The sequence below is a fragment of the Polyodon spathula genome, chromosome 6, assembly GCF_017654505.1.
Source record: "Polyodon spathula isolate WHYD16114869_AA chromosome 6, ASM1765450v1, whole genome shotgun sequence".
Lineage (NCBI taxonomy): Eukaryota > Metazoa > Chordata > Actinopteri > Acipenseriformes > Polyodontidae > Polyodon > Polyodon spathula.
Genome location: NC_054539.1, coordinates 8,433,046 through 8,577,224, shown reverse-complemented (window position 1 = coordinate 8,577,224; position 144,179 = coordinate 8,433,046). Strand labels below are relative to the sequence as shown.

General features: G+C 37.4%; 2 protein-coding genes across 3 annotated transcripts in view; one reads left to right on the top strand and one right to left on the bottom strand.

Annotated features, from left to right (window-relative positions):
- The first annotated feature begins 60,464 nt into the window (after nt 1-60,464).
- zmp:0000000755 (phosphofurin acidic cluster sorting protein 2) lies at nt 60,465-137,494 on the top strand. 2 transcript variants are annotated; one of them, XM_041251966.1, is made up of 25 exons: nt 60,465-60,849; nt 94,476-94,563; nt 104,967-105,056; nt 107,210-107,335; nt 110,184-110,346; nt 112,284-112,369; nt 114,818-114,898; nt 116,277-116,336; nt 117,831-117,982; nt 118,428-118,512; nt 119,889-119,972; nt 120,423-120,544; nt 120,845-120,977; nt 122,378-122,482; nt 123,370-123,476; nt 124,793-124,947; nt 125,472-125,582; nt 126,832-126,934; nt 127,601-127,633; nt 128,806-128,848; nt 129,347-129,389; nt 133,296-133,434; nt 134,436-134,659; nt 135,243-135,356; nt 136,221-137,494. In XM_041251966.1, exons 1-25 carry the CDS (start codon nt 60,611-60,613, stop codon nt 136,334-136,336), a joined length of 2,802 nt encoding a protein of 933 aa, XP_041107900.1. In that variant the 5' UTR covers nt 60,465-60,610; the 3' UTR covers nt 136,337-137,494. The 2 variants fall into 2 exon arrangements, with proteins under 2 accessions (XP_041107900.1, XP_041107901.1); XM_041251967.1 differs by lacking the exon at nt 127,601-127,633 and having other exon boundaries at nt 60,466-60,849.
- A 5,983-nt stretch (nt 137,495-143,477) lies between these two features.
- mrpl2 (mitochondrial ribosomal protein L2) overlaps nt 143,478-144,179 on the bottom strand; it is a 5,590-nt gene continuing 4,888 nt past the window's right edge. The window contains exon 8 of the mRNA XM_041251965.1: nt 143,478-143,783. Coding sequence (XP_041107899.1) covers nt 143,556-143,783 — 228 coding nt within the window. The 3' untranslated portion in view covers nt 143,478-143,555. The remainder of the gene's footprint in view (nt 143,784-144,179) is intronic.

The window sequence follows — 144,179 nt, the reverse complement described above, 5'->3', positions numbered from 1 at the left end:
TGTGCCTGAGCCATTTTCATAAGTAACAACAGTGCTCCAAATCAATAACATTTTGATAATAGGTTTAGAAAAAATATACAGGTCTCAAATACGCAGTTCTGAAACTTTGTATCTGGCACTAAAACTAGGGTAAGGAGTATTTTACTTCTACATGTTTCTTCTCTCATTAACCACCCAGCTGCTTCCCCTATTGACTGTCATAATTTCAGCACTACCAAGCTTTGACCCAAAAGACACTGCTGAGGTGGAATGACCTAGCAAGTGCAAGTCATGTGCATGGAAAGTGAGAATGCTTTTTTTTAATCTAATATAGTACCAGATATGATATCTTGACAGGAAGTAGCAGGGCCGTGCAAAGATGTTGTAGAAATGGGGAGGAGTCATGAAGGGGGAGGAGTTCTGAAGGGGGAGGAGCCTAGAACCACACAATGTGTTTACAAAGTAATCAAACATTTAACAGTTCATCTCTTCAGTGTGTGTATTGCTGTAGAAATCAGTAAAACATTAGGGAGGGATCCATATTAATGATTTAATGCATTGTGGTATTTAGATCAGTTTAGAGCAATTGAATAGAGTAGTTTGTGTATGAAAGTAGAATAAGCAGTTTGAATAAAAACAGATAACTCAAAACAGTAATGGAACTGGAAACAAGCAAACAAAAATGGCCCAAATGTCTTAATTCAGCTCCAGTTTCATAAGGCTGCCAATCAGATAAAAGGCTAAACAAGGGAAATTTGTTGTGCAATTATAAAAGACCATTTGTACAGCACCCCAAGGCATTGTAAGGCATGAGGATTGACATGTTTTTTGTTGACTTTTGTCAGATTGTGATATCTGCTGTAATACATTTATAATTAGTTTTATAACAGATTAATAAGGACTCCCTGACTGCTATAATAGTGGTACAATTTTATTTATTGAGCATCTCTATTCAGTTACTAAAAAATGCAAAACAATTACTTAATTGAAATAAAACTAATCGTGAACTGGGGTTAAGGGAGACCCAGGGCACAGACGTAAATGCACATTCTGTGAATGTGCCGGGCTTAAAAAAAAAAAAAAAAAAAAAAGGAATTTCAGAAGAGACCTTCCTGGTAAGAATAGCTGTCAACGATTACCACTAAAACAGACTGATAATCAATTATATGAGGTAAAAAGGAGGCTAACACTAATAAAAAGATACCACACCTTGGCTATTAGCTTTCTATAATCACATTATGTGTAATGATGAGATATAGCTCTTCAAAGTAATTGCACCTCTGTTACAGCCACAAAAAACATATATTGGCTGAAGAAGAGAATGTACACTGACTTGCCAAAAATCTGTAAAATGTCAATGCACAATATATTGGCAATGCATGCACTAGACATATATCCACCAAAATATCTGTGTTATGTGCAACTATTCAGCAACAAGCATGGGAAATCAGAAGAATCAGTGATCACAAGGGGCATGATCGAGGCTATGCAACCAGCAGGGGTTGCAACCACCAATGTGTCCTTCAATTCAGTATCCCTGAAGTTCCTGGAATGACAGCGTTTGCAGCAAAACACCATCAGATGCTGGTTCTAGGGATCAACCAAAGTGCAGTCTCCCCAGCACCGCCACAAAGAAACCTTCTGGAATGTGCTCGGTGGGGCACTTCGCAGGAGTCTGGCAAACTAATGCACCAATAATACCAAACATCTTAAACTCCTCTTCCTGCATATTGAATAGAGCTGCTGAGATATTTTTACTAGAGCAGAGACCACATAGACCCTTGAAGCTCACATGGCCGCAACACAGGCAAAGTTAAGTCATTATAGAAGGGTTCTATAGCCTGGGGCAGTTTCATAAATATTAGGACATCTTTTATTTATAAAATATATATTTTAAAAATAATTGCTTAAATGACTCGGGAGGTAAGATTTGGGCCCTGTGCTGAGGGAATGCTCTATCAGTTTAAATGTTTTAATTTTTTAAAGACCTTTAAAATTCCCAGTGATGTACAATACAATATACCAAAAACCTCCAACTTCTTGCCAGCAGATGGTTTAGATATGCTTGTGTGCCTAAGTGGAGTTGATTCCTTAATTACAACTGTAATGTTCCATATTTATCTTGAAAAAAGCTTTATATACTGTAAATGGACTTGCATTTGTCATTCATCCCATGGCAGCACCTCATTTTGTTCTGTTGTCTGATGCTGATCCATTAAGAATTAACAGGAATTTGAGAATGGAATCCCAGGTTTTAGATTTTTTTTAGGTTTTTTTATATGATGTGTGTCGGTATACTATGTTTCTTCAAAAAGTAATTTTTGAGCACCTCTTGTTATATTATATTATTATCAATTATTATAAATATGTTATTGTATTGAAATATGATCCTGTATCTTCAAAAATGATTGTCCTTAATTATAGATTCTGCAGATATTGGCTGTAAATTGTCCTTTTATTTGGCTCAAATAGCAAGCAGAAGGTAAGATTATGTCTTTATAGCAAAAATGTATCATCAAGTGTGCTTTCTGAAGTAGAGTTTAGAATTCTAATGAAGACCATGTAGAACAAAAACACTGAGAAAGCTGGTTTAACCCTTTAGCATCTGAGCCCTTTTACCAGCCAGCTTAAATATTGCTAATGATTTGTCTACAATCCAGTGCATCTCATCTTGTGTACAGCTGTGCATATAACATACAAAACCTTTTTGCCCAGTTGGAGCAAGCCAAAACCACACATGATGACGTCTCATGCACAATAAGAGATACCCCCCACACGACAGGCTAACCTTTATCATAGAGCGTTTACTTCTATTCAAACAGTTGACACTGCTGTGAACCTCTCAACTGAAGCGTTCAGATAGAAAACCAAAATCAATGTTTTGCTTAGTTTTTTCTCTTAAAATAAGAGGCATCTGTTTTCCCTCAATCCATGGCACATGTAATGCTGGTCCTCCTTGAAGGAGCAGTGGAAGCAATTAGATAAAGTCAGAATGGGGTGTGACAGGGAAGCAGACTCTGGATGAACCTGCTGTGTTCTGCTCTTGATAGGAAATTATTTGTTCAGATTGCCTGGAAAAAGGGAACAGAACTTGCTTGTATCCCTTGGGATGAGGTTGACAGAACAGGAAAAGTACTGTAAAATAATATGATTTAGTGCATAAAGCTAACTCATGAGAGTTATGCACTGCAGTTCAAGCTCAGGACGCGGGGTCACGAGAACCCAGGATTGACCCAGTCTCTTTGGGTCCAATTCAATTAATTTTAATACTTCAGGGAAATGTCAAGGGAAATTACAGCTTCATTTTATTGACAGTGGCGACTATGGGAAAATATTTATTGTGAGTCAATTAACATATGCCCCAGTGAAAATTGATTATACTTGACAGCAATTTGAAGAATAAAAAAAAGGAAATTGCTGTAAGTTTTGATAGTGCAGTCTCATTCACGTTTCTCTCTCATTCTCATTGCCTGAATCCCCTATATGAAGGTCAACACCATTCAATATCCGGTAACCCTAATAATCCAAATACAATTGATATAAACCTTTAATTTAAAAGGTGTATACATAGATATTAATAAATCAATTCAGAAATAAATCAGGATAATGAATTTCAATTGCTAAAGTATATGGATAACACTTTATACAACGTCTTTTAGCGTTGAAGATACTGTATCATCTCAGTGTCCTGTGTGTGCTCGTTAGAGTGGATAGAGGTCCACAGCTGCTCTTTTACTTCACCCCACTGCAGAAATAAAATAGTATCATGCTCCGCCTAACACATTATTGAGATATTACAGGCATGTCAAAATGTACCAGTGTCTCCAGGATTGATCAGCAGTCTTTAAATGTCAGATGACTGAGTGTTGATTTCTTCAAATCTTCAAATCTTAGCCCAGCTTCTGCTCTTTATATAAAAAGTAACTACTGGCTGTGGTAATAGTTCAAACTTTACTTTAATTCTCCCTTTGTTCAGAACCACTACTTTGCCAGTGTCACTGAAGATTGTTTTAAGGCCGAGTTTTTGTAAGCAAAATGTTAAAATGAACTGCTGTGCATGTTGGTAGATTATATATATATATATATATATATATATATATATATATATATATATATATATATATATATATATATATATATATATTAATACAGGAATTATTTGGACTGGAAATGCAGTTGAATTAGATAGCCATCAGTACTAATAATTTTCCATTAGATTTAGTAATTAAAAGAAATGTGATGTGCATCCACTGAGAATATATGGCTAAAGAAATCGAACCAACATGGTAAAACTAATTTTCACTTTGTGTAATGAGTGACATTTCAAGTGCAATGAGAAAGTATCTTCCATCATTTTTGCCACAGTATTTCCTTTATCTCTGGAAATAATACAACTGCAATTATCAGCAAAGACATTTCAATGATCCAACTGTATGAATGCCTCATCATTATTGGGATTAGAATTGCGTTCACAGCTAAGCTAATTAAGCAGTGAAATCCCCAAAGGAAACTATTGTTTGTAGAATAATGAAAGATGTCCTCTGATCACATTTTCCCCCTGTTTGTATTTCTATAAGTAAAATGCACAAGCCTTCCAGCAAATACACAGCTGTCTACTTGGATCAATTTAATCATAGCTGATTTATTTCATGCCTGTGATGCAGCTTTAGCTACTTAATGAGCATATTGGTTACATTGCCTGCGAGAGGTACTGAAATAATGTCCAGTGGTCCGAATATTGGATTTATCCTTTTGTATCCAATTCAAAACATATTGCCAGAAGTGGGTTAAATAATGTTTACTCTCTCAGTGAGGTTTATTCAATTGATCTAAATGGTGGTGCATATAAATACTGTCTTGTATAAAGAACTGTTCTTGTTAGGTATTTGATTTTTGCAACCTTGGCCATATTTTGAAACATCTAAATAGTGGTGTTTTTTAGACTCACCAGTGTTTAGTTCAATTGAAGACCCTGTGTTCAAAATCACCATAGCTCTCTGCTGACCCAGTGGAAAGGGATCCTGAAAATCGGCCTTGCAGGATTAATTCCATAAGCAACACTAAATTAATATAATACCCGGATTTAATTCACAGCAGTCTAATGTTAATTTACAATAGTGTGGAACTAGTTAAATCAGCCGGTAGAGTTGGAAGCAAAAACTAAATTAATAAGTAAATAAATACTGGCAAGACTGTAAATCGTCTAAATGTCTGTTATCCTTTTTTGTCACAACCATCAACTTGTTTTATTCTCATACGTCTCCAGCAGTCAAATTAAAAGCATGCTGTACACAACAGGTTTTTATAAACACAGGAACACATTACATTGCAGTAAATCACATTAAATATAACTGCTCTTTAAAACCCCAAACTGATGTGAAACAAGTTGTCCCAGCTTCTCTTCACGTGTGACTTCAAACTGCTTTTCAAAAGTGTATGTTGTTGTCAAGTTTCCTAAGTCTGTTTTGTAATCCCTACAATCAGACTGAATGTTTGAAAACACCTGCAGTTCACCACTAAGCAGTTAGGAAAGAGATGAATAGAGACTTGATTCTTTCAAAGGGCCTTTTAGACCATCTGTATTGTTTTCTCTTGGGTGCTGTGGGTTTGCCTGTAGCTGACTGTCTTTCTAAAGCAGCCAAAGCCATCTGGCAGAGGATGAACTCATTTATATGGCTTGCTCTCTATCAAAACTAGGTTTATCTAGTTTACTAGTCATTTTTATTTTCTGTGCGTGGCTGCCTTATTTGATGATTAACCTTATCCACTAGGGAAGTCCTTTCCAGGTATACCAGCGCATCTCAAACAGGGGGATTTATGCACTTCAAACAGCGTTGCAATTGAACAATTTCAAAATGTTCACATTTTCAAAGTTTCCAAAATAACAGTGGTTTAAGGATATAGATTTTTTTTCTTGACATTCAAAATGCATTTTTTGAGTTTCAATGCCTAGATACAAGATGATTCTCAGGCAGTGTCACAACAAAGAATGTGCAAGGGGCTACTGCCAGCATGATTCGTGACTGATGGTGAATAAAAGAGGCACAGTATACCAATACTACAGCTTTTGGATTAAAGACGAGGAAAGTTTGGGCCAGATTTATCAAGGCTTTTACAGCACAATGCAAGTTGCACAATTTGTCTGTTTAAATAAAGATCTCTAAAATATAATTGTTTGTTATTTGTTACCAGTTATGTAACATTAACAGTTACATTTTTCTTTCGCAAAGATGTAGAAGATTGCATTTTGGTGTAAAGACCTTATTAAATCTTAAGTTTATGTCTACCCTAACCATAACCCTAACCTTAACCCCAATCTTTGGCACAGGGCAGTCTATATGGCTAAATATAAACCCATTACCATAAATCACATTCACTAGAATGAGTTGAAGATGCTGCTTAGGAAAGAACCATCACATACCAGCAAGGCCCAACTAAATTATAGCATTGAAGGGGGTCTAGAAGACAACAGCAGTTACAAATGCATGACAATTAAAAAAAATAAAAACTAGTTTCAAGTTTCACAGAAGGCAAATCAATGAGCTTCGACCTACTTGACTACCATAAATTCTGGTAAAGCTGTTACGCTACCCTGTGAAAGAGTAATTAAGGCAGCATTATTTGTGTTTCTGGTAGCGGTTTACTTGTTTTAGGAATGTAAATAAGCCATGGTGTAAATTACAACCACAGTAGAGATCATCATTTTTTCCAATCAATTTTGCATTGGTCAGTGGGAGGAAAGTATTTATTTATGGCGTCTGCCAGCTGTAATGCTCTTTGACATAGTTTCTTGAGCTTTATTTAAAAAACAAATGTTAACTGATACTGCAGGCAATGAAATAGGGAGTAAGGTGATGAACCCTTAATTCATATATATATACTTTGGACCAGGTTCTCAGAGCTGTTTCTCCATATTTTTATTAGCGTGTTTTTTTTTTTTTCCCAGATCGAAAAACATACGCAAAAATACCAAACCAGACATAAACCACTCAGACTTTTAATTTAAGTGCTTGAGAGTAGTCTAAACTGTTTTGTTTCTGTGGTTTTTGGAATGCTAATAGTGTTTTCTTTCCTTTCAGACAAAAATTGCACTTATGACAATTTGGAATAAACAGCTCTGAGAATCCAACCCACTGAGATAACTACTGTGCCCAAGGCGCCGAAAAAAATAGTGTTTAAATAACAGAGCTGTAAACAACTGTTTAAATAACAGTTGTAACTTATTTTTCGTTGTTAACATCCTGACAACTTTTTACACTTACAACTTTATAGTCTGTTTCAAAGCTCTAGTGCACTGATAGTATAAGGATTATTGCCCACCTTGTCAAACAGGTAACACAGCAACAACGATCCATGATGTGGTACGGAACAGAACACTTGTTATGTTTGTTTTTTTTTTAATCGCTCTTCTTGCAGTGATTTCGAGGACAGATCTCAAACCCCACTCAGTACAGCGGATATTTTGAAAATAGCTTTGAATCAGATTTTAAAGTCCTAAATGTAAAATGTTATCAGGATGCTAACAATGAAAAGAAAAATTACAGGTAAGTTATTTAAACAGTTGTAGCAACATGTGGGGACGTGTATATATGTGTGTGTGTGTGTGTGTGTTAACAGAAACATGTGAGCATTAATGTATCCCCAATTAAATAGAGACCAAGCATTTGTTCCAATATAATATTGCTTTAAAGAACAACTTGATATGTGTATATATTATAAAGAAGCACAGTACTTCTTCCTGTTGCCAAGGATCAATTTGTTTCAGTCATCACATCCTAAAGCTCATGCGTCATCTATAGACCTACCAAACATGTCTTTTCTCTCAATATAGGCGGTACACCAGAGTGTACCCATTAATTGGTACCCCTTGGAAGTAAGAAATACTACATTTGTTCCATGTGGTATTTCTTAAGAATTCCTTGCAGGGCATGCTGGAGAGCTATATTGAGGCCACAGGTATGATTTAAACGTCTGCATTTTGAAAAAGAGAATGATACACATTAGTTAAGAAGAAAAAATGAATTAAGATACTTGTGATACTTCGTACCCATACCAGATCTCTGTTTATAATTGCAAACAATTTAACCCTCTCATGCATGTATGAAAATAGCTGAAAAAAGTAGTTTTGGACACATAATAAATATATATTTTTATTGAAAGTTTTTTCAATTTTTTTCCATTGCTTTATATGGTAAAAAAGGCATCTTCATATAAGGTCATCATGCAATTGCATCTTCCATGTGTCCCCATATAAAGATTAGAAGAGAGTCTCCATCCCCATATGATGCGTGAAAGGGTTTAAAGCTAAGGAAGATAAGCTGGGAAAATTGCGCTGCTTTCCAGTTTGCACTTTCTCTTACACACCATCAAATCAAACCGTTTCTGAAACTGAAGGCTCCGCAAAATGGGAGGAGAGATATAACGCATGCAGAGCCTGATTATTCTCATGTTTGGGTGGGGGTCATATTTCATCCTTCAAACAAAGCAGTCTACTGACCTTCAGATCCATGAATCACAGAGGGCAGGGCGTGATATAAGAAGAATAAATTAAAAGTAATAACCCTAGCTGGACGATGTATCTTTTTTTTTGTTATTTCAAACTGGTTCACTGTGCACAGTGGCAGATAGCAGGGTTGCTTGTATATCGCAGATTAGCGTGTTCAAGTTCATTGTGAAGGCTCGGACGAAACAAAAGGCTATTCAAATCCAATTAAAATAAGGTTGGTAATTACTCACATACATTTCCCTTTATCTGCATTTGATGTTAGATTTTGTGGGCATCCCTATTCAGTGACGTGTACAGGGGGGTGGGGGGCTGGGTGGGCTTAAGCCCCTGCCTGCTACCTTATGCCCCAAAAGTGCCCTTTTTCTCAGTCATGAAAATATTGTCAACTACTAAAAGATACACCTGATTTAAAAAAAAGACCAATTGAATAGGAAGAAAAGATGATCTCTTTGCTTCTTGTGGCTTTTTACCCTATCTGCACCAGAGGCAACCTTCAATCCCCATAGTCTCCCCTAGCATCCATCATCCCCCACCCCACCCCCCAAAACAAACAAGAAGGTTTGCCTTGCCATGCTTGAAAAGTGCCCTTTTTTCTCAGTGAGTCTTGCAAGATCTCCTGTGATTCTCTGACACCTTTGCTGCTCCTGTGTTGGGATACATCCCCAGGTCCACATGGGTTTAATCACTAAACTATGGCTGGTTTAGATCACATGACATCTCACCTCCGTTGACTTAATGACATTGTGTTGTTATGGAGCACCACCATCCGGGCTACAAAATATCTCACTATGGATCCAGGATTTTAATACCTGGATTGAAAAAAAAAAAAAAAAAAAAGGGGTTTTGTACAGCAGACAGTTTATTTTTTAAAGCTTTCCTGCTTCCCAACTTTACCATGACAACTGACATCACACTCAAATTAGTGATGGAGTGCTGCAATATACATACAAACAATCACAGCCATTATTGTGGCTAGTACAATAGATGAGCCCACGAAACCTGAATGTACTGCATGTGCACAGCAGGGTGGATTCTGCAGAAGCAAGCTGTTTAGTTCACTTAAAATGCACAAAATTAATCTTCTGGATGCATCCTGCTGGGGTTTTAAAAAAAAAGGTAAATAATGTGTGTATTCTCCCTTCAGCTTTTCATCTACATTCCTGTAAGTGGTTATACTGTAGCCTCGACTTCTGACATATCAGAGAGTTTGATTTCCGGGTGATTCTCCTTATATAAAGATTTTGAATAGTTTAGAAAGTTTTGGGGGGTATGTCACAAAGACAGCTGTAGTGGGTGACGTCAGACCAGAAACAGGAACCAGGAAATAAACAACAGAGAGGTGGAGTTGGGTGGAGCTGAGCGATTGGTTTTACTCAGCATTTAATGAATGACCAGAATAGTAAATAAAAAGGTTGTAAAAACAAAAACACAGGACACGGCACTTTCGTCAAATTAAAGAGACAAACAAAATGGACTACACTGACAAACACGGTGAGATGATATTTTAACTATTAACTATTATTATTATTCTAACCTCCGATTCCAATCCCATTCTCCACTCATCAAACACACAACCCAGAGTGAGTAAAAACATGCTGCTTTTATGCAACTGTACCGAGACTCGATTGCTAATCAATCATTCAATTGGAGTCGCGGTACAACTGCACGTGAATTAATAAAGTGCAATTCCCCGTGCTCACATATTATTACATTTTACTTGCACGTGAAGTGCTGTGCAATCCTCATGCCTAAATACACATATATATATTTTAAACACTTGTGTTACACAGACCCGTTTATATCCCGTGTACCAATGACTATACACCAACATTAACACACGACATACAACACAAAATACACACAGAGGCAGGGCGCTTTGCCACAGGGTACAACACGTGTTATATACATTTTTATATTGTATTGTATTGTGTTAGATTGTAAAATATTAAAGGGCTAGTGTTCCATCAAGTGCAGAAAAGTTAGCAATAACTTTATATTATTACCATTAACAGATCTCAGCTATACCAGAAACAAATTTGGATTTGGAACAAATAGTTAACAGTGCAAGAAGACATGGCCTACAGATTGTTTCCTTAATATTTCTTGAGACACTGAGAGCAGGAGCACTAGGCACAGCAAACCATTTCAAGTCACAGTATTCAGGTTTTATAAACATACATGTAAATGGTTATACAGAAAACACACTACTGCTGGAGTAAATGAACTAGCCCTAATACAGAGTATAATAGGTAATACTTCCCAATAGCTGCTAGCTCCAGCTTGTTGGCAATGTCAGCTTTCTTCTCCTCTGTTCTCCAGCTGTGCTGAGCTACCAGTTTAACAAAATACTATACCCCCAATCCCAGTCCAAATGGGTTGGCAATCATTCATGCTGTATCAGTACACCCTCATTTAAAACTCCCTGGTTATTTCCCACATATAACTCTGGATACAAGTCCCTGGACACGGACACAAACATGCTAACTGTTAACGTAAACAGCTCTTCATACCCTACCTTGCTGTAGTTCCCGTGTGTATCATTTCACTCTTTCCAAATCACCTTTTTTTGATTTCCCACTCTATGACTATATGACTATACATGACTATATTCATATTGTATAGACTAGACCCCGTTTGAGTCCATTTTACTGGTAGATGGGGAAAGGATCATCTATGACCAAGTAAATTCCTTGTCCCACATAGCTTCACTTATATTGTGTCTTGTATACATATATTGAATACAATCTCCTTTTCCCATCAGGTTAGCAAGTCTCTAATTAATTCCTTTACCTGTACACCAGGGTTGCCAGATCTCTGTGGGAAAAAAAGCCAGCTGGACTTGAAAAGAAGCCCAACCACCCCTGTGCGTCTTTTCCGGTCACATGAAAATTAAATTGTCTATATCACGTTATTCAACTTTTCTGACTGAAAAAAAAAATACTGGGATCCGTGTGGCGTGCAGGATCTGCCCTACAGCCTGGAGAGCTCGGGTTCAAATCCAGGATATGTCACAGCTGACCGTGAAAATTAAACAAAAAATAAAAATTTGCAGGGCAATATGTGACAACCTTCATAAAAATATTGGTATACTGCAAGTAAAATAGTATAGCAGTAATAGTAAAACTGTAATATTTTGACGCGGGCATACTTGCAGTATACTACTTTTTTAATAAGGGAGATGACAAAAAAAAGATAAACGTGCAGCATATTTAAATTACAGGCTACAGTCTAGACTATCTAGAAAATGTATAATTGCTTAATATTGTGTATCAATGACACAAGGTAATGATACAACGTGCACAGTGCAATTGTCAATTTTATATAATAATTTCAAACATTATATATAGTTCTGTATTCTGTGATGCCCTTCACTTGAGACACAGGGTTATGCGGGTCTATAGTACCTTGCACTGAGCATGAAGCTCTTCATGCGACTCGGCATCAGCTTCACTTTTCATTTCAATAATTTTCAGATGTCATTTCAGAGAATAATGGGCTGTCTCTTAAAATGTGCTGTATAAACGTAGGACAAGCAAATGTACTAAGTTAGTCTTATACGTAATAATCCTAAATTAGTCCACCTGAACAGGATCATCTCACGTCTAGTCGCTGCAATCAGGATCTTGTTTAGTCCGATTTAGTGGATGATCCACCTGTGGTGATTATCGTCTGGTACGCTGCAATCAGGATTAACAAGTGTACTAACTTTAATCCAATCAAGTGAACTAAACCTGCTTAATCCACTAGTTAGATGCATCAGGAGGACTAACTCTGGTACGCCGCAATCGACCTCCTATGTCTTACAAAGAAAACCAAAACCTGGTAGATAATGTGTTTTGCTTTTGTATACAAGAGTGATATTTAATTGAACAGACTTTTGCAGTTTTAACCATTTTCAACATAAGCGACTAAACATGAAAAGAAGCCTAAAATGTAGTAAAAAGCGGCAAGGTAACATTGTAAGCAACTCTGTGGAAATAGAAGCCAAATTCCGTACTTTTAAAGGGAGGGCTGGAGGTGGGGGGGGGGGGGTTTCAAGACATCCATCTATAAGTTTCACAATGTTACAATTGTGCTGGCAGGACAATTAAAAAAAAAAAAAAAAAAAACGAAGGTCCAGGAAAAATGAAAGACATCAAAGTACATGTTTTAAAGACGCAAACAAAAACTGACTGACTGTGAGAAGCTATGGCTGGATTACATTGAAATGTTAATTGCAAATTACATACAATAAAAAAAAAATGCAACCCAGCACTTCACCGTAGATCACTCTTAAGATAATATCTTCTGTTAGTAATAATATTTGTATGATAATATTATTTCATAACGCAAGCAATAATAACAACAACGCTTACTATTTGTATAATACGACCCCAGAATGGAAAGAGTGCCCGTACCAGCTTTATATAACTGTTAGGGTAATGGATCATTCATTTATTTAAGTGAAATAAATACATTGCTAGATTTGTATGTATGCATATACATACAAATCTGGAGGGAATGTTTCAGTCTGGCACTCGCCTTCAAAACAAAGGACGTCACTGCACCACACTCCATGTGGGAACTTGAGCCGGTGGAGAATCTACACTGACAGGATCATTTGATCCTGATCTGTGCCATCTCCAGAGAGGTACATCTGATCCTGATCTGTACCATCTCCCGAGAGATACATCTGATCCTGATCTGTACCATCTCCCGAGAGGTACATTTGATCCTGATCTGTACCATCTCCAGAGAGGTACATCTGATCCTGATCTGTACCATCTCCAGAGAGGTACATTTGATCCTGATCTGTACCATCTCCAGAGAGGTACATCTGATCCTGATCTGTACCATCTCCAGAGAGGTACATCTGATCCTGATCTGTACCATCTCCAGAGAAGTATATTTGATCCTGATCTGTACCATCTCCCGAGAGGTACATCTGATCCTGATCTGTACCATCTCCCGAGAGGTACATCTGATCCTGATCTGTACCATCTCCCGAGAGGTACATTTGATCCTGATCTGTACCATCTCCAGAGAGGTACATCTGATCCTGATCTGTACCATCTCCAGAGAGGTACATTTGACCCTGATCTGTACCATCTCCAGAGAGGTACATCTGATCCGATCGCCGCACGTTTACATTGCCATTTCTGAGCAGGATCGAATGCTACCAATTCATTAGATCCCAATCAGAGGTGGTGTAAATGTGTCTGTTGTTATGCTCAGTGGCTATCAATTGACCTCCTTCAAATAAAGCTACAATGGTTGATTCTCCCATAGCTGCACATTGATTTGCCTCTACTTCTCCTTTTAGCTGCTGTAATTCTACTGAATTCCATACTCCTAACCTGGTCCCCAATGCTACTCCTATATCCCCATTGTGATATTTACATATGGGATTGCTCATCAGTGTAAAGTTTCATAGTTAATGTGTACAGTATCTACACCCCCAACCCTAGCATAAATTCCTTGATAAACAAGGGCCCCCTCTCCTTAGAAACCCCCCATAACAACTCTATTTAGATCAGAAAAAGGCCCCTCTGCCCAGCAATGCACATTCCTAGCTAATTGTCCTTCTGTCTGAGACCATTCACAAGATATGTCTTTACAGCCTATGAATTACTTCAACAGTGATCCAGTTACAGTAGTCCTCTGGTACTTATATGGTCCCATGGCATTTGCCATGATAGAATATGGACATATTAATACTGCATTGTCAGGGTTACCATTGTGCTACCATTGCCCCTTGGTTCACTCATATGGCAGTGCCATTGCTACAACTCATTTGATCTGGGCTTTGCTGAATAGAATACAGGCTCCCACATTTGTGTTATTTACTTTATTACTGAAGTCTTGTTTTATTGATTTATGTGAGAAGGATGACGAGAGACATTCAAATATTTCTTCTCACATTTAATTGCATGAGAGTATTTATTTATGCACGTTTTATTTGCCTGGTTTACATAAAAATACAGGTTATTACTCATCAAGACAACATATTCAGGAGTCACAGTAAGGAGCAGATCATATAAAAATAGCATTCCATCACGTTAGTAACAGAGAAATACCAAGACGGCCTTAGATAGGAAACTATAAATCTTTAAAAAACAAAACAACAATTAATTAAAGATGAGTATCTATTTGACAAGGTAATTTGCTGCTCACTGATTTCACTGATTACATTTAAAAAGTGGTGAAATGTACTCCCGTATTTATAGTTGAGAATAAGCTGTAAAACCAGGTCAGAACAGAGAAATTTAAAAAATGTCATGGGCGCATCAAAAAAGGTGAAAAAAAGCCACAGGTAATAGAGTTAGTGTAATTTCCACTTTATACTGGTAAGTTCTTTCTTTTTTCGATTTTTACGTTCAGCAGAATTGGTGCTAAAAACAAAACAAAACACTCCTTTAAAAGAGAGTGCTACTGCTAGCTGCTGGCATATCTGAAAAACAAGATTCCCTAAAAAAAACAAACTACAGAGCAAACCATCACACTTTCAAAGGACTAAAAACCTCCAGCTACTGACACATACGAAGGCACTGTCAGCTACAAAGTAAATACAGACATAATCATCTATAACCCATGATGTTTTGCTTGGTTTTGAATAACACCAAGACATTAATGAATGTATTTCTTGCATGCTATATTGCAATATTTATCATAGCCACCTGTTTACAGCTGCAAGGTCCCTGGTTTGGGATACTTGCGGTTTAAAGGGTACAGTGGTAAATGTTGCATGCCCAGGCATCTGATAGATATAAAATCATACCCTGGTTCGTAAAGTCCATATACACAAGTACACATATATAGAGGCTGGAAGCAACATCCTTGCCAACCACCTGTCATCTGATTGGCTGGTTGCTTCTACAAAAAGAGCCCTTGTGTGTGTAGTTTCTTTCTGTGGTTCCTTCTGGAAAACCTTATCGTGTGGTTTGTGGCTAGAGGTGGCTGTGTTGAGTGATTGAAAATGCTGCAAAACCCCAAACCTTAAATATGTAGAACCTCCTTCAAATAAATGAAGGGAATATAAATTGCTTACATAAAAAAATGCAATGACTTAACACTGTCACTGTCACTTGTGAAGTGTGTAAAAGCCAGTCAGATACAAACACTATATCTCTGTGTGCTACATGACTAGCCCACTTTGTAGTTCTTTATATCCCTGTCATTTTTATATCCCAACATTTAACTTTCCAAATTAGATCTTTATCTTTCCCTTTCAGTTTCTTATACAGATAGCAGCAGAGCAAATCTCATTTACATGTTCAATAAACACATTAATATCCCCTTCAATCCTCTAAGAAGAACTCAAATGATAGCCTTGAACATCTGGCTTAAATTGAACAAAATGAAAGAATGAATAAATAAATAAATAAATAAATACAGGGGTGCTATATTTGGAACTACAGAATAAAGCAGAGATATAATACCATATGCAAAGGCTTTGAACCACGAGACATAATCAGTGGTGCAGTATACTGCATAAGGTTTTTAATGCTGTGTTTCCATCTGCATCTTGAAACCAGTCTGCAAAACTCTCATCTCCTTCCAGTACCTAACACAGGCAGCCAGAAAACAGTTACACAAAAGATCACTTACCTCTAATACATTAATGATTGTATAATGAATCCACAGCCCTCCCTTTAAAGTTCTGTCAGGGGCAGGCTCTTAACAGTGGGTGCACATCTGATCAAATAATTTTATCCCAGACCACAAGTAAAACCAGGGAACTAGGGATCAATGTGTCACTCATCTTGAAGGAATAGCAACCTTCCCAGGAGACTGATCGATCTTTGTCAGAATCAGTAGGGGACTGAAAGGGAAAGGTGTAACAGCTGAACAGGAACAAGAAAGACCTCAGTCAATACAATACGCTCACTACCCATCTTTGGCACCTTCAGTCATCTTCTCTGTTCCAACCACATCCTTGTTATTGAATTAGAACAACTAAACCTCTGATCAGGTCCTAGAAAATATTTTATCAATTAAACCTGGAGTGGAATGGCCCTCCAGGACCGGAGTTTCTCATCAATGCAGCAGCCTAAACCCTGAACAGAGTTATAGAAGTGAGAGTTTGTTCTAGGTAATGAACTAATTCCATAAAACGTACACATATATATATATATATATATATATGTGTGTGTGTGTGTGTGTGTGTGTGTGTGTTATCTGGTACCATACTAGGCAAAGACAAGATCCTATAGGTGGTTTCACAGAACCCGATTAGCACTAGTCTTGGTCTACTTTACCTATATTAACATTGGGTAGTCCAAGTTTGCCGCTAATCTATGAAACCAGCCACCAACAGTGGTTCTGGCTGGAAACTAATTTTTAACCTCAGAGCAAATTTTTTTAGGTGCTTCCAACACCAGCTAAAATCATCAGCCGAATAGCTAGTATCTTATTTGTCCTTCGATATACAATACATCCAATGATCGGCAAGGAGGGGATTTATATTGTGCCTCAGTCCATTACATCCCCACTGTGCATCAGAGTTCCCCTCCTCCTCCCCAGCCTCCACCTGCTTTTTGGTTTCATCTAACGGGGGAGGGCAGTTATCTTGCCCACCTGACCTTGGCTTCCTTACAGTTAGCTTCTCCACTTATCTGCAAGTTAATTTATGGGCAAGGGTTCGGGAGTGTAATGTAGTGTAAAATAAATATAACTAGGGCTTCTGTTTTTCAGTTTTTATTAATTTCATTTTTTAATGCTTTTTTTTTTTTTTTTTTTTTTTTTTTAGCTATTTTCAAGTTTTATGTAAATCTTTTTTTTTTTAAGTGCTGTAGCTTTTTATATACTGTATGAAATTACTGTTTTCAGTTACTTTCCAAAATTCTTGAGTGTTTTTTTCTGCCAGTATATGTATAGTAACTCGACAGTACTTATGTCAGGGGCACATACTTCTGGGTTTTTTGTGTGTAGTATTTTTTTTTACATTTTGTCGCAATTTGCAATTCTGTTTTAAATCCTCTGTATCTTAACTGTAATACAGCTTTAAATCCCGTGAACAAGCCTTCATTCCTGATTGTAATCTCATCTCACAAGCAAAGTCTTCAATAGAAATGTAGGAATTTGCTTCCTCAGTAGTTGGGACGGGTTTAAAGTATTCAGAACGAATCAATGATAGATACAAGTCAGGAAGGAGGGACATTGCCCAGCTGCACTGGGAACGTTTTTTTTTTGTTTTGTAGCAAGTTGGGAAAGGGGTCAACATGAATTGAGGAACCATTTGCTGTGTTTTTCCAGTGTTTTCCGGGGTTAATGATTTTAAATGGTTATACTTAATTTCCTTTTTTCTCCTGTCAAAAGAAATATTTTTTCCAGCCTTCATCAGAGAGTGTCCATTAACAAAATAGAGCTCAGTAATACAAATGGGATTTGATTTCAAAGGAGATATTTTTTCAAACAGATGATCAGAGAGATAACAGATACTGTGTAGATTTGTTCTTTAAACTCCTGTGTCTTCTTTTCAGTTATCACCTCTTCCAAAAAAAAATAAAACAGCCACACTCAGTTCAGCCCTGGTCCTTGATTCACTATTTTTATATTTATGTATTTATTTTGGAGTGAAGAAATTAGAAAGGCAGTGCATCCACGCAAAAGTACGTTATGAACATATAAAAGTTTGAGGTGCAGATGAAAAAAGGAGTGAATCCCTGTAACCTCCAAATAATAAATACCAAATTGATAATATTGTCTTTATCATTTCCTAGTAGAGTAGGATAGACATTCCGAAATACATTTCTTAACCAGACACAGTGGCTGTGTCTGTTTCCCCTCTCGTGTTGTCTGTTCCAGTCGATCGCTCAGGCAGGTTTGAAGTTTGCTGCTCATTAGATGCAGTTGCTTGTTCATGGACCATTGCACAAAGGTGAAATGTCAGAGTCCCCTGAGGAACACTCAGTGGAAGAGTTCTCAGTTCCATACAGAATGCAACATGCCTGCCAGCTACAAGAGTCACTCACTTTCTCTATTTACTTATTTCCATGTGTGTGTGTGTGTGTGTGTGTGTGTGTGTGTGTGTGTGTGTGTGTGTGTGTGTGTTGTGTGTGTGTGTGTGTGTGTGAGCAGGTATTACTATCAAAGTGGGAATAAAATTAGAGAAAATGTCCCCACAATGATAGTAACTCCTGAAAAAAACAACGTTTAAATATGCCTTTAAAAAAAAAAAAAACTAAACGTGCCAAAATGTTTAGTTTGTTGTTGACTTTCACCCTGTAGGGAGTTTTGTCTGACTGGTGTTAGAAATAGTAAGTAAAAATATAATGAGAATCAATGAGAAGTCCCCACAAGTATAGGAATACAAACGTGTATGTGTGTGCATTTAAAGTCACATCAACAGACACACAAACGTAACTTGTTTTGAATTTAAGTCAAGCAGATTTAGTTTCAACTTGCTCACTGAATTTTGGCTTATATTCATATCGCTGCTAAATGTATTAGTGACTTGCTGACTCTGCATAATGAAGGGTTGCCCTACCAAATTAACACTGTTTATTTAAAATGTAACTAAGAAATCTCAAACACAGAGTGAAGCAATACATGTACATTTTAATTTTGTAACCTTTAAATAAGCTCACTATTCATGAAGGACAAGATAGCATTAAGATGATGGGAAACATACCGTTGCACAGAATACGCTGTTGTGTGTCCACCAGTTCTGTGCTATCGCACTTCGGTGCTGAGCCACACATGAGAAGCGTGGCACCCACTGCAAAATTGGTGGACACATTAAAAGTAAATCACATCCATACCAACACAGCCAAACTGGCCACAAATGATGGACACACAACCCTGCCAGACATACATGATTGTATTTCTAAAATGGAGCTTGAATTAGTAAATCCTGTAATGTAAGTGGTCAATTTAAAACTTCAATTATAAGTGGTTCTTCCACGTTGATGGATATTCGACAGTTTTCATCCAGACATAACGTATCGTGCAATCCTAAAACACCCATCCGATTGGTTAGAACTAGAGTTGCGGAGAGCACACAGCACGGTCATTACCTGTCATCACCCTTAAAGTGTCAAGGCCAGCGATGAAGTCAGCAGGCTCTGTTGTTTTCTTTCCCCCTGCACAGTAACTGCTGGCCTTGCCCCTTCAAATGAGCCGACTTCACTCATTCACATATGGGAATGAACACAGTGCTGGGGCAGGTGGAGATCACGCCTGACTGACTGCCTGACTCAAAAACAACCTTAGCACTCTGATTAACATTTCTGTTTGATGTGAAAGTCATAAAGAATTATTTAATTAACCACACTGTTACAGAAACAGAATTACAGTGCCTAATTTAATGATGTATATATAATTCAATATGATGTGTTTTTTTTCTTTCCCCAGTAAAATAATAAGATGCTATAATATAAAATAGATACTATAAAAATTGTATTTTAATAATAATAATAATAATAATAATAATAATAATAATAATAATAATAATAATATGTATTTTATAACAAGGAAATGCTGCTTCTTCTATGTTTGATATGAGATTGGATATTAATTATTTGTTTGAAATTTTAAAAAATCACACATTTCTATTATTTAATGCCAACATGGTCCAGTCACAATCGCAGCAACCCATGCTGCATTATAATGTGGTATGGTATATTAATAGTCAACAAATCCCTCAAATACAATTAAAATGTATGAATATGAATAGTAATATCATAATACCTATGAATTATTAAAATACAGAACGTTCAATCAATATTTTCAGTGCCACAAAATAAATATAACATTTTTGTAATATCAATAAACTATGCAAATCTGTTTATAGAGTCAGATTGAGACAGCATGTTCAATAATTGCATTTTTTAAATCTCATAGTTCCCATGCAAGTTTTGAAATGCAGTCAGATGATTAGCTCCAACAGAGATAATATCACCAGGGTGCTTTATCCAGAATTCACGACTCATATTACATTCCGCTCGTGTTGCAAGCACAAAAACGAGAGCTCTGAAAAAAGACAGACTTTACAGTGTTTTATGTTGATCATTATTTCTCACACAGGAAAAGGCACAACAACAACAAAAAACATTGTCAGTGTGCAAAACAAACAAAAAAAACATTGCCTCGATGTGTGATACACTGAAATGCTTTTCCGTCTGTGTAGGCTGCAATCGATACATAAAACTATGAAGCCATAAAAAACTCACATACTGTCTTAACATTATGTGACTTCTACATGTACAACACTGGTCTACTTACAGTGACCGGCTCCATTGCGTTACACCTTTATTTTTAAATGTAATTGAGATGTTTTGACATCTGGAGCATTCCATTTATTATATTGCTGACTACTTCTGCCTAAATAAAATGAAAAAAAAAAAATAGTTTGCAAACTTTAAAATATGAGATGGAAAAATACAGAATCCCAACACAGACAATAATGGCAGAATTCACACAGCATTAACTCTACCACTGTGATAAGTTTGCACTATTCTACATAAACAATAAAATTGTTAAATCGTCCCGGTTCTGTTATTGTATTCAAATGTGTTCTTTAAAGTACAAAACTGCCTCTGTGTGTTCAGCAAGTTAACAGTAATTTATTAGATTACGCTAGCACCTTTAAAAAAAAAAAAAAAACAATCTTATGGATTATGTGTTTGATAATTCATATTTTCTTTAACTTCCAAGACCATGGCTAGTTTTGTCTTGTTAGTTAGCTCTTGAAGAAAAAAGGCACAATAAATATATATATTATATTTATATATATTATATATATATAATATATATATATATATATATATATGTATGTGTGTGTGTGTGTGTGTGTGTGTGTGGTGTGTGTGTGTGTGTGTGATATATCACATGATTAAATGGTAAAAGCTGATCTAATAGTGAGTCTAAAAATTTCCCGGTTCTTCATTCTAGAAATCTGATAACCCTAACAGTGGTAAATGTTTTGTGAATAAGGCTGTAAAAATGGTGAAGTAGTCAGAAGACCTTGTGACAGAAATATAATGAATCGTGGTTGTAAATCTCCCTCCTGACCTGTGAGGGCGCTAAGCAGCGAAAATAGGGTCCTTTGGACAGGCTGGCCTGACAGTTATTTTCCTGGGTCGGGAAGTCGGTCAGTCTAGAAGAAGGTGAGACTCAGTTACAAGAACGTATTGACCCGGAAGGGAAACGAAGTAACAGCTTCAGATTGTAGAGACAGCTGCACTCGTTTATCAAGGGGTCATGCGTGACGACATAAAAGGGGCCGGAGAATCGTAATCTACTCCTTCACTTGGTTTTGCATTTAAACTAGAAGGACCATGAGAGACGCAGTAACAGCTGTTATAAAAAGAATATTCGTGAGTGTTTTGTTTGTTTTGTGCTTGTTGGTAATTGTCTTGTTTGTAAACCACCAGATGGGTAACACATATCCGGAGCTGTCGCCTTGGGCCAGCACAAAACCGGATCAACACTTCACTACAGTCATTAATAAATTATTATCGTCCACCACAAGCACTACTGCACGCATCCGGACTGGTGAACGTGGCTAGTATTATTGTGGGGTGGATAACAGGTATTTATTATTTGGGCTGTAATCCCTGTCTCAGTGCTTTACACATTGGTGTGTATAGCTGGAGCTTATTGTTTTGTTGCCAGACCGGGATTTACAAAAACAAACGTCCTTTTTCCCAAACCGGATTACAATTGTCTGTCTGTGATTATTCCTGCACCGCATCACCTCTGCACCAATTCATAACCAGCAGCCACTTTGCCACAGGACTCTGTTGTTTGTTGAAGATCCCTCTCATAGATTCTAGTGCTTTATAACAGCTTAGAGATACAGAATACTATGTGCATTTTGTTTTAAAAGGGGTTCTAATCTACAATGTTGTCCATAAAGAACTTCACAAACCCTGTACTGCCCTGTCCCTATGCATATATTTGTTATTTCTTACTGACAATGGAAAGATTACCAGTTTGTTTTTGCACTTTAGAAAGAAAAATGGTGCAAATGCTGCACTGGAGTTAAAATTCTTATTGACTCTGTAGCCCAGTATATCTTTTATTAGGTCACATGGCCACACACTGCAGTCTTTTAATTCAGGGCTCCAGGCTATAACACATTTCAGATTGCAGTCAATGCAAAGGCCTTCAGCTGTTATCCTGATTGTGTCATTTCCTTCACATGGACATTTGAGACTGAGATTCTGAACCAAGCTCAAGATATTTGGTTTCCCGAATGTTTATGTAAAGAGCCTTGTGTAGCTTTGCCATTAAAGAGACTTTAGCTTATGTGCTTTAAAGTGGCATGATCCAGGTGTGGATTATCCAGTCCCTACTGTATGTAAATTAGCTGTACATGCTTTATGGTAATCAGTAAAGGGCTAGATTCTCAAAACTATTAACTCCAAATCGTCATTAACACTTTTTTTCTGAAACTTCTAAAAACTAATAAAAAATAACTTGATTCTTCATTCAATCCCTTGAATTAAATGTCTTAGTTGTTTATTTCTGGTTTGGGAATTTTATTGCATTAAATAGCTTTGAGAATTTAGCCCAACATGTACTAATTACAGTTAAATGATAATTTATGAAATTAGAAAAACACCCACATCTTAAAATTAATTGAATTAATTTTTCTTCAGAAGGTTTTGCATATGTTGCTATACAGATATATTTATCTTGAACCCGCTTGGCAGAGGGGTGATGGCTTGGCCATGTGGAGGAACTCCCATGAGAATAAATAAACCAATACAATAGGTTGTTGCAAGGGTAGATATAAGAAATAGGAGGTCGAGGAATGGGATCAAAATCGAATGCAAAAGGAGAAGGGCAGTGGCTGTTTTTATATTTGGCTACTAATTAGATAAGTGTTGTGGGGTTTTTCCTTCCACTTCAGTTTCCAAACCACATTAAAAGTGTTAAATGTGAATTTTGAGGCCGAGGAGGGTAATATCTATCCCGCAGTATTGCAGTTCACCAAGCTGAAGAGAGGTTTGGGGTGAATGCTGTTTTAAGTGTGTTAATGTTTCAATATGTCCTGGGTAAGCAGCCATAAGGTTCTAATCTGTGTGCTGACAATGCTTTTAGCGGGTATGTTAATAAAGACAGTCACTGGCCAATCAATATGACCATTATATGGGGCATACGCTTTGTTTCCAATCCTGCCTTGAAGCCTTAGTTATAGTACAGAGACCAGAGCAAGGAGTGATGCAATCGAGTTGGAAGTTGCATAATAGGCAAGCTAAGTCAGATGACTTACATCTCCTGCACAACTGTCTGATTCAGTCAGCAGTCCTCATGATACAATGAAAAGAGCATTAGAAATCTCTTCTATTATGAACTACTTCTTTAAGAAAGCTAAAGATGTTGACAAAGATGACAGCTACAGTGTGTAGAAATTGGATAAATACACAGCATTGCCTATTATATGTGTCACTAGAAGTTCAGTATACATAATTGTGGCAAAGTAGTTTGTAGTGCACAGGTGCAGTGGTGATGCGGTGTTCAGGAATGATAGACACAAGACAGTTCACAGTGAAAAAGAAGCTCTTTATTTAGGTAAAAACAACACAGAAAACGAACTCACATTTTCTTTATGAACACAGTTTGTCCTTACAGGTCTTTCCGTAACCATAATCAAGGAACAGATTGCTTGGCCACATCCCCTGATATACCTTCAGTCACACCCCTTCAGTAGTGAATGCAATCACGTATCCTCCAATCCATGACTGACACATCGCCTACCACATTAAGGCGATGACTTCTAGTATTATTACTCCGCCTCCTTTCTGGATGGCCGACTTCCAACTGACCCTGGAATGAACTGACAAACCATCTAGTCCGTGGTACACTGTTCCTGCTATACAGCCCCCTCACAGGTCGGGAGAGAGATTGTTGACTCAGATTCATTCACTCTCTGTTACAATAATAAAATGTGGATTTGTAGAATAATTCTTGCTTAAGAAAATGTATTTGTAGCGTTCCAGTACCTTCAGATTTATGCCAGACTATGCCATTCGGAGCGAGCAGATCTGCCACTGCTTTGACAGCGAGCAGTTAACATATTGTAATTGGAAACTTCATCAACAGAAAGTCTAAAATGTAATCCATGCTGCTAGAAGTTTAATAATTTGTCAGGCTTTTTGATTATTACGGTACCGAAATGAATTGAGACTCTGTCAGACAGGAATGGCAGACAAAAATAAAGCCAACAAAAGACATTATTGCCAGCCACTGAAGATGGGCAGCCTAGAGGCTTAGTCCTAGATTAAAGAGATTTCACAGGAGGAAGATGTTTGGGAAGGGTGAATAGTCAGTTTAAGAAACATGTTCAAAAGCTCAAATAAAATGTCTGAAGTAGTGGGTTGTGAATTAAGCAAAATATTATGGAAAACATTGGGTATTTACACTCATGCAAAAAAAAAAAATAGTTTATAATGTGCTTTGACCCACAATGAAGGTACTTGATGCTTGTCACTGGCTTTCGCTGAGGTAATTACAATATGAACTAGCCCTCCCCTTAGGAAACCAGAGTCCAATTACATTTGGTTTGATTCAAATAAAATGTCTCGGCTGAATGTTAAAACCTTGTTATATATAAAAAAAATGTCTTTAAATTCTTTATGAGTGCCAGGTTATATCCTTCATGAATGCAAAATATTTCCAATTGGAATGTATTGTTAAAATAATTATGAATGCCCCTGGGAATACAAGGAATATACTCTTATTTCCAGTTAGTACTAGTGGAAATTCTGTTTCAGTTATGAAGGCTACGGGGCAGAAGGATGTTAAGATACATTGCACATGTATTGCCCTTGCTGTAACTTTTATCACTGTATAAATTATACTGAAATGTTTATTGTCAACAAAATATGTGTATTTGCTATGCTAATTTATTAAATACCAATGAACCTAACTTGCACAAATAAAATGAGATGGCAATGGTCTTCAGCTACACAATTGCCATCGTTTCCAGAATATAAGTTCCCTGCAAATCTAAGTTCCAGTTCTTCAATTTGAAGCTGTCGGGGGACATATTCTAATTAAGACATTTGCATCCATGAAAATGCACTTTAATTAGCTGCAGATTCTCAATCGGATTTTATGCAGAACCTGGATTTTATTCTTTAACCATTCTGAAGTAGATTTTGGATTTGGATCGTTGTTGTGTTGGAACGTCCAGTTGCGCTTTAAACCAAGTTTTATAGCGGAGGGTTTCATATGATTGGCCAGTATCTTTTGGTATGCGGTGGAATTCATTTTACCATGTAGTGGAACTACATTTCCTGTGCCATTAGAGGAAAAACAGCCCCCTAGAAGGATACTACCACCTCCATGCCCGACAGCAGATATGGTGTTCTTTTCTTTGTACGCCCCAAAAGACTTTCTCAAAGCATAACGACTATCAGCGTGACCAAATAGCTCGATTTTTGTTTCATCCACAAAACCTTTTACCAGAACTCATATCTAGAATTCAACTGTCATTTTGCAGACTTTAAGTGATTGTCTTTGTGACGTTTTCCTAAATGTCTTTTTCCTTGACCAGCGACCACAGAGACCTTCACCATCTCGGATTGTTATTAACCTTTCTCACACTTTTTCTACTTGTTCTTGGTGAAAGAACCTTCTTTTCTCCAGACCGAGGGAGCGTTGTGACAGCACCATGAGTCTTGTACTTCTTGATAATAGAAACAATAGCTGAAATTGGGATACTCAAACACTTGGAAATCTTCTTGTATCCTTCTCCAGCTTTATGACAATAAATCATTTTCTGCATAAGATCTTCAGATAGTTCTTTACTTTTTCTCATATTGACTTATTGGTAAAGGACAGCAATCATTCTATAGATAACCCATTATACTCTCTAAGAAAGTTCACCTACAATCCAGCTTTTTCTAGACTTTTCTAGAATTAGGTTCTGCATTATCATATAGAAATTTCTAGCACCTTTTAGACAATACTATCATAGCATCAAAGGGTATAAATACTTCTGAATTAGTATTTTTAGAGTTTTGTAAAAAAAAAAAAAAAAAATCTGAAATAAATAATTGTAGACATCTATTTCTTGTAACTTTTTGTCCTCATCCACAAAAGCAAAACTTTTGCTACAAAATATTTTTCTCAAAATTGTTTGTTTTTGACAAATTATAAATTTCCATTGGGGTACTGTATGTAAACTTTTGACTACAACTGTACATATAACTAGGGCTGTGCTTTTTTCACAGTAAAAAAAAGGCCAGGGATCCTAGAAATGTGTTTGCTGCAGAATAACATGGAAAAACACAGATTTTCTGTGCTGGCTGAATTTTTTTTGATAACCAGATCAATATACTTATCATATAATAATAATAATAATAATAATAATAATAATAATAATATCTTTATATAGCACCTTTCATAATGGACCATCATCACATTGTACTTTACAGAGGCAGGCTGTGAACTGTGCATTATATGCAGAGTCACTTACAATAGGACATTGATTTAACATCTCATCCACAGGAGGTTAAGTGAATTGCTCAGGGTCATGCAGTGAGTCAGTCAGTGGCACAGGTGGGATTTGAGCCAGTGATCTTCTGGTTACAAGCTTTAGACTTTAACCAACCTGTCTCCTTATATAATCATCAACAGGCAATTTTGCTTTAAATTCAGTAAACATACTTGTTCAATAAAACGTGTACAGTGGTGAAGGTTGAACGAGGCGCATTGACACGTTCATGCTGAAACGTATCTCCAGCTTACTTCAGTATCCAGTGCATTTTTACGACTGAACAAACTGTATAAAGATGCCGAAAAACCATAAAAATCACCTCTAAAGATCGGGTCAGTGTGTGGCAATAGCCTTCCAGGTGACAAAGACTAACTCGGAGATAAACTAATATGAATACTATTGTTACTGTATTGTTTTGTATTATTAGGCCCTTCCACACAGAAGTGTTTGTAATGTTTAAAGTAAAATGGTAAGTTTGTTAATATTATTGATTAATGGCACTCTAGTGAGTGTGTAACTTCCTTCGAATTTGAATGTGTACCAATAAAAGCACTGTTTGTGTATCTTATAATGTGACACAGGGAGGAGCTCTATTTTAATTGTGGAATAACGCAGATTTTTATTGCTTTTATTGTGGAAAGCTAGGATCCCTGCTTACTTCAATAGGTTGCCAGGTTCAAAGTATCATTTTCTTCAGTTGTTATACAACAAATGTTCTTAAACATTTAGGTGCTTACCTGAAAGACAGTAATTGCGACATTTTAGAATTTTTTTTATGTCTACCTTTTAATTTTAATTTCACCACCATCAGTGAATTATCAAACAAAATAAAAGCATAAATAAATGTAACAATAACAGACATGTGAAATGTCCACTTCTAACTGAATAAAGTGATTTTCTCACTATACTGGAAAAACAAAACCCGAAGAAAAATATAACTCTAACAATTGAACTGATCAAAAACAAGTCTGGACCATCTGATTCAACATCCAGTGTGTTGGAGGCATTGCAATATAGTTATTTCAGGCTGATATTCAGGTCAATGCAAAACCAACAGTGAATTTAATTGAAATCTTTGGCCACAAAGGAAAACAGCACTTATGATACTTGTTAGACCCTCCTGTAGGTCTGTCATGCACAGAAATCAATCCTAATTCTCATGCATGAACATGAGTAATATTTCAAAAGGAGCTGTATCAGCAGAACAATAAATAAATAAATAAATAAATAAATAAATAAATAAGCATGGGAAATTCACAAAGCCAGTTACTCCACAATGTTACAGTTTTAGCATTGTTTTTCTGAAAAACCTTTTAACATCTTTTAATGTTAAAAAATAGAAATGAACAATTTAGAATACCTAAGAGAATTATATTCATTAGTTGTTCGTTACAAGTTGGTTGTTCAGAAATTATGTTTCAAACGACATTTACTGTGCTAAAAGACAACCATACCTTATATATTAACTCAAATGTCCAATGGGATATGCTACTACCCTGTCGAGATTCCCATTATGCAACTAAAACTTTGCTTCTCAGTTCAGAAAACATCAACTTTTATAGAGTGGTTCTATAAACAGTCTAGCAAAAACAAATCTATTCAATTATCATAGACATCTTTCAAGTTATTAGCTTAAGTATGCATAGGTTTGTAATGTGCTTTTATTTACGTATTTTCTTGCTGTGGATTTCAAAGTTTTGAAGTCAAACCAAACACCAGGGCTGACAGATCAACAGATCAACACAATAGTACATAAATGTTTATGATAAGCAAATTATTAGTTCAATAAAGGGTTCAATTAAGTAACTGAGAGCTTGGTTGGAACTAAAACCAGCAGGGCAGTGATCCCCAGGACCAGAATTGAGAACCACTGCTCTAGAGAATAAGTGCTGAAATATTCAAATGTTCCTACACGTCTCTGTGGGTTTGAATTTCAGTTGGATTCAAATCACAGTTAAAAACCAATCAGCCCAGTTTTCGCTATGGATTCCAGAGAGAGCTTTGCATTGACTCTGGTGCTCCCACGAGTTAGAAAAAAACCCTAACCCTAACCCAAAATTAGCAGGTACTGTTACTCCTCATTGCACTACAGCGGACCCTAGTGACCAGGCACCTGGTGAGCTCAGGTGGACCCCTGCAGGGCTGGCCTTTGTCCTCCAGAGGTCAACAGCTCATTGGCATCCACTCTTGAGTTCCTGGGTGTGAAAGAAGAAACTAGCTTAGTCGTGGTGACAGAGAACGCCCACTGAACCCTCATCTCTCCTGAGCTGTGTGGGGAATTGCTGCGGTGAAGTGGAAAAAAAAAACCTAAATTGGGGAAAAAATTGAATAATTGGGCCCGCTAAATGAAAAATAAATAAATAAAACAAATCTGCGTTAACAAATAGCCTCTTTTTTTAAACTGTTTCTTTCTTTGAAGTGCTTTTATTACAGACGCTATACAACATTGAATTAATGTGCTTTTATCAGTAATACATTGTGACTTGTTTTTTAACATATGTCTCTTCTTGTGCTGGAAAAACAATAAACTGACAAAAAAACAACCATGACAGGTACATACTATGTTATGTATGGGATATATACATACATATATATATATATATATATATATATATATATATATATATAAGGCTACTGCTGTCCTCCCTCTGCACTGCAGGGTGCTTGCTGAAGCTTGGGTCCTAGTGCTGCTTTTCAAAAGAGAGAGTGCTCTTTTTAAATGAGAACTCCGCATTTAGAATTTTCTGTCTGTTCCTAATGGCAACATTCATCACGGAAATGAATCCCCCTAAATGCAAATTGAATTATTTCATAACTTAATTTTTGTGAAGTCAGCACCAAAGCAGTTTAAATTGTCCACTCATCAAAAGTAAAGTAGTCTCATTTGACTCAAATGCGCAATGATACATTTTTAAATGGTCTTTTGCAATGCAGTTGCGTAATTGTTATAGGCCCAAATGATGCGCTGTTTTTGCTAGAAGAAAAAAGTCTATGGGAACCTGTCCAAAGTTTCTAACTATTGATTTGACCTTCTAATGCTGGAGGTGCTGTACTGATGCTTTCACAAAGTATCATTTACCCATGTGTAAATCTTTTCACACGATGTAGCCCTAACCTAAAGCCTAACCCTTTTCTGATACAATTGTGTACTTACATATATTGTGCAAAAAGCTGTACACATTAAATCCATTGTCACTATGGATAATAACATTGTAATTACGTGTAAGTACTATATTTACTAAGTAACTACTATGTAACTACACAGTAATTTGAGGTATTTAATGTAAATGTTACCGAAAATAAACCATAGTTTCAACAAGATCCACTCCAAACATCATAAAAAGTTATAAATGACCAGTAATGAAACCAAGATCCACTCCAAACATCATAAAAAGTTATAAATGACCAGTAATGAAACCAAGCCCATTTTATTTGAAACTATTCTAAACCCCATGGTTTAGAAGGCAAGAGAAAAAAGAAGAGTGAGTATTAATTTAAAGTACAGTTGTCCTTTCATTCTGCTTTTTCAGCCAATATCAGGAAAGTTCACAAGCAAAATACTCTACGGTCCAACAGTTACTGTTAGCCTGTGGGGTAAGGTGAACTTCAACAGTAACCTTTAAAGGAGTATAATTTAAAGTCTGCTGCATCTGCCCCAGAAGGAATTTACATGTTTTGCTCACTTCAAGGATAAATCAAAGAACAAAAAGAAAAGGCTACACTTATTTTTTATGAAAATGCCTGTTTACAATGCTGTAACGTTCAAGCTCCATTGGTTGAACAAATTCTTCAGCAATATTTTACATTAAGTGTCTCTAATCATGTGTATTTACATAGTAGTTACTTAGTAAATACATGGGTACTTACACATAATAACACTGTTGCAATGCATAGGTACAATATAATTAATTTGTACAGCTTTTTGCACAATCTATGTAAGCAACAACTGTATCAGAAAAGGGTTAGGTTTAAGGTTATGGTTAGGCTTAGGGTTGTATCGTGCAAAACAAGTACACATTAAGTACATTGTATCTATGCATAATAACATTGTCATTATGTGTAAGTCCATATGCATTTCCTAAGTAACTACTATGTAAATGCACAGTAATTAGAGACACTTAATGTGGAGTGTTACCAATTCTTCCTTCAATTAATGACAGGTGGTCAGTTCTAAGAAGTCATCCAAGAAAACATGACGCATTTCCAGCCTATTGTATGAAGGACTTGCACCAGAAAAAGGGAGAAGAGGGGTTAGGTTACTATCAGTAACACATTGCCTATAGGATTTCATCTCAGCAGTTAAAAGCAACCTTCTGGCCTCAACAGAGAACTCAGAATCATGTCAGGTGTACATTGGATCAGATCAATCATATACCGTACATCCTACCCACATGTACAGTTTCACTTGAACCAGATTAAATAAAGAGGCTGGATATAACACAGTGATACATGTGAATCAATACTTTGTTCATATACAACCTTTAGTTCCGTGACCAAAGCTAGGCCCCAATCACATGTCTTCTAAGGTTATATCAGACTACCTGACAGCTGAAAGGAATGGAGTGAGAAAAACGTAACAGTGCTTTGAATTCATATTATTGGAATTATGCAATGCCAAAAACAGATGGCCTTTAAAAAAAAACAAAAAAAAAAACAGTTATTCTGAGGGCAAAAGGTCTAATTGGAAGGTCTTAATGAAAAATGGCTTTCGTTCCCCAGTAAACCATGGGTAACATATCAAACATTCTGTAAAGGTGCAGATTTACATGGTAATGATATCCCTGGCAGAAACCATAAACCAACCAAGACATGATATCAACTCCAGTCTGTGCTTTACTGTAATCTACAAATAACTGCTGCAAAGTGTTCCAGTACAATGACATGACCGAGGATATCAAGCACGTCCACCAGTGATTAACATGTAAGTAGCATGTAAAAATAATTTTTTTGCTGACAACATATAAATAAAGTACTTTATAATACCTTTCTAAAAATGTATACATTGTTTATATTTTTTTGCTTAACTTCTAATAAAAATGGATTTGAAGTCTCTCCCGAGCGGCCCAACCAAAAAACAAAAGCAACTGCTGCCAGTGACGTCAGTTTGAGGACAAACAGGCCGTGTACTGCAGAAGCCCGCATTGGATCGGGCTTGTTTATCAAACGGTGAAGGTATTTTGCTCTGTACTGTACAAAAACATTTTCACCACAGTACAGCGGTGTGTTATTCAGTTCTGTGGGAACTCTTATAATACTGGACATAGCATCCACGCATTTCTGAAAGATCTGTCAACAAGCCCCGTTCCAGCAAAGCAGTCCACAAAATGGAAGTTGCAAGGGTAAGTATAGTTTCTTCATTTAACATATTACCAAAAATGTATAATTAATGATAATATGGTAATTAAACCAAAGTATAATACATCAGCCAATGTGTAGGCCTACATGCAAACATAACTACCGTATATAGCTACACATACACACATGTAGCCTACATATGTGTTCGGGAAATAGACATAGATAGCTGTACATTGATGTGTAATCAAACCCAGTTTAAAGCAGCTTCCTTCTTGCTTTTTTGTACACAAAATCTTCAAAAGTCCCCAAAATTAAGTCCAGTGCTGATGCTGTTTTCGATTGCAAGATACCTGCGTACTGAAGCAGATAAATCCTGAGTATTTTCTCTGGGCTGGTTTAGCAAAAAACTGTCTTTCATTAATTGATATCCACTCAGCAAGATAACTAATGTCCCCCTTTGCAGTTTGTATATTCTTCTCCTTTATATTTTTTAGGATTTGCTGACCTGCCCTCACCTGTGGTTTCCTTTGTTGTTGGTCAGTGCAATGAACCAGAATCTTTTTTTTTTTTTAAATCTATGCCTGTACTCAATTTCAAGTGAACGTAACACAATGGGTTCGGATTTAGTCCAATTGACAAGTAACAAAAATCCAGTTTGCTGTTTGAATACAATCGAGTGTCACTATTTTTTTTTTCAGTTTTTTAATGTGGTAATTAAATATAAATACAAAAAATCATAACATCTCATCCTGCAATTAAAATATTTTAAAATAACAGCTTCCATTTGATGTGATACCACAACTTGAAACTAAGCCATTACTTGCCAATCATTATTACCAAGTCTCCATGCTGGTGGTGGCTGATTTCTCACCCGCATATTATCGCCAAAATATGTGGCCTTGTTACCGGTTCAAACCGGTAAGGTACTGCTCCATTACTATTTCTTCCATCTTCAGACATTTGGGACTATTCATGTCCCGGGTCACTTTCATTTTCGCTGTCATTGTCGTACAAATTATAGCAATCAGAATACCAGCTGCTGGTATCTCTATCATTTTCTGTATGGGACTCCATTTGATACATTTCAGGCATTCTCTTTCTATGCTGGTCACCATTTTCTATATTGGTCACCAGTCATTTTTCAAAAAAAATAATATTGTCAGTAAAAATGTCATACTGAGTACTTGCAACACGCAAAAGTTTGTATATAGTGGAAACTTATCCTTTAAATATCCAGGATACAGCAGCATGGGGAACCTCAATCTCAGCTGATACAGCTTGGCCAAAAGTTTTACATCACTTACAATTTTAGGATTGCGACATCATTTTAAAAGAAAAACTGTATGAACATAATTTAGATATTTTATTTAACATCATGTAATCAAAGAAACAACCAAATGAATTTGAAATGTCACATTTTTCAATGTATGTCAGTTTTTCGTTAAGTATATGGAAAACTACAAAGGGGTATGTGATTCAATATGTTAACGTAACATTATTCAGCAGGTTTAATTCGACTTTATGAAGCAAAATGTGTTAATCCTATAGGGTGATGCAAAGCAGTTGGCCCTAGCTGTAAGATAAAAAGCCTGCTTCCTCTGTCTGTTAATGGTACATTATGTGCCACATGCATTTAAGCAATATGTCTGATGCAGCAACCCTTACCTTCTAGATAAACTGTGACAACAATTAAATGCATCAAGTTGAATGCATTCTGCAAACAAATAAAATCAGTTACCCATCAGTTAATATCCAGTGCTATTATGAATAGCAAACTAGCTTTTATGTTTACAATACCTTTAAAATATATGTGAAATAGTTTGCATCACTTGATTTTCAAGGTGTGGTATCTGAAACATAATCAACAAGTACAACATCATCTGTAATTGACAAACCCGGGACTGGAAGACCCAAAAAGCTGTCTAACAAGGATCAGCAATACTTGAACATAATATCCTTAAGGAATAGAAAGACGACAAGCATTGATGAATTGACAACAGAACTGGCAGAAGGCACAGGTGTCGTTGTCTATCAAATCCACAGTACGAAGGTCACTCTTGAAATCAAGACTTAAAGGATGTGTTGCAGTAAGAATACCTCTGTTAAAAAAGGGGAAGAACACAGAAATTGGATTATGGAAATGGTCAAAGGTGCTTCATACTGTTGATTTGATGGACAAAGACACCTGTGTCTTCTGCCAGCTCTGTCAGTTCAATGTTTGTTCCCCCTTCCCATGAACACACAACCCCGAACGAATGTTTCGAGCCTCTATCGATACAGCTGTGCCGAGAGTCTATTATCCCGTACTCACTAACTATACACATTTTAATCTGCACGTGAAGTGATTGTGCCATTCTCGTGTCGAAATACAAATATACATTTTAGAACACTGTGCACCAATATATATACACCAACATTAACCCTTTGCAGTCCTATGTTGGACCAGGTACGACATTACAATTTTCCCTTTCCAGTCCGATGTTAGACCCTGTCCGACATCATCAAAAAGACATAAAGCACAGGTCTCTAGTCGTTTTTTCTCCTGGAAAAGGCAGAGAAAACCTTTCAATGGCCGAGTGAGACTGATAGGAGCCGAATGAAACTGAAAAAAAGTGTGTATCTCATAGACCCATGCATTACAGAGATAACACGAACATAACAAAGAAGGCAGCTGCTTCTGCATCCAGCGCTCAAAGAATATCACAGACATTTGCAGAGCTTTTTGAGATGTTACAGTAATAAAATAATGAATTGGATCACATTATTAAGGAGTTTGGTGATAATACAAGTGATAAGGAGACGATTTATCAGTATGCACGTCTATAAAGAGGTATGTGAAAAATACAGTGAACACGGGGTTGAGCTTGACTGTATATATATTTTAAATAGCGCGTGTAAAATAAACAGCACAGGTGAAAATAAATTGGACCTGATGTGCCTGACAATTGCTGAATAAATGGACAGCAAAGGGTTAATACACCACACACAACACAGGGGCAGGGCACACTAACACATATCTTCCCCCCTTGTGTGCAGCACACATGGTGTCAAAGGCCACCTCCCCCCTTAAAATCCTAAAAGTCTCGGTAATAGTCCTGGGCCAGGACCAGAGGCTTTAAGGAGCCCATGGGCGGCAATGTTGACAGTGGCCATGCTGTCATCAGAAACGCTGTCAGCTCTCAGGTTGACTCCTTCATCCGGGGCAATTCCGGCAGCAGAAATGCTGCCATTGGCACCGTTGGCAGCGGCAATGCTGGCAACGACACCGCTGTCAGCAGACGTGCTAACAGTGTGTAGGCTGGCTCCTCCAGCCTTGGCAAATCCCCGGAGGTCAGCAGTAAAGGATCTCCTGGCAATAGTGCACGGGCTTCCCCAGGTGATGGCGAACATGCTTCCCCAGGCAATGGCGAACGGGCATCCTCAGGCGATGCAGGCTCGGCAGCCCTAGGAGTTGTAGGCCAGGCGGTCTTAGACGATGCAATCTTGGCAGCACTAGTCAGTGTGGGACAGGCAACCCCAGGCGGTGCGGGACAGGAAACCCAGGCGGTGCGGGACAGGAAACGCCACGCGGTGTGGAACAGGCAGCCCTAGGCAGTGCGGGACAGGCAACGCCAGGCCATGCTCTTGGGAGCAGCAAGTAGTCTCCCTCTTCCAGTAGAGGTGGCAGCTGCAGGTTGTCTCCTGGTCGCGAAGGCAGGAGCATCACGCAGTGTTCGGAACAGCTGCAGCCTCAAGTGGAGGGGTTGATTGTTCCCAAAGGTGAGCAGGGAAGCCATCTCCAGGCCTAAGAAGGGGGCAGCATCTCCAGCATCCAAGAAGAAGGAGCCGTCTCCAGTTGTATTCTCATACAATAATTTTGAATTCTCCTGCTGCTCTTAAAGCAAAACGTCCTTTTTCTCCCGGGACTTGAGATCTTGCAGACTCCATCTGCCCATTCAGCATTGAAAGGTCACAGTATCACATGAGTTCAAGTCCAGGAACTAAAAAATAAATAAATATGGGAAAACTGCAGGCAAGATGACAAGAAGTAAAATGATATACAGTATGTCTGCTTTAATGTTATTAAAGTGGCCAAGCCTTTGCTTGTCATTTTAAAGGATTACATGTAGATATTATGTTTATCTAGAGCCATGGCTTCTAATTATAGTGGTTTTCAGGCACTGGAGTCTGTTGCATTCTTAAGGCTACTGTGGCAGGCTGGTGAGTGGATAGAGGCCCAGAGACAGTCTGAAGTTCAAAAAAATTATTATTTTATTATAAATACACAAAAATAAAAGGGCACAAGGGCAAAATAAAAAATCTTCAAACACAAATAGAAAGACAACAAAACAAAACTTACAAAAAAAATAAGGTTTCCAGGCTGGGCAATGCCTTCACTGGAATCAAACTTTCAAAAATACAAACAACAAAACACCAACCTGCTTCCTCAACTCCCTCCTCCTAAATGAGAAGCAGAGGCCTGCTGGGCGCTGATTGATCGTTAATTAACCTAATCAACTAATCAACTCCAGCCACCTGAACACAATGAACCCAGGCAGGTAGGGGAATTTAACCCCATCCCTGCCAATTTCTAAAGGGCTGTGCTCTGCCACAGCTACATTTTTTGCCAGCATGTTTTAATAAAAGATCCCAGACCACCAATGCTAGTGTATGAAAAAAAAACAGCAGGGGATCTTTATTTAGAAATAATTTCACAGAAATGTGACATTCGGAAGACAATGGGCTCCAGTATATAGTAAAATCTATGTGTTAGCCTGTGTTACAGACCTAGAAAGTGGGAATCAAAGATCCAAGCAATTGTTATTATGTTCTAAAAGTAATTGTAACTGTAACCAGACAAAAGAGTGAAATGCCAGATAATGCTGTCCGCTGCACGCCCCTATCAGGGTCAGGGTCCATTTCCAATTCCTTTTTAAAATCAATTCTCAATTCCCAATTTCAATTCCTTCCAAGGAAATGGAATTGGAATTAATATTTTAGAGACATGCCCTGCGATGGGCTGGCATCCCATCCAGGGTGTAGTCCTGCTTTGCGCCTTGTGCCTCCCGGGTTAGGCTCCGGTCACCGCAACCCACAATAGGATTAAATGATTACAGATAATGGATGGATGGATTTTAGAGACCTAATAATTGTTGTGGTTGTTCAACTGCTTTCATTTGAAGCCAATTTGATTGAATAACAGGAACTTCAATGGAAGTAATTTGTTGCCACTGTGAGACTCTCATTTTGACAGCATGCTGCTAATTGTAATTTTGATCAGTGATGTGTTGGAATTTATTAAAAGGGAATTGCAATTGAAATTGGAATTGAACAACAGGAATTGACCCCTGACCCTACCACATATTAGGTCTGAGAGTTCAGAGGGTAGAGTCTGACTTTGGGCTCATGTCCTTTATGGGTCTACAAATGTGACCTGCTCCTTTCAAGACCAATGTTTTTACAATTTATAGACTATTTTCCATTTGGGAAATATCCAAAAAAGATTTGTTATTTAGTCTTGTCTGCGAACTGAAAAGTAAAAAATAAAAAGTGTATTGTTTTGTATGGTACATCAGTCTCATTAGCATAATGTAACCACACTTTCAATTTCATTGATTTTAAGGCACCAGCCGTGTATTGTTAAAACTCCTTTCTATCCTCCAGTCTCTCTGTGTCCTGCAATCTCAGCAAAATCAATTAAGATGCCAAACAGGGAAACTGGGTTCTTCAGCTCTCAGTTAATTTAGCACAAAAGGGACCAAAATACAAAACAATGCATTGCTTTTAGTATTATACAGTATATTGCATTCTACATTACCTCCAAAAGCACACATTGTAGGTATTGTTATATGCTGTCTTATCAATATTCATATGCAACCTGGTTTGCAGAAAAATATTTTGCGTTGCTCAACAGAACTTATACTGTGAGTTTATTCCTGTGCAGTGTAACAACACATGGCACTGGCCTAGTGCAGCAATTCAATAGTTAAAATTACTTTTTTGCATATAAACTAAACTAACTTTGAAAACCATTTAAATCTACATGGAGAATAAAATACAGTAACTGTATTTCAATACTTTGGGGTGTTTAAGTTGCTTGACAGCTATTTACTGACAGAAAAGTTTACATGAGCATGAGCGTTTACCTTTCAATTAGCTTGAGTATTGTTTTTTTTTTTTTTTTTTTTTTTAAGATTTGTTTTTTAACATCCTCGGACAGCTTCTAGTTATTATCTTTGCAGTCAACTAATCAGCTGCCTGATTTCATTATTTCACTTAAATACGACACATGACGGCATTATTTTTGTCACAGAGGCACGTCTGTCTCCTGACAGCTGTTAATTAACCAGTTCAGAGTGCACTGTGAGGAATGCTGTGTGCCTATCTGATACCTGAACAAGAAATGTATGTTACATCCAGCCACTCACTCAAGCCCAGAGAAGGTATCATTGATGTAATTGATATGAATGCTTACTGTAGGGGTCTCGTGAGCGACTGACACCTGTGTGGTGTTGTCAGGACTGGTGAAAAATGATATCTGTCAAGGTGCGAGGATCACTTTCTCCTCAGATACTCAATCAGAGATAAAGACTTATCAAACTGCTTCAGACTCTGAAACATGCAGAGCAAGGAGGTTATTTGCGTAGCTTGCAGTCTTAAAAAAACAACTTTATATAAAAAAGAAAAACACTTGTTGTGTAAGTTCTTGGTTTGTTCACTGATAAAGGCTTCAGGAACATCCATGTCTCCATGATAGACATACACTGGTGAACAACACTAAGGGATCCGACTCCTTTGAGCTTTAGGCTGCTGTGGTGTTCTAAGTATAACCCTCCAAGTGATACAGGGAGCAACATCCTGGTCTTCCACTGCGCTGAACAGAAAAAAAAACTCACCACCACAACCGCCAAGCAGAGCTGCACGTGCAAAAATCATGTCTTCAAAAAAAAAAAAAAAAATTACATTTTAAATAAAATATGCCTTAAATAAAAATAAAAAAAAAAACAACGCAAAAAAATAATCAGCGGTAAAGCGAACTTCTGGTAGAATCAGCAATCTCAGGATTATCTATGCACTTAGCATGCATGCTTTACATCAGTGAAGATGAGGGTTTCAAACCAGTGTTGCAGAAAATAAGAGAAAATCAATTTGATTTGCGAAATGTGTTTTCATTTTTTAATTTAATATAAGCTTTGCATTAGCCGACACTGCTATAATCTGATCATAAACGTGTGAAACACTTGAAAACATTTTTCTAAATTTGATCAGCTGCTTCAAGGCGGATCTGCATGGGGCTCATTCTCAAGATATCAATCTATGTATCTTTCTAAAAATGCTGTGGGCTTTTGGGTTTTTCAGCAATTCTCATTTGTGGAAAATTACTGTGTTCCATGGACCTTCCTGGTGTATCCTCTATGAACCTATGATGTGCCTTCTAATTACCTTATGAGTAACACTAAATATGTAATAACACTGTAACTTGTATATGTTTCACTTGCATTTTACTATTACATTTGTAGTATTCTAATAACAACATGTGAATAGGCTGGCTGTAGGGGAGACGTCAGGCCAGGAAATGAATCAACAGCACAGTGGCAGACTGGAATTTAAACAAAACATACACTGTTAGAAAACAAAAGGCACGAGGGCCAAAACAAACAAACAACACAAGGAACAAACAAGTATCGTGCTAGTTTAAACTAGCACGCGTAGCAATTGTTTACTTTATATATTTCTATTTACCGCCTCTCTCCACTCCCGTTCTCCACTCACGAACACTCAGCCAAAGCTGTAGGTTCTTATAGTGGTGACCGAGGGATTAACTAGCTGTCAATTATCTTGTTAACCCCTCTGTAATTCCATATTTACTAGCTGACCGTCAAGCATTCTCACAAGGTATTTTAATACAAAACAATAACAGGGATGGCGGGCAGCTTTTTGTCCTCCGTGCATTTTAAATAATAATAATACAAAATAACACAAAACATGCACAGGGGCGGTGAGTACCCCGTCACACAACGGCAGCTTTGTAATTACACAATAGCGGTAGAATTACACACAGGAAAATATGATTAAATAACTATGCATTTTGTGTTTACTCAAATTATGCCGACTAATGTACTGTATCACCACTTCCCCCCCCATGGGTTACATGTACTATATTTTCATTTATATTCAATTTACTTTGGTACTTTGAGCGATCGTCAATTCTTAATGAATTTATTGACCTATTGAACCAAAATGCAACTTTATAAGAACTTTCTGTCTCCGCCAAAGTTATCAGTTTGATGGCTTTTAATTTGCACTGACTTCTTCAGGTGACCACAACCTCAAATCAGCCAAGCGACTGGCCTACTATACAGAGTCACAATTCAGTTTTACTGTATGTTTATATCAAATTAAGTACTTCCAACAAACCCATCAGGGTGGGCTGGCATTAGCGTCTCATCTCATAACTCTTGCAGACTGATCTAAATTGGTGTAGGCTTTCTGCTGTTGACCTTTCTCAAGGGTCATCACTTCTCATGGAATTAATTTAACACACTGGTCTGCCTGATATATGGGATCTCTTAAATTGCTCATACATGTCAATCCTAATGCCTATGGAAAGATCTCAGTCAAATACTGTACAGCATAATAGGTATAAATTTTAATAATCGTAAATTGAGTTCAAAGTTGATAGCCATATCAACATTGTCACCATAAACCATATCCACATGAGGCTTAATCAAAGTGATCAGAGTGATAGGACTCAAGGGGAAGCCAGAAAAGGGCATGCAGAGGTTGCGTGACTTGCCCAAGGTGTTGCAGCGAGGCACAGCAGCTAGAATTGAATGCAGGAACCCCAAGTCTTTATCTTTGGATCCCTGAACAGATATTAATGGTTGTTTTCCCCAGTTCACCGCTGGGGAAAAATGGGCCCAGCTGAGATATCTTCTGATTACAAAATAAATAGAAAAGCATAGATGATGCTTGAATAAAAAACCTGTTAGTGGACTCTAGTTCAAAGCCGAAGAAGACTTAGTCTTAGACTGGGGGGGGGGGCAGTCTTCCTGACCCTTCGAGACAAATACCAACATTTTTATATGGCTGAGAGCCGCAATATATACTGTAAACAGGAAATATTTAAAAGGAAGAAACTTCAAATACTAGCATTGTTTTAAAAAAATAATAATTCTCTCGAACATTATAAGGGAATCTTGCACTCTCTGTGCAATAGACCCTAGCTGTTATTTCTTGATAGAACATTGTTTGTGTATAATTTGTATTGTACTGTAGATCTACAGTGTATTAAAGTTTAAATGTAACACACTAGTGTTTTTCCACTATTTCAGTTTATACTGTATGTATTACAAACTTTAAATAAAATATATTCAGTTATTATGAATCAAAATACGACTTCACTGATTTCACCAAAAGCACATAAAAAGACACATTTATGTAAGGATTCTTTCTGACAGGCTCTTCTCTTGAAGATCTGAATGCTGTTTTTTTTTTTAAATGATTTTTTTTTTTGGATGACTACTGCTGTATTAAATACTTTTGAGAGCTTTGTGGATGACAAAGGCACTGTATTTATTTTGAAGGGGATTACAGTACCGACTTACGATAAGACGCAAGATATGTAACTATAATATTAATTGTATACCTGCAGTATAACATTTAAACTGCATTCTCTATGAATAAGGGTGTTTGGCTTCAGTGATATTCCATTCCATACAAAACTTGTTTGAGTCGTTAAATCTTCTTTACTGAATATTGAAAGGAGCATCACTGACTGCTGAGGCTTGCTTTTAAATAGGCCAGCTTGTTTATCTGATCCAGGAGGATATTCAGATGAAAATTTATTGTGATTTGATCATAATGACTGGTGTGTAAGCGATTTGTTGCAGATGAGACACAGTTTCACACATTCTCAAGGTGATTTTACGGGCATTTGTCTGCTTTTATTCGCTGTTTATTGCAGACCTTTCATATTGTCCTTGCGGAGACCTGCGTTGTTTGTACACGATGAAAAGGACAAGGAAAATAAATCATCTTTTTAACAAGCATTGTATTTCCTGACAAGAGCATATTATTCTTCTAGGTTTCCTGAAACAAGAGTTATATGTTTGGCTCTTTGGCGCTGTGGATAGAAGTGTATGTGAAGCCCTCACAGACCCCCCCCCCAACACACATACACACGTACACCCACTCACCCACACACACATACACACACACACATACACATCTCGAAACTCTGAAAACCTCTTAATGCTTTGGTTTCTTGATTAACTAATGTGGGCAACAAAATTTTCATCTGCAGTATTGAAAGATTCAATCTCGTTCCAAATGTATGTTGCTGCTGGTTACATCTCGCCTATTTAAATTTAAGTTTTCATTCATAAATATTCACCTGCCTCCAATATTTCCCTTCTGTTCTCCACCAGCCTCTGGAGTTTTTGTTTTGGAGGCATAGTTCGGGAAAAAAATGACAAAAACATAATGTTAGAGCAACAGAACTCAGACACTCTGAACGAATGCATACAGTACATCAGGCTATAGGGGACTGTAACAAGAGAAATGAACATGGCTTTACCAGCTGCTTACTCTTCAGTGTTCAAGCATTATCAAAATCAAAGGGGAACATCTGTGCTGTTACTACCGGACTGGGGGCCAATTACAAGTGTAATTATATGAGACGTGATGAAGTGCAATGTAATTGTAATTGTATGAGACGTGATGAAGTGCAATGTAATTGTAATTGTAACTGAACCTTGGCATAACTGGGGAATTGTAGTTGTAATTGTAATTTTACCATCTAATTCATCAATTACAGTTCAATTACACACCTTGCCAAGCTTAACCATTTGCATTTCCTTGCTGTGTTTTTCATTGAGCGATCAATACTCATACTGTGTTTTCAACCACTGTGATTATTGTTAGGGTTATTCAGAATAAATAGAGTAAACATGTTATGTTACTTTTTATTATAATTGTATATTACTGCAGCATAACTGTAATTGTAAGGTCTGGTTACTACTGTAAGTCCTTCTGCCCATGGTCAGTCAGCTGAGGGCATAAAATACTTTAGCATTACCAGATATTACCTGACTGTACCGAAATCAATGTTTCTGTCCAAAATACTGCATTATACTGGCTTTTATTGCAATAATACACCAAATTATTTTCAAAAGGTGTAGGATTTGTACTACAGGTCTTATTCACCCACTAAGGAGTATAAAGGTTTTATTGGACCTCACTCTGTTTTCAGTAGGTTTATTATTTTATGTATGTACCACCATGTAGTGCTTGCAAACAGCAGTGCTGGAGGTCTTCATGTAATGCTTGCAGACAGCAGGGCTGGAGGTCTTCATGCAATGCTTGCAGACAGCAGGGCTGGAGGTCTTCATCCAGCGCTTGCAGACAGCAGGGCTGGAGGTCTTCATCCAGCGCTTGCAAACAGTAGGGCTGGAGGTCTTCATGCAGCGCTTGTAGACAGCAGGGCTTTCCCAGTGCACTTGCACAATGTCCCTCCTTCCTGACTTGTATTCATCATTGATTCGTTCTGAATATTTTAAACCCACCAACTACTGAGTGGCAGCACATTCCTACATTTCTATTGAGACTCCGCTAGAGAAATTTAAACCAAGATTACAATTAGGAACCGAGGCTTGTTCGTGGGATTTAAAAAACTCTATTACAGTTGAGATACAGAGGATTTAAAAAAGAATTAAAAATTGTGTCGAAATGTTAAAAAATGCCTACATACAAAAACCCCAGAAGAATGTACCTGTGACCATAGGGATTCTGCTGTGGAAGACAGCAAAAGAAAGAAGATACAACTTAAGTGTATGAATTTTGGAAAGTAACCGAAAACAATAATTTCATACAGTATATAAAAAGCGACAACCCCTGGTTCTCTCCCCACCTGAAATGTGACTGCAGTTTGATTAACGGCAACAGGATTTCTTTCCACATACACGTTTCATTTGCAGTTTTTCAACAGTACCAATTAGCCTTTTACTAGTATCAATTTGAGCAGACTATTCAGATATAGCCAACACTAACAAGTTTGTTTTTTCACATAAGTTTTCCCTGGGGACATGTGGGTGAAAAAAAAATGCTTCAAACAGTAACTGCCTGAAGTGAACTTCAGAAGATAACGGGACTATCAAAGACTAACTAAACAATGTTTCTGTGTCTTTGTTATTAACAAGCTCTTTCTCACAGTCCTAAGACTAAAGCTGGGCTCCCGAGTGGTGCATCCGGTAAAGGCACTCCACATGGAGTGCAGCATGGGCCCTATAACCTGGACGTTGCTGGTTCAAACCCAGGCTATTCCACTGCCGACTGTGGATGGGAGCTCCCAGGGGGCGGCGCACAATTAGCCGAGCACCGCCCATGTGAGGAGGTGAGTGTCCTCAGCTCACCACGCACCAACAACCCCTGTAGACTGGCTTGGGCACCTGCGGGCTTACCTGTAAGCTGCCCAGAGCTGCGTAGTCCTCCAACACTGTAGTTCTGGGCTACAGAAGGTCATCCCCATCCACCTTGTAATTAACTCGACCATCAGAAAAGAACAGAATAATGAAATCACAAAAATATAAAGCATAAATACTATAAGAGACAAAATCAGTGTATGGCAGTCTGCAACAATAAATGTGCTAGTAAACCTCATTAATAATAATAATAATAATGCTTATACCTGACTCTGCACAGATTGTAAATACTGAAATATTACAACACAAATAAGCACCTAGACTTTCCATACAACCATTTGTAGGTGTGAATTCGGCAGACAGACATGTTCTCACTGCGGCATTCTGAACACAGTAGAACACATTAACAGTGTATGTTTTACCATTGGAACTGTCTATGATGAGTCATCCTGAACAAGATGGAAATGTGGCAAATAAAAGCAATGACCGCTAGGATGGCTCACCATATTGGGTCATTTACATTGCTCTGGAGAATACATAAACAGTCTGACATTGGAACTTTATACAGATAGATACATATATGAAGCAAGGCACGCATCCTAAATCGATATTTCAGGATTAATTTACCAAAGAGGATATCAAAAGTTATTTCGTAATAAAATTAAGTTTCAATTTCTGACACATACTGTAAAAAAAGAGTATTGAATATTCTGACAAGTTTAAAATGCTTAATGTTTCAAACAACCATTGAACTTTTACAGTCTGCCTACCATATAGGGGGTTGATTTACTGCATTGACAGAGGAACAGCACCACCTAGTGACAATTTGGTTCTACTTTTTTCTGCGCTAATACAATCAACACTGACATACCCGACCCTATAAAATTTTGACGACATCAGTCATATGTGATTAATTCATTTAGGCTCGTTCAACCCTAGTCCGTTTTTTCAGGGAACATAAAAGAGATACAATGTCAAATATACATAGCTGAAAGGACTTAAAATAAGTAGGCTTCCATTTAGATGTACTGTAGTTGGTTTTGTTGGTACAGTACTATATTTTCAAAAAAGCAGCGAGAGATTTTCTTCTGCAGTGCAAATATAGAGTGCTGCCGACTTCTTGAGACGGACATTGTTCACCGTGACATGGTTCACTTTGTATTAACAATGCAAAAATGCAACAAAAAAATGGGGGAGTAAATCCAGGGCATGTTTAATTTATTGTCAGTTTGTATTTTATTTTAAAGCTACATTGTTTGTTTGTTTTTCATCTACAGTACCATCTGGACTATGCAGGCTACTGTAGGAGTTATATGGAGTAACTTTTTATAAATGACAAAAGGGTTGCTTGCTGTATGATTAGTATTCCTTACACACATAGAGTATTATCTGAAACTTTTTTTTTATTAATATTTCCCTATGATTGCCTTTGCATTCTTTGTACTCACCCCCTTTCTGGAGGTCTGTGGGTTTTGGAGCAGGTAAGGATGAGTCACAGATGCACTTGGAGTAGAATAGGAGATATGCAGTGGTGACCAACTGTAAATAATATATGCCTTAGTTTGGGGGCAAAATACAAAGTTCTGTCTTTTTTTTTTTTTTTTTTTTTTTTGCCATTAAACCTTGGCCTGTACTTGAAGTTATGAAAATAAACTGCTGCTCATACTATGTGTTTGGAAAATAACGAGGAATGTGTTTACGCTTTCCCCATCTCGTCACAATGTCATCCTATCTATGGGAGAAAAGAAAAGGGTTTGACCTTCAAAGCCAAACCTCACCATCTTAAAATCTTTTCACAGTTTGTTCTCTAGTTGAGCCCAGGGAACGTTTCCTGGTAGATTCTGCTGCCGCTGTAACTCTCTAGGGTTGTCTCTCTCTAGCAATACACTTTTAATGGGTCTGCTTTGACTCCTAAACTCTGAAGAGACGTGGGTTTTTTTTAGAAATAACCACAAGTGCTGTGCAGCTGGAATTTATACCCCCTCTGCAACTGTGGAAACTGTGAGTTAGTCAAAGTAAAATGTAGGGGGGGGCAGAAATTATAGCTGCGCACCCCGGCTGTTCATTTTTCCAAACACCTCATTTTAGAAATGTGGCTTTTGGGAGTCTTTTCACAAGTAGTCCCTGTGGTTGAAAAAAGGATATTATAGTAAGCCTAGTAAGTAACGATAGAGGCGGAAACAGCAACAGTAAGTTATAAAGCACACATAACTGGATTAGGGATTGAAATATTCAGGGAATATAAATGATATAAACTAGCCTCTTCTTTCTGGATATCACGGAATTACAATAGGGTCAGCCTACAAGAGGTGGATGGCATTTCCGTCTGTCATAAATAATGAAGAGAATAACGCAACAAAATCCCTGGTAGGCACATGTGCGTATTTTGTGTTTTGTGTTTTATGTTGTATGTATGCATATATATATATATGTGTTGGTGCACGCAGTATGGGTTATCGCAAATGATTTAAAATATGTAGTTGTATTTAGGACAGGGATTGCAATATCACTACACGTGCAGATTAAAGTGGGTATTAGTACAGAAACACAGAGATATAAAAGACGCAGTGTTTCACTCACTCGCGGTTGGGTGTTCAGAGTGTAGGACGGGAGTAGAGAGGAGGCACAAGAAATCAAAAGAAATCAATTGCTACCCGTGCTGGTTAAACACCTTGTTTGTTCCGTGTCCGTCTGTTTATTTTGGCCATAGCGCCTTTTTGTTTCTGGCAAGTGTTATTGTTTTGTTCACCCTTTTTATTTTTCAACAAATCTGAGACAGCGCTGTCCTTCACCTCCGTCCTGGGTATCTTCCAGAACCATCGTCCTAAAACATTGGAATGGGAGGGATTCAAACTCAGTTCAATTCATCACCAGTTCTGATGGGGTATAACAGAATAAATATGTTGCATTTCATTTGATAATTTAAGGGGAAGTTGGTCTATGGGAGATCACTACTATTGTTTCAATTTCTGTGTGTTGTAAGCAATACGGACTGGGTTATATAACTTCTATAATGTAATGAGCCCACACGGCAGAGTATATTCAATTATCCTTCACCTTCGCCTTCAGGTTTATATAATGGATAAATTAACTTGACTGATAGCTGAATGCATTAGAAATTTAATTCCAAATATTCTAACATAAACTGAATCGTGAATTTAAGGCATTCTTTACATAGCCTGCTCAATACAAAGAAACAAAACCATATTTTCAATTTGAATATAATACATGGATGAAGGTTATATTTGCATCCTGAGCCATTAAAATGTATGTGTGTGTGTGTATATATATATATATATATATATATATATATATATATATATATATATATATATATATATATATATATATATATATATCACAGTAGTGATATCAAAAACTGATAATTCCTCTAGAGGAAAATATACTTGAACTTTGACCCATTTGACTCTTCAAGACCATCACTTTTAATTCAAACACAAAATGTCTTGTTTTCAATCACTGGACAACACCCACAGTACAGAAATGTTCATTAAATGTTAGCTTGTGTAGTTCAGGGGGCTTGTAGCTGGGGGCTTCCAATTTCCTATTAATTTGTACCTATTTTCTGTAAAGCCCTGATCACTTGCACCTTCGCTGTCTAGTGTTTCGTTTTCCTCCTCCACCGTTCATACCTGCCTGATCACGAATGTGGGGAGTTGGTCCTCCTCTGCATGGATTCTTACATTCATTCATCCTCCTCTGATATAGTAGCTGTGCATTTTAAAATTGCTAGTATGCCTGGAGTGGGGGCTTCCTGTCTGCCAGGGCCTGTTCTTGTTTATGTAATATCATTTTTTATGCTTTCACCTTAGATTGATGGAAAATAAGTAAAGTTATAATCTCCATTTTACTAAAGAGACATATTAATTTGTTATTTTATTATGAAAAACGCTTATTCACTGCCAAACATGAACTGCTTTAGATGTGTAATGGCAGCAGTATAGGATACTGACCTTAGGTTTAGGGTTTTGGTGTAGGGAGAGGATTATTCTTTGTTTTATTAACCATAATATGATAACCAATCAGAATGCAATGTCCTGACAGGAACATTTCGTGTTACCTTTGTAAGGACAGCACCTGAGACAAGTAGAGGGTACCAGAATGCATTGCGTGAGTTGAAAAGAAATGGTAAGTTGAAATGCGTGAACTGCTCTTCTGTACATGAAGTCATGATAACACTAACTGTGGCATATAAACATTTAAAAAAAAACCTTTTAAAATCATGACTTCCTGTCTACATATTGTAACTGCCCACTAATTTAGACTTCAGGAAAGCCTGGTCTCCCAGTAAGAAGTATTTAATGGAAGCCCACACACACACACGGCTGTTTTTTTTGTTTGTTTGTTTGTTTTAAATGTATTTTTCAGTTTCGTCTGCCAGGGCAGCAAATTTCGTTATCCTACAAAGTTAACACAAAATTCTCCTGTCAGGACACTGCTCTCTGATTGGTTATCATATTATTGTTAATAAAACGATGTATAATCCTCCTCCAACACCGAAACCCTAAACCTAAGGTCAGTGTCCTATACTGCAGCCATTACACATCTAAAGTAGTTCATGTTTGGCAATGAATAAGAATTTTGGTTACTTTAAAAAAAAAGTGACGGGAGGTGCTGACTTCCTCAATTGTCCTGACTGGAATATTTCGTGGTACTTTTGTAGGCACTGTGTCTCAGGTACCTTTCACAGCAGGATTATACTAACCAGAATGCATTGGGGTGTTTGTTGAAAAGGCTCAGATGTCCCAAACGCCTAGTGTAAGCCTACCCACAGTATTTTATGAAATGTTCCGATTAAAAAAAAACAATTTTTGCAATATTGCTTATTAAAAAGTCCCACTGATTAAAATATGCTTTAGAAATTGCATTGCAAATAGTAAAGCTCCAGAGAACTGAAAACACTTTCAAGCAACAGAGGGAACGCAGCTGCTACTGCTGCAAAACCAGATCCCAGGTCATCAGCTGCAGTGTAACCCAGCAAAAATGATTTGTTTTCACATGAATCAATAAATAAATAGGCCGAGATAGGTTTGTTTGTGCCAGAACACCTGAACCTACCTGCAGTGTTTGCTCTGTAAACACACTGACCGCTCAGGTGCCCTGCTTCTATTAATAACCAGGACGGTGCTGCTTTGAAAGCATGGAGCCTCTTCGAATCAGTCAGGATAAATACTGGCATTGTCCCTCTGCTGTAGCACTGCACACACAATTGTAAACACAATGTGTGTCATTCAGTGCTTTGCATAACATGTAACGACTAGGCAGTTGTGTCTATTTGTTAGGCATGCACACTTCTCATAGCAATTATGTATTGCAATGGACACTGTTTATGTGTAGTTATAGTCCCCACTCTGTGTAATGGTTATTAGACACATACAAGCACCAAAAAAACAACAACTTTATGGGCAAGATATTCTGGGGCAGTTTTTTGTAGAATAAAATACACTAAAGCAGACACAGACTTCAGATTTAGTTGCTTCCAGCAGTGTAGCAGCAAACCCAGCTGGGGGTGCTATAGTACCACAGTTTTTATTTCAGGACCTTTGGTGAAAATTATGAAGGCTAAGGCTGTTTTAATCCTATAACACGAACAGAAAACAGAATCGCTTTCTTAGTTTAGAAAAATTGCTGTTGTCTTTTCAAATTGCCTTTGTACCTTGAGTCTTCATATCGAGCCAATGTCCTCAGGGAAGGCAAAACAAAATTAACCACATGGGCTCATGCACTGTAGATGTTTTCTTAATATTATGTTTCATAAAAAAAAAAAAAAAAAAAAAAAAGAAAAGATGTAGGGGGGGACTTAAATCAAAACAAACCCATATTTTCTCATAATTGTACAAAATTTTTACTAATATTGTTATACTTGTTCACAGAAACTTCAAGTAGAGTATGCAGTACACATTTCTAATGTAAGATAGCTGTCATACAGCTAATAGTTCTCTTGCTGCATTCTGTGCACTCTGAAGCTCCATCACAGAAGTGAGTTCCTGCTTTTAAACCCAATACTTGCATTATGATTTTGTCTTAACCTTGAACACTAATACTGATGACAGTTTCAGTGCTGTGATGTGTTTTTTGTTTTGTTTTATATATATAGATCAGTATTGTTCAATGCATCTGATTTTGTTTTTTTTTAATCTTCATTTGTGGTTTTATGATGTGCATGTTTTGTTTTTTGAATGCAAAGATACCACTGGAAATTGGTCTTCTGCTTTTCATATGAGAAAACCACATTAATAATTTTCAAGTAAAAAAAAAATGTCCTTGTATAAAAGCTGAACTGTTTAATCTTTCACTTCCATTTCTTTAAATCATTTTCGCCACCACTAGCTTTGTGGGTTGTTTTCCACCGTGCTTTTCTGCTTAAACAAGCACTGACGCATTGACTTGTTTTTATCTGCTTACACAAACATACAAACACAGACACAGATAGACATACATGTAGCAGTAAGACAGAAACCCACACGAGCAGACATAAGAAAGACACAGACAGACTTACACAAAGAAAGATAATCACACAGACAGGCAGAAAGAAAGACATATAAGAGAATCACACAAACACAGACACACATATAAGAACACATAAACAATACGAATTAGCGTTCAGCCCATCAGTGCTCCTCTGGTTCCCAGTTGCTGGTGGTTTCAATACTTCGTCGTCCTAAAGGATCCCAATGTTTCAGCCTCAACACCATGGCTAGCTAACCCATTCTACTCTGCATAAAGAAGTGTCTCCTACCCTCTGTCCTAATTCTGTCTCCACTTAGTTTTCAACTGCTTCCTCTGGTCTTGGTTTGTGTGCTCTGTTTGGTTAGGATTAGGTTTGTCATTTTATGATTTTAAGGACCAGTCCAGCCTCCCTAATGATTCTTTGTTCAAGGCTAAATAAATACAGTTCCCTCAACCTGTGTTTATACCTCATTAGTCTTGTAGCTCTTCACTGGGCTCTCTCCAAGGTCGCATACACAGACATAAACATAAAAACCAGAGAAACGCACACACAGACACACACACACACACACACACACACACACACACGCGCGCGCGCCCGCCACCAACCACAGGTGTCGCCCCCCCCCCCCACCCCCCCCCCCCCCACCCCCCCCCCCCCCCTCCACTAGAGTTATCAAATAGGTTCACGTGAGCCACAGACAGTGTCTGTCTCCTGAGACATTAGAAGACATGCTTGAACCTCGGTCTATAAATTGGGAGGTTACCGTCAGTGTGTTTGTTTTTTGTTTTTTTTTTTTTTTTTTTAACATTTCCCACAGATATCAACCTGTCAATAATAATTATCAAGTCATTATTGCTCAAGCTGCACAATAACTAATTACAAAACCATACTACAATCAGTATGTATGATATTAATGGCATTATCTAGCCACTGCAGGATTATAGCAGAGGCCTAGTCAGCAACACAACTCCTTGGTTGTGATGCTATAACTATAATCTCCTCACCCAGGTTGACCTTGGAAGACTAACATTCTCAGTAATCCAGATCAGTTACTTGCCACGAATACTCACATAAACCATATAATACTGGGCTGCACAGTGAACATGCTTGTCGTCCATATCTTGGGTTAATACTGTTAATATCAAGCAGTGGTGTAGTCCTTATTTGTATACTGAACTTCTAGTAACACATATAATAGGTAATGTTGTAACACCATTACATTAAATTAAAAGCTTTCAATGAGAAAAGCACCAAATAAATAAATAAAGTATAATATCCCTTTAAGAGGAGCCATTGGACTCCAGTACCTTTCCATTCTGCCTCCAGGCCTATCTACAGGTGGCCAAATTATTAGGAAAACTTGTTTTTCCACTTTTTTTTCTTCCATTGTTAAGGTCAGGTGGTCATCAGAGGAGGGGGTGTGTTTGTTCTGTGTTTGCTAACAGTTGGGTTTTTTTAAACCAAAATCATCTTTAAAAAAAAGGTTATAAGGTCCTTTTAGGAAGAAGAAAGTATTAAAAGTACTAAAAACAAGTTTGAAAGAATAGTTTTCTGACATCTTACATCTTTCTTCCTTTTGGATGGGCAGCTCCCCCAAGGATTTTCTACACTGCCAACTTCCCCAGACTGGTGAGATCTGCCCAGTCTTTTTTTTTTTAGATTTTGGATTTTTTTTATTTTATTGTTTTTTCTTGTTTTCCAATATGAGGAGCTGCAGCAATTTGACTGTTCTGTTCAACACTGTGTATATATTTGTGAGGTGTTGGTTTGGGGTTATTCTTGGTCACTTGTAAATGTTGTATCTATGTCATTAATGTTTCTGTACAATACACCTGTTTGTTGGTTAATTGAACTGGGTCCAGAATCTGTTTATTTTTCTGACAGTATTCCATAAATTTTGGAAACCACTGCAATGTATTTATCTAATTTCTACAAGCGTCTTTCGCCATCTTGTCAGAATGTTATCCTTTACGTGTCTGTCAGTGGCTTTGTTTGTGTCCAAAGTCGTAGTCGATGCACTGCTGCTGTCGTCCTCGTCAGCAACTTTATCCTTAAAGAAGGAATTTGGAATAGAAGAACTTCCTAATGCTCTTTTCGTTGCATCAAGAGGACTGACTGAATCAGACAGTTGTGCGGCTAATGTGAATCAACCGACTTAGCTTGCCTATTGTGCACGTTCTGGCTGATATTGAGGCTCTCTTTCTTAAAGAGTGTTGCAGGGGGGCATGTTAATGGTTACACTCTGGTGTACCAGCAGTCTGGTCTAGAGAAGATGTTTTTTTAAGATCTCTATGGAGGCCACAGGGGTGTTTTTAACTTTTAAAGTCACCAGGATGTGATGAAAGAAACTGAAAAATTTAACATGATTATGAACAAAAACTAATACACAAGTTAAGATAGCTGTGACATTTCATACTCTTTAAATACACCCTGTACAGTCTGGTGGTTAGTATTTGCATAAGGCTTCCCTGTAGGCAGACAGATTGTGCAGTCAGGGGCAGGATTATCTGCAGGTGTTGATGGCTGCCTGATTCCACTGTACAGTTTCTATCAGCATTCATCTGAACTAAATCAAATTACCCTGGAGCAGGGCCAGAGCTGAGTAAGACTTACTCTGTAGAGAAGTCAAAACTCACTGCAAGAAACACATGACCTTGATTCTAACTTTTCATACTGGATTTCCTTTTAGTTGATGACAGCAGTAGAATATACAACAATCGCTGCGTTGGTTATGTATTTAGGTGACATATTTGTCATAAGACTTTGCCTAAAAGCAAAAGCAAACTTGCGGAGGAGAAATAAAACAAATGTAAGAGCACTGAAATAAAACTAACAAGAAGCGACTGTCAGCTCTGTGTCTTTTTAGTTTAATTTGGTAACGCTTTGTGTCCCTAACTTCACTTTAATTACAGAGGAGGCAAGGGAGACAGAGACAGTATATATATATATATATATATATATATATATATATATATATAGTAAAGATAGCAGGGAGGGGGTTAAAAATCCTCCCTGCCAAACACATGTATTTGCTAATTGTTTTATTTATTTGTTAATTGTTTTTGCAGTTGGGATAATTTTAAATTAGAGCCAGCTGCCCACAATTGTTACTGCGGGGCATATAAGCCTTACAGTTTGATTAATTCGAGACTGGTGAGTAGAAGGAAGCAGGAAGATGTGTGCCTTTTTGCCGAGCAGTCAACCAGAAGACACTGTGTGTACGATTGTGTTAACTGTGTGTTTTGTTTTGTGTAGGGCAAAAACAACTTAGCTGTCATGGACTAGACAGGTCTGCTCCTGTTCTGTTTAGTTAGTGCTCGGGAAAGAGCTAGGTTACTGTTTCTTTATTTTCATTGTCTGTATTATTAAAAGTGCGCGTAAAAAGCGCTACAACTCAAGTCTCAAGTTCTGTATGCTGGGTCTCAGTTTATAAAAGGGGCGAATGAACGTGAGTGAACGTAAAAAAGCAGTTTATGAAAGCATAAAACTTCTATATATATATTTCTATATAAATATAATATCTATAGATCTAAGTAACGACTGAAACTCATGGTTGTTGGATTCGTTTCCCGATATATAATAAAACCTGAGAATTGACCACGCCGTCCGTCCCTAGTCAGATTGGGGAGATTTATGTTATTTTTTTCAGCGACTATAGCAATACTTTCAGTTATTATACAACCGCAATAGTAAGGTGTGTCCTGCGGTTGTAAAATACAAAACATGAGACCACACCGACAAAAGCCTGAATGTATTTCGATTTCGGGAAAAGATTTTCTTCTAATTTACTATCGCACACATGCACATTTTTAATCGTCCCAACAAGATGTCAAAACAAAGTAAGCAAAACTAGATCCAAACTAAAGCCTGTTTCTTTCACACAGGAGTAAGTGCCAACGTATGACATTTGTTATAACAAAGACGATCCTAACTTGAGCGGGTAGATTCGAACCAAAGCTACACACATTTTACCATGTCCAACCACACAGGTTTCTTCACTATGACACCCTCACTTCACGCAGATTGCAGACTGTCCAGAACAAACATTTCTGCTTGTTTAAATATTTACAGCAGGCAGGTGATAATGATTCCACACTGGAGCGAGGTGAACACCATCCTGGCTCCCTCTATTGGCATTCTTGGGGTTGTAGTCCTGCAGCTCCTTCCTTGGACTACATTTTTTCTCCTTTCTATATATAAAATTATTATTATTATTATTTTTTTGTTATTTAAAAAACGTAGTAGTCTGCAATTGATTTTACCCTATTTTTCTCCCAATTGATATATCCAATTGTATTTCGCTTACAGGCAAGCCCACAGGCACCCGACCAGTCTACAGGGGTCACTGGTGCACGGTGAGCCAAGGCCACCCTGGCCGACCTAAGCCGCCAGGGCGGCACTTGACCAATTGTGCGCTGCCTCCTGAGAACTCCTCCGTGAAATAGCCTGGACTTGAACCGGCAACCTCTTGCAGAGTGCCTTTACCGGATGCGCCACTCGAGGGAGCCTCTGAAAAAATTACATTTGAACCAAAACTCTAATCAGCATTTCTTAACAGTAACTAACATTAACAGTAGTACTGGCTCAGGAGGCACGTCTCCATTATAGAATCCTATCTGCTATTGACGACAGTGCTAGCAGTAGCAGATCACGTGATATGAGCATGGGTTTTAATTAGAGGAGTCCAGAGAGTTTTTTTTTTCATCAGAGGAGATAAGCCTCTGCTATAAACTCGTTTTTTAAATTTTATTTATTTTTTTTACATTTTTTTATTTGCTTAACAAAACATAACACTACAATATATAACAAGAGGAATCCAATACCTCAGAATTCTATGCATAAAATAAAATGCAAACGCAATGCCAGGGCTACCATTAATAACTGGAAAATAAATCAAATAAACTAAAGATATCACATTTACTTTTTTTGTTTTTAAGCATATTGATGGAGTTAATGTAATTCTCCACTTCTTTTTTTAAATAAGGTAAATATTGGTTTATATTTTAACCAGTGCATTTAATGAATATGGTATTTCCCAAAATTAAATTGGAATCTCTTGTTTCATGTCATGTGCCTTAGAAAAATAAAACAAAATAAAAACCATCAAATCTCATGTTTACCAAATAATGCTCCATATCATTAAAAAAAAAAAACTAACAATGCTAATGAGATTAACATACAAATAACTTTATATTTACACACTCAGTCCTTCAAAGATTCAGTCTTTGAGGCTTGATGCTTAGTCCTCCTGATCTTGTTCTCATTTGGGTCGTAGCAGGATGTCTGTTACAGGAATAGATAATAATGGCAAAACTGTGGTTGCCAGCGGTGGTTGCTCTTGCTGACTGTCATTTTGGGTGATGTCACTGGTGAGTGGATTCAGTGGATGTCACTGGATTCATTTGCACCAAGTAATGACGATTTGGGCACATCCACCAAGTATGAACATGGAGTTGAATGCTCAGAATTCACAGTCCCGGTTACTCTGGTCACGCAGGCTGTCACGCAGGCTTGGCTTCCTGTAGTCAACTTACTCAGCTTCTGGACTCTGTGATGCCTGTTGAAGCATTTCTTCTCAGCCGCCCTCTTCTCCCTTTGTTTGTTTTTAACAGTAGCTTCATCTGGGAGCTCTGGCTTGAACAAGGAAAGAAGAGTTGGTAGTGTTGTGTGAAATCTTCCCATTAAGAGTTGAGCTGGGCTATATCCATTACTCAAAGATGTAGACCTGTACGCTAGAAGCGTGCTGTATGGATCTTTAGCTTTACACTTCGCTGTTGCTTTGCGGGAACTTTGCACTGCTGGTCACATGACGAAAACCACAAACTTTTGCAAATGTAGCAAAGACATAGCCAGAAAACTGGTCCATAGTCTGTCACAAGAGTCTCCGGAATCTCATGGCGTGCAAAGATTGACTTCAGGTGTACAATGACATCTGATCATTTACGTTTAGCTATCTCTGTAGAAATAATCTACTACAATGAGGTAGTTTTTGCTGTCAATCATCAACAAATCTGTTCCTAACTTCTGCAACGGCCGTTCGGGTAGCTCTGATGGCTTTAGATGTTCTGTGTGGTTGGTGCGTTCTTTGGTGCATGTCAGAACTAGCTTGTTGAGTTGCTGGCTAAGACCAGGCCACGATACAGCTTATCTTGCTCGTTCCCTGCACTTAACCACTCCTTGGTGTCCCTCATATATTTTAGTTAGGATGCCGTTTCTCATTGCTGCAGGAATCACAAGTCTGGTTCCTCTTCGTAGAAGTCCATTCTGTACTATTAGTAATACTTGCTCTGTCCATTATAGCTTCAGCTCCATCAAGTCTTTGCTTGTCTGGTCGTCCCTCCGTGCAAAATGTCATGACTTTAGAACGCACACTGTCTTCTTTAAAATGAGCTCTGATTTCATTAAGATACTTTTTGCATGCTGAAAGATTTGCCATTACAAAATGGAGCTTAGTCCCAGTTTGGGTGTCCTTCGCGTCCAGCGGTGCATGTGACATTGTGTCCGCTGTGGTCAGGTTCTTACCTAGCACATGTGAAATGGAATACGAGTATCACATCAGTCACATTCTAAAACATTGAATTCTGGGTGGGAGTGCATCTTTAGCACCCAGTAAGCTCGGTAAAGGCTTGTGATCTGTTTCCATTTGAAAATGCTATCCAGTGCTTTCACATGCCCACGTCAGGCCTAAAGCCTCCTTCTCCACCTGAGCATAGCATTGCTCCATGGATATCAAAGACAGTGAAGAATAACCATAACTGCTCCCAAACCATATGAAGAATCATCTTCTGACACTTTTGTTTCTTTGCTGGGGTCATACAGAGCTAACACAGGTACTGACAAAAGCTCTTTTTTCAACATTGAAAAGGAATTGTCTTGATCAGTGCCCCAAAACCATTGGTTCTTCTTAGAAAGCTCATCTCTAAGAGGGTTATCTTTTTCAGCTAACTGAGAAATACATTTTCCCAGCTGACTGTCCACTCCTAGAAAGCTTCTCAACTCACTAACGCTAGCTGTTTTTTTTTTTTTTATTATTTCTAGAATTGCAGTTGTTTTTTTTGATGCCATGGGCTGAAAGAACGTGGCCCAAGAACTTAACTTCCTGTTCTCGAAGCTATGTAATCTGTTCTTTCGTTTTGGTTAATGAAAAGTGACCCGAAAGGACCTGTTTTTTGTGTATCCATTTTGTGAGTGTTTGCTTGTTCTGTCTATTTGTGCTTGTTATCACTACACAGCTGACATGTTTCGGAGCTGTCCCTAGAGGCCAGAACAAACCCAGAACAGCACTGCACTTGTATCACAAATAATGTTCTTTACTGTTTGTTTTGCCATCAGGCACTGGACTTAAAAATCTCACTAAACAAACTTTGCACCTGGATTGTAATTGTCTGTCTGTTCATTGATCACCTGCACTTGCACAATATAAACCACTTTGCCACAGTTACATATTAACCGGTTATCCTTTAAAGCCTGTGCAACATTAATATGCTTCCCTAGTGCACTTACATACAGTAAGTCTGATGTTGAGCCAGTGTGATTGGCGGAGGCTGGTGCTTGTGCAAACAGCTTACCACACAGTCATTAATGTAGTGTTATTAACCACTGTAGAAAAGGATCAGACTCTTTTGCAAGGCTAGTTAACAGTACTTAATGAGCACTTGGTACACATTTGAAATATTACAGTTAACTTTACTTGTGTATTGTTCTAGCTGTTTGGAGTCACTTTCACATATTATTTTTTGATTCAGTCATCCCCTTCTGGTCACTTTTTATTCCACTTTCCACTAAGGGTAAAGAGAAAGAGTAGGTGAGTGTTTTTGAAATGTATCTGCACATACCTGCACGCCCTTTGAGTCATCATGACCAATCAGCATCCCAGAGAGACATCAGCACGCCATGTGCAACAGTAATTCTTGCCCCCTTTACCAAATATTGCAGCTGTGAGTTAGAAAATCTGTATACAAATTCCCAGTTACAGAGGGGACAGAAAATAAAGCTGCACACCCCTTTGACTTTGTGACTGTAAAAGGGGCATTTGTCAGAGTCCTAGTAAGCCTAGTAAATAGTGCTTTAAGCAAAAACCCAGCGAGAGAATGCCCTACTAAAGATGACTGATTCCGCTTTGATGTAGTCAGAAGTTTCAGCTGGGTCACATCCTGGTCCTAGACTTAAATTATGAATTATAAATTGTGAGGAAGAAAGTGTATTTGCCATTCAAACAAGGCTGTTGTTTTAAAGTGTGGAGGAACACCACTGGGGCTTGCTGAACTGCAGCTAAAACTGAACATTAAATATGGAAAATAAGATTATTTATTGCTCAGGTCACCAGAAAATGATAACTTGTGCTAATTACTGTTTCTTAAAGCGTGTTCAAGTTAGCCTGAAGGAGGCTGCCCATGTGCTCTTTTGTATTATGCAGTGTATTGTCATGATATTTGATGATATACTTCAATTGTGTAGTTTCCTGTTTGTTCACATGGATCGCTCCTAAGTACCCATTAGGTATACTACAGTTTCCACACCCAATACAAATAAAGAATAGGAGAGACACACACCTGTCACCATACATTGACCTTCCAGGTCACATAGTTAGTAAGTACTGTATATGTAGTCAGTGGCTTAACAAGCAATTTCGTGTTTTGTGGCTAATTTATCCAAGTGCCAGCAATCTGTTATTTCCCTTTGCTTGAAACGTCAACTTAAGCTTTGGAAATATGAGATTTCCACTTCATTCCTTTATCAAAAATGTTCTTTTTATTTGACCCTTTCCCTGTGTTATATGTTGGTTACCTAAGAGAAACAAATATATACAGTAAACAACATACAGCTACTATAGGCTACTGCCTTTTTAATTATTATTATTATTTTTAACAATATTTACTTATCATTTCTATGGATTTGGTTTTAAATGTTTCAAGGGAGGCACTCTCAGAAGGCAATGCCTTACCTATTACAATGTGGCTACACTGTATGGAAATGTCAGTAACTGACAATATATCTTAAACAGTATTGTCCAACTGTCTGACACCATCTGAAATGATATCACTTGTGGTAATCTCTCTGCAACCTCGTGCTTCTCAAGTACCGTATTAGGTTCAAGTACCATATCCAAGTTCAATATAATACAATTATATATATATAATATATATATATTATATATATATATATATATATATATATATATTTTTTTTTTTTTTTTTTTTTTTTTTTTTTTTTTTTTTTTTTTTTTTTGCAGTAACTTTTTTTTTTTTTGCAGTTTTTTTAATATTTTTTTTTTTTTGACAGCGGCACTCGGCTTTAACATGTTGAAATCTCTTCACATACTCCCTCTAGCGGGCCTCTGTGCCTCGCTCGCCCCGCCCCAGGGCTACTTTTGGTTGTCTGCGCTCTGGTGCTCGCTGTGGTATTTTCAGTTAGGGGGTACTGGAGAGCTGTAAGGGTGTGGGGGTGTGGGAGTGTGTGAGTGAACGAGAGTACCAGCGCCAGATAGAGTCAGCTTCAGCTGCTACTCCGGGAGAGAGGCGATGATGGCGGCGGCTGTGGAACGAGGAGGAGTTCGGGCCGCCTTCTTGAACCCTAGCAGCGGCGGTGGCGTTTTACCGGGGCTGGCAGTTACACCAGCGGGACCCGGAGCAGGGGTCGGAGTCGGAGCCGGAGTTGTAGTGGGAGGTTCTGGTTCAGGAGGCTCCGGTCCAGTCCCGGTTCCTATGAACCTGTTCGCTACCTGGGAGATAGACCGCTCTTCCCCAAGCTGTGTTCCGAGGTAAGTTGCGGTTGGCTTGTTGTTGTTGTTATTATTATTATTATTATTATTATTATTATTATTATTATTATTATTATTATTAATCAGATGAATATCGTAGTTAAATAAACACTGCAAAATATTCCATTGTGTTGAGGTTCTGATTTGTGCATGTGTAGTTTAGACACACCAGGGATATGTAAGTACCGTGAAGTGGTCTTTCACACTCATGTCTGACATTTGTTTATTTCTACACCCATACAATACACAGAGTACATTTGTGATCCAGTCAAGCAAAAGCACGTTGTAATCTATACTATTTACTAGTTTGCCTAAATAGTGCAAACACTGCACATCATGGCATGGTACTGTAGCCAGACAATACTATTTTATTCACACCCTTTCTCTGGGGATTTAACGTTGTGAAATAAACATGTTTGCTAAGATGTCCTAGACTGTATTTACGGTGAACCTGTAGTGATTAATTATGGCTTTGCATGTCAGCGAACCGTTTTTATTATAGCTGTTATTGTTGCCGTTGTGTGTGGATGAGACTGTTTAAACAAGAAAGTGAAAAAGAAAGGGCTATGATGGGGTTTTAAAACGAAGGCAAAATCTGGGTGAACAACTTTAATATACACTAGGATGAACAGAACAAGCCACTCCACAGACTAGTGTGGAGAGATCTTACAGCGTTCGCAATTATGTTGCTATTCCGATTTGATTGTACACTTTTAGTAAAATAAGTATTAGGGATCCTATATTAAATTAACGCGTTTACCTGCAAATAAACGGACACAAAATGGTAATCAAATTACACAACACTTGTCAAACCAATTTTTTTTTTTTTTTTAATCGTAACATCTATAAAATGGCCAATTTGAATGATACCATCAGATAACGCTGAACAATACAATTTAAATTCAATGGCAGTGCAATGCTGGCTGTAACTGTTTTTTTGCTGTTTTTTTTTATTTTAATTATGCGTGTAACTGTGTGGTCCCTCGAAACGTTTTCTGCACAGATTTCTTGTTTAAGTTTTGCTTTGTGGTTTCAGTGGACAGGATGTTTTCAAACCATGACAGGAATTTCAATTAATTTTCGTGCTGGCTGCTGCTGTTATGAGAAGTGAGTGTTGCATTCTTAGCTCTTTAAACCTGCATTTTCCTGTAGTTGGTTCCCTTGACCTATTAAAATGTTGAGTTCTACGTGGAGCGAGGTGTGCTCTTTTTAGGTTCTGGTTACAGTTATTACCGCTGCCTTTGTTTTGTTTCAGTACAGCATAACCATGCAAGTCAGTTGCTCCCTTATAATGTAACTGTTCGTTTGGGATTTCCAGTTAACACGGATTTGTCTGAGAAGAGATTTATATTTATTTATGTAATTTAATTTGGTTACACTTGGTTCTCCTGTTCAGCCAGTCAGCCCTTGTGATACTGTGGTTTTTAATCACAGAAGTCTCAGGCTAGTTTAAGTTTCTGTCAAAAGTGACACTTTTTTATTTTTGTTTTAATAACTGCATCTTATGGCGCCCATGTTAGCCTACTTCATTATTGGCTTTAATGGTAAATCCAAAACTTTATTTTTTTAATCTGTGCAAATTATATGTGCTTTTTCCAAGTGGAACCTTCGCAGGATTATTCAAGTGATTTTTACTACCGTATTGTTCAGTCTATAGCAAAATAGATGTATTGTAATTTTTTTTTTAAATGAAAACTAAAAGTACCTGTGTTATCCATAATCTTTCAACACAATACTACCATCATCAAAATATTGTGGAAAACCCCCATTCTTAACTGAACTCGCTTAGTAGGAAATCACCATTAAATTGAAAAGGGAATTTTTGAAATTGTTAGCAGGAAGAATGTTTGAACATTTGCATGATGTCACTACATATGACTTTGGTGAATTATGTTTGCCTCTCCTAAAGGGAGAGAAATTAACTTCTTTACTTAGGTAGTTAATTGCATTCAGTTCTTCCCCCTCCTGGTATTCTAGTTGAACCTCTTTATCCAAATGCACCACTGAACTGGACCAGGAACTGGAAAGTCCCCAACACTTTCCACCACTGCCATTCTCCCTAATGACCTAAAACCCTCTTTGTCCAAACACATTTATATGTACTTCTTCCATGTCCCTCGTGCAGTTCGAAAAGGAAATCTACTATATGGGGGGAAAAAGTCACAGAACCAAGAAAGCAGGGATGAGCCAAGCTTCTGACACAGCAAGCATAACTTAATATTATATTTTATATATATATATAAAATATATATATATGATGTAACCAAATTTAACATATCTGAGATTGATTTTGAAAGGTTCGAATTTTATATATTGCATATACCTGAATCAATTATTAAGAATGCAACATCAATTATTCATTTTGATTGATCTGATTTTAATTGGCATAGTTCAGAATACAACCTTATTTTGGCACAGATGAGTGACAACCTTTAAAAATGCACATTAGTGAGTCAGAGTAGCATCTGTTGACAGCTTTGTTTTAAATGTCAGTTGCTCTTTGATGTATCCCCCCCCCACAGTGTTTGTTTAGGACTGTAACCAAATTTAAAATATCTGAGATTGATTTTGAAAGGTTGTAATTACAGCCGTTATGTAAATAAGAACGGTGGTTCTTTATTGGCAATGTTACAGTTCTTTTGAAGAGCACTTCCTGATCCACATGTTACGTTGCTCACTGTATCACACTGTTACTGTATAGCTAATACAACAGTAAGCAGCATTTTCTGTGTGAAATACATTCAAAGCAATGCATTCAATAAAAAAGTGCCCCAGGTTATTTTCCTTCTGAATGAAGAAGTCACATTTCTTTACCGTACAGTATAGCTGAATGTTAACATACTGTCTATGCTGCATACTGTACTTGTCTTGTGTGCTAAGATGAATTATGGAGTTCATGGTCTACAGTAAGATGTAGACCATTCTAATTTTCTTCTAGAAGCTAAATTGTTACACTATGTTTTCACCATGAATTGAATCTTATGATGCTTCCTTTTGTTAAACCAAATATTCAGTTAAATCAAGACTTCAAACCTGTGTGCATCTATGATTCCTATAGGAATTGCTTGGAAGAATACTTGGTTGACTCAGTATTTGGTAAACTCGCTGTTGTTTACAGTAGCTTTTGTAGTGTTGCTTTGATTTATGGTCACTTTGACTATGCAAGGCATTAGTGTGTGCTATCTGACCTGTGTCTAAATCAAAGTGTTGTGGACTGCAAAATTTTTTTTCATTGTTTAACCTCACTTTTTGCTTATATAACATGGATGGAAATAAGACTCATACTGCACCATAGTTTCACCTATTCCAGATTTTACTACCAGCTTGATTCTCTCCATTGTTCATGTAACAAGCTCAGACTTAAGTGTCTTGCTCTAATCAACTTTTACAGTATTTGTACAATCAAATCAAAGTGCCCCTTGGTACTTTCAATATTACTGTTTAGGGTTCAGAGAAGGTAGCTCTGGTGTTAGTTCAAGCTTACATTTTTACATATTACAGTAAGCTAGTCTTTTGGGAGCTTTGACCATTAGCACACAGTTTACCTCCTACTACTGTTGCATTTTCAAGTTGCAAGATACATTAAACTGGTTGTCTGCTGGCACTGGGGGCAGTGTTCCTAAGAAGCTGTCAAGGTCTCTGCTACTTAGTGGTGTGTGATCCTTAAGAATACAGATCAGGGAACCTCTACAAGATATCCTCAACATGGAACTCTGGGTTTGGAACTCCAAGGGCATGATTATTTAGGAATGTATTTAGCTTCATCAGTTAAGGTTGATTGCCCTCCCACTGCCCGAATTAGGTGGAAAAGCGGACACACTGGACTGGCCATACCAGGGCATGCTGTCTGTTGACCCAGGCATTGAGGAGGCATCGACAGGAAGCAGCTGTGGATGCTTTTGCAGCTGCTCCAGTCCCACCTCTCTTTGCAGGTGTTGAAATTAATAGGCCGACATGGAGAGGGATTCCCAGTGATGGGCAAAGGGCCGGGATAAACAAAGTCGGAGGAAGCTGAGGCCTGTCCTCTAGAGAAATTCTGTTACCGGGTTTCATACAGACCCTAAAAAAAAAAAAAAAAGTGTTTGTACCGTAGCCTGTCATACACAGAATAACTTAAGTCTCTGTAATTCTTTGAGTAGGCCCTTTTATGCTTAGAGTGCCTCTTGCAGAAAACATAGACTCTTTGGTCCTGAGGTTTGGTCTGGTGAGTTGTGTTTTTTAGAAATGTTGTATACTTAGTTTAACCAACTTCAGCCTCTTCAAATGCACAGTACATTTGACTGTGCAGTCATAATGACATGTGCAGTGTCAACAGCTGTAGAAAGCAAACGTCTGTGGCATAATAAATGCATGAACGTAAACAACTGTGTCTTATTATTTTTTCAAAGGTTTGTTATTGATATTTTTCATAAAACAGAACGTAAACAACTGTGTCTTATTATTTTTTCAAAGGTTTGTCATTGATATTTTTCATAAAACAGACTATACCGGCCTTTTTTTTTTTTTTTTTTTTTTTAGCACATACACATTACGATCGTTACCCTGGACAAATCACTTATCTGAACAGGGTCGGGTCAGATCGCAATACAATGTGTATCAAAGATTCAGTGTCTGCAGCTAAAAAAAGTTCTGTTATTAATGAGCAAGCCCAAGCCGTTCTCTTTGGAACACCTCTAAACTGGTCTGCAGTGTTATGACAGTTAAATCCCGTTAACTGTCTGTAGATCAAGCACGAACTAGGTGTCAACAGATGTGTTTATTTGTTACTTGGTGTCTAATCTGTGGTGTATAATAAAAAAATGTTGTTGCTGTAAATAGTAAATTAGGGAGTAATGTGAAGACTCCAAAGTGTATCTTGATTATTCATGAATTAATCATGGTCTCTTAAATTGCAACCTCTCCCCCACACCAAACCATAGGCCTATGCTGTAGTACAAGGCATCTGGCGTTGCAAGACCATACAGTATGTGTTTGTAGTACATAGGAAGTTCTAAAGTAATTTAGGTGTCCACAAAATTGTTTCATGTAGGCTTGTAAACCAGCAGAGTGCTCTGACAGGTCCTATATTAATCTGAAACTACTTTTCTCATTCTGTTGAAAGATTTCATTTAAAGTAAGTTATTATTCTGATAAAATGCTTTATCTTGTGCTGCTCTTTGATTACTGTGAATGCAGTTTCACCCCTTATTCAAATTCTAGAGAGTATTTCTGGTATCTGTATGCATTACAAAAGAAGAATAAGCATGGATGCCGATAACCCAACACAAGTTTAAGAAATATCTTGAAATTACTTTTATTTATTTTTTGTGTTCTGTACCTTACTGTTATGCTAACAGTGACATTACTGTGGCTGTGCAAAGGGGTTGAACTTTGCTGGGGACTCCAAAGGGAGCGTCACATTGGCTCTGATGCTCCCGGGATGGGGAATGGGAAACCGGCAGCAATTGCTTCTCCTCATTGCTCAATAGCGAACCCAACTGGCCAGACACCGAGCACATTCAGAGTGGATAAGAGGCAAGACTGGTCTCTGTTTTCCAGGATCCATAACCTGCCCACGTCTGCTCTGGATTGCTCGGCATAAAAGCGATTCAGGCTTTAGGCTTATGAGATCAGAAGATGCTCACATGCCTTCAGAAAGTCTGTGCTGTGGGGGGGTGGTGGTGAGATATTTGTTATATATTATATTTATTATATATTTATATGAGTTCTGAAATCCATGGCTTTCTCACCACTTGAGTATATAACCATTGGGGTTAAATTCTCCCTTGTCTAAAAGTATTAACTTAAAAGTTGATTTCTGCAAGATCCTTAGTTTCAAGAAACAGAAAACGAAGAAGAAATGTAATTTGCTTTATGCATCTGGTCCTTGAGAAGAATGCCTTGAATACTGAGCACAGGTTAATTATTGGGACAGATGCAGTACCCCAGTCCTCTGGCAGGAAACTGGTCTAAAGAGAATTAGAAGAATAACTTCAACAGTATTCTGGATGTGCATGTTGTTGTGACCAGATGCTGCTACAGTAAATTGTACAGTTGACTGCTATTGACTGCTATTGATTGCTATTGACTGCTATTGGCTGTTTTCTTGAATTGGCTACCTAAAAGTAAATACTTGTAGTTTGCTAAATTTTACATTTTTCTATATTATTTCAAAAAAGACTGTATGGACAGACTCGATTTTGAAATAATAGAATCTTATTTCCTTGCTGACTGTAAATATTATTATAATTAAAAACGTATCTGAATTGCTAAACCTCAGACTACTGAATTGGCAATAATGTCTCTAATAGGAAGATTGGGCACAGTGATGCTGTAAAAAAAGGAGCAACATTCATGCAGATTCCTAAATGTCTGTCCCAAAGCTTATCGGCACTGCTGGGCTTTCAAATGGAACGTGAAACACAAACCACAACTATATGTGCATTAAATGCCTGCCTGTATGAGTGACAAAGATCAAACTGATAAAATGGCTTGTGACGCTTTCCCTGGAAGCAAAGGAAGGAACACGTTTCGCAAACTCACATTTTGTAAAGTGTTTTTAATGTATGTGTTTTCCTGTGCAAGGAATTCCACTTTACTTTTCTATTGCAGGGTTCCGGTTTCTTTAAAAGCATTTTACCAGCTTAGGTGCGATTTGCAATTCCACAATTTGTTTTATATTGCAGGATCCTGCTTGTTTCCCCTTGGTTTGCTTCATTAATGAGAGACACTGAGGCACAAGGATGTGCACAGTTAACTTGCCCCCAAAGGTCACACAGAGCGTCAGTGCCTGTCCTGGAATGTGAAACCAGGATCTCCTGGCTTGTCTTTGCTCTGAACTTCTTCAGTATTCTATTAGAAAAAAAGTGTTGTCTTCCTTGTATTTGACTCACCGACACTTTCAGAGAATTATTTACAATCCCTTGCAGTGTTTCTGTATATTTGGATATACAGTACTTGTTGTACAAACTGTAAAACCAGTTTTTTGATCTACTGTGTTGAGCTGGGTTGTAGTTCTTCAGTCGCTAGATAAACACTTTGAAGATGTTTTTCCCCTCCAAAGGAACTTTTTTAGGGAAAGCAAATGTATGCCTTCTTGATATTACTTTTGCCATATCCGGTGCTATGTGCTATCGATTGTAAATAAGATTGCGTAATTAAGGGAGCATCCACGTACTGTATTTTGACGGTATTAGGCTTTTAAAGTGGATTTGTAGAGTAGAAATCTTGGGTGACTTGTTTTCATGTATAGCATAGGGCTACAGCAAAAGTGTAAATACAGCACTATGAATTGTGTAGAAAGTTACCGTATAGAGGGTGCATGGGCCGGCAAACTGTTCAGGTTTTACTTTGGCCAGTGAATGGCGCTTCGTTATGAAGAAGGTTATTCTAGGGACACAATAACAGGAACACAGTCTGTTTGACAGTGCAGCTGTTTTAGAGAGACAGTTACATTTTCTTCATTCCATTGCTGTGCCTGTGCTGGGTTTGTTTTTTTTGCCACTATATAAACAAACCACCAAAAGCCTGCAGGATTAATCTTGGATCAACTGTACTGTATATTTGTTTGCTTTGGAGAGTTTTAACACCCTTAGTCACCAAATACATGCTTTTATATGTTGAAGAAGTCAGATAGGTTTGGAGTATGCTGTGCATTTTAATGGATCTCTTCCTAGTGGCTGAGTTAGTAATTCCAACATCAGCATAAGATACATACTTGTCTGTTGACTACAGATCTTGTTCTTTAGTTGAATGGTAAACGATTCACGTCCAGCCTTTGCATCTTCATTTAATTTGATGGGCTGAGATGCAAGTTCAGTATCGGCCTAATTGGAAGGCAAGGTCTCAAAAGTGGTTTTTCCCCTGTGGTTACCGTATTCAAATTGCACTATTACAGAAAGATGTAGTATTCCCTTGTTCTCCTAATTGGTGCAAAACTTGTATTCTTTTTGTAAATGATATACATTTTAACATATTAGTTCTAGCTATATTGCTGTCCCATCCACACGTGTGTCTTATATTGCATTCAAACTTCTTTCCATGTTATCCAACACATCCCATTCTGCCAGTATTACAGGTTTTATTAACATTAATGCTCACTTTATCTCTTTTGCCCTTTCTGCTTCTTTTGTGTTGGAATTTAAGGCTGTCTTGTGCAAATGTTTTGTTTTATAGGGAGTTGGAGCCACCCTTTTCCATCCTAAATAGTTGACTAATGCACCATAAAATGCTGCCTAGCAGCAATCGGAGAGCAGGACTTAAAGCTTAATTTTTATTTTTTTCCCCTAAAGTTCTGTTTCTGAGGGTTTGTAAACTAACCTTTTGCCTCCTTACCAATGTTTATACAGTATTTGGAATGGGATTAGCAAAGAAGTGTCTGACCTGTCTTGGGTGGGTACATTTGCCCCCAGTTTCCTATTTTAGAAAAAGGTATTGGCTGGCTTCTCTAGCGTCTGCAAGGGCTCTGCTGACCTTTGCAACCAAGGGTTGTAAGTTTGCATTTCAGCACTAGCAACTTTCACTTGCTTTTTATATTACAGTAGTGGTGGACTTTTGTCTAGGTGGTATTCTTCAGTGCGTGCATGTACTGAGTAATTGTTTGGTTGTGCACTGCATCTGGATAAACGTGTCTACTGTAACAAGATTCTTAGTACATTTGCAGGTTACAGATTCTGTTCACTTCTCTTTGTTAGTAAAATGTCTATCCCAGAGAATCTGGGTAAGATGGTTCTCGAGCTATCAAAAGTACATTTAACCTTTTTTTTTTTTTTTTCTCTTGTAAATTTGGGGTTCCCAAAAGGTGCCATGTTGACTGCTATTGAGCATGGGTTATTATGAACCAATTATCACATGGGGGGGGAGCATGTACTTTTTGTTTTACCTCCATTTTGTGTGTAAAACCTGTAAAAATGTATGTGTTACGATTTTTTGTTTTTAAAAAAAAAAAAAAAAAAAGAGCTGGGGTCATCTTCATTACTAGATGGGCTTCCCTGAACAAATGTGTAGCAGCCTGTGGTGTGGTTTGGATGGGATGGGACGCTGAGAGGTTTTATTAATGCCTAGAAAATTCCTCATGAGAGTTTTTCACTGAAATTTCAGAGTTGTTTGGTTTAATTAACATGTTTTGTGGTCTTACAATTTGATTAACTAGATCATACTGCTTCAAATACGCAGTGTAATAATGCACAATGAACAGATGTTGAATTGCACATGTATTCTTTTGGGTTTAATCATAAAATTGAAGTCCTTACTGTATGTAAGTACGTATTAATCTTGGACACAGACAATGCTGTACAAGAGATACACAAATAGTATACTTATATGTATAATATATACTTACAGTAGAAACTCAGATGGCCTTGGCTGAGCCCTGGAAGAAAGTAAACAGGCAGCAAAGAAATGTAACTCTTTGTGGAGACATTTAGAAATGGGGATAAAAATAAATGAATAAATTTATAAAGAATGAATAAAGAAGATGCAGCTTCAGGTGGTTTAAAATACATTTTATGAGCTGTTGAATTGAATTTCTCTTTTCATGAAATTGTACTTGTATCAGGAAACCCCAGCTCTGACCAAAGGAAACAAGCCAATGGAAACAAAGTTAGTGTCCAGGTCTTCTTTTTTTTTTTTTTTTTTTTTTTTGATATAAACGTAAGGCAAACATTCTGTTGGCTGTGTCCGTGCTGTTTTTGAGGCTTGTTGAATCGCTGCTGCTGCTGTTGTAGGGCTCCAATTAAACGTCTTGGTAGAGACACAGTTAACACCAGTATAGGCAAGTACAGTTGTTTTAACCAGGGTTGGGTTAGTTAATCTCTTTTCAATTCCTTTTTTTAAACATATTCCCAATTTAACAACTGTAGCAGCATCCACTCAGAGGGTTGTTTCTCATGCTGTGATTTATTTTTATTAGTTTTTTTCAAACAGTTTACTAAACAGTATACGCACACCAATCAGACCGTGGTTGACCAGGTTTTATGCTTCCTTTTTTGTTTACTTGATTTATTTGTATTTGTGATTACTGTTGCATATTGTTGATTTTCATATTAATCCTCTTTACAATTCAGAAGCCTGTTTGTACAACAATTAATCAATCTGATGTGCTTTTTTGTGGTAATTTGGAATGGTGTATTTGAATTGCTATCAGAACTGATAATTGCAAGCATAACTGGTTTAATCTAATCTATTTGAGAATTAAGGTTTTTTTTTTGTGTGTGTGTTTTTTGTATTTTAAAACACAATATGATTATAACAAATCATCTATACTCCTATGTAGATTTTATAAGATCTTGGACATTTGTTTCTTTCAGTTTGTCTCCCTCAGTAATCTGATTTCATAACTCCTAAAGAGGATTAACCTGTAATCTGAACATGTCTTCACTAATCTACTCCTCTGTATAGCACAGACATTGTTTCTATCGCTTGTATTAGAGTCCCACCCCCTCCCATCCCCTCTGCTGCTTTGGAAACACTAAATGTTCCTGTAAAAACATAACAAAACAAGATACTGCTTTTTTGCGAGTTGTGTGGGTGTACATTTAAAGTCGTATTACAATGTTTAAACTGACAGTAGGTCTCCCTCCCTTTGGATACACGATCATATAATCCTTCATTCTTTCATCCCCTGTAAGGGATGAATAGCCCCAACTACAAGGTTATAGTGGAATCGCCTGTAATGTACCATGGAATTGGTATACAATTACCCACACAGTATCTTGAGGGGAAGACTTTTTCGATGAAATCATGCATGGGCATTTGTTATGAAATGCTGATTTGTATGGTATGGATGATTCTGACACCTGTATTTTGCTTGTTCTATTATTTGTGGGGGACCTACACAGGGTTCTCCCCAGGAATTCTGTACACCCGGGCGGCAGAACATTATAGCCGGGATCACTTAACAGGGAAAAAAAAATAATTCCCTTTTATCTTAAATATATAATACGACAAAGCATTTGAATAATGTATTGTCGTTCGTTGAATATATCTGGTTGCACTTTTTTATATTCTACATTATTTTTCTTTACTGTTTTTTATTATGGTAAATGACCGTGCTTATTTAGGCACTGTACGATTTGACTGGGGATGGATAATGTAGGTTTAAAGGTTACAGCCTCTATACATGAACCCCCAATATCTCTCTCTCACAAGCACCTAGGTACATATTTTTACGATATCATGATAGGAGTACTTTCTGTACTATATTATGCGCTATATATCACCTTACAGTACAATAATACGACAACAAATGGAGTGAATGATATACCCAGAAATAATCTTGATATGTTTTTAATAAAGTAGCCTCCGCCAGTATAGTATTAGGCGGTGGACTGCGCCGATCGCTGGCTTATTTTGAAAACCCTGCATTCATTGTCATTTATGTTTTTTATGTGCTTAATACAGAAAACCCGCCCCTTCAACTCTCTGATTGGTTAAATGTTGTGTCAAGCCGTAACACAGTTGTCATGATCCAAGATTATTTTTTTTCACCCAGCAACACGCAAGTGATCTAGTCTGCTTGCAGCACAATCAATCCTTATAGTTAAAGGAATAGTAGTATCTGCAAGACACGCAGATCAGGTTTTTTCAGCCGGACGGCGATAGCCACTTCGCTGGGCGGCCCATCCGGCTGAAAAGGCCTGGAGAAGAACCATGCTACAGTAATAAAATGGAAAACAAAAGCAGTATCTTGTGGTGGTTTATTGTTACTTTTAGATCATGAATTGATAATGGGACATATAGCCCAATACACAGGTCGGAGTGCTAGATGGAGGATACAATCTGAAATCAGCACCAGGACTGTCAAGAGTGGCTGCCTCTGTGTCTCTGAGACAGTTGAGGTTGTTATTCAAGTACAGTGCCAGCTTGCATTCAGCACGCTATAATACTGTGTACATGGCATGTAATAGAAGTGTTGCAACACATTGTGATTTTATAAAATGTACAACTACCTTGAGTTTCCTATAAAAAATGAGTCGCGAGTCAAGAGTCGCGCTGTTGAGTCACACTGAGCGAGTGATGTCCTTGGCAGTGAAGGTAAAGCAAAGCTTTCAGAGCTGCAAAAGGTTTATATATTATTTATTTTTCCTTGTTATCTTTGTCAGTCACTGAAATGTCTAAACTATGTTTTGTAGTTGCCAAGTGATTTTTTTTTTTTTTGTTTGTTTGTTCTGTGCTTTCCTCTGGCTGTCAGTATTTTCTGTTCTTCACTTTTGATTTGTGATTGATATATGTAGCCCTTAACTGCAGTACCATCTGAGTCTGTATGGGGACCTCATATTATCACAATACTATTACTGTGTCCTTGCTGGTTCTTCATGCCAATACGTATTTACTAGCATGTCTTATGAGAAAGCTTTTGAAGCCAAAAACATAGAAAACTACAATTAAATACAGTAAAGCAAAAGCATACATTCTATACTGATTCATGGAAAATGACGGCAGGGTACTGTGTGGTCATTTTCTAACCAATGTTGGTCACCTTTCATGTTTGTTGTTGTTTTGTTTTTTTATGGGATACAGATAAAGAACAGGGTACAGTAGTTAACTCCAGCATATCAAGATGAAATGTGAATGTAATTTTTCTCAAATCCATGGATGTCCTCTTAAATGTTAAGACACCACTCTGAAGAGAGTTTGCCCTTTAGCTCCTTGGAGCAGCAGTCATTCAGGGAAAACGGGGCTATGTAAAAGTGATTATTGGAAGCCAAACGCTCTGTTACAAATGAAGGAGACGGACACTCCTCCACGGGTACTGTAGGTTAACCCTGGTTTGTTTTCTTTCAGTCGGGTGGATTCTGTTCACTTCCTTTTGGAAAAGGTTTCCTGATGCTGGAATAATTTCCTTGGGAAACGTTTGACATTCCTCAGAATTGGAGTGCGTGTAGCCTTGCCAAGACTTTTCCAGAGCTTCCCGATTTGTTGATGAATCACTTTGTGCAAACATTTGTGTTTTTGCTCTAGTACCATGGTGGTATACAGCAGTTTACAGATACACTTCTGTGGCTTTGACCTACTATGGATCACAAACGTCTGACAGGGCTTGCGATACAGGCAAATACTGGCACTGTTGTAAAGTGTGTTGATCCTGTAGCTTAGGCCTGTAACAAAATTAAAATCTCACTTCAGAGCATAATAATAATTTTAAAAAAAGACAGTAAGCAATGATCTAAGTGGACTTCAATCCAGGCCTATTTGGGGAGTTCCAGCTCCAGGTCAAATGTTATGTTAAGGTTAAGATGACTTGGAGCTTCTCCATCCAGCAGAGTAGAACAGGAGGGGGCGTAACAGTGCGGTGCTGCACAATAAGAGGGCGCACTGTGCTATAAAAAGTGTTGCCCCTTGGATGAGATGTTAAAGGTCATTTCTTTTATTTTGTATTACTGTACTCGTCTGCCCTGGTTAAATGTCTTCCCTTTATATCCCAGCTGAATAACACTAAATGAGATTGCATTCTCAGTAGGACTCCCCTATATAACCTATTTAACACAGGGAATGAGAATGCAAGATTTCATTATGCCACACACACACATTATATGTATTATACACGTTATATATATATATATATATATATATATATAAAAAAAAAAAAAAAAAAAGTTAATAATTAATTGTGTTAATTGTTTTATTGTTAATTATCCCCTGCACCTGGCTGTCATTGTAAATTAGAGCCAGGTGCAGGGTATTTAAAGAAAACAAACTGGAGTGGTACCATCTTCGAATCCAGACACGGACTGTGCAACAAGTTGTTCTAAATTTTTTAAATAATCCAATAAAATATTATATAAATAATAAAATAATACAAATATCTGTACAGTATATTTAATAACTGATTACCCTAAACAGGTAGTAGTGGTTGGTAAATTAACAAAAAAAAAAAAAGAATAATTGCCAAACACAGCAAGATATTACTGAACTTAAGTTTAAAGCACTGCTGAAAGGCAACAGCTTTGGGAGAAAAAGGGACAGACGGCGCAAAATAAAAGCAGATTAAAACTGTGAAAAGAGTGAAGTTGAACAAATAAGACAAATTAACATTCATTTAATGTTACACAAAGATAATTAAACTTATGAATTGTATTTTAATATTTAAACAGCTTAAACGTTTTCTGTCTTTCCACAAAGTGACACACTATGCAAGACTGAAGAGACAAAGTCGTGCTGCTCGTATTTATAGCCTTTGTTGTCTTGGCACATGCGCGCTGATCACCTGAGTTTGAGGTCAGGTTTTAGGGCAGGGTTTGCTTAAGGTTAGGGACTGGGTGGCTTGATTTCATAGAGCTTCAGAGTTCTGGAAGTGAAAGGTGGGAGTAAATGGCAAATGCCCTTGAATCATCTGATGCCCTCAGGACAATTTTCTAGGGGATATTCCTTTACACTGCTGTTTAGTACATTTGACAGTCGCACCATATTCAAGGCGATCAATTAAAACAGAATTTATAGATGGTGTCAAAAGCTGCACTTAAATACAGTAAAACAAGAAGCGGAGGTGAGCCCACATCAGAGGAGCACGACACATCATTTACCACTCAAATTAGTGCCGTCTCAGTGCTATGATACGACCTAAAACCAGACTGAAATTTCTCAGCCATGTTCTGTGCAGCAAGAAATCTGTTAAGCTGCTCCACCATCCACTTTTTCTAACACATTGGATAAAAAAGGAAGACTGGATACAGGTCTGCAGTTACAAAGCACATTGGGATCGAGGGTGGGCTTCTTGAACAGAGGTTTTATAACTGCTGTCTTGAAAGAATCAGGAACAATACCTTATGAAAGAGAGCTGTTAACAATATTTAAAACTGAGGTATTTATTTTTGGATATACTTCTTTTAAGAGTGTAGTAGGAATGGGATCTAAGGTACATGTTGTAGGTTTTCTAAATGCCACCACATGACTGAAAAAAATATGCGCTAGCTCGTAAAATTCGCTCAGAAATGATACATTTTTATCCACCCTTCTCAAACATATTTTATTTATTTTTTGCTTGCATGATTGACCGAGTTTTGCCCGTTTCCATCACAATTATTACTAACTATTATAATCCTTCAACAAGGTACCGTAGCAAGGGAAAAGTAATTATCCCTCCCACGCTATACAAATAACTCTCTTCACTGTGGTGCTGAAACGTTTTCATTTTAGAAGAACTGTTTTAATCCTGGGTTTGTCATTGGTCCAGATGTCATGAATGTAAAAATGAGGGGGCCTCATAAAAAGGAGAGCAACTTATTGCAACACACCAGCAGTAGGATTCCTTGCATTGTTCAGCCTGTGTGACCTGCCACAAGAGACCAACACTGGCATCAAGATCAAAAGCTGAGCTTGCTGTGCTTCAGTACTAGGGAGATTTAAAGAAAAAGCTTCAGAATTGTGTAAAGTATTTTGCATGGTAGGCAGAAAAAAAAATATATATACTGTATTACTTCAATGTGGCGCTTAGTTTAAATTGATGAAAATTACTGTGACGCTTAAGAGGACGGCCTTTATACGAGGACAAGCTTTATTAATAATACGATTTTCAAACGCTGCAGTATTTTATTACATGATTTATGAGATTTTAGAAGCATCACGGTTGCTTATTTTCTGTAATACGGTAGCCTATCTGTATGTAGCAGTGTGTGTGGTTAACCTTCTTTGACTACAATGCATTTATGGGTGACAGTTACCGAGAGCTCATTAGGTGGGAGTTGGAAGGCCAGGGGAGTAATGTACCAGCGAATCAGGAGTGTGTATTGGTTGTTAAGGGGCGGGACAATGCTGGTGTGGCAGCCAAGATGTCCAATTGTGAACAGGAATTGAGTGGTGCGGTAATAAATCCAGTGCCCAGACAGGATTCTTCCCAAAAATATCTGTGTTTATTTACAAACCAAGAGATTTAAAGTTCGGATCCTTTCTCTCTCTCTCGCCCCTATATATATATATATTAAAATGAAGCTGTTTTATTCAAAACGTATGTAATGCACTTAAGGAAGGGGGGGGGGGGGGGGGGGGGGACCTCTGCTTTTGTTTAAGCTAAAATATTCGAGTAAAATTGCCGTACTTTACAGAAAACAGTTAGTCATTTTTTTCTAATGTTAGGTAAAGAGAGAAACAAGAGTGAAATGGAGAATGAACCAAGAGCTGTTCTGGGTTTTATATGAGTCGCAGTTAACCTGATAAGTGGGTGAGTTATTATGGCTGATTTTATATCTTTCTTTTTTTTTTCTTTTTTCTAAAGCAATGATTTGTTCTGTTTTAATAACTGTATTAGTTTTTGTTGTTTTTTTTAGGTCACTGAATGAGTATTATATACAGAAGACAGTGACTTTTTTATGAAAACTAGGACTAGTACATTAAGGCAAGGCTTAAGGTTATACAGTGTAAACCCATCCGTTGTAGTTTAATCTCTGTTTATTTTCAAAATGAACCCCCCCACCCAAACTAACACTTCAGTATCACACTGGATGGCTGAAGATGAATTGGCAGTTTGAGAATGTACATGGGCTAAGCTTGTCAAAAGAAAAAGGACAGTGTTGTGCATCAATAAAGGATGACTGCTGGCTACTGATGAGAGCTTCACCGATCCTCAGAGAGATTTAGTTACCTTGCAGTAACAGAAGTGGCTGTTGATTATAATTAAGTAATGTTCATTTTTTTCTTTTAGCTCCTAGGCAACAGTTTCTTTCCTCTGTAGAATTTTAGAAAAGTGCTTGCTGGCTAAACATAGCATGTTGTTGTTGTTGTTGTTGTTGTTTGTTATTATTGTTGTTGTTATTTGTTATTGTTATTGTTGTTTGTTGTTGCCTGTGTGAACTATGCATCAGCTACAGTCACTTACAACATCGTGTCACTGATAGACGGAGCACAAGGAGGTTAACACAGTGAGTCAGTGGCTGAGCCAGGATTTGAACCGGGGAACTCCTGGTTATAAGCCCACTACACCGGACCACACAGCCTCCTGTGTCGCATATCATATTTTTATTATTGAAAAATATTTCCAGTCTAAATGTTTGTCATTTGAATTAATGTTAATTCTTTCTCATTTGTTTACATAGCAATTTCCTAGTTCTGTTTTAAAAAATAAATAAATAAATCAAATAAAAAACTGATCTTTGAAAATAGACTGGATAAGTAGCATGCTCTTTTGTGTAATAGGATTTTGGATTCCCTGATATGTATTTTAATATACAGTACTGTGAAAGTATTTGCCCCATGTCTTATTTTCTGCATATCTGACACTGAATGTTATCAGATCTTCAACTAAAACATAATATTAGATAAGGGACCTTGAATGAACAAATAACACAAAATTGATGCTTATTTAATTTATTTATTAAAGAAAGTTATGCAACACCCAATGCCCCCGTGTAAAAAAAGTAATCACCCCCTTAGACTCAATAACTGGTTACGCCACCTTTAGCAGCAATAACTGCAACCAAACCCTTTCTGTAGTTATTGATCAGCCTCTCACAGCGCCGTGGAGAATTTTGGCCCACTTCTTCATGCAGAACTGCTTCAACTCTGTGACATTTGTGGGTTTTTGCATATAAACTGCTTGTTTCAGGTCCTCTCAATGGGGTTTAGGTCTAGACTTTGACTAGGCCATTCCAAAACTTTAAATTTCTCATACCATTCTGATGTAGACTTGCTTGTGTGTTTCGGATCATTGTCTTGCTGTATGACCCAGCTGCGCTTCAGCTTCAGCTCACGGACGGATGGCCTGGCATTCTTCTGTAGAATTCTCTGATACAGAGCAGAATTCATGGTTACTTCAATGACGGCAAGTCGTCCAGGTCCTGATGCAGCAAAGCACCCCCAAATCATGACACCGACACCACCATGCTTGACCGTTGGTATGAGGTTCTTGCTGTGCAATGCAGTGTTTGATTTTCGCCAGACATAACACGGCTCTTGCTGGCCAAAAAGTTCCAAACTTGAGACAAGCATTCATGTTCTTTTTAGTGAGCAGTGGTTTCCACCTTGCTACTCTACCATGTATCCCATTTTGCCCAGTGTCTTTCTGATGGTGGAGTCATGAACACTGACCTTAGCTGAGGCGAGAGAGGCCTGCAGATCCCTGGATGTTGTTCTAGGGTTCTTTGTAACTTCCTGGACGATTTGCCTTGGAGAGATTTTGGCAGGACAGCCACTCCTGGGAAGATTCACTACTGTCCCAAACTTTCTCCATTTGGACAATATGGCTCTGACACTGGTTTGGTGGAGCCCCAGAGCCTGAGAAATGGCTTTGTAACCCTTTCAAAACAGATAGGCATCAACAACTTTTTTCCAGAGGTCTTCAGGAATTTCTTTTGATCGAGGCATGATGTGCCTCTAGAACCTGTGTGCTGACAACTTCACTCTGATGGTAAGGGCCAAAGTTAGTCAGATTTATACTGGGCAGGGCTGGCCCAAATCAGGCCTGCTTGTTAACCAAAGTATTCAAACAGCTGACCCTAATTATCCCTTAAATTGGGTTGAGTTAACTAGGGGGGCAATAACTTTTTCACATCTGAAGATTGCATGTTTGATTACCTTGCACACCAAACAAATGAAAGAAACACCAAACTTCAAAAAGATCTGACCAAATTCAATGTGAAAAATGTGCAAAAAGGAAGAAAATCAGACAGGGGGCAAATACTTTTTCACTGCATTGTATACTAAACATATGTTTATGTAAAAGCTGTAAATCTCTGTTGAAAACCAGTTTTAGACATGATGGGTAAGTTTGCAGATTATGACAGACTTTGATAATCACAAACTGTATCATTCAAGAATGGTGATACATCTTCTAGTGTTTATGTCCAATCAGTGCCGTCCTGTCTGCCTGTGCCATATGCTCTATTGACTCTACTGGTATTATTTTGGAAAGAGTTTTAACAATTTTCTGCCCAACCTTATTTTTCCTACAAGTGTGTTTTATCTTAAGCCTTTTTAAGACTCCAGAAAAGTTAGGTGCTACAGATACTGCTCTCTCCTGTCATGTGGCCTTAAAGTTGAGTTTGATTTGAAGGCATGAATTAAATAGGAGTGCTAAAGACTGTCTACATTTTCACAGACATCATGGAAGTAAGTATTTCACTTTGGTACTGTACAGTTTCGCTGTGAAGTTTGTTTATTTATTTATTTATTTTCCCTTTGAAAACTTGTATGCTTTGGTGAGTTTGATCTCCAGTATTGACTCCATGAGTGTGCCTGCAGTTTTGTATTCATCATTCCTCTACAGTTCTTGCACCTCGGGTTAGGTTTGCTCAGTTTGGATATCTGTTATCTCTGTTGACATACTGGAGGTTATTGAAATGAATTGCAAACAAGTGTGTCTGTCTTATCTGGCTATGGCAAACAACAGGAAAGCCTGCAGTGTAAATTGATAATCCCCATTTGACGAAAGGACTAGTTAAAAACCACAATAGGGACTGTAAAGCAATACACTCTAAACTGTTCTTGAAAATCATTGTACTTGTCTCTGTGTACTGTGCCTGCTGCGCATGTCTCTGCGTACTGTGCCTGCTGCGCATGTCTCTGCGTACTGTGCCTGCTGCGCATGTCTCTGCGTACTGTGCCTGCTGCGCATGTCTCTGCGTACTGTGCCTGCTGCGCATGTCTCTGCGTACTGTGCCTGCTGCGCATGTCTCTGCGTACTGTGCCTGCTGCGCATGTCTCTGCGTACTGTGCCTGCTGCGCATGTCTCTGCGTACTGTGCCTGCTGCGCATGTGTCTGTGTACTGTGCCTGCTGCGCATGTGTCTGTGTACTGTGCCTGCTGCGCATGTGTCTGTGTACTGTGCCTGCTGCGCATGGAGTAGAATCCCCCTTGTAAATGTGCAGGTGATACCAACAGCATCAATTATAAACAGGGCTAAAATCAACTTTATTTAGGAACTGATCCTGATTCATGCTGCACTACAATGTACTTCCAGTAACGTCTCTGTCTCTGCAGTACTGCAGTGGTCTTTTCTGGGTATGCAGTTGAACATTTTTTTTAATCTCATTCCATGTAATCTCAAAATGTAATCCTTTGACTTTTCTGGACAATATGGCTCCGACACTGGTTGCACTGCAAATCCACACACACTCGGTGTGATATTTAATAAAATAAAAATGTTGGACGTGAATCTGTTTTGCACTCGTCTCCCAGATGGCTTCTTCAGCTATTATGTAAAATTGACTTATCTGCTCTGACAGCTGTAAAAGTTGTTTAATGGATCAATGTAACTGAATTCAACACTTTTAACACTGGCTAAGGACCTATGCATTGCGGATTATTGTATTAATCACAGAATTCAATACATTTTATTATTATTTTATTTTTTATTTTGCAAGCGGATGTATTTTAATTGAATACATTATTTGAATTTAGTTAAAGTTGTAACGATCAGCACTATTGGACATATTTTTCAAAGATGAATTCCCCAGATTCAAAAGTTGCATAAACCCATTATGCAGTTTCAGTGTGGTGTTAAACTATTCTGGATAGCCCTTATTTTAGCTTATTATCGCCACGGGGGTGTCATGCATGTGCGAGAACCAGGTAAGAGTTTATAAAGTGGTGAGGAGTGTGTGATTTTTATTTTCCTCTCCTAAAGGCTTTTCCGTAGATGAAAATGTCCTACTGTGCCAATTGGAATGAAACTTCCAGGCAGACCTTTCTTTACAATCCAGGCAGGTTTTCTGTAGAAGTAACTGTTCATTTGTATGCTGTTGTTAGGTGTTTTAAATTAAGGCTAGTGAAATTGCTTTAGGAAAGTCTTCAAGTATATTTCCATTTAATGATACAAAAAAAAAAAACAATTTGGAAGGAGAAGTGCAGTTCTATTCAAGGTTGTGGATGGGTTAGATGGATTAAGTAAGATCAGGTCTGGATACTGTAAGCATCTCTGGGAGGGGAGCTTGTAACAATTAGCAGGTCCACCATTGCATTTAAGCTTGCTGCCTCCTATTTTAGTGTTATAGAATCTGCCCGGGCAAAAACTAACAGTACCATTCACTTTTACCTGGGATCTAAGTGTCCAAACCTAAATAATTAAAAAAATAAATAAATCTATATAATGACATTGAAAATCTATCAAATGGATTGTTATATATTCGTTGTTCACATTTAATGATGGATTAGTATGCAGTTCTCCCAAAAGGGGAAAATATAGCGAATTGATCTGACTCATAGGGTGGCCCATTGCTCTTCTTTCATTTTAAGTAATTATACGTTGATATTCAAGCCCTCGTTGTGAACCATGGAGCACCATCCTCCTTTTAACATGAATGATGATAAGCCCCTCAACGTTGATCAACCAGAAGAAGATTAAATGAGATACCCTGTGCCCTTCTGGATGTTGAGCAAGTCGCAGTATATCCTATATTACTAGATTAAGTACTGTAAATGGAAAACTACTGTTAAACTAACAAAATAAAATACAGTTGGTTAACCATGGTGCAAATGCACCAACTGAAAATACTAGGTACATTTTTTTCAAAATCCAAACTCCAATAAGTGTTCTGAAACTAGTCCAAACTAAGAGTCCAAAAACAGGTTATGCTTCTGAAAAACAAAGCTAAGGTTCCAATTTAAAACAAAATAAAAGTCATGCATTTCGTCCAACAAATGCAGAAGTGTAGAGAGAAAACAGATTTATTTACATAAATATTTTTTTAAATTGATCTCGAATGTTATCGTTGAACACTTAATTAACAGACATGTTTATTATTTGTGAAATCATTTTTTAACAAATATAAGGATGAACATTACTTTTTTTACCTACTTTGTCCAAGTAGCTACTGGTAGTTTGTTTACTGTACTATATTGCTGTGTCTTGATAATATTTGATGTTGTAGTGTTATGTATTTTAAAAGTAACCGGTGCTACCGGACTATTAAATGATCTAATCACTACGCTTCTTTAGAGTGATGTTTCTGCGCATGTGCCAACGAACAGGACAGTGCTCAGAAAATAGCTTTTGAAGTTACTACAGTAATGTTGGCAAAAGATGTTAATGGCCCCTATATAGTACCCTAGATTTTTCTCAAATGTACTAATCAAACTTTGAAATAAGAAACCCTGCTAAATCCAAGATGTTCACCTTAACATCCATAAATTGTCAAAAATAATAAATCTAAAAAGGACATGAAGCAGTCCTCCCTCCCTGCCTGTATCCTCCTCTTCCCACCATTAGCCCTTAGTGACGCCATAGCTTGCACTCCAGAGATGCTCCTGCAGTTGCTGTATCCGTGCACCTTGTTCTCTTTGCCTATATACCTGCCTATATTGCCTTTTCTCTTATACTGTGGTAACGTATTTGGTTTTCTACCAGTGGAAGCCAAATCTGGCTATTAACAATCGGAACTGGCGGCCGGAAAGAGCAGCAGGAGTTTTTAAGGATGAATACATTCATTTGTAATGTCTAGCTGATGACTTTTAAAGACTGAATATCTAGATCTGCTGTTTGTATAGCAGGTAAAAGACTGCAAGCGTCCTCATGTATCCAGTGCCTGCTTAATAAGCTAAGATACTTGACAGTACTGCAGTATGGCTCTTTAGTCGCAGCTAGGAGGTCGGTTCCTCTTTAGAGCTGTTTATGCGGTCAGCTCAGACCCTCATAAACCGGGAGATGGTGGCAAGCCAGTTTGTTTGAAAGTTCTAGTTTAATGGCAAGCTGTTTTCAATGGCTTTCATTCTCTAAATAAATTGCTGTTCAAACATGGATGAACGGGAATGAAGGAGAACAGTTGTTTGGTGTTTGCATCCAGCTGGTTGTTAGCTGAATGCAGAAAATAAGCTTTTTGTATAGTCTGTTTTTTTGGGGTTTTTTTTTGGCTTGGAGTAAAACACACTAACACACCATGGCAAGATCAGTAACAGTTGATTTAATGGAGTCACAGAATTCATAGAATTGTAATCGTATATCAATAATGGCAGAACACTAACCTTTATTTGCACAAACCCTCAGGAGATGGCAGATCACTGAAAGATAACACACCCGAGTTATGCTGTAGCACAGTCTCAGACATCGATCTCTTTATGCCTTCCTGTCAAGATATGTCTGAGGTCATGTTTTAGATGGTTGCTCTCTGACCCTACTGTAGTATTTTTGTGTGGGGTGTTAATTTTTATTCAGATTTTCAACTTAACCTTATTGTTATCCACATTCAAAATACAATGTTACTTCTCTTGTCAGCCTTTTCAAGCCACTTGTTTTGTAAGTTTTACAAGCTATCTTATGTTTTCAATGTAGCTGTTGTGCAACATTGTTTATAGTTGTGGGTTTACTGTGTTTTTTATACACCTCAACAAGACTAGATTTCAACATGGCTTTTCTTTCTGTGAAAGCCAATTATGTTTACAGTATATATTGTGTTCATGTGATGCTGGTGTTTTATATATTGTCTTCCTTGCCAGATCTTGCATAGCAGGGCTTGAATTTCATTTTTGTGTGCTGTGGGGATTTCCCCTGTATGCTGCAGCCAATGGCCAGTGACAGAGCACTCTCCATTGCTTTTGCCATTGCCTGACGTGAAGTTTCTGCATGCAGCAGAAGAAAAAGGTGCTTTTCTTTTTAACCAGCGCTCAATTTGTTTTTTTAAACTCTTTACACTCAGCCCTGTGTCCGCTTGTTTTTCACTTTTTTCATTTCTGTATGTTTAACTACTGGATAGTTTGTGCTGCATGCATGTAACATATCAAATGAAAGGCCTCACAACTTTCTTTCATATTATGTAAGTTGCAACAGGATCAGGCATGCTACAGCCTCCCCTCATTATATCGCTCGTTATGCTGCAGATTCGGATATATCGCGGTCCTGGAGTTGGCTCCCCATTTTTACTGTAACTGCATATGCCTTAGAATTACTGTTTGTTATATTTCATAATGCACATCACAAACAACAATATACAAAACAATTAAAAACAAAGCATTATGTCATACATTTATCATATACACACCTGTTGCACAATAACACAAAGCAAATTAAATATCTACTTGCTGAAGCGGTTTTTATTTTAGCAAACAAGGTGTTCATGAGTGGCAGCAGTGCACTAGCAAAAGCCACAACAGACGCAAAACGAAACCTAAGCTATGAACTCTGTCACATGATGAGAGGCTTAACTTCAGGCAATCGTAGTTCTAGCTTGGAGTACCGCATACACACACTGAATACAGTACATCTTTGGAAAGCCCTGAATCTGTACTTTTAAACAAACCAAGAACCAGTTAGGTGGCTTTTACGTTGCCTGAGTAATATGCACACAGCCTTCGGTGCCCTGGTGTCCCAAAATAAATGGAGCTGAGTTTTAAGAGTTAAAACGAAAGTTGCTACTTGCAAAACAACACTAAATGGACTTAATATCGTCTTTCTTAAAAAAAAAAAATGTTTTCTTAGTGCATTGTACTGAGTTTCTATAATGCTTGACTATAGCGTCCGAGAATCATGTACGAGAGAATAAACTCTCGCGGCACTTAAAATATCCAGCACTACTTTTTATTTATTTATTTATTTATTTATTTATTTTTAGGTAGGTATTTTAACCAGAACCACTCAGAATGCTGCTCATAGTGCTTTCGTCACTGACACCCACTTCTTTAGAGATTGTTGTAGCATTTCAGGCATTCTAAATTGGGTGAAAAATACAATAGCTTGGTGTCCTAAAATATCTCTGCAGGATTTTCCCGCACTGAAAGTTGCAGATATGCGGGAGCAACTTGGAAAAAGTGCGATTCCCTCCATCCCGCTCTGAAATTGAAGCCCTGCTTATTAAAGGGATTTTTAATCTCAATGGCCATCCTGTTAAAATAAACAAACGTAGCATTTTTTTGTGTTCAGTTATCATTTATTTAACCATCTCTTGTCCACAAAACCTCTACAGTTTAGAAAAGCATAAACAGTACAGTACCTTGAACGACAATGCATATTCAAATGAGTAATTTCTTTAATGGTCCCAGTCTGTACTAAGTGAGTACAAGTGACAGCAATGGCTTATTAATAATGAGTGATACACTTAAGGAAACAAGCTACTCATTTGGGTAAATCAGTGCTTTAGCAGTCCTTTTTGCTTCACTTATTACACTGAAGTGACTGGAGGTGATGACAGAATTTAAAAGAAATGTTGAAAAGAATAGCATGTCCACTTGGGTGAAATTACTGGATATCCACAGGGGTCAAACTAAGTCATGATTTTTGCCAGTATCTGCAAGATTGAAATGTTCCTCATTGATACAATACTTTACACTGTTCTTTGTGTGGAACCAAGCTGAAATGCGTGATAGAAACGCTATATGCTACAATAATTTACAGTGGTTAAGGTTATCCTCTGAGGGTGGGCAATAAAGACAAAAATAGATTCAGAGTTGATCCAGTATCCAGTATTGAGAGGACTCCCTGCTCTCGATCAAGGCACAGCGTGAGACTCGTTAATAGTGACAGAGTAATCCTGCTTTTCTCTCTCCACGATCATTTACCCCAGACGATTTTGAGACCTGCACACAACATCGCAATAAAGCAGAGAGTGCTGCGGATTGTATTTAACTAGAGGGGTGTTCGTTTGATACAAGCATTAGACAAAGCCTGTATACTTCTAGCAATCTACAGAACAGTATCTCTTCATTTCATTTTCATGTTTCAAAAGATCTGCTCTTGAGGTTAGGAGTGTTGACTGTTAAGTTTAGGAGGTGGTTTTTCTTGTCGCTGATTATTGGATGCAGTTTGCTTCCTTCACACTAGGATGGGTTTTTGTTCTACTTGTAATCATTATCTCAGTTATTACTGTGTTCCCTACTGAAGATTGAGTGTCCTTTGGCGACAGGGATATAGTTTAGTAGATTACAGTTTTTTTTTTTTTTTTTTTTGTTCTCTATTGCTGTGTTTTTTTGAACTGCCCATCCAATTGTGTGAAACTTGAAATGGGCATCGTATTATTATTGGGCTTCTGGTTTTTGTTTTTTTGTTAATTGCATGTATCAGTGCTTATTTTTTTTTTAGCTATTTTCCAGTTATATGTAAATTTTGTTTTTTGGGGGGATTTTGTTTTTTATAAACTTTCGTTTTTTTCTGTCGCAATTGTTTACTCAGCAGTACTTGGACACTTCAATTGTACATTCTTTCCTTTGCTGTTTTCCACAGTGAAATCCTTGTGTTCAGACATTTTTTAAATTTATTTTTTCACCACAATTTGCAATTCTCTTTTCAATCTCATGAGCGGGTAAATACTATGTGCTGTAATATAGCTTTAAATCTAGTCGCGAGCAAGAACATCTCATTTGAAATCTCGCGAGGAAGAGGGGTGGGTTTAAAGTTTTCATAACAGATCGATGCGAGATGCAAGTCAGGAAGGAGGGACATTGCCCAGCTGCACTGGGGATTTTTATTTATTTATTTATTTATTTATTTATTTATGGGTCGTTTTTTTTTTTTTTTTTTTTTGTAGTTTTTTTTTTTTCTACAGGGAAAAGGGGTCAAGTCAACGAGAGTTAAGTAATCCTTTTCCAGTGTTTTTTCTGTGTTTATTGACTATACACCAATTTTAATATATATATATAAATACATTTTAATGGGGGGGGGGGCTGTCATTTTTTTATTGGTTAAAAATGAGAAATAACTGTTGAGGGCCTTCATTGTAGTGATTCTGATACACTGTCACAATGTGGTTATATTGTAGCGTGCACAGGGGATGGCAGCAGCAGGGCTGGTAGATGATGTAATCACATACGAAGACATAAGCCCGATATACGGTCCTTGCAAAGGAGCCGGCTCTTTTGTACAGCGGTATCGGTGCTATGCTTTATTGCAAGAGGTCCCGGGTTCGCGCCTGCCCTCCGGCTGTGTGTGGATTGCCTCGCCCTATGTGAAAAGCCTGCCTGCGGGAACCGAGATCGCTAAAATATGTTTGCAGGAATATGGGTCTGAATTATGAACTCTTAAGAATTGTCAAGACACTGCATTCTCCATGTAAACTCGTGTAACATGAACAAAGGTGGACAATGGACAAACAGCGTGCCTCCACATATCCCCATATTATGATACTCTTAGTAACTTGTGTAAATCAAGCGCAAAGCTCTACAATGGCCTGCAGACTCCAAATACATTGTTATTACAATGAATTCAGTCATTTTTGCTAAAGAAAGTCCTAAACTTGCCCATAAAACCAAAGTGCAGTTTCAAACCTAGGCTTGGCACGCCACATATGAACACTGTCTGATAGGTGATGAATTGTATGAAGGTGAATCGATAGCTCTGTTATGCAGCCTTCCTGGTGGATGTACTCTATAGCAACATACAACACTTGAGTGATTTAAGCCGGGTGATGTTTGAGTATGGCACCATTGCAGCCAATTCTTACGTCTATTTATTACGCGCTACCATGAAAACTGTTGAATAAATCAATCTTCTGGGGGCTCCCGAGTGGCGCGTCCAGTAAAAGCACTCTGCATGCGTGCAGGATGCGCCCTATAGCCGTGACGTCACTGGTTCGAGTCTGAGTTATTCCACAGACGACCGTGGACGGGAATTCGCATGAGGCGGCACTCAATTGGCTGAGCGTCACCGGGGGGGGGTGTCTGGGTCTGCCAGGGTGTCTTCGGCTCACCGCATACCAGCGACCACTGTAGTCTTGACTGTTAGCTGCCCGGGAGCTACGTCGTTCTCCCACGCTGTAGCTCCTGGGTGGCTGCATGGTGAATCCGCAGCGTGTAAAGAAGCAGTCGGCTGACGGCACACGTTTCGGATGACAGCGTGTGTTCGTCTTCGCCTCTCCTGAATCAGCGCAGGGGTGGTAGCGGTGAGCTGAGCCTAAATAATAAATTGGCCATTTCAAATTGGGAGAAAATAAAAAAAGAATTGTCAACTACTACATTTAAAAAAAAAAAAAAAAAAAAAAAAAAAATTTAAACAAATAAGTCTATCTTCTATGCTTATTTGCAGGGCCCTTACAAGGTGGGAGCGACTAATACAATATACTAACTTGTTTGTGTACCTGATAAGCTAAAATAAAATACCAGTAGTTTAATACAGATGTGATCTGTGATGTATAACTTGATTTTAAGCTCTGTTAATTATTACTTTTTAAATTTTGAAAAAACAAATAGTTTCTAGCAGTTTAACTAAAAAAACCAAAATAGGTGTTTTCCTAAAATTGAAGTCTCAAAATGGGGGGAGCGACTTTTACACCAGTGCGACCTATAAAACGATTTGTACAGTATCTATCTGTGTGTCGGTTATAGGCATAGTGGACAGCTTTAACACACACTGCTGGATGTTGAGTATATTGTGACGGGTGGAGTTGCTTTTTTATGTTTTTGCTGTCGTAGAGATTATAGCTATTAGCCCTTATAAATTTCTCAGATATTTCATGATAGCACTTCCTATGGGTTGTACATAAAACACTTTGAAGATCAAAACTTTAGCAGGGATCTTTCTGCAGAGGTTTACTCAATTAACACTAATGAATTTTGCATAAGAATTTAATTTGCATAAACTGTTTATGGAGTGAAGGTAAGCAGCCCCTGTGTAAATGCCCAGTTTGGCAGAGTTTATTAATGTGCTGGCCTGGTTTTAAAGGCAGGTGAGAAACAGGGTCATTAAATGAAACTGGGATCCAAGAAATAAGAAATTGCTCCACCTTCCTTGTACCTGACCAGTATATATATTCGTATGAGCTTAACATGCAGACTACAGCACTCGGTATTCCCAGGTGGTCTCCCATCCAAGTACTAACCAAGCCCAACATTGCTTTGCTTAAGCATTGCATGGTAAGTTCGATTTTGAAGAGCTTTTTGCCGTCAGAGACGTTGCCCAGGGGTCACTACAAGGAAGTAGCTCTTCTTGACCCCCATCTGACCATTTAAACTATTGCAAAATAGCTAGTTTTGTAATAAACTAAAACTTTCAAGCATATAAAGTATAGATCATCTTTTAATGAAAATCGACAAGCAAATTTAGTTTTGGGTCTTTTTTTAAATTTTATAGACAACCTTTGTTTACCCTGCATTCTAGCATTTTCACTGTGTTCGTTCACGCGCACTAAAGATGTAGATGTCATTGAGTTTAACAATGGCAGTGCAATTGCTGGAATTGTACCAGGCATTAGTTAACTGCATTGGCACTCAGAGTGTGGGCACTAAGAATGTTCTCTTTTGATTTTGCTTCACATTCCATTCAGAGCTCAACTGAAAGCATGCATTGTGTGCTTTGTGGCTTGCACAGATGCCCAAGAGCACCAAAGTCGCTTGCCAGTTCAGCATGCAGCTTTGCACTACGGGCTGTTGTACGGGATGTGGGTGTGTGTATATGTGTATATATATATATATATATATATATATATATATATATATATATATATATATATATATATATATATATATATATATAAATTGTGTTGTGTTAGATTAAAGGTTCTTTGGGTTTTTTTTGAAGTATAGCACTATTTGCATGATAAAACTTGATAGCCCTGTTTGCTGCCTCAGAGTATAAAAATTACAGTTTATTGAGAATGAGACTATCCTCATTATTACTTGAAACATGAATCCTCAGTCTACTGGTGCTTTGCCTCCAGTGATAATTCTGCAATTTCAGTTGTTTATAGGGAAAGCCTATAAGCCTGTGCTATTTTTCAGATATGATGCTAATCTTTCTTTTTATATGGTACTGTTCAAGGGATAGCACAATGACTTATTTCTGGACAGGGATCAACTTTGTGCCCTGATTCTAATATCAGGATCACGTGGTGGTATTATAGGCAGGTGCCAGCAATGGAAGACTTGCTGAGTTCTTAGAAGGCCATCTTTTCACAGAACTAACCATGCTGTAGCTACATTGCCCTTATAATGGCATACCTCACCATTACTGCAATAAACTGCAGTTTGTATTGACACATTTAATATGCCTGGGCAGCATTGTTACTGTAAGGTGTTTAAAAATACAGCAATACTGTTTTGTAAAGGATTGTTAAAATATTGTTAATATTCTTGTTTTATTAAGTTTCAGTGGATTTCTGTATGCAGTTCTTTGGTGATAAGTGAAACTGCATTCAAAAGAAATGTAAACGTAATTATGCTGTAGTTAAAGAGCATTGCTAACTGAGGCAGCAAAGTTTGCTCAAGACTTGATCAGTGTAGAGTAGGCTAGTTCTGTCAACAAATAACCCTCCTCATTTAACCCTCCTCATTTCCTGTATTGATTTTAACAAGTGCACACTCTGCCTGCACTTCAAAGGCAGCGGTGGATGACAGACGATTTGTCTTATTCATTCTTGCTTTTGTTATAAAATTTGTATTTAAATGTAATCTGTTATTAAATCAAAACTGAGAAGTTCGAATTAGCCTGCGCAGAACATATGCAGTTAGCAAAGTGTGACATCCTGCATCGTGATTGAGCTGGTGAAATTAAGCTTTCGGGGCCTGTTAGAAAACCCTGTTAAATATAGACATAGATTTCAAAAATAATTTATAGGTTTTGGCATCGCAACCTCTAGCATCTGCCAAAGCTGCTAATAATCTAACCAGCAATGTGAGCCAAAGAGATTTTGTGAAGACAGGTATACGGTACAGTAGCACCCAGGATTAATCTGATAACAAAATCCAGTTGTCATGTTTTGGATTGAAGATTTGTTGGGTTCTGTTGATTTTCTTTTTTTTTTTTTCTTTTCAGTTAAGAGACTTGGAAATGGTTAGTCGAACAGAGCCAAATGTAGCGGGTTGTCGTTTACGCTCGACCTCACAAGTAAATAACATTTTATATGAGCATGTGCTTTGGGAAGTGCTCCAGCTGCAGTGACGTATGAAGTGGGACACCTGGCTTTTAAAATGTATGTGGGACAAAAGACAATATAGGGCATCCAATTTTAGCTGCAAGCAAAGTCAAAAGTTTTTCTTGATTTTTTTTGTTTTTGTTTTTGTTTTTTTTTTGTTTTTAATGTTGAGATTTAAATCCCTCTTAGCTTCAGCACATCCCTGTTCTGTGTTTCAACATAATTGTTGACCCAAAATAAAATAAAAATTGCTGACCAGTAGCTGCAGCAAGCCACTAAAAAATACAATGTACATCTGTCTTCTGTGGTGCAAGCCCATGTGACAAAGCCATCTCGTCTCCGACTGACTTCTACAGTAGGCAGTTTCAGAAGTGCGACAGACTGAGGTTGCAGTCAGCTGTTCTGCAAACATCATTGCTCTTTGACAGATTACGAGCCATGACCACCAAGCCGGTCACATTTAATCTTGGGTGAAGGCTCAACATCCGCCTTATTTGCCCTCTAGTCAACGAGTCCAACTGACAGGCTTCCATATTGTCCCGATTTAGTTGTTCTAGCGGCAGGAATGTGGCAGGTGAGCCAGCTCTTATTGTCGTTCCTTGGAGGCATCCTACGACATTCCAATAAGTGGCATCTTCCTGGGCCAGTGTGAAGGATCAACCTAGGCAATATGTCCACAAGCCTTCCTATGATACTTTCAGCCAAGCTTGTTATAAAGAAGACCGACACAAAACGATAACAGAAAAATAGCTCTGCATTTTGTCATTTCTTTCAGCTTCCTCAAAAATAGATTTATTTTTTTATAGCAGCTGTAAGTATTTCCCATATTCGCCTCCATTTTTCTTAATCCTTTTCTGGTTCTTTATATACCTTATTTATTTAGTACCATATCGCCTGTTTTTATAAACACATTACTGTAGCAACAAACTAAGAGGGGTAATGGTAAAAGTGATATACCAATGGCTACAACTACAAAATGATGTTTACATTTCCCTATGTTCCATGTTATACCTTGGATATTCTTTGTCTCTTCCTCTTGCTTTAAAAAGCTTCCCATAATCATCAAAACCTGTTTGCAAATGTTGCACTTGACAATAATTTCTTGGGATGTTTTTACCCTTGAAGTGAACATTGGTGTCCCTGTTACTCCAGAATTAAATGTCACCCCTCTGGTTTAAGGATTTACCTGGCAAATTTGGAAATGCTGAAAAATAATGTGGTTTTAATAATAATGAATGTATTTTTTGTTTTGATTAACTGTTCATTGGGGTGGGGTGGGGGTATAGTAAAGCATTATGTGTGCATTTTTTATGTGTCCTTTTTTAATACCAGGTTTTAAAGTCAAATTGTCATTCAGCACTGGTACAGAGAAACATTATGAATGCATTGTTTTACTCTGCTCCCTACTGGCTCTGTGATTTCATTAAGTGTGCATACTGTGTAAATTTTCTAGGCTTTTCATCTTGGCACTCACTGTGCCAAAGTGGTATTTCTGTAAAATACCAGCATGTGGTTGGGTTTCTGCTCTGTACACAAAATCATTCTCAATTGGAATGTGCTGTTCTATTGTTTCTGATTTGTGTAAAGTGAGAAGATTTTCAGAGGGCAAAAAAAAACAAACAAACAAAAAGAACCCACCCAATTTCTTGAATAGGATTATGTTTCATTTTCTTAATTTGCATTGCTAGATTTTACTTTTGTATTTTTTATAAACTTTAACTTTTTAAGAACTATAGTGATAATACAGTAGTTGGTTTGCTTTTTTATTTTTTTTTAAACAAACTGTAATGAACTGTTTAAAGCAATGTATTAAATCGTGTTTGCGGTTTTATGAAACTTTTTCAATTGTTTTAGAGAGGACAGAAGTTTATACTCCTTATATAGTAGTCCTTTGAGCTTAGTATTATTACTAGGGCCGACAGTTTTGAAATGTTTCCTTGGAATTTGAGGTTTTCCCCTACCAGTAATTTTACATTCAAAGTTCCATTCCAAAATGATATAACTTTCTTTTTTTTTTTTAGTTGCCCTGGGTTTGAACAGCCATTAGTTAGTTGTGAGTGCTGCTGCACTGGAAGTGAATGTTCTGTTATGGTGTTTGATGTTTATCTCCGCTCTGGATTATTGTGTGTCAGTGAGCAAGCCTTAGCAATCATTAATCATCAGTGCGGTGTAATTAAAAACGTCCTCCTGCATTGTAACTGCAAGGATACACTGAGCCGGTGGAGAATTATTAAAAGCTAGGATCTAAAGCAAAGCACAAGGGGCCAGCAGGTCGGTGTTTTCTTCGTCTCTGGTGATTACTCACCACGAGCCAGCCATTAGTGTACTGTCTTGCTTTCTCTGGGCGTACAGCTATCTGTTGAACAAGTTCAACTACCCAGACACTGTCTGAACAGCAAGCAGATAATGTGCTGCTTAAGCAGATTTTTGTTTACAGTTTTTTTTCCTTCCATTGCCAGCCTTCTGCCTCAGTAACTTCAAATGAAAAATAGGACTTTTCACACAGATAGCATTTTTTTTAATATTTAGTTTCAAGGAGTTCCTTCTTGAGGATGCAAAACGCTATGGACAGTGAAAACTTGAAGCACTGTTACAAAATATGAAGGTGCCCCCCCCCCCAACCACACCTGTACTATAGGTACAGTTCAGGTTTTTTTTTTATATATCTTTAGAACCTTTCCATCCAGTTGTTATGGTAATCCTTACCACATGTTCTTGATAATATCGTAGTCTGGTTATCTACTTTTTGAATTCATTATGGCCTCTGATTGGACAGTGATGATGGCTAGATCTTCAGAATAGCTTGCCAAAATTTGATGAAGCTTTAAAAGGAGATTTGTTACGAGGATGTGTTTTAACAAGAGAAAGTGATGATTATTAAATCATCTGATTTTCATTGTGTGTGCCATGCCGCTGGTAAGCAAAATCAATATTTTGTTTGTTGCATTTCAGGTTATGTAGCCTGACTCTGAAAAAGCTGATCGTGCTCAAAGAACTGGACAAAGAACTCAACTCTGTTGTGATTGCTGTGAAAATTCAGGTAAAGCATCTTTAATTTATGTCACTTGTTCATGTTCTATAGTACACAAACCAGTGAAATAGATAATTGTCTAATGCAGAACATCTGGGTGCTTGTGAACCGTTTCCTATTGTGATGAAACTTGGCACATTTGGAAACTGTCTTGTCCTTTTGTATTCACACTTACGTTTCTGTATCTATATACAGTTGATGTTCTGTATCACGGGTGAGGTACATTTTATAATACAGATACTGTAACCCTAATTACATCTGTAGTGGGCCCTTTGTTTCTTTGCTTTGTGTCTTATTAGCTTATTTGTCTCACTAAAGATGAGAAGCAATACATATATTTGTGTCCCACTAAATCTCATCACATTTAACCATAGAACAGCTACAGTATTTAAAGTATGGCTGCCCAGGTTACCTTATAGTTAGCAGATGTCCGCTTCATTTTTTATGACGTTTACAGGCTTAGTGGAATTCATCAAAAAAAAAAAGGAAAATCCACAGCAGGTGTTCATTTAAATGGCACTGATGCTAACTAATCTAAGCCACTGTTACAAATTGCAATAAGAACCACTCAGTTTTTGCAAATACATACAGAAATATCACAGTAAAAAAAAAAAACATTGTAATTTGAAGCTACTGATTTTTTAAAAATGTACAGAATGTAAATAGCTGGTTAGAAAACAAAAGTTGGACTGGGTTGGTACCTTGTCTTTTTTAAATTAGTTTCTTGAATAAATACAATACATGTCATTGGACGACATAGCCACACTCATTCCTCTTTCTAGACTCTCCTTGAAGATCGATAAACTGCAGGAAAGTCTCCATTCTAAGCTCTTTTTACTTCCAGATTTTTGTTTTGTTTTATTGTTCTCTCTGCTTTAACGCTGATGCAGCACCCCACCTTGGTTGAGTGTGGTTTGTCGTTATTTTCTGTGCTGTTGCTTCTTTCCCTAGTCCCAGTCCCACAGTTGGGGGTGTTCCTTTCTGCAGTCTTGGCAGTGTTCTTGGATCAGCCTCTTTGTTCAGTTTCTCACACAGTCAGGCTTTTGCCACACTGTAAATACCAGTAGACACACTCTCTAGTTGGTGCACGCCTCACGGGTCTTTCTTGTGATTGTGGTGCGCCAAATTTAATCTAATAATGCTACTGACATTTCAAACTGTGAAGGTTAGCATCCAGGCAAGATCTCAAGGTCACCACACAAACCATGTTTATTGTTACTTGCTCTTACTGAGCGTGGGTAAATGTAGAACATTTGTTCAAGTGCTGTTTAATAGTTGGATAGCATTATTCTTACCAATGGTACGTGTGTTTTTAAATAAATAAATAATTGCCCTCCAGTGGAAGTGGTGCCGTGTCTGTGTCGCTCAAACAGTGGTTAAATAAATAAAACTAAAAGCAACATTTGCTTGCAAAATTAAACTGATTATTTGCACAGCAGCATTATTTGAGTGTCTGTTTAAAACAAGAACTATAATTAGGGCTTGAACTTTTCGGTTTTTATTTTCCAAATCTCTACCTCACTTTAAATTTTAATTAGTAGTTGTTAGCTGTCTCTGCATCGTAATAAAGAGAGAACTACTATTTAAAAACTGGGTTTAAGTTTACTTTTTCCTTTGCTGCAAATCAAGGAGATTTTAAATGATAGACTTGCTATCAGTGTGCATTCCATACTGGGGATTTTATGCTGAAAAGGAAATCTGTCAGGACAGCTCTGTTAAACAAGTACAAATAACAAAAGCACAAAGATAATCCAGGGACTGCAAGAATGAAATGCAATTAGGATCAGAGATGAGCAATTGACTAATTTGTCACGTCTATTAGAAATAAAGATTAAGCGAAACAGAATGAGGCTCAGTCAAGATATGAAGGTAAAAACAAGTGACATTGTTTTGTAATTAACAGCTTTTTCTGAGTTTAATTAGGAAACCGAGTCGGCTCAAAATAAAACCTGAAAACTTCAAGCCACAAGCATAATCCATTCTTACATCCAGGCTAACCTTGTGGCATGAGAGAAACTTCCAAGAACAGTATTAAGTAAACCATCTGATCAGAAGGGAACTAATGCAGTTACTGTGTGTAATTTGCCCCTATCTCGCAGATGATAAACAAAGTATGAATTGGAGGTTCAAAAAATGTTTGCCATCTTCTGTGCTGTGTATTTAGAAATAATAAAAAATGAGAGCTGTAAGTGAAATTATTTTAGCATGTGTCATCTTCAGTATTGAACTGCAGATTTCTTATTTGAATACCATTTTGTTGGACCGAGTTTCTGACATCCACATTTGGTCTGATGGGGGTGGGTGTCAGGGAACCCTTGATATCCCAGATTTAAGATTTAAGAAACGTTGCTTAATATTATTTTTTGAAACAATTCTTGGGTCTCTGTCTTACTCAGTCTCTGTCTTACACAGTTGTTTAAAAAGAAAGAAAAATCAGTTCTCAATTCTCAATTTAATTAATTGATCACTAGCGTTAGTTAGACTCAACTCTAATGACATTTAAGGAGTTAAAAAAAAATCCTTACTGTAAAGGATAAGTACAGTACCAGTGCCGATTGGTTAACCCGTATTTCTTTACAAAGTCGTCTTTAATTAATCGAGTGATCAGATTTAATTTCCTTTCTACAGAGTTTTAACTGCCCTAGTACAGTACATTACATCACACGCACTGTTTAACGGGTATGTTACTTTAACTCTCACTAAATCAGTTCATTGCAAAAAAGCAACAAATGTGTATAATAACGTGTTTTTGTGAGCTGCTTGTTGAACTGTGATAGATCACATTTTGGAAGATAGCCAGCCTGGGTCAAATTACAGTTTACATAGTCCTAAGCAAATAAAATATGTTCAGCACTGTGATAAACACTGATTTTTGGCCATCTTCATAAAGCCTGAACACTTCTAAAATTAAAAACCAAAGAAGAAATTAAATAAGCATTGAAACATAAGCCTTGCTTAAGCCTAGTAAAGGGTTTCCTAAACCACCTCCACTTCACCAGCTTTCCCAAGTTTTTAGAATCAGATTCTGCCTATGATAGCTATGATTTGGTATCATTTTTTTTATTGCTTTAACAGAATACTGTATACAAGTACAACGACTGGCACGTTAAGACTTCAGATTTCACAAATATAAATACATTAATTTACAAAAATGTATCTTCATATTGAATGCATTTCATGCCATTTTTCATGAACACTGACAATTGAAATTTATAGTTAGTGGGGTTTTTTGTAAAGAGATTGAGGTTGTGTTTTTTTTGGTTTTTTTTTTTCTTCCTGGGGATAAAAACAACTGGAGTGTGAATTTATCTTTTTGAGCTGTGTTTTCTCCGAAGCGTGAAATCTTTCATTTTCTGCAAGTTGCCCAGCAATTTAGCAGGTTTAGCTGCCAAAGACAACAGCTCAGGCGGAAAAGAAAAAAAAAAAACTGCATGATTTATTTTGCTTACTGCTGTACTGTAGCAACATCAGTGCTTTAGTCAGGCTTTTTTTAAATTAAGTTTAACTCTAAATATAAATTACAAAATAAAGTAGTCTTGGTTAGCACTGCATCAATAATAGCATCTTACTGTAACTCGGGGATAAAACCTCTGTGATGTCATCATATCCTCTTCAGGACCACTGTTTGTTCCACAAGACAGTATTATAAAACCAACTGTGATCCCAAGTGTATGTGACACAAAGAAAATCTTAGTGTTCTGCTCCAAATGGAAACGCAGCATCTCTTCCTATTTCAAACAAACTGTACTGGTAGCCTGCACAGAGAGCTGCTCTTTTAACAAGTTTATCAGCATCTGACCTAATAATACAGTAATACAATGGAGTTAGATTTTGTAGCCGACTACAGTATTAGGTAGAATACATGGTATACACAACAATATAATAGTCACAACTAAAGTCATTAAAGTCAAGATCACCCATTTGCAGCAGCTTTGGAGATGCAACCCCCCCCCCCCCCAGATATGTTAAATCAGCCATCTATAAAGAACACTTTAAGGTGGTCCCTTATGCAGCCATTAATATTAATATTAGGTGAACTTTAAGGAAAAGCAGGGAAGAACTATCATCTGGTGCAGTTCCTTGGAAATGGCTAGTTTCCGGATGAAGTGCATTCCTTCCCATCTCCTCTGAGTGTTTGCAGATATGCAGCATGTGTGTTTAATTGAGAGAGCAAAGCTGTGCAGCATCCCTGGCTCTGAGGCCCCAGGTGTCTAGAGGCATTCTCCACGTTTTCCTTTGCTGGCGAGGATTTGTTTTTACTCACAGGAAGGGAATTTCTTACAGGCAAACCTCCTGAAAGGGTTGAGTGAAATCAGAGGTATTTGAACTATTGGTTCATTCTGGTTTGTATTGGTTCAACATGCATGTTCATGACCACACATTCGTATAACCCGCCTAGTAGATTTCTAAGTGTCTGTTTTACCCAACATACTGTAGGTTCTCATTTAGCATACATTGATACATGCTTTTGTTTTTTTATCCTGATATTTTCTGACTTTCCTATGAACATATACAGTAATTCCAGTGACATTAACGGTGAAAAAGTCACTGCATAGATTAACTCACTCATGCTTTTGCCCAAAACTAGGCTATTGATATGCTGACAGCACATGCAGAGTATGTTAGAAAATCAAGTGACCTGCAGTCATGTTAAATGTCCTGTAACTAATGTGACTGAAAGACACGTGATTTCAGTTCGTGTAGCAGCAGATCTGCTGTGAAATGTAAAACAGTCTGATGCACATATTATGATATATCTGCATTCAAAACTTTACGCTCACAAAATATTTATTCTCATCGCTCAGTTTAGTTTTTTCTTTCTTTAACTTGTAACCATAATTATGCTGTGTTTTGCATTGTTACTTATCTTTCAATAGAAATGCTGGGAAGCAGTAGCTTATCCCAAATTTTCTGCATTTTCAGATTTAGTTTTTTTTAAGAAATATGAAACACTTCAAAAAATATAAAAATTCTGAACATATCATTTTAAATGCTGTATTTGGAGCCATAGATTGATATGTAAAAACCTAACGAGTTGTGGATGGTCATTCTGAGGTAGCACGTTGCCCTCCTCTTCTGTACATCTCTGGTTTGTCAGTCTGTATCACCCTTTGCTGGCTGGGTTTCAGGATCAATTGTGCCAGGCTCTCCTTGCTAATTGGGAAAGTGGAATCCTTGCCAGTCCTTTTCCAGGAACGAATCCTTACTTGCTAGTGAGACACAAGTCTTGACAGGCATGTGTTGTTCGTGGGAGAATCAGCAGAGAATGAAGTGAGTGGTTGTTTCACGGGCACAGGGTATCCACTACTCCAGAAAATTCCAAACCACCTTGGCTTAGTGCCCGCCTTGACATTCTGCATCTTGATGTAAGAATGTTGTTCTCTTTACAGTCATGCCCTTTTGTAATATATTGGTGGGTGAAAGAAACAATACAGCTGAAGTTGAGGCAGTGCAGTATAGGTTACATTCAGAATAGATTGATTCCCCCCCGTGCCTGGTGAACATTGCTTTGTCAGCTGTCCGTGTAGGGTATACAATGCTCCCCCTTTATAATGCTGGAGTCAGGAGCCAAAGTTAAGAGGCCATGCTATTTGTGTTTCGCCTATTGTTACTAGTGTTAGTCTAATGGCATTATGGGGCAAATTGGAGTCATGACCGTACCGCCTTGTAACCTGTTCCGCAGTATAAATGGTTGGCTTATAAAGGGGGAGCAGTGTATTTCTGTATGTGTTTGGGAACCACTGTCCTTCTTTACAGATCCAGTGTTCAATATGATGCTCCACTAACGCTTGCTGCATTTTAATTAGACTTTGTGTGTGTGTGTGTGTGTGTGTGTGTGTGTGTCCAATCGAAATTATAAGGAGTTTCCGGATTAACTGTGCTGATATTTTTATCTGCAGCATTGTATTGAGAAATCTGTGTTTCCTCAATTTAAACTAGGGATGCACTGAATCCATCTCAACATATTCGACCAAATGGCGAACCGGATACTGAATCTACAAAATTGTTAAGAAAACTGAAGGAAACAGTTGAATGAAAAACAGACTGGCAGCTACTAACAAGGGACACAAACAATCTATAGCTTTGAGCCTTTTAGTTAATACTGTAGTGTTCTTTATTACCGAGTGGAAATATATCCCTGAATAAGATTTCAGTTTAAAACTTACACAGTTTACCGCTAGCCCCCTCAAACGTCAAACTACAGAACTGTTTACCTTTACAAGAAAGGAGAGCTGCATCTTTGCCTAACTCTCTATTTTCTTTAATGATGTTTCAACCTGTGTCACATGATCTGAAAGCTATGAGGAAAACATTACTGCGATGAGTGACCTGAATGTCCTTGCAAAAAAAACCATGTTGATTTAAATGCACCATGTGTGTAACACATGTCAAATAGGCTTGGAAATAGTTTATTAAACTCAGCAGTTCCCAAATGGTTCAACTTGTATTGGCACATTACAGTAACGTAATTGAATTTACTAAAGCATATTGTTCAACAACGTCTTGCGCATTTAACAATTGTAAAGTTATGTACATATATATATTTATTTTTTTGTACACAGGTTTTTTTTTTTTTTTCCCTCTCAGTATAATCTCTAGAACACGTTTAACAGACAAAGCACTAAAGTCTACAACAGTTTGCTGTTACTATATAGTACAGGTTTAATGCATAACTGTACTCCATGAAAAGTGTGATGTGATGTGGTGTTCCATACGGGGGTTTGCATTCAGCATCTGAGTGACATGTTTAGGGAGTTGAGAGCTGCGACCAGAGTTCATCAAACATGTTCTTGTTATTAAATACAACTGTTACATTCAATACCAGAATCGTGTCTCTTATTTAAAGAACTCCACACATTGGGGGGGGGTCCCCCACCCCCACTTCTGTTGGGGTATTAAAATGGATGTGTGTCTGGACGGATATAGGATTCAGATTCGGTTCACCGAATCCTAAGTATTTGGCAGAATCCGAAACCTCCTCAAAAAGTAGGTATTCAGGCCGAATCCAGGATTCCATGCATCCCATTTAAACTATGAAAAAACAAGCAAAGAACAAAACTCTACTGAACAAAGGAAAAAGGGAGCCAATAATAACAGTGCCAATGTTAAATATACTGTAGGGGCTGTAAAATTTGAATGGCACTCCTTTTAACCTTAGAAGTGCGTCTGGATAACGAAGCTGAAATACAGCCAAACTACTTGCGAGTCAGACCATAAGTTGAGATTGAAGATGGTGTCATTTATTGTATCCAAGGTGTTCGAGACCTATGGAAAAACTAATTAATTTGCAGAAGAAAGAATAGTCAGAAAGCTGAGTGGCCTGCAGGGTAAACAGGCCATTGTTCATATTCTTCAATAGCACAAGCACTGTGTTTATCAGCTGGCGTCTGCTTGAAATAAATGATTGCATGTTTGAAAATGTAACCTGACACTACCTCAGGAAAGCTAAATAAATACTGGTGCCTATTGTCTGGTGATTTTGAAATTTATAGGGCCAAAGGATATGTATCCAAATACTTACTTATATATAAACCCTGCAAAAGACATAATGTTTTGTATACAAACATAACTGCCATAATGCTTACATTTACCAACATTCTCATACCCACACAATTGTAGTTTATGTGGTTGATATTTCCTATAGATAAATATGTTTTCCCATGCTAACTTTGCAGTGAACAAGCATATCTTTTTTTTTTCCCCCCTGGAGTAAAACGGGTTTAAAATGTATTGAATCGCAAAAGGACAGTCCTGCATCTCCAGCCAAGCCCCACCCCTTGTTCGCTATATTTTTCACATACCTCTTTATAGATGTACAGTACCAGTCAAAAGTTTGAGCACACTTGCTGGAAACAAGGTTTTTTTCATAATTGACAATGTTTTACGTTGTGTTCGTTTCTGTAAATACTTGAAAATGAAAACACATGTTACAGTATACAAAAGAAAACATAAGGAGTATCAAAGCAGTGTTCAAGAAAATTGAAAATTGTCTCTAAATCTTGGATTCCTCAAAATAGCCACCCTTTGCCTTAATAACAGCCTCACAAACACGAGGCATTCGGTTAACAAGTTTCAGCAGGAAATCACCCGACATGTCTGCCCAGCTCTTCTGCAGCAATTCCCAGAGATGCAGGGCACTTGTGGGTAGCTTTGCTTTGACTGTTCTGTCCAGTTCGTCCCATAGTTCTATGGGATTGAGGTCTGGAGACTGGGCAGGCCAGGTCATTAGATTGTGTTGTCCTTCACTTTCCTTCTTCGCCAGATAGTTCTTGCACAACTTTGAGGTGTGTTTCGGGTCATTATCTTGCTGAAGAATGAAGGACTGCCTAACTAGCCGTAATCCTGATGGAACGGCATGCCTCTGAAGTATGCTATGATAGCCATGCTGGTTGAGCTTGCCATGAACTTGGTAAAGATCACCAACTATGTCACCAGCAAAGCAACCCCAGACCATGACACTGCCTCCTCCATGCTTGACAGTGGGAACCACACATGCAGAACTCATGCGCTCACCCTCTCTGCGGCTTACAAATACTCGGCGGTTGGACCCAGATATTTCAAATTTTGACTTATCGGTCCCGTTAAATAGCAATGGGGAATGCACTGAATACACCAACACTTTTGACGATGATGATGCTGGGTCAGTCATGAATGCCAAGTATTTCTTCATCGTACAGCTTTCATTAAAACGGTAAAACTTGCGCTGTGTGTGTGTGTGTGTGTGTGTGTGTGTGTGTGTATATCTATATATCTATATATATATATATACACACACACACATTTCAGATTGTAGCTAAGATTGTAAATCTCAATATTGATAAATAATGCATACGACGTTGCATCTTCAGTCACCATTAATATAATAATCTGTATTGCGACTAATGTAATGTACACGTCCTTGTTTGATATATTTATACATGATACAACACGACTGCTTCTTTCCACAGTAACCGACTGCACTGTCAACACACGCCTTTATCGTATCTTATGCAGTAAGTACAGTACCAACAGTGTTGCAAAAAATAAGATTGCCATATTTACGTCTGCAAATCTCCCAGCTCAATCTCTTATGTTGACTTCCGGGAATGCGGTGTTTACGTCCCTGTTTACATTCCCGACAAGCACTTCGCCGCAATTTAGGCTTCCTTTTCAGCCACGCAATTAGACCCCCTAAAACCCCAACTGTGAACGGAAATTTTGAGGCGGCCCAAGGCCGACTCGGTAAATGTGAACGGGGTGCTTGTTTCTCATGGTTTTACCTTGATTTGAGTGTTTTTGAAGTTATGTATAATTTTATAAAGATGCCCTTAAATGCATGACACACATAAATGAACAATCATAATACTGTATTGCTCTGTAAAGTATCGGTTCTGGCTAACTGTGTTAACTCCTTTTAAAAATAGACTATATAACTAAGAATCTAAGTCAAGTGGTCTAGTGCTGTCTACGGTACTATGAACACTTGAAAACAGTAAGCCTGTCAGCTACAGCCAGGTAATACATCTTAATGTATGTAAATAAAAGTAAAACTCATATTCTATATCTTCATTGATAAATAAGTGACAGAAATATAAATAATACCCTCTATCACGGAGCCTATTCTCATGTTGAGTATTCTTGCTTCAATAATTATCAGCTCAATTCCAGTTATTGTGTTGTCAACACCCTTTTACCCACACTGGAAAGCAATCTGTTGTCTTATTTTACAGAGACTGTAGGGTTCAGAGAGAGGGGCCATGTTTACTGGATAGTGACATTTGTGGTAACTGTATCACTGCCTAGACTACGAAATATGGGATGGAAAAACCTTCCCATCTTTTGGTTATCGCCTCTGTTTTACCATCATGATGTTATGGTTAGTTTGAAAACTAATATCCTGCTTCTTTTGGTCTTACTGACCTTGGTGAAAGTTGACAGTTGACATCCAGCTCCTCCTCCTCCTTCTTCTAGTTGTCTTTGTAGATAAAAGTATTTTAAATTTCTTTATGCAGATGAAGGGAAAAGGGGGAGGTCAATATGTAAATTAGCCATGCGTAGGGTTTTCTTGCTGTTTTTGCAGACAGCTCTTGAAAATGTGGTTTCCGTGCACAGAGAACAGTTACACAAGAGAAGCTCACCTGGAAATCCATCGTTGCCAGGTGACATCTTGTTTGAGTGAAACTCTAAAGCACAGTGGTAAGCTCATGTAATAAAGCTGTGATTTCTAAATGCCTCGTGCCTGGTTGTTTAATAATGTGTTTTACTGCTCTTGCCCAAATTGTTTTTCAAATGTCCATTGGTGGGGTGGTATACCGTTTAGTAGTGAATAAAATTTCAACTAATTTACCCATTGGTGAATTCCCATGCTTTTTTGTTTGTATAATATCACCTTAGCAGACTGGATATCTCAAATGTGTTGCCTTTTGTTGCAGGGCTCAAAACGGATCCTGAGATCAAATGAATATCACCTTCCACCCAGTGGGCTGATGGAGACTGATCTGGAGCTGACATTCTCTTTACAGGTAACTCTCTTTACAGCAGCCTAATACCCTCATGATTATAAACATATGATATGCTGCACACACTTTTGTTTAGACTGGTTATCCCTCACAAGGCTGTTTTTTTATTTATTTATTTATTTATTTTTAGTTAAATTTCCAAGCAAAAGGGATCCTTTTGAATTTATTCTGAATTTCTGCATATTGCCTGCATCTCTCTGTTGCAATCAGTTCCATTCATGATGGGAAAAATAACAGCTCTGATCAGCTATCACAGAGGGTTTATAGTAAGTGTTTGGTGTACAGATGCTTCTCTAGCCACGTCTGCAATAGCTGCCAAAGTGATAACTTGGTGGGCATTCTGGGAAAAAGACTTTGCAGCAGATTTACATCCCTTCTGTGAAGGAGATGTTCAGATATCTCTCTTGGACAATTCCCAGCAATTCCCGGCAGTATTGCAATTACATCTCTACATTCGGCTGAGTAGACTTCCACTTAAACCAGAAGAGTACCCCGTCACAAAAGGGAGGGGTATCTATGCTGATACAGGAAGGACCGCACTGTACATACTGTACAGTACTTTAGATCACACAATGCAGTGCACCCTCCTGCTGGTGTGGGGAAGTGCACATACACTTTCTTTAGATGTTGTGACTCCGTTTCTGTTCAAACAACATTGCACTGCAGTTTTTCAAAAAGAAAGTACTCCTGTAATAGAATCAAAAGTTCCAAATTATTGTCGTTTTTTAAGAAACAGGTATTTGAGAGGATTGCGTCTTAAGAAAGAATTAAGAGTATTCTCTATGAGCTATGAAGGAGTTCACCAGATAGGAGCAGGCCTCTGAGCTCAGGTGTTATAGCTGAATTTGAATCCCAGTCAGCTTGAAAGGTTTGGGCTTTGAAAGCTACTGTTTTTCTTTGAATACAAGAACATAATAAACAGGAGGAGGCAGTTCGGCCCATTAATGATCGCCCGATTCATAGTTGCTAATTGATCTCAGAACTTTAAGTCGAGTCTTAAAGGATCCAAGTGATTCTTCTTTAACAACATGATTAGGTAGCCCATTCCATACCCTTACCACTCTGTAGGAGGAAGGGTCTCCTTCCCTCTGTCCTCTCTACTTAATGTCCAAGTGTGTCCTCCGGTACTGGTTTCTGTTCTGTGCTTAAAGTATAGGTTTCCATCAACAGCGGTGTCAGTTCTTTCTAAGATGCTGAAGACTTCAATCATTCCCACCTTAATAGGCATCATCTTTGAGTCCTCCTTGTCCAATTCTAAAGGACATGTTTACAGCAGACTCATCATTCGGGACTTTTCAGTTCAAATTTACTTCTGATCTTATATATATATATATATAATTGTCATTTGCCTTTTCTATTTTCTGTTCACTTTGTCTTCAGGTTCTTAAAGGTCCAGGTTTATACTGTAATTTTAATGTTATAAAGCACATGGCTCAGCTGGAAACTACATTTAATGTTACGCCAATTGTTTTTCTTTGAAATGTTTTAAAATACATTGAAATACATTTAAAAGGTGCTTTTATATAAGCTTTTTAAATCCTTGCTGCAGACATGTCTTATGCCATTCTTGCAATATATAATCCATATAGTTTGGTCAGAAAGATGTTGTATTTCAGTGTTATTTGCACACTCGGTTAATTACTTAAAATATATATATTTTTTGTTTTTATTTAGCTTTTCGGTTTAAACTTGTACAAAGCCTGGGAGTGCTAAATTACTCAAAATACTTCCTGTTTGTCCAATCCGTCTGAGTATAGAATAAGTTGTTTTGCATGTGCGTTCCATTTGAACATGGGCATTAGTTTGCTTGTGCTATTGTATTGTTGTGAAAATGCAAAGCCGTAAGCTTAGTATGTGAGGTGGTGTAACCATACAGCAAACTATGACATGTTATGTTCTTCCTGACATCAAGTAGGATTACAGTATCCTAAAGTATTTATTTGTCAAGACACACCTCTGAAAATCAAATGATAAACTCCCATTTACTTTTTCTTTTTTTTGTATTGATAAAATTCACAATTTTGGAAAAACATTACTGTTTGATTATACAGGACCAATAAAACAAAATGTATGCTCTTTAAAAAAAAAAAAAAAAAAGCTAAGGACAATTATGAGAGCCTTTTTAAAAACATCTCCGTGTTTGTTTAATTTGGTAGTATCCACATTTCCTCAAGAGAGATGCAAACAGGCTTCAGATAATGTTGCAGCGGAGAAAGAGATATAAAAACCGCACTATTCTGGGCTACAAGACACTGGCTGTGGGAGTAATCAACATGGCTGAGGTAAGAGACAAAAACAGGCACCAGGATACATTTATATAAAAGGTTGTACTCCTTTTGGTGACGTTTGTTTTGGTGTGTGTATTTCAGTTTTGCAGCCAAGGTTGCCCAGGTAAAGATTCTTTGCAGTAGCTCATGATTTCATTAAAGATGATTTATCTGATTTTATTTGCTGTATTTCATTGAATCGCCAAAGAAAATCAACCCAGTGTAATCGCCAAGCAACCAGTCCTTTAGAAGGAATGAAACCATGTCAGCCAGGTGCTTGATTACTAAAAGTATAGAACATATTGCATATGTGCTCTGTGTACTATAGACCACTTGGGCACATCTGAATTTCCAGTACTCTGTTTGTTTGTTAATCTGGGCTGCATTCAGTACAAGCCTGGGGCTCAGATGTACACCAAAAGGCTGGTGATCATTAAAGGCAGGCTGTTAATGCGCTGCACTGTGCCACACTTACTGTGTTGCTTTTGTGTGGGTGGCAGGAACGTTTAGTATTTTTTTTGTCGTTCTTTGGATGCCATGCCCTTTCCATCTCGATGGAAGTGCTGTTCTGGAACCTCTGCAGCAATAGAAAAGCTGGCCCCATTTGCCCTTTTATTGAATATCTGAAATTATCACATTGTTCTGAGGAAAGCTTGTCTCAATCTCTTATTATTCACTGCCTGCCAAGTCATTTGGGACAGCAGTCTTGCTGATGGCGTTGGGACTTTTAGTTTTATTATCAGTTTCACTCAGCCTCCTTACTTATTAAATCTCTTTCTACAGATACTGTGAGTCTCTTTAAGTGCAGTCATTGCCCAAAAATGTTATCCATGTTCTAGGAATTTTGGGAACAAGTAGAGGTAGGGTGTTTATTGTCCATTAACCCCACATAGTCTGCTTGTTTACTAAATAATAGAAAATGGAGGACCTAATCTCCAGTAAAGGACCTTGAATGTTATCTTTCAAATAATGTTTAATCACTATTCCAAATCAATCAGCCGGAAAAATACAGGATTTGTGTGTGTGTTTATCTTTTTTCTGCTTGATGACTGAAAATCTGCGCTCTTGTGGACGCCTTCTGAATATTGTCTGTCAGTTTCCTCGCTGTCCTATACACTGAATCTACCCATTTTAGATTTAGGATAGCAAATAAAATGAATAAAAAATCCAGAATAGTGTTTGCTGTTTGCAGCAATACAGTAACCACAATAGCAACTAGTCCGGTTTGAATGACGTGTTGAAGAAACAAAACAACTGGATACAGTCTGATTTTACAGTCAGCAACTTTATTTCAGCATATACCAATGATAACACAGGCACAGTGCTCTCTTCTAACAAAGCCAGGAATAGGCTTTGAATAAACTTTATGAACACACTGTGAACACATTACTAAACAAACAGAACAAACAGCATTAGACAGACTAGTGTATTCAATATTTTTAAATACTAAAACTTTATTTTTAGTGTTTTTACTACATTTTTAGGACCTAACGGTAGTTAAAATAGTGAACTTTACACAAATACACAAACCCCCAATGAAATCCTAATAAAATAAACATTACTGGTTCTTTTTTATTTATTTAAATGTTTTACAAACACTTCACAAATCATGATCGCTTTTGTATACGAGGTACCTGAACTGCAGAACAGCTCTGTGTAAGTAGAAGTTTTTTTTAGTATTGAGGCATTATTTAGGCTTTAGGAAATACCCAGGACTCCACTTGCGATATGGCCTCTTCATTAAATTCCTCATATCTAAAGTGAAGGTAATCGTCAGAAAAATTAGACCAGTCATAAAAAAGAGCCTGCCTGGTATTTTATCCTTGAACAGAAACAGTGAGTACTGACACAGTTTAATGTCTATCCTCACCATTAACAAGTATGACTGAATAGCTTTAGGCAGAACAGCAGTGTATTAATTAAAAAGAATGAGCCAGTCCTACCAGCTTAACCAAATTGAAATTATTTATCAGGTTGTTTTGACACTTCGAAACCTGAGTTCTCTTTGTAAGTACAAACATGTTTAATAGTTTTAAAATATTTTAAGGTTGTGGCATTCATGAGCCAATTACATCAGTATTAACAAACCAGGCAGCTGCTTCTGTTATATCACGTATAATAAGACAGCTTGTTAAAGACTGTTATAACCTCCTATTGCTACTGGTGGTCATGGTGATGGGGAAAAAGTTTCTTCTGTTATATCACGTATAATAAGACAGCTTGTTAAAGACTGTTATAACCTCCTATTGCTACTGGTGGTCATGGTGATGGGGAAAAAGCTTCTTCTGTTATATCACGTATAATAAGACAGCTTGTTAAAGACTGTTATAACCTCCTGTTGCTACTGGTGGTCATGGTGATGGGGAAAAAGCTTCTTCTGTTATATCACGTATAATAAGACAGCTTGTTAAAGACTGTTATAACCTCCTGTTGCTACTGGTGGTCATGGTGACGGGGAGAATAGTAGTTTGGCTCACAAAGCAGGTTTTATGAGAAAAGCTTATAGCTGAAGTCTAATGACTTCTTTCTGATGCAGACTAGTACTTCAGCTGATCAGAAACAAGTCTGAGCTCATAGGTACTCCATGACTTTTATTAAATAGGTCTAGACGGTGGTAGAGCTAAATACCAGTGTTTTGCAAAAATCCACTTGAAACATAACTATGGCCTTCATAACCCTGGCACATGATGGTTTCTATTTTATACACCAATTAGATCTGCCAAATTGAGTTGAGCCCCTGCTGTAATTGTGTGCTTTGAATATTTAAGGGTGATAGATGTTTATAGTTACATTTTAAAGCTGGTTTTAAGTTTGTACCTCTTCTTGTAGAGATATGTTTCTTCTTTTTTTACTGTGAATTCAGGTAATGCAACACCCTACAGACGGAGGTCAGATTCTGGGTCTCCACAGCAATGTGAAGGATGCCCCAGTCCGAGCTGCTGAGATCAGTGTGTACTCTCTCTCCAGCCAGCCAATTGACCACGAGTACGGCAGCGTGCCAGCAGGGCCAAAAACAAAAGCGTCAGGTAGGAAGGACCGACCATTACCCCCTCAAAACTGTCTCTTTCAATTGTTTCCGTTGTGTGTTCATTGACTGATTAAGCTTCTGTTGTTCCTGACACACGGGGGAGTACAGTTCTAAAGACACGTCCAAGATTTATCTTTCAAGTACAGAAAACAACGGTGGGTTTTCAGCAAGTGTTGCACTTTTTGTTACAGCTGCAGTGACTTGCTTACAGGTGCTGCATTATTGATTTGATCAACATTGTGTAAAAGGTTATTAACAATTTATATAAAATGTCAAAATACAGCATAGTGTAATACAAAAGGCTTGCTCTTAAACATTCATGGACTCAGTTTCAAAGAAGTACAAAAGCATGAATAAAACCATTGCAATGGTATAAAGCTAGCAAGAACCCAGTTTCAGGAAGGAACGATTACATTATTATTCTCTTGTGTTTTTTTTTGTTTTTTTTTCTCAGTAATATTTACATTGTCAGGTGTAGGTGCAGGGGGAAAACATATAGCTAGATAACCCATAAACATAATACAAAATAAATAACATCTTATACATTGGAGTTTTTACAAAAGACATGTTGTTATTGCTTGAGCCAGTAAACATTTTCACATGTACTGCTATCTCTAAATACATTCTGCATACCACTTTCTGTAATAGCTATGGAGCAGAGTTTATCCAGTGTCGAAAAATAATCTTTTTGCGCCAAAGAAATGAATGCCATAGTTTTCTTTTTGTTAGGTCAAATTTGCTTACTTGACATGTTCTCAGTATAATTTAAATCTCTTTCTGGCTACAATTGTGGAATTAAAAAAAAAAAAAAAAAAAAAACTTCTTGTCTAAGGGGCAAAATGCAAGAAAAAACTACTTTGCTGTCTTAAAAAGCTGCTTGTCCCTCCCTGTTGCACAAAACCCCCACAAAAAGTAGCATATTACTTGTATGATTTTGCTTTTATATAACAGTGAACATAATCAATCAATTAGTGATTAACTGGGTGGATTTAGCCTTGTAGCTTGACTAGTTCACTAAATTTTTCAGGATACACACAAGGTTCCTTGTGACCCCACCTAAACAAATTTATAATGAACTTCAAGGAAATGTTCCTTTCAGTGCAGTTTGGAACACATTTACAAGCAAATTTAAGTAACATATTAAGAGTACAACTGTAATAAGCAATACCTGGAATTATTAAAATATAAAAATAGCATCTGCCTGTTTTTTCCATTCTTTCTCCCTAAGCTGAATTCAATTCCTGATGTACAGGTGTTTTAGTTTGTTGCATCACAGATAGGAAATCATTGCCAACTATTACTGCTGCTTTGTGGAACTCCGATTTTTCTTGACGTTCTTTGTTTTGTAACTGATAAACCCCAGGTTTATAAAGGACTTGTATCCTGTCAAGGGGGGGCAACATTCTTTCCATACACTACTCTCACTGAAAAGAAAAAAACATTTTGCTCAGATGCCACCCTTTGCTAATTGAAATCTTGTCTCTTTTTTTGGAATTCTTACGGCCACAATTTCAGGCCCTGTGTCTGCCTGATTCCCGCTTCTGTGTGACATCAAAGGCAGTGAGCCAAGACTGTCAGGATTTACCCATGCTCCTGCATGCTGCAACCCCTTCAGCCACTTCAAATTCAATAATCTCTTGTCTGTGATATACTAGACAGAGTGCTTACAAAGCCAGTAGAACACTGTGTAATGCTCAGGAGCCCCCTGGGTCTGATAGTGCACACTGACCTCCTCTTTAAAACCACTGTAACTAATGCACAGCATCATAAATCTCTGTAGAGCTTGAGGTCGGAGAGGTTTGCAGATTGGTGTCTGTTTATTGTTTGTTGCTAGGGGTCTGAGCTAGCAAATGTGTTAAACGATAAGTAACATGGCTTCTGTGTGGATTTCCACAAGGCTGTTATGTAGTTTTCTTTTTTTTTGTCTTTTTAAAGATCGATCGCCTGATAACTACTCCGAGGAAGAAGACGATAGCTTTTCTTCTGAACAGGAGGCCAGTGATGATGCTGTGCACGGCCAGGTCAGGATCAGATCCAGCATGCTGTGGTTTCAATGCTGCTTTGTTGTCAGCCTTTTTAGCTACTCTGTTTTTGGCTCATGATTACAGCTTGTGATTAAGTCATTTTTAAACCTTTTTTATAGCCTTGTGTGGGCTATAATTACTTTTCTCCTATTCACAGGTTTTTACTTGCTGGATTTTATTTTATTTCTTGTCAGCACCGATATTAGTTTCTTCTCCGGTCCTGTAAGGCAGTGTACCCATTGCATGTGTTCTAATCTCGATCCTTTGTTTTTGAAAACTGTTTCTCATTTTTACATCTGGGGATTCGGGTTTTAGCCTTTTTGTTTGCTTTAATAATCAGCCACAATTCTGGGCTTTTAAACTTAAAATATCTCCACCTTATAACACATATGCCTTCAGAGCCTGTGTGGTATTCTGTTGTCGTTAGAAACTTTGAATTAAGCCCCCGATACTCTTTATACACCAGGGATGGAAATGTGACTCCCATTTCATAGTGATTTGATCCATTCCTGGTTTTACTGTGTTTTAATAAGACACACCTGCGCTTGTTACCTATACACTGTGGCTAATGAAGCACATATTAAAACCTGGAATAGATGAAACAGCTGGGCAGTAGGAGTCTGTCTACCTGTACACCTACACTCAAATGCCCTGTGTATGTGGAGGGAAGGACGACCACAGAGCGAGAGCACAGAAAGACCTGCTTTTCAGTGACACCCATAGCAAATGAAAAGCTCATTTTATACATTAAATCACACTAGCATTACATTCCTAAATGTGTTTTTTTATTTTATTTTTTATTTTTTTAAACTTACAGAAGGAGTGTAACATTAGTCACGGATAAAATGCTTGCTAGCCAATATTTCCATCCATCTGATTGCGCCGTGGCACATCCAGATATGTTCATTAGTGCTCTGAAGAGAGCTATGCTGAATCAATTTAATTACATGTATAAAATAAACTTTATGCTATTTTGTTAAACACATTAATTATAAATAAATAACAATAAATGTACTACTTAGGAGTATTTACTATGATTCTGTGGCAAAAAAGCTTTATTTTTCTTTGACAGTGTTTTCTGCTATGCAAAAATATATGTATATATATATATATATATATATATATATATATATATATATATATATATATATATATATATATATATATATATATATATATATATATATATATATTCATATGAGCTTAACATGTAGCCTACAGCACTCAGTATTCCCAGGTGGTCTCCCATCCAAGTACTAACCAAGCCCAACATTGCTTTGCTTAAGCATTGCATGGTACGTTCGATTTGAAGAGCTTTTTACCGTCAGAGACGTTGCCCAGGGGTCACTACAAGGAAGTAGCTCTTCTTGACCCATATCTGCTATGGTAACTGACTTGAAAAGTCTCGGGCTACAGATACGTTAAGTTAACTTCTTTGTCCGTTCTGCATCTATATTGAAATGTCATATTGAAATATGACACTCTGTACTAAAACCGTGGCTGCTTAATATCACTTTCTTAAGCAGTTTTCCTGTCATGGATAACAATTTCCAAAAGGATTAGCTATCAGTAGACTGTACTGGTAGTTTTTAAGGTAGAAACGAAAATCACCAGGGAACAGAGTTTTAGTTTTTTCAGAATTAAAAAAAAAAAATTGCAGCCTTTACTGATATAGGTTGATATTACGTCCTGTATGCAGGTCTACATCCAAGAAAGCATTCAGTTGTATTTTTAATCCAAACTCTTTTCCCATTTAAATTGTTATTAATATCACCAGATAGCAGCAGTCATTACACTTCTTACTGCTGTATGTTTTCTCCCCACTAAGTCCTCACTAAGTCCCAAGCTGCCCATCAAACAAACAAAACCAAATAAGAAATACAGAAATTACCAGAAACATTACCACTTAGGAACTGATTCTTTTAAGGACTGTCTACCCCCAAAGTGGATATTTTTTGGAGAGGAAGGCGCATATAACATGTGTTAACATAACAGAATTGGTAAGAAACTGATATCCGGGTTCTTATTTTCAAGGTCTCTAGCTTTAAACACCAAGAGAAACACTGAGAAATCGGCTTCCAAAAACACACCACATGAGCGGTTATTTGATCATGTGACTGTGCAACACAGCAACTCCCACTGAAGACGGCGTGATTTGAACAGCTGCTAAAATTCAAGTTGGATTTTTATATATATATGCAGATGTGATAATGTTTATCTTTAATGTACAGCACTTTGTTATTCTGAGATAGGAAAGCACTCCATAAATTATAAACTGTTATTGTTATTTTTCTAAATTGCGCTTTTACAGGAAAACTCTCCTTAAATATTTCATTTAGTGTTCAGGATCGGATCCACGTGTGTGCTGTTGAGAGCTGTATCCTAGAGCAGAAGAAACAAAGTATAAAAGTTGCATTTATTACATTTTTTTTAAATGTATTTCAGGATCTGTATTATGAAGATGATGAAGTAAGAAAACCTAAGAAATCCCGAAGGAAAATGATCAGAACGACGTCTATGACCCGGGTGAGTGTTGCTAACACAGTGGCTCTGAACTTTTTGTAAACACAGTCTGTCTTGCCATGGGTGTCTTTTTAACCCTCTTTGGATAATCCGTAGTTACAGTACAGAGGTGTGCACTAATCTGTCCGTGTGTATGTTCCCTGCTGCAGCAACTGTGCAAATAACAAATCTTGCACCTTTGCATAACTAAGTTCTTGCTATAGCTAAAACATGGCAAAGTCCTGTGCTTCACATTCACATATGACAGGGTAGCATCATGGCCCAGGCTGACTACTGGCAGGAATTACACCCAGAGCTAGAATGCTGCCGTTTAAGCACGGGTGCGCACTTTTATTTAAAGAAATAAAGGGTTGAAAAAAAAGATTAAACAGTTGTAGGCAGGGGCATTTACCCAAACTCGCAGTGTAAACGCTTGCCTCCAAACTCCACCAAACAAAGGATTTTGCTTCCTTTTTATACATGTGGCCACTCCCGAATTAGCATCAGGTTCGTATTTGGTGAATGGCCACATTTGTGATTGGCAGGGACAGATTTCATCCCATCCCTGCCAACCTTACATTCCGACACACACACTCTTTACAGCAGCAGTGCTGCTGCCCTGCCACACACCTGTTCTCGCTTTGTGTAATTGTGTACAGTACGTGTGTTACTGGTTCACCTGCTTTCTTACTGATATCAAACAAGCTGCAGCAGTGCTTGCAGAGTGTTCTTCAGGCGCAGGCAACTCATCTGTGAACAATGCATATGCCTTCCAGGGAGCCTTATTGATCTGTTTGTAATTATGGCAGACAAAGTTAAAGGCCACAGCTAGGACATGGATATTAAGCAGCAGGTTGTTCAGGGTCTTGGTGCTCTAATAGATACTGTCAGCCTTCATCAGTGTATATATAGTGTTAGCCTGACAGCAAGAATTGGGTTTATGCATTTTTTTTTTTTTTTTAATTCAGCAGTGGAACTCTTTCTTTCTGTTTCCAATTGTCACTGAAGAAGTAGAACTTGTGATTTAATTACCACTATCACTAAGTAACTTCAATATAAATCCTAAATAAACTTGAATCCAGCAGAAGAGTGTTTTGACAACTCAATCAATCATTACATTTGTTTACTGCACAAAAGTTTTAATTAGATTTTAGGATTTGTGGGTGATTTATTTACAACAGCAGAAAAGCAATCTGTTCCGGCTTAATGTTTTACATTTTAATTTAAATATAATATATAATATAATATATATATATATATTATATATATATATATTCTATATATATATATATATATATATCTATATATATATATATCTATCTATATATATATATGGATAGATAGATATATGTATATATATGGATAGATAGATATTTTAGCTAGATATTTTTTTCTTTCTCAGCAACCGAATTTCAAGCAGAAGTTTGTAGCCCTACTGAAGAGGTTCAAAGTTACAGATGAGGTGAGTGTATGCTTTATTAATTAAATGTGGCAAACACAAGTCTTAATGACTCTAGAGAGCCTTTTGGTTGTTTAATATATGTATTAATGCTTCTGCAGGTCTGGAATGTGCCCTGCTGTGTTTTGTATCTTTTTTTTTTTTTTTTTTTTTTTTTTTTTTTTTTAATACAAGTTCAGTGATCTCCATTTTAAAGGCTATCTATTGAAGCTGTGAAAAAGTTTGTAAAGAGCGGCTTTTTCAAGGTTGAAAGGGTAGAAATAAAGCATAACTGAGTGCTTGATGAAACCAGTACATTCAGAACTAGTGTTACAGAACACTGTTTCCGTATTTGTTTCCATATCACTGCAATATTTTTTCAACATGTTCCCAATAGTTTTGATATTCTTTTAGTCACACGTCATAGGTAAATGAGTTAGGGAATTGCTTTTTGCAGCTTTACTCCAGGTAAAACATTTTTTTTCTTCTTCCAAACATCACAGTTTGTCCAGTTCATGCTCCCTCCTGCAACAATGCTGGTACTCTGACTGTAATGAGTGGTTCATTGTGGGGTTAGAAATGATTATCCAGTTGATTTGTGACCCCTGAGGTGTGATTTGACTATTTCAAAAGAGAGCAGTATGTTTAGAAATATAATGCTGTGATACGGACAACAAGAGACGCAGTCCTGTAATGCATTTCTTGCAAACTTTACCATGTGTTCTGTAACACCATTCTATAAATGTCACTGTATATCATTGTTTATAATATAATAGACACAAGCCTATAAATCTTTACACTGGCAAGTGTCTGGCAGTAAGATAGGCAGTAGCCTTTATTTGGTTTTATTACATAACAGTCAAATGTGCTCTGGACACGTTCCTCACCTGATTAACTCACTTTACACTGTGCTGTATTGTTCTAATTTATGGTTTTATTTGAGCTACAAAAAAATAAATGGCGTCTCCTGGCTCTATTTAATCTGCTGTTTCATGACAATGATTATTTAATATGATACAATTGTATCTAAACTATCAAAAAAATAAAAAAAAACCTCAACACAATTAATTGAACTGTCTTGCTTTGGTTAATGTGAAATATTTAATAGCTTCTAGCCTGTTCCTCTCCCAGACTCCTTGGGCAGGAATACTGGAGGCATTAGGCCTAGCCACTCTTATCTGTTGTCTGTCTGGTTTTATTTATATCGTTTTGCTCTTCTAGTCTTGGATTCAGAGCCCCATGAAAGGTTTTTTGTTTGTTTTTTTGTTTGTTTTGTAACCGCATAACTATGTGTCATGCTGTGTTTTACTATGTGGTTCTTAAGTGGGTTATTAATTGCCAGTATTTTTGATATGTTAATCCGGTTGCTGCTTCCTATTTTCTTGTTAGCAGAATGAATGGATCCCCTGTGCATGATATCCTAGCATGACATCTCGGAGAATGTTAAACTGACATGCAGAAATGGTTAAAACCTTTGATTCAGGACTTAAAGATGACAGCTGTTGTGTGTTGCTGCAGGTTCTGGATTCTGACCCAGTGGACCAGACCCAGGAGGTGGAGGAGGATCTGGATCTGCTTTATGACAGTTTGGAGATCTACAACCCCAGCGACAGCGGGCCTGAAATGGAGGACAACGAGAGTGTCCTCAGCACGCCGAAGCCTAAACTCAAGTAAAGAAAAACTAGTTTCAGCAGATAGATCGCAGAGTAAATACTGTAGCAAACATTTCATTTAAGGCTGTAAAAGTTTAAACGTGTAAACGTAAAATGATAATACATTTTACTGAACTTTTAATCAAAAATGTGCTTGTTTTATGAGGAGTCTTGCATTGCTGTGTTTTTTTTTTTGTTTTTTTTTTAAATACTGTATTGATACATTGTCCACCACTGTAATTGAATACTGTATGGGGATATGAAATACAAATACTACTATTACTACTTTAAATATTAAGTCAAGTGTACTTTTTTTATTGGGCAATAGTTTCAACGGTCAATGGTTGTTTATGCAAAGGCGTATAACTTGATAAATAATTTACATTAATGCATGTAAATTGTATTCTGCTCTGTTACCAGTAAATGTAATGTAATTGTTATTATTTTTTTTATTTTTTTACAGGCCATTCTTTGAGGGAATGTCACACTCCAGCTCACAGACAGAGATTGGGAGCCTGCACAGCCAGAACAGAGACCATGCCAGTCCTGTGAGTGTGGCACTCTGGGTTCCCAGCCCTCTTTCTAGTATAATAATAAATGGTTTGAGTTTTACAATGTGTTGTTCTTTCATTTTGCTGTAGCGCATGTCCTGAACTGAGCGGATAAGCCACAGTTGGATTTTGGAACATTTTAATAGCAGTGGGGAATTGCCCTAGGTTGAATCAAGCACCTATCTATGGTTTCTGGAGATTACCCTTTAGAATAAGTATAATAACATCTAGCAGGGTTTTTTTCCCCAGGGGGGTGGTTTAAGCTAATCAAATCACACACACACACACACACCCACCCACCCTCCAAAGTCATAATTTAAGTGAGTTTCAAGACAAAAAATCTCTGGTAGCGTAGAGGGCATCTACAGTACCATAGGATAATGAGTTAAGGGTTATAATGCAATTCTCTGTCTTGTCTAATAGTGTTATCTATTGAGCTGAATGTCTGCTTGATGATTCTGTTTCCCTCTAACTAACATTACTAAACCGGTGGGGTGAAATAAGGATTTGCGTTCCTTTCACTTTTGAATTTTTCACTTTTTCTAAATGAATTCAGAATCAGTTAAAGGAGATTCAGCATCAGGTACTGATTGAATGATTGATGGATAGATTCATTGAGGCAGTGGCTGTGTGAAAGTGTGTGAAAGTGGACCTTTCATATATTAAAGGTCTTTTCTTTTCTATGTGGCTGAGGCTACTGATCCTGGCTGGCTCTCTGGGGCCTGTCCTATGGTTCAAACATTCAAAGCAATTAATGATTTACTTTTTTATTTTCTTATAAATTGAATTAAATATTATATTTTACTTCTGTTCCGTTCAAGCAAGAATGTTAATGGTGTCAGCTCTTGTTTGCTGTCTGTGATGTGTTTGAGTTTTCACACTTGCTTTTAGAGGGGGAATGTAAACACTTTAATGTAACTAATTGCTACATATTTTCACCCCTGACATCAGATACCAGCAGGATCAGATCATATATATATATTACACATACACTGTCAAAGTTCTGACCCATGCTGTAGAATTAGTGTAGCTTGATCATTGGCTTGATGATTGCATGTCCAGCTGCAGTACGTTTCCAAATTCAAAATACCAGCACTTATTGTGCCATAATTTGTGGAAGGCAAACATGTAGACTAAAGAATGCTGATGGAATCACAAACTGGAGCCAAGAACTGAAAACTACTGAAAGTGCATATTCTGAGTTTCACTGGGTTGATATTAAAGGTTCATACAATGTGCCTGATTTATTTATTTATTTATTTATTTTTAGATGTGATTTTAATTTGTTAAAATAAATAACTAAACTGCACATGCATGCTTTTAATAAATTCCATTTCAGATTAATATTTTTGGATTGTCCATTCAACCTGCAGGCTGCTGAATTCCTTGAAAGTGAGAAGAGCAAACCTGCCCCCTCCAGGCATTTGGAAGAGGTTGTTGTGGAATCCACGACGGGGGTAAGCGACTCTCTACCTTGTGTCTTTACATTTGTTGACTTGCGCCTAGCCAGTGTATACAAGTCGCCACATCTAGCTGTTTACTGTTCGTTTCTCTGGTTCACCACTTCATTGAGATACATTTGCACGCCCTTATAAGGGTTGTTCGTATGTGTTACAAAACAATTTGATATCAGACTTGATTTTCTTTCCAAATTACACAATCTAGTATTTTATCCCGATCCACCCTCATGCCCACAAACACATTGTTTTTATTGTCTTTGGAGAGTGCTCCACTTGGGTTTAAAATTACTTCATCTGGATGACTTTAGGGTAGGCTGCACAATGCTGCAGATAACCTGTAGGATTGATCTTCTCACACAGATATGCGGAACTAATCAGGTATATTCCTGTTTGCATTGTTTGCAGCTGTTCACAGTGTTTTAACTCAGAATTTCCTGATTCCTTTAGGAGGCTGAGGAGGAAGATTTAGGCATTGGAGATGCCAGCACCTGGGACATCAGCACAGATAAACTGACTTCTTCTGTTGGGAAGCTCAGTAAAACAGAGTCCCAGAACCTTGTGTCACCCAGGTAAATGAATCTGATTCACAAGTGTTTAAAATATGTATTTTTGTCTAGTAAAGACCATGAGGGATAGTAACTTCCTGTCTGCGTTGTGGGATGTTTTGTCATTTTTAGTTGATGCTTTTCATAGATTTTTTGGTTGGTGTGTTTATGCAAGTATAAATGACCTTTAAAAAAATCCTTACATTAATGTATGCTGAAGGTTGCATAGTAGCTAGTTGCATTTGGGTTGTGATTTAAGCGTGAGTAATGGTGCTGTCTTATTGTGTCAGACATGTTTTATTTTGTATTTTATTTTTTATTCAGCAAAGTCGAAATTAAGCAGCACAGACGCCCCCGAAGCACTTCGATGAAAGATCGTCAGAACTCAAAAGCACAGATTGACCGAACAAACAGCATAGACAGTGAGAGTTCACCAGACTCTAGGCTCAACACACAGGTAATTGGCAATAAACAAAGATTCAGCTAATGATTATTCTTTACAGTTCTTGTATACATGGTTACTTGCACCCGTTGTGAGATTTTAAACTGTGTACACTGTCTGCACTGGTTAAAAGAAAGAACAACTTGAAAATACTTTAATTCTTAGTATTGTTGTATTCAAAAGTTACATATACTGCAATGTATTAAAATAGCAGTAGTAAATAGTCAGTAGAGAGTCTTGGATTAAATGTGAGGCTCCTCTAAAATTTCTTAAAACAGAACATAATTTGCTGCACATTTATTTAATTTGTTTTTGTGACGGAAGGATCTAAGTGTGCATCGGAGTGAGAGGGACATTTCCTGTATAAATAGATTGCTTTCTCTGGTGGTGGTTTTAGGATGTGCATGTTGCAATTTCATCTGGTTTTAATGGACCAGGAAAACAGTAATTTCCAGTTTAATGAACCATAGCAAAGTCATGTTGTTGTTTTGACTTGACACGACAAAACAGTGAACTGTCGCAAATGTAAATTGCACAGAAAGCCTTTGATTAATCTATTTTATTTTAATGCTGTAAGGTTAATCCACCTTGGATTACCAAGTTTCCTTCTGTTTGAACACCCTTGTGCATTTAAGGGTCTACAGTTTGTTTTATATTTTATTTGTTTCCCTTAAATAAAGTGGCCCAACAATAAAAAAAATAAAAAAAAACTTACAGGTGCTTATAGAATTTAAGAGCAAAGAAGCAACCGATTCTGCCTTGGCAGGAAGAGACATGACAGAAGGCATAAGATTGAGGAAAATTATTTCAGCAATAAGAAGTATCTCTTTTTTTCTATCAAGGTAAACCTAATTGAGATTGCAGTATCTTTTGAAGGGTCTAGGTGTTTCGTCATATTTTCAATTACCAATCTACAGTTTATGGTCAGTAAAAGGATACCCTATTGACTTGTAAATTCTGTGTTTGTATGTATTTCAGATTTGACCGTTAATTCTGTTTTCACGTGTGGTATTAATGCACAGTGACTTAGATCTTCTTAACAATTGTTTTCAGTTAAACCTTTAGTAAAAACATTTTATCATTTGTTGTATACCATTTATGTTATCAGGGGTCCTTTTCATAAAGCACCTCTAGGACTTATTGTAGATAGGAAGCTTTATTATTTCTACCTGTTTCACAAAACAATATTTTAAGACATATTCCAGTATAGTTTTGTAGAAATCAGCTCAGCTAGCCTAACTTATCGAGTTCTTTTTGAGTATATATTAATATATCTGTGTTAATACAGATTTATCAGACTGCCACCAAGAAGAAGTGTTTTGTGAAAGTGTCCCAAGGCTTGGTTTTGTAAAAGCATCTTGGACTGCTGTTTGATGAAGGATGCTGTTAAAGTGTGATTGGTACGGTCTTTGCAGGTCCCTCGAAAATCCGTGTATGACCAGCTGAACCAAACCCTGATCTCTGACGAGCAGCTGCCAGAGAGCATCATCTTGATCAATACGACAGACTGGCAGGGCCAGGTAGGTTACCGGCAACAGTGTGCACTGCGCAAGACACACACAAGCCCACTGGGAGGGACAGTTGTGCATTAGCGAAACGCACAGCACAGTTTACACAGTGCCAACTGTCAGCAACTGCTTGGTGGGAGACCAGCCACTGTTAACAATACTGGCTACTCATAGAAGAGATTGTTAAGGACAGATGGGAGGGAGGGGTTTAATACCAAATATGCACCATATGACAGACACACCACTGATTGGCTGAAGTGGGTGTGGTACCGTATCGAACCATTAGATGTACAATGGGGTGCCAGATATGTTCTTTTGAGGGTCTGAAAAAAGCCTGCTGTCTGTACTGTAATCGCACAGTAAATTATACAATAAAGATATGCAACACAGCCACTACACGCTATGCGTAATGTACATATACATCTGTTTTGAGTTTCACTGAATATGTGTTACAGTATCTGTTTATTTGAAAGAGGGAGAACAGTTACATTATTTGTTAGGAATAGGTGATACTGTTGCAAAGGATACAAATGTATCTAGATCTTTTAGGTGTTTTGAGTTCTCTTCGCAGTGAACTTAGTTGAAAAACATCCACTGAAAAGTTTGATTTCTATTGTGTTTTTGTTAGAAGAAATCCATTGCAGTTCATTGCACTGTTTCCTGAATAGTAATGAAGGGGACAAGAGTTTTGACACAATTACAAAAAAGCATTGTTGGCCCTTGGAAGAATGTGTTTGCTTTGTGTTGGTTGTGGTTTGAAGTTGACGCCTAAAGCCACAATGCTTGCGTGGACGTGTTTTTTCTTTCCTGCCAGATCCTACTGGCACCCTTATTAAGCCATGTTATTTGATGTATTTAATTAAATTTAGATTCATTTTCCCTTCCGCTCCCTGTTTCAGTATCTGTCTGAGATTCTACATGAGCAGAATCAGCCGATTGTTTCCACGTGCTCGGCGGCGGACGTGCAGGCAGCGTTTAACACTATTGTTACCAGGATCCAGAGATTGTGAGTAAACCCAAGAGCTGGACCACATTAAAGCCAGCGTCTCCTACTTTTCTCTGTGCTCAGTTTCAAAAGAAACACTGCTCCCTGTACTTCACACTCATATTCGTGCTCTAGTTGTTTTAGTTTTTTAAGCACTATTCTTAAGGAATCCCAAGTTAATTGTTTCCAAATCCAACATAGCACCTGTAGAATTCATGTTAGTCGGCCTCCTATATGCCTATACAGTGGGTGTTGATAGATGGATAGTGCATCCATATTGATGAGCTGTGAAGTTGTATTGAATTGTGCCGAGACCTACAGTAAACAAGCCTACTGTACCTGCAAAGGCTGGGGAGAACTGTGTTCATTGAGAGCAGACACCAGAATAATGTGGTGAACTGTTGAAAAACTCCACAGCTTTGCTAAAGAAAGTAAGACAATATTTTAAAGAGGGTGAGAAGCAAAGGAGCTTGCATAATAGCCAGATAACTTGTACAACCCTTTACAAACTGTATTAGACCCCCTTAGCCAGATATGGTACCAGGAAAAGTATATCCCTGGTTCCGTTTTTTAAAGTAATAATTTGTTTTAAAGTTTTTAAAGTCAAAAGTCGCGTCAGACTATTCTGAAAGTATCCCACTTGAAGACAGCTGTTGAATATGTTTAGAGAGATCAATAAGCTGCAAATACAATGAGTGTCAAATGCTGTCTGTCATTTGAAAAACGAATTGAAATAAATATTAGCTGCTTTGAGCCTTTCATGTGCAAATCAACTGTTTGCACTTTAAGCATATGTTAATTTTTTTTTTTAAAGGGAATTGGTATTTATATTTTTATACGTATGGAAGCCTTCTCATTGTATGACCTTTTCAAACATGCAGTGTTATGTTAATTATGTATGATAGTATCTCTACTATGTATGGAATCATAGTGCTCTGTCTACTTTGTAATAAAGGGTTTTTGAAATACAAATGTGTATTATACATGATTAAAATACATAGACGATATTATACAGCTTTACGATGCACTCTCTGCAGACTATTGTTCTCTCTTTATTGTTCTTACTTTGATAATCACGACTGTGTGTGTAAATGATGATCCCCAAAAATGCAGAGCTTGAGAGCTTTCTTATGATGAATAATGGTTTAAATTGTTATTGCAAAGACATATGAAAGAAGCAATGTCAGAGACTATCCTGATACAGCATGCCTTTTCTTTTTACAAGTTGACCATCGCAGTCTAATTTCTGTCTTGGATTTCTGTGGCCTGGGGTGTGTAGTAATGCATCAGACAATCATCCTGCAATAATAATTGAATACACCTACCAATCTTTTCAGCTGTAACTGCAATTCCCAGATGCCTCCTACAATAAAAGTGGCTGTGGCTGGAGATCAGAGTTATCTGAGCACCATCCTGAGGTTCTTTGTGGAACAGCTGGCAAACAAGACTCCTGACTGGCTCAACTACATCCGGTTCCTCATCATCCCTATTGGTAAGACAGTAACAAGTGACCAGTGTGCAGGTTCACCATGCACATACTCTGCACTGCATGTGTATCTCTTGGATAATGTATACCTCTTATATAACTCATTAGTATAACTAGCATGTAGAGGAAAACTTAAATTCTTAAATAGATAACTTCAATATATATAATTTACCCCCAAGTAAACTGCAGTTTGATTTATCCTTGTACAGTATATAGTCTACATGCATTGCACTGAAATCTTTTAAAGGTGTTATATTCTGAAATGTTAGTATTCCTTTTAAAACCCTGTATTTTAATGAATTTTAATACTGAAAAACTCAACCTTTTAATAATAATCCTCTGAAACATTAAATTGGGCATTTAAAACACACAGTAGTAAATGTGCCTGCTTCAGTGGTAGGAATGCAGTGTTGGAATGCAAGTTGTTGATTATGTCAAGACTTATTTCTGCATGTCATTTTTTTAAATGTATTTATTTATAATCATATCATTTGTTGCTTATGAAGGCCTTGTACTTTTACATTTCTCAGGCTCCCATCCACTAGCCAAGTACTTGGCATCATTTGATAGCAAATTCAACAACATCTTTATGGATACAGCATGGAGGGAGATCTTCTGCAAAACAGAACCACCAAACTCAGGTATATAATTATAGATAATAACAATAATAATGCATTAGTACTATCTTGTTTTGATTCTTAACCATTTTCAAAAGACTTTTATTCCTGTTGACGTTTTACAATGCGTTTCCTCCAAGTGCATCATGGAGGAACTGGAGATCTGGATTGTGTTTACAGAGGCAAGCTATACTAATGCTTCACTTCCTAGAGTACTGTGTATGTGTGAAACTGGACAGCTGTAGTCTAATCTGTACAGAAGAAGCGTGAAGCGATCTGTATTGTAGGTTATACAGACGGTGGAGGATGAATCTGGGTTGGTCCATTTTTATAGAGGTGAGAGATTAGAGGATTACACTTCTGTAAAGAGTCTTATTTCCTGTTTAGACATTTCTATTGAAAAGTAGAACATTGAAGCGTTACAGAATTAGTCCCTTTCAAACACTGCTGTTGTGGAAAAGGCAACATGTCTGAGAGAGCTTGTATTTACACAGAACTGATACCACATTTTGATTGTGAATCTGGAGATTTTCTCTGGAAACAGTAACATTGTAACAGTAGCTATCCCCCAGTCAATTAAGTATCCAGAAGAATGTGGCTAAAAATACTAAATTATTTGCGAATTTGTTTAAAAAATAAATGTTATGCAGTATGTAGCACACAGAAGGCAGCAACAGTAAGTAATGACAATGTTTTAAAAGGTGTGGCATGTTCTCCAACTCTTTACCCCTCTATTGCTAAACGTTGCTTTCAGGCATACCCCTGTAGGTAGGGTTTAGACACCACCCAAAATGTAACTGTGGAGGAGTCACAAACCATTGCTGTGGAAATATGACTGTACAAAACCAGAAAACAAAATTGCCACTATAAAGGTTAATAGGGTTATTTTGCCTAAAGAACTGATCATGAAATACCATCTAGCAGGAACAGAAATCGAAATCTGTTCCACATTTCAGAGTTAGCTTTAACTGGTCAGACCGCAGAGGCCCTGAGCTGAGTGTGATTGATTGATTTAAACCAATATTAAAATAAACTGAAACCACTATGCAATGTGAGCCTTATTTCCAACCCTGCCTCATTTACATCTTACCCTCGGATGCAGAAGTTCTTACATTTGCCTATCCTAAAAAAACTGCTAGTACTTGTTGGATGCAAGTTCAGGTTTGTACTCGGCGATTCACCTTGGGACTGAGTCTTCAGTTGTTGACTGCATTATGAGATCGCACAGCAGCATGCTACACAGTTTCCTGTTTTGTTTTTTCATCTCCTGTAGATAACATCGAAATTGCCAGTCGTGTTAGCCAGTACATAGCGGGTGCCAACATTTCCCATCATTTCCCCATTTCGGAGGCCATGCTCACCTATAAACAGAAGAGGTAAAGAGATCTATCCTGTCTGAATGTGTCAGATAAAAGCATTCTGCACATTTTTTTTTTTTCCTTAAGTTTGACTGTACCGTGCATGAATCTTGCTTGGAGCTTTGAAGCCTCGATCATTTGAAAGAGGTGTTTACCAGGTACAGAGGGCAAGATTAATGCCCTGTTTTTTTTTTGTTTGTTTTTTTTCCCCAGAACAATCAGTTAATGAGCATGAAATGCTGTCTGTCATTGAAAAAGTAGTTGAAGTAATTGAAATAGAAAAAGAATAGCTTCTATGGGCCTTTCATGTGCAAACTGATCACACCTTAACTGTATATTAATATTTTATTTTTAAAAGGAAATTATATTTATGACTTTAGATCTAACATTTTGTTACATTTAAAACAAACTAGAATGTATTTTGTAACGATTGAAGACAATCTGAATTTAATCTTCAAACGTTTCATTTGTTGTTCACTCATAAGATACGTATATTCCACAGATGGGAAATGTTCTGGTTGCAGATCTTAAATCAAAACCAACGCCTTTTCAAGATTTATTTTGCTCTGGTTTTTTTTTTTTGTTCATTTATTTTTTATATAAAAGTAAGGTACAGTATATTTTTTAACCACATATATTTAATATAACTTTTTTTTTTTTTTTTTTTTGGTTTTTGCATTCAAGGAAAAGAAGTTTGTATTTTGATTTTTATGTCAGGTATTTTTTCGTTTTGTTATTTACTTGCAAATTTCTTTAACCTCTCCACACTTTTCCCCTGGCACTGGTTTGGATTTGGTTTTTTAACCATGCAAGTGTGTCTTGTTTTTCTTTCTGTTTGTAAATGCTTGTACTGTAACATTCACTACAGCACTTCTGTCCACTGAGAGCATGAGAAGGTAAAAAAAGAGTGAGGTATAAGTTGGATGAAGCTGCTTTATACAAGTTTGAGGTTCAATACACCATATAAGCTGTAATGTTGACTTATATTTCAGCATGCAGTAGCTGTTTGAACTGCAGGTTAAAGCTTGAGAATGTGCAGCATTTACATTCCCCGGAAAACTACAGCTATGGCTAAAAGTTTTGCATCACCCCTATAGAATTAACACATTTTGCTTTATAAAGTTGAATGAAACCTGATGAATAATGTTACGTTAACATATTGAATTACATACTGTTTTGTAGTTTTCCATATACTTGACAAAAAACTGACAAATTAAAAAAAAAATAATAATAATAATTAACATTTCGAAATCTAACATGAAATACTCTACTACTGTTATGGCTTCTGGTAGACATTTTGTAGTTTCTTTAGTTACACAATGTTAAACAAAAGGTCTAAATTTATATTTTTTTATACAGAATGTCTGTGTCTCAGTTCTAAAGTTCTAGGTGATACAAAACGTTTGTCCACAGCTGGAGAGAAGATGTGCATGGTGGCATCACTTTTTGAAAGGCTAGGCTGCCATGTTGTTCTTATGCACAGCTTTGTCCAGTTTTCATCTTTTCTGTTCTTTGTAGACCAAAATACCCCCACACCCACCCCACATTCCAACAAAGCAATGACCTCACCAGTTATAAGGATTACGCATTCATCTCATTTATCATGGGAAATAAATAATCTCTTAACGTCACTTACAAAGGGATGGTGGCTGAATTATTTATCTTGTGTGATTTTTTTATGTCTTTATTTTTTTTTTAATCTATATTGCATTTATGGAAACCTTGGTTGTTTTGATATGAGCTGTTTGACTTTCTGATCTTGAAATCATTTGTCCTGCAAGATCTGAGACTCTTCTGAAGGTCAAACCTAACGTAACAGGCACTCAAACCAAAGACTTGTTCTGGAAGCAAAAATTAAATCTAGCTCCTTCTTTCTTTTCTGTTCTCAGCCCCGATGATGATTCTTGTCAGAAATTCATCCCTTTTATTGGGGTAAGATCTCAAAAGATGTGATTTAACTTTTGCCTATTTCGCACCACATTATTGAATATCTGTCTAATCAAGATAAAGTACTCTGCATCAAAATATTATGCTGTTTTATAGATGATATAGATCCAACTGCTTTGTCTCATTGCCCTAGTTGTGTTTGTGCTGATGTGTAGTGTTGAGTTTAAAATGGGGTAAAATAGGAGAACCTGTGTGGGCCAAAAGTTTTCAATATGGGCAATAAGGCACATTCTAACCCTGTGGGCATGAGTTCCAGAACACAGTGCTTATTTTGCATGCAAACTGTCCTGGAACTCTCTTCTCCATCACATGTGGTTTATGTATCATCAACCAGAAGTGGGGGAAACACCCCTCAAAGAATTAGGTCGACTTTTAATTGAAATTTTTATTTTGATAGCTTTGATCAGCAAGTCTGTAACAGTTTTTTTTTATATATTGAAATAAACCCTTCAATAAATCTCCTTATTCATTTCCACTTCTCAGGTGGTAAAGGTGGGGATTGTGGAACAGAATCTCTCTGCCTCAGGTAAGACTGTTGTAAATCTTGTCCTGGGGAAAAACGAAGTGAATAAAGGAGATCACATTTGTGTGTAGACATTTTAATGGCGCCAGATCTTATTACAGTCCTTAACTTAATAAATCTGCTTAATGGGGATTCTGTATTAGTATTGTCTTTACAGAAGTAATCCTTTACTGTCAAACAGTTCTCTTTGTTTTACATTGAACACAACATTCCATGGTATATCATGGTGCTTCAGCTATTCCCTTCCAACATGGATCTGTCCATTTCCATGGCACAGCATCCGAATTCCTGGTTTGGGATACCTTCCCTATCTATAAACATGTTTTATCAAAGGACAATATAGAAAAAATATAGACTACATTCACGTGCCTGTGGTATGCATTTCACTAATCCAAATGTTGTTTCTAAATCCAGGAATATTTTTCATAAAAGTATACTGTTATGTATCAAACTCTGAGAGACAGAGAGATTATTGTGTGAGCAGCTGAAAACGCTACAGTGTAAAACCTAATATATATACTAAATGCTAAACTGTCGCAAAAGTACGGCTTAACTTTAAAAGAAATCTAAAGCTGTATACATTATGTCCTGTCAGCGGGGACTAAAATTTGTTGTAAATAGAATTCAGCGCTGTTAAAATTGCTTTCACAGTGTCTAATAGCACCTCTCAAATGTCCTTGATTCCAAGGAATGGCTTTAATTATTATTGAGTCTTGTAATAAATCAGCAAGGCCTTCACAACACAATCTCTGGAAGAGTTATTATCTCTGAAAGTTTCCAACAGCCTTTTTAAATGAGGCATACAGGCCTCCAGCATTTTGCTTTGTTTTCTTGGAAATGAAGGTCAATAAGGTGGATTTTTCTCATTTTTAATTTGTGTTGTAGATTTGAAACCCTAAAGTGTGTTGTGTTCATGAATAACAATATTGCCTCGAATTTCATCAGGATAATGGTGCTAAAAATCCATAAATCTTACAAACAGCATAAACAAAACAAGGATATGAAAATTACACCCATAAAAAAATAATCTGATTGGACTGTCAGACACGGTATTGATTTGGACCCTTTCTTCTTTTAAATTAGTACATTTTATTACCTTTTTGTTATTACTGCTTGATACTGAAGCAGTACTCATTTTTTCTAGCATTTAAAATGCAGGGTTGGTTATAAAGTCAGTAGACCATTTTGCACTGATGGTGGGGGGGTGGGGCATACCTAACCGGCATGAAGGATTCCATCTATATTGTTTCTCATTTTAGTATAAAAAGCAGCACATTGTTTAAATTCTTACTGCGGAGGGTAATTGATTCTCATCACCTTCAGTCCCCAGTTAAATTTCTCAATTTAGTGCCCAAACCCGCTGCATTGAAAGAATCCCATTCTCAACATAGGAGGCTTGTTCCTAGGGAGCTGACATCACTGCCCTGTGACTTTTACTAGTGCGTTGCTGCTGCCACAAGTGAACACCTCATTGGCTAAAATAAATATCTACTTGCTGAAGTGGTTTTTAATTTGCTTTGTGTTATTATATATTGTGTATATGATAACAGTACAATATTAATGCTTTGTTTTTTGGTTTTGTATATTTTTGTTTGTAATGTGCAGTACGAAATAAATGGAACAGTAATTCTAAGTGAAATTGTCTATGTATATTGCAGCTAAGGCATGCGCAGTTAGACTGTAAAAATGGGGAGCCAACTCCAGCACCGCGATATAGCCGAATCCGCAGCATAGCGAGGGCCGATATAAGGAGGGGTGGGTGTATATATAACACATCTGCGCAAAGTGTAAGTAATACCACTTAGAGTAAATGTGATATTTTGAATTTCCACTAGGGGCAGAATGTTGCAGGGAGACAACTGTATTGCTATATTGAGGCTATATGTGATGACTGAATCAGTAATAGAACATGAACAACAATAAGAATACATGAATGATGGTATTTCTTATCCATTATACACTAGGTTTCTCTTTAAGGCAATAAAACATATAGGGCCTGGCGCTACGACGGGGAAAGTACATTAACACGTGCTGCCAGGACATGCCTGTGTTCGCCGGAGGCGCCTGATTTTCCCTCCGAGGTTTGCACATAGGCAAGAGCTGTGCTCCTGGCCGTGTTTGTCCACGGTCTAATGAGACAAAATGGGTGGAGTTTGAGGTATCATTTGCCAAAAGCTATTTTCCCCTCTCATCTGTGGGCTAGTAACAAGTGGAATGTAAACTTGGTCACATGTCTGTCTTATTAGCGCACTGCTACACACCTCTCATATAAAAAGCAGGTCAAAGTAAAAATAAAAAAACAGAAAAAAAAAAAAAAAAGAATTGTTGGCTCTTGACATAGAACGAAGGTGAGTGTATTCGCTGATTTTGAATTAATAAGCAAACAGTAGCTGATTTATGCAGTATACTCTGTTTATATTGCGGACCCACGTCATGTGTTTCTACTGCTTAGCCTGTTGCTGTAAAGGTAACTGCAGCACTATGTTTTTCAATATGTTTACATCAAGTGAATGGTGCATTGTTTAAAGTGGCTGGTAATTTTATATACGTTTCCCTGAAACCAGATACCAGCAAGAGCTGGTTTTCCACGGGTATTGGGTGCAATAGATTGTACTCATGTCCAAATACGTACACCTGAAAATGAAGCAGTACATGTAATCGTAAAGGCCTTCATTCTTTAAATGGCCAGGTACAGTGTGATGCTAAAAATATAGTAACTAAAGTTTTAGCAAATTACAAGGGATCCAGCCACAAGTCTTTCATCCTTTCTTGGTCATCCGTCTCACGGTACTTTGAAAGAGATGACGTGTTATATTTTACTGATAGGTGACAATGGATATGGTCTGAAAAAGATGGTTTATGACACCAGCAGGTTAATTGGACCAATTATTACCAATTACTATTCTAAGTAAGTAATTTAGGGCACAGTTGGAACAAAAACCAGGTGGGACACCGACCCTCCAGGACCAGGATTGGACACCCCTGGTCCATGGTATTTGTTATTTGCATAGATTGACGTGTGTGTGTGTATGTACATATGTATGTATGCATATGTGTGTGCATACTAATGTTGACACATATGTGCCCGTATAATTTGTTTGTTCTGTTTAATCTGCCATTTATGTATTTTTGGATGAATAGTCTAATTGTTTATTGAGTGCGCTTTTCTTTCTTCAACTTCGTTTGTTGTTATCTTGTTTTTTCTTTTCTTTTTTTGCACTTTGCTTTATTTTTTAATATTCAGTCATATATATTTGTATTTTATGTCTAATATGAGAAGTCTGAATTACTGCTTATTGATAATTGCTAATATTTTACGTTAACAGGGGGCCGCACGTGTGCAGTATTTGCCACCTCGATCTTCGGTATTTAAGCACTATGAGTCATTCGACTCGGAAGCACTCATGATAATCTAAAGGACTGAAGCGTTTGCATTTTGTTTAATATTAATTTAATAAAATATGTTTTTAACCTTAATTTCGACTGTTGGACTTGTTTCCTGTTGCGGAGAAGTACAGAGAGCGAATCCACATGTTGCTACTAATCTACTTTTCGAAGGACCGACGCACCTGCACTAACTCGCATATTGAGGGGTGGTCATTTTTGTGACTTTCTGTTATTATTCATTGAAACTAAATGCTTTGTAATTCTGAACAAGCAACCCTATTAAAACCAATATTTCTCAAAGCTATACAACTGTAAACATAAGGTCTGCAATGAAAACAAAATGATTGCACTGTATAAGCTTTAAAACCCTCTCACTTTTTGTGCTTGATTTGCTGGTTTCATCACCTTAGCTAAGTTGCATGTAGTACATGACTTCCTGTACGATATATCATTTGACTTGAATGAGTTTGCAGTAGCAAGGGCATGGTGGATAATTCTATTGTGTATTTTTCTTTCTTCAAGTGGATTCTGATGATGCCACAGTGTGCAATGTTAATCTGCTGACATCCCCTCCGGCCTCTGCGGGCAGCACGTATGGGAAGGAGATGACCTGCACCCCACCCCCATCCCCTTCTGTCTCCAGCGGACTGTCCGGAGCTGGGTACGCCTCTTCTTAACAAAAGCAGCATTTAGCAAGTTCTACACACCGCTTCATTACATGACAGCTTTCTCTCGACTGGTGTCTCCTACACTATATGGATGTAGTTATTCATTGCAGACAAACACATATAGTTCAAAAAATTACAGTAGCAGTTTCATCTTGTACGGTGTATTGGAAACCAACCCATTATAATGATCTGCTTTTCCTTATCTCAAAATGGCGTGTGTCCTGGTGGCACTCCATTGTATTATGCATCTTCATTTACTTGAAAATTTAACTATCCAAATGTATATATTTTTATCTTTTAATTGTGAATAGTGGCCCTAGCACTCTACACTAGTCATGGATCAGGTGCTGATGCTGATCATTGACCCAAAGGATCATTTCCTTCCACCCACTCAAAGAAATTTCACTTAGTCTCTAATGCCAATCCTGCATATACCTTCTGCTGTGTTGTCTCTGCTTACTGATGCACTGTCTCAAGGTTTCTGTTTAGTGAAAGACAATCAAATATTTATGTCTGAGATACTTAATCAATTGCCACCGGGTTTTGGCTGAAGATTGAAAGTGTAAAAAGAGCTGGAATTCAGATTCCTTCATTGTTTTTTCCCTGTGCTGTCCAATTGTAGGCATCTGCTATAAATTAAATTCTTCATAATAAAAGTCTTTATTGAATTATTTTCTTTCACAATATTAAGTATCTCTTAAATGTTTTTTTTTTAACCAATTCTTGTACTTTATGTTGCCGTTCATCCCAATAATAATAATAATAATAATAATAATAATAATAACATATGTAGAAAACTGAAGAGTTTAACAGTTGTTCGCCCCTACTATGTGATAGTTTGTAAGACTGCAAACATTCAGTTCACCTTTAAAAAAATAAGTTATTCACACTATACAAAACAACAATACCATCAAAATAAAATCTACTGCTCTCAGTAGATTTTAACCAGGTTCTCCTCAGGGATTTATTGCTTGCTTGTGTATTTTATTGGCAGCTCTCCGGGTTTAGGAGGAGAGGTGATGGGACTGCAGGTGGATTACTGGACCTTGCAAGGGTCGGAGAAGAAGAAGGACGGGGAGAAGCGAGACGTGGGCATGAAAAATACTCTGAAGAGCAACTTCCGCTCCCTCCAGGTCAGCCGGATCCCCAACAGCGGAGAGCTGACAGCACCCGCCACCATGTCCATGACTGTGGTCACCAAGGAGAAGAACAAAAAGGGTGAGACTTGACGCTAGAATGGCCAGCCCTGGTACTCATGACATTATCGAAGTCCACTGCTTTTTTTATTTAGTCCAAATGACCTCCCAGGTCATCACCATCGCTGTAACATCAACACCAAAATTATCTGTACCAGATGTTGTTGACAAAATGTTTTGGGAACAAACATCTTTATGCATCGTATCAACACACCATCCAGATCAGTGGTTTCTGGTTTCCCTCGAATCATCTTTTGTTTTTTTGTTTTTTAATGAATGTTTTCAAAGTGCGAGTTCTTTGCTCTTTCCACTCATCCAACTCTTATATTGCCGGGTGGGTTTTGTTTAGCAGAGTCCTTTTATTATTATAATAAGACTTAAAAGTGTAAAATGTTTGCCAACATGACAAAACCGACAAATTATTGGCAGGCATTGTTTCCCAACATTGTCCACATGTCTGGTTGGTTGCTCCACACAGTGTGGGCCAACAAAACCAGGTTGCTGTGGAAAAACTGACTTTTGGTGTATGTTCAGTAAGCAGTGTGGCGTGGTGTTCCTTGGAAATTGGAATGCTTTACAGTCTTTGTTGTTTTTGTTTTGTGCAGTAATATTCCTCAGTAAGAAGCCCAAAGAGAAGGAGCTTGACTCAAAAAGTCAGGTGATTGATGGGATCAGCAGGTTAATCTGTACTGCCAAACACCAGCACACCATGCTTAAAGGTACATCTGTCAAAAGCACTGGAGCAGAACTTAGTCTATATTCGGTGCACCAGTTACTAAAAACTGAAAATGCTTTGATGTTACAAGTAGCTCTCTCTTTTAAATGCAATACCCCCATCTTCTGGTTTAAAACTTTATTACGGGTACTATTTAAAATAAATGAGTGTTTCTTTTTACATTCGTTTCATGCATTTGCTTACAGTAATTCCCCAAATTGACTATAAAACAGTTGTGAATTTTATTGATTTTAATCTCTTTTCTTAAATGCCATTCCTGACAAATGATAATCAGTTGGAGATAAACAGTTTGGTCACGCTTTATTTTAAAGGCTGTTTTTTTTTTTTTTTTTTTTTTTTTTTTTTTTAAACTGTTAACAGACAGCCAATAAACATGTTAATGTGCATTTATTTATTTTCTGTTAACTGTTAATTAATAATATGCAATAGGCCAGCTAAAACTGCAAACACCAGTGTCTTATGGGTTAATAATCAAACAGCAGAGCCCTATGGATGATCAATACCCAGTCAATCATATGTCCATGTACTTCCAATAAACATACACACTATTCATGCATTTGACACACATACCCTGCTAATATATAAACTACAAGAGATTACAACAGGAAGAGTACAAAACACTAACAAGCTCCATATATCAAACCCAAATAAGGAATGTCCTTATCAGTAACTTTCCACAAGTCTTTGCATTGAGCTTAAAGAAATACACAGACAAAGCAGAGCAACATATCAAATAGAAAAAAATATTAGAAAGATCACACTTATTCTCTCAACAGCACAACCTGTAGCCTGTGGGATGAAGGCAGCCTGTGTGCTCTTCTTAACTCTTGCTTCCTCTTCCCTACAGTCTCCATCGACGGTGTGGAATGGAACGATGTCAAGTTTTTCCAGCTGGCTGCTCAGTGGCCTACTCACGTGAAGCACTTCCCTGTGGGAATATTGGGATACACCAAACCAGTGTAGAGTCAGTTGCAGCTGAACTTTTAAAAGAGAAAGAAAGGGGGCAGAAAAACAACAACAACAACACTAAAATAGAGTTTTCCTGTGGAAATTATAAACCTCAAAAGTTGTCCTTCAGTTATTTTGTTATATTTTTATTATACAAGGCAAGGAAGGAACACTTTCTTTTTTTTTTTTTTTTTTTTTTTAAATGCTGCCACTCCGAAAAACATAAAAAAAAAGAAAACAATTATTGTTTTTAAACATGGCAGCTTTGTTTGCACTTTAATTATTGTTTGTATTATTTCTGTGAAAACTAACATGGATGTTTGTTACAACAGCAGCAGAGCAATGGAAGACAGGTGGTGTGTGTGTGTGGGGGGGGGGGGTCTTTACTGTGGTGAATATAGAGAAGATTGCTGCTGTGACACTAGCTAGGGATTTCTTCACCTGTTTTAAATGCTTTTTTGACTTACTGCCATTTTTAATATAAGAATGTTAGCAAATGCCTTTTTTTATTTTAAAGCACACTGTGGATTAGAAGCAAAAAAAATAAAATCATAATAATAATACAAAAGAAAAACAGATGCAGAGACTTTGAGTAGAAAATGTAGAAAAAGAGTGCTGGCATTCAGAACTTGACTACAGAAGCATGGCATCAACTTGTGACAAAAGACTCTGGGAACCTCAAGAAGGGATGAAGTGACATGAGCTCTGCAGGTCGCGATGAACTGACCAGGGCTCTCCTTTCGCTTACAGCTGGACACCAAATTGAAGTACATAAGTGTTCACTGTTTAATTCCTACAAACCCTGAACTTGTGTTATGATTTTTATTATTTATAATTGAATCTCTGGAGCACTATTACTGTTTTAACAAAGTGTTTGGATGGGGGATGGGGTCAGAGCTTGATTCGTACTGCAGCAACCAGTGGTGGTTTCAAAAGGAAACCATTGAAAAGCAAGAATCTTTTCCCTTCTGTTTATCTAAATCTGTTTCAGCTACAGGTTATTCTTTGAGTTTGACCTAACTGATAACAGCAATTCAATTCTAGTACTGTTTCACCTTTTCCCCCTCCTTTTCATTTCAACAAAAGTTGATATTCCACTTTTTTAATGTATTATTTTTTGTTGTATTTCCCCATAATACCATTCCACTAACACTAGTATTCGGAACACAAATAGCACGGTCTCTCAATTATCACTCCCGACTACAGCGTTATAAAGGAGGAGCACTGTATTTTATATTTTTGATAAGTATACTTTTCTGTGTGCACACTTCACACTTAATAATAACAAAATGGGAAATAATAATAATACTGAATTCAGTATTTGACAGGTTCTGTAGGTCTTCATCAGCACCTTTGTATGCACTATACCACCCGTTTTAGAAATTGAATCTAATTCATGCTTTTAGCTACTGCTTGGGGCCATACATTTTATATGTAGATGCCTATCCCCTGTCGTAGGTTTAGCATTCATAGATGCTGAATGGATAGATGACATGACCTATAGGTGTAATTTTTTGCATTAACACTGGTAATCCTACAGAGGCTCCTGGAGCACATGGTCAAGTTTTCAAGCAGTGTTTACCAGGATCTGTAATGATCAAGATTGGTTAAATAAGAAAAACAACTGAACTGGATTTGCTCCAGTCACTGACCATGCAGGGTATGCATTGCTTATCTGCTGGATTGTTGGTTGATGCGTGAACCAGGTGTACATGTCCAATGAGCACAAAATGTTTTAAACACTCCGTGCAGACCTGTGTAATGAGCAGCCTAAGAAATTGGCTCAACTTGCTTTTACATCCTTGCTCGTGGATGGAAACCTAAGTAACTAATGGATGCCCGTAATGAAATAAGCAAGCTCTGGCTTGGCACAGTGCATGCAGTAACAGCTTGCTTCTTGCCTGGGCTTTAAGATTTTGATGCTTATTGCCCCTTCATTTCTGATGCCGGTGGAGGATGTGGAAAATTAAGAGGTCTGGGGAGTTTGCTGAAAATCTACTTTTATTTTCTTAATTTTAAAAATCAATTTTCAGTCTATAAGGCATATGTGATGATTTTGTGTGGCATTCCTGATTACATCTCTAGGTCTAACCTTCATGGCAGGTGGTATTATGTTCATGTTTCAATGATTTTGTTTCATACTTGCAAATGGATTAAATTGTGTTGGCTCCTGTCAGTCATAGGAGATGGACAGAAGGGAGTTCTGTCAGCTTTCACTTTGAAACTGATTCTGTGTCTTCGATTCAGCTGTGAAAATAGGTTGATCTGAAGTAAAAACTACTGAAATTTTGACTGATTGTAAAAGAATATAACAATTCTTCTAAAGACCTCTCGTTCTGCACCTCTTCTCTCCAGGCACAGAGTAAGTGGGTCGGACTGTGATCACATCCTGAAAACTGTGAGACCCTGGGGTTTATACGGAAATCACTGTGGCTACAGCAAGTGCAGTATCCCATTTTTCAGTCTAAATAAACTGGAGCAGAGTCTCCTTTGGACCCTCTTAAAAGTGTTTGAAAGTCATTCTGTTGCAGAGGGCAGATGGCTTTTCATTTTGAAGTTGAGCTCATATGCCAGGATTGACATCGGTGGCCTTTTTAGAGTTTGTTTTCCTGAGGAATGCAGTATGCATTGGGATTTGCTGAGGGTGGATTCAACCCCATTGTTTAAGATATCCTGGCCTGAATGACGTCAGTTAAGGTTACAGTAGCACCATCGTTTCGATATAATCCGAGATGTGTATTAAATTATTAAGCATCTGGCACATGGTTGTAATACATAGATGTGTGTTTTTATTGCTCAGCAGCTTTATAATTACAGAGGGCTATTTCATGGGTCTGATTTAGGACCCCACAGGGGATATTGCTGGTGAATTCTTGGTACAATACAATATAATACAAATGTACTTTTATATAGCGCTGTTCATGCCATGGCAGCCCAGAGCACTGGACAAAGTAAAAAAAAAAAAACCAAAAAATAGCTCTCTTAAAGTGCTTTTAAAAACTGCTGTGGAGAATTCTATCAATGTGTGACTCAGCTTTTTAAACTAGTGGGTTTATATAGACCGCACTCTGCAAAGAGATCAATCCACCCACCATTTTTTTGTTTTGTTTTTTAATATTTACCTTTTAAAGTTTGTATTGACATTACGTTTGATAAAAAAAAGGATACTGCAACCTTGATATTTTAAGAGAGAAGTCTGTAACCTTTGAATTGATGAAGTAGCTTTTTTTATTATTGTTATTTTTTTTTTTTACTTTTGCTATTCAGAGTCGTGATTGTGGATTGTTGTTGTTTTTAAATATTTTTTGGGAGAATCACTGTGGGTCGATTTAAAAAAAAAAAAAAAAAAAAAAAAAAAAAGGGGGGGGGGTTGGCACAGTGGTTAGAGATGCTGTTTACACCCCAGAACTGGAACCCTGTGCTTGTTCACGCCATGGTCTCATGGACTGTTTAATCAAATCCAACCAGGTCCAATAGTAGTTACCTATTAAAACTGTTAAACTTTGTATAGAAAGCCCTCTAGAACCAAGCCCATGCCTGCCCCAGAATGTCTGGATCAGATTTGTCATGGTGTTGCCTGGACTGTTGGTAGTGACATTGTCACTCATGTGAGCCTCATATTATCGAACCAGTAAAAATCTAAATGGCATTTTTAAACAAGCGTAACACTACACCGTCTGCAATTCCCAAATCTATTTGCTGCTACAACTTGTTTGCAGGTAGCTTGTCATTTTTACATTGTCTGATTTTAAGTAATCAAAAGTTAACAATTTCTCTCTACCACTAAACCGTCTTAAATAAAGTATTTGTGTATGTGTGTGTTGTGATATATATATATATATATATATATATATATATATATATATATATATATATATATATATATATATATTTTTTTTTTTTTTTTTTTTTTTTTTTAAAGCACAGTATCCCTTTGAGGCCTAAGATTTTAGCCACTGTTGATTGAAAAAGATTTGCCCTGATGTGAGATTAGAGGCAGCCAAAGTAATTGGTCATTTTTCATTAATAGTAAATACTATACACGTGTTATCAAAGGGTGTTAAAAGAAATAATAGGCAATTATGAATAAAAGGCTATAGAAATGCTGTGTTATTTTTTCATAACATCACATGGAAGCATTTCATTTGTTAAATGTATTGTAATAAACTGTTTCATCTTTATAGTAGAATGGTTAACACCTTCAATAGCGTTTTATAAATGCGTATTAACTTTGTATAATGCGTATTATATCCTGTGTCAAAAAGGACAGATAAACACTTTAAAATTCTTAATTTTTATAAATTCTGATACAAGTGGAGTGGACAAATGTTGGAAGATTTCTTCATCTATTATGTCTTATGCACTGTAATTTACAAATAAGTTTAGGATTACAAATACACTTCTAATACATGGAATACAAATACAAAAAGCATTCTACATTACAGTGTGAAAGTTCAAGAAAACTGGAAACCTCCTTGCATTGAGCACTCCCCTAGAGAAATGCTCGCACCCTTAATTCAGTGCAGCAATTGAAATTGACTGCTTTTAAACTAGCTGCTATTGTCCTGATTGTCCTATGAGATTAGGGCGGTTGGGGACAATCGTTCTTCTAAATTGCCATGAAAAATGAAATGCTTGCTTAGAGGGATACTGTGCATCTTCTGATGTGGGTGTGTGACTAGGGAACAAATGTCCCGAACAGCTCTCAAGAAACGTGGCTAGTACTGTTGTGAATGATTTAACAGCGTTGTTCGTTGAGCATCTTCATAGTGCATGTTAATTTTACTCAACGTGTTTACTCGTTCATATAGAAAACATGTATCAGACTGTAGTAAATTGACAGTGGATCAGTAACCTTTGTTCATTGATATCTTCACATTTTGACAATTTAAATACTTCAGTTTAAAGCACTGGGACCACCTTTTTTAATGAAGCTGGATATTGCTTTTAAATTTCTATTTAACTTTGGGCTTGCCTGTTCTTAATATAGATAACGGGCATCTTTGCACACATCTTGTTTTTAATTAGACAGTTTTTTTTTTGTTTTTTTTTTAAATCTTACCACTAAATTAAAAAGCAAAAAACAAACAAAAAAAAAACATGGATTTAATCTTTTGCATGTTTTAGATGTAAATATGTATTGGAATTTTATATTGTTTGTTTCTTTCCATGCTCTCAAAAGCAACTGTCTTTATTAAAAGATTTTTAACCTTCCATGTTATCGTTTATTGAATCTCTTAAGAATTTTAGAACTACTGCACTAACAAGTAACTGTGATGTGATAGGTGTTATAGAAACTTGGTTGTCTGAGAGTGATGGGGACGAATATAATATTAGTGGGTATGCACTGTATAGGATATAGGGTAACGCTATACATAAGAAGCAGTCTTGAAGTCCAGGTGTTAAACCTGGACAAAGAAAATAAAGCCGAATCAATGTGGGTCAGAATAACGGACAAAAATTCAAAAGGCATAATAATAGGAGCATGTTATAGACTGCCAGATTCAGACGGTGAGCAAAATAGTCTGTTATACAATGACATTAGAAATGCATGTAGCAAAGGAGAAGCCATACTAATGAGGGATTTCAACTTCCCCCATATAAAATGGGAAAACCCGGTGGGTAGCATGACGGACGAAATTGAAATGGTGGAAATGACAAATGACTGCTTACTAATATAATTTGTGAAGGCATCGACTAGAGGGGAGGCATGCCTTGATTTAGTCTTTTCAAATAATGAAGACAGAATAATTAAAAAAGAGGTCAGAGAACCACTAGCAAACTCAGACCACAACATAGTCTCATTTGAAGTGCTTTTTAAAACCCCAAAAGTAATGACTAAAGCTAAGGTTTACAATTTTAGAAAAGCAAACTATGAAGGTATGAAACAGAGACTAACAGAAGTAGATTGGAGTAAAATAGAGAAAACATCCACAGAAAAAGGGTGGTTGTTCTTCAAAAAAGATTTCCAGAAAGCTTTTGACAAAGTCCCGCATAAAAGATTAATTCTCAAACTGAACGCAGTAGGGATTCAAGGAAACACATGTACAAGGATTAGGGAGTGGTTAACATGTTTAAAACAGAAAGTACTGATTAGAAGAGAAACCTCAGAATGGAGTGAGGTAATCAGTGGAGTACCACAGGCAGTATTAGGTCCTCTGCTATTCCTAATCTACATTAATGATTTAGATTCTGGTATAGTAAGCAAAATTTGCAGACGACACAAAAATAGGAGTGGCAAACACTGTTGCAGCAGCAAAAGTCATTCAAAATGATCTAGACAAGATTCAGAACTGGGCAGACACATGGCAAATGACATTTAATAGAGAAAAGTGTAAGGTACTGCACACAGGAAATAAAAATGTGCATTATAAATATATGGGAGATGCTGAAATTGGAGAAGGAATCAAAGAAAAAGACCTAGGAGTTTTTGTTGACTCAGAAATGTCTTCATCTAGACAATGTGGGTAAGCTATAAAAAAAGGCCAACAAGATGCTCAGATAGATTGTGAATTGTTTAATTTAAATCAAGGGAAGTAATGTTAAAACTGTACAATGCACTAGTAAGACCTCATCTTGAATATTGTGTTAAGTTCTCGATATTGCTGCTCTAGAAAGAGTGCAAAGAAGAGCGACCAGAATTATTCCAGGTTTAAAAGGCATGTCATATGCAGACAGTCTAAAAGAACTGAATCTATTCAGTCTTGAACAAAGAAGACTACGCGGCGACCTAATTCAAGCATTCAAAATTCTAAAAGGCATTGACAATCTCGAACCACCATATATATATATAGAAAAAACACACACAAATAAAATAATATACCTTGACATGCTTGTGGTACATCTGACATTTCTTTGTATGAGATGGAATTGATGTCACATTAAAATGATTTATACTGTTTAACATACAAGCCAATTTTCACCCACTCAAAAGTCAGAGCAGCCAGTAAGGTCACTCGGAGGTACAGTAGTCACTGTTTTCTCTTGTGGAATGAATATCTGTGTTGCAGTTTTCTCTTATGGAATGAATCTGTATCGTACAGCACACTATACAATGTTCTATGTAGTGATTGACCATCTGTTCAGGAAAACAAATCGCTTAGTTCACAATTATAGTAGAAAAGTAATTACAAAACATCAGTTCAAGCAAAACACTGATTTTAATGGTGGTTTATTTTGTGAATAGAAGTGTGGAAGGTTTTCAATTCCTACAGAGCTACAGGTTTGTGTGTATTCATGAGGTGGTGGTGCCTGCAGCTGCTGCTGCTGAGGGCAGATTCACATAGCTCTTCATGGGAGGAATGGGTTTGATCTTTCTTCCTGCCCATCCACCTTTTCTCTGCCACAACCCGCTCGATGGCCTGATCCCGAGCCAGCGGTTTCGACCAGCCTTTCCAATTATCCTCTTGTTGTGGTCAACGTTGGAAACGCGTCCGACTGTGGCCATGCACGTCTCCAGAACCTGCAGAGGAGGTCGACGACAAACCATGAGGTCACTTGACACACTTCGATGACTAATACATGTAGCGGGCAGCTTTTTAAACTACAAAGTTCTTTATATAAAAAGGAAGCTATAGTACACTGCAGATCTGCTTTTTAGGGTCCTCATTCAAAAAACTGGGATGATTCTAAGCTGATCATGTCCATCCATCTTCTGTCACAGTTGAACATGATCTTTATCAAACTTCTGTCATACACTCCAAGCCTCCATTGAGGTTTCGGATTGCATTTGGCTATAGTGCGATAGCCATTCTATTTTATACGATTTGTTTTAAACTCGTACATGCACTCATTCACTTTCTTACCTAAAGGAATCCATCATCACTTTACGCCATATCTGCCTAATGCACGTGCGCAA

Bases quoted from the DNA above. Each gene is read 5' to 3' on its own strand.
- zmp:0000000755 (XM_041251966.1), top strand. From the start codon at position 60,611: ATGATGGCGGCGGCTGTGGAACGAGGAGGAGTTCGGGCCGCCTTCTTG. The intron at 117,983-118,427 runs GTAAAGAAAAAC...ATTTTTTTACAG, and splicing joins ACGCCGAAGCCTAAACTCAA to GCCATTCTTTGAGGGAATGT. The intron at 119,973-120,422 runs GTAAGCGACTCT...TGATTCCTTTAG, and splicing joins TTGTGGAATCCACGACGGGG to GAGGCTGAGGAGGAAGATTT.